Genomic DNA, 144,179 nt, shown 5'->3' with positions numbered 1-144,179 from the left:
TCTAGCTATTTGCATTACAATGCTCCCAGCCCAAGCGAACTCATATTTATGAATTGAGAATGCCACTTACTTATATCATGTTTATTGTTAGATTTAATTTAAGAACTTACCTAATGTACCTTTTGTGTTTGTCACAATCTCCAGCACACACTATGTATGTAAGAAGTACTACTTAAGGGGCACTTGGGTGGCTCAGTCATGAAGGGTCTGTCATTGTTTCAGGTCATGATCTTGGGGTCCTGGGATCAAGCCCCTTGTCGGGCTCCCCTCAGCAGGGAGTCTACTTGTCCCTATCTCTCTATCCCTCTCTATGTGTGTGTGTGTATACCCTCTCTCTCTCAAATAAATAAATAAATAAATAAATAAAATATTTAAATAAATAAAATAAAATAAAATAAAGAAGAAATACTAAGTTCTTGTTTAAGCTACTTTCTTCGTGTTGCTTTCTTAGGTATTTATTCATTGAACAATTGAGGGTTTACTTCCTACACTTAAGGTGATCTAATATATAACAAAATAGTCTTGTAGGGGAGGGAGGAACAAATGAATTTTTTTTTTAAGATTTTATTTATTTATTTGACAGAGGGAGAGATCACAAGCAGACAGAGAGAGAAAGAAGCAGACTCCCTGCTGAGCAGAGAGCCCGATGCGGGGCTCGATCCCAGGACCCTGGGATCATGGCCTGAGCCGAAGGTAGAGGCTTTAACCCACTGAGCCACCCAGGTGCCCCGGAACCAATGAATTTTATCTCAAGTGTTTTCTAGCGTGGCTTTCAAAAAAATGGATTTGAATTTCCTCATATATAAACTGGGAGTTCCTTTTCTGCTTTTTTTCTATTGGGATCTTAGTAACTTCTAATGAATTATAGGAATTGCATACATTGAAGAGATGGTTTTTTTGTCTGAAATGTTTTTCATAAACATTTGGGGGGATTTTTGGATCTTGTTTACTCTTTAATTCATTTGACCCCCCCCCCAAAAAAGTTTAATCCATTGTTATTCTCCACTCAGAAAACTTTACCTCATCTGAATATTTAAAAAGTGTTTACCTTACCCATAGATTTTAAACATATTCATTTATTTCTTTTTCTTCTTTAATTAGTGGTTATGGTGTGAGCAAAAGGTCTTAGCAGGTATTTTTTTCTCCAATAAAATCCTGTTTTGGGTAATATTTTCCTTGCCAATTCATTTGCAATGCCTACTTCATAATATGCTATACGATACACTATAATTTATTCTAGGACTTGGTTGTAAAGATTTGTTGTATTTTATCAACACAAGTGTTCTAGAATTGGTACCACATGGATTTAATTGTTGTTGTAATTAAAAAAAGTAACGTAGCAGGCTTTACTGCTGTCTCCAAATTTTTTTTAAACTTAACTTGTACATGTTTATGATATCAGAAGAATTTGAGAACAGTGATTTTCAATCCCAGAATCTCTCTTTTTAAAAAACTTTTTAGATAGGCATCTGGGTGGCTCTGTTCAGCTACTGCCTTTTGCTCAGGTCATGATCCTGGAATCCCAGGATCAAGTCCCACGTACTTAATATTAGCTTACAGGGGTGTGTGTGTGTGTGTGTATGTGTGTGTGTTCGTTCTTTACTTGGGTTTGGCAACTGAGTTAACCTGATATTGTGTATAAGTCAGGTAATAAAAACTCAATTTACACTACCTTAAGTGAAAGTGGAGTCTTCTTTACTTGTATAACTGGAAGAGATACTAGAATATCTCAAAGGATTAAAGAAAAAAACTGGAGGAATCAGGCCTCAGGGATTGCTGGTAGTAACCTCTTGACCTCAAAACTTTTTACAGTCTCTCTCTGTCCCACTCTGGTGTCACTTACATTTTGTATTAGGATAGATAGGTCCTCTCCATGTGCCATTACACTAAGCACAACAAATCTTTCCTATCCCTGGATATTCACCCCAGTCATGTCCCTTCTCAAGGTGGCCAACATCCAAACGCTGATTGATGTGGGAGCAAAAAAGCTGGACTATTTCATGCAAACTTAGTGCTTTTCTAGCTTAATTGCTCCCTGAGGCCCTGCTGAGGATGTGCTGGGGCCTGTATCACAGACCAACTTCTTCCTCCACCCACTTCTGCTCCTTCTTTCTTACTTCCACACATTTGTCCCTGGGAAATAAAAATCCTGTATACTAAACACAGTCTTTCAGTTTCCTGGGGAAGACAACCTGATATACTTTGGGATTAAATAGTTTGCTTGGGAGATAGATTAAGAACTAAAACCATTCCAATCATTTCAATTTCATTTGCTACTCTTATATCGAGGATTTTTTTCTACTTATTCATAAACGAGATTTATCTATAGTATTGGTGGGAGTGGATGTTGGGGTTGGTTCTTACCTAGTTTTACATTAGTGTTGGTATCTTTATGAGATAAAATGGAATGAGGTTGGTTTTTTTCTTTTTTCTTTTTTTTTAAGATTTCTTTATTTATTTTGGGGCGCCTGGGTGGCTCAGTGGGTTAAGCCTCTGCCTTCAGCTCAGGTCACGATCTCAGGGTCCTGCAAGGCAGAGACCCTCTCGCTCAACAGGGAGCCTGTTTTCCCCCACTCCTCCGCCTCTCTGCCCACTTGTGATCTCTCTTTCTGTCAAATAAATAAATAAAATCTTAAAAAAAAAAAGATTTCTTTATTTATTTTAGTGGGGGGGAGGGCAGAGGGAGAGCATCTTCAAGCAGACTGCCCACTGAGCACAGAGCCCAGTGTGGGTCTCAGTCCCACGACCAATGAGATCGTGACCTGAGCTGAAACCAAGAGTCCACTTAACTGACTGAGCCACCCAGGAGCTCCTGTGTTTTTCCTTTTTTAACCATGTTGTTGTTATAGATAGAAGTTTTCCACATTTTAAACTTTAGGTGGAAAGTTTTCCTGTAAAACTAACTGGGCCCAGAGTCTTTTTTTTTTTTTTTTTTAACTAGTTTTTGCTAAAGGAAGATTCTGTTTTTACTGCTCCAGTCCTTACATGCTATTTTGCTTTTGCTTCAGGAGGTAAAATGTATTTTAGGATTACGTTTCTCTGAGCAATTCCATCAAAGCTGCAGTTGATAGAAATTCTCCCTCGACTATCGCTTACAGCCTTGTCTTTCCTCCCCTTTGAAAACTGTTTCAATCTCTCTCTCCTTGCATTTTGTATGTCCATTTTCACTGAACATTGAGAGAGGAGTTATCAGAACTGTTAACATCCTACCAGACTGACACAGAACTCCTGATGCCTTTCTTCAGAAGGAGAAAAGCCCACACTAGCCTTTGCTATAATCTTTCCTGCTCTTTTTACCCAAAGAGCCACTCTTGCATCCACACCCACACACACCCACACCCACCCACCCACACACCCACACACACACACACACACACACCAGAGTACTGAAGGTGTTCCCTTGATTGCATTAACTGTGGATAACAATGCATACCATTAGCACTTCTCTAGTGTTTGATAAATGTGATCAGTTTCAACTTGGGGCAACATGATACTGGGGAATTCTTAAGGCAGAATTTCCCTCTTGCATTCCACAGTTGTCTTAAAGACTGGTGAAATGACAAGGTGCTTCTCCAAGGAAACTCCCCGACAAATCTTGTTTTCTAAAGAAAAGTAGAGGCGAGGTAAGGGAAAGGAAGGAGAGGAGAAAACAAATTTAAATTCATAGTATTCTACTTTCATTCAGTCAGTCATGTTCATTTTTTGGCTATGAGATTCCCCATATATTTTATTTCTTACTACAACTGGTACAGACAATGCCATATAAATCAGGCAATATAATAGTAGACCAAAATAAGTCCCAACTTTACTAAAAAAATTATTTTTTATACCTGGCAGAGAAATGGATTTAAAATGTAGGATACTTGATTTTTTTATTTTTTTAGAGGAGCCTTGAAAATTGTCCAAATTGCTAAAGTGGAATAATAACTATTTAGGCAGAGTTGGAAGAAAAGGCAATGGCTTTCATTCAACTTAACTAAATCAGCATGTAGCCAGTGACTTTTCATGTGATCTGATAGAAGGGCCTCAACATTATTTTGACCTTTAAATACTAATATTGGTTCTGTGCAAATAAGAATGGATGCTTGCAATGTCATTCTTTGTTTGTATTGTCCTAAACTAACTTTATAACAGGTACGAGTTGATGAAAAAATATGTATCTGTAAGATTTGATTAAAATAAACATCATGATCCCTGAAAGCTTCAAAGGCATTACCTTTCCTCCAGATCTATCTGTGAGCAGCACTTCTCAAATTTTAATGCGCTAGTAATTCGCCAGGGGATCTTGTTAAAATGCAGATTCTGACTCAGTAGGTCTGGGATGGGGCCTGAGATTAACAAAATCCCAGGTGATCTTGATCCATGAACCATACTAGATCAGGGTAATCTGGACCTTCTCATCTTAGGTCTGTCAGTTAAGGAGTTGCATGTGATCTTGGGTATATTACTGATGATCTCAAGAACCTGGATTTCCTCTTTCTTCCATGGGTTATTTGCCTACTCACATTTCTGGGTCTCCCCCCACCCCCAAAAAAAGAATGAAAGAAACCTAACATGGGGGAATTTCAAGGTATTAAAGGATGAATCCCAGGTAGTTGTCCTCATTTTAAAAAGATTTCTTTAGGGTCGGCTGGGTGGCTTAGTCGGTTAATCTCAGGTCATGATCTCAGAGTCCTGGGATCAAGCCCAGACTCAGGCTTCCTGCTCAGCAGGGAGTCTGCTTCTGCCCTCACACTCTCTCTGTCAAATGAATAAATAAAATCTTAAAAAAAAAAAAAAGATTTCTTTAAATAGCATCTTAGAACTCACAGGGGAGTATTTAAGGGTATTTTTTGGCAAATCATTCCATTTAAGTAAACAAATCTTTATTGATCCCCTTTCATTTGAAGGCTTTTTTGCAAGATACCTCCAGGCAAGTCAAAGAAAAGGATGACCCTGTTCGGGTCTTACTGAAGTTTGTAAACTGGAAGATTATTAGTTGTACTGAGTCAACTTTATTATCCAGTATCTCAGGAGGGATCTCACTGAATTCACCTTAAAATGGTTGACAGTCTAGCAGGCTATCTATGGCTTGAGGAGCTCCTTATTTTTTTCTTTTGCCAGTTCATAGACTAAAGAGAGGTTTCAGGTACAAGGCTGTGTGAATTGTGCTGGAAACTTTGGGGCTAAACATGGAAATGCTTAGGAGTTTGTTTTTCTTAACAGCACTGTCTACTCATGGCAACAATTACAGACAGAAAAACCAGCGGTCTGAGGCTCATCTCTGAGAGCTAACCATCACACACAAGCCCTGGGGTCTTGCATACCTGCTCATGAAGGTTTACAGGGGTGGAGGGGCTGTAACACAAGGAGGCTTGGGAAGGGGGAACAGCAAGGTGGGGGGGTACTGAATCACGGGGTGGGGGGGCACTGTGATTCAGCACTCCTAAGAAAAGTACACTAATCATTAGTCCTCATCTGCTTTTACTTCTTAAAATTTTAGCAGAACTTGTACAGACTTGTCATTTGACCAGATGGTGTGGGGAAAGTCTTTCTCTCCTAAAAGGAGGATAGCATTTTACCCAGTACACTCAGAACCCATTTGGCCTCAGGGGCTCCGTTTTGGCTTTGTCTTTTCGCTAAGCATCAAGGGTGGCTAACAGATCAGATCGACAAAGATTCTGGTCTTTGTGCCCCACTCCTTAGGCCTTTTTGACACTGTATCTATCGATACCCTCCTCCCCAAATCCTCTTTCCACTTTCTGGTATGGCATACAAACCGGTGAAGGTCAGTGTTCGGCTGAATGCACTCGTGGTCCTCCCCTCCCTTTTCCCAGCTCCCCGTGTCCCCACTTCCCCTGCTGGCACAGAGCAGTCTGAGCGTCAGGAGTCTGCTCCCCATGCCACACGCTTTCTGAATAATTTTGTCAGCCCTGTTTTCCAGGACACCCAGCTGCTCAGCACTCTCTCTTCTTACCTATGTCAGCCATGGCCGGTATTTTGTGTAGTTTTAGCCCCTTATTAAAAAAAAAAACAAAACAAAACATAATGTGCCACGTCGGGTACTTGTGGATGTGGGCCTCGCCTCTGTGGCTCGTTAACATCATTTCTCAGTTCAGCTTCATCTACTAGTCTCTGCAGTGGTTTGACATCCGTCTCATATCTGTCTTATGTCTGACCCAAGAAAAGACATCTTTTCCCAGCTTAGCTTTTTCCTTCTCTCAAGTGTGAATATAAGATTTATCAGTTATTAAGCTGTTTATTTTTTTTAAGGTATCTAGATTTGTGTCACTGTTGATTTCACTATTTGCAAACTGGCTTTGTCATTTTATTGATAGCACTTGAGCGAAGAGCTCCCTGTTAATATATGCAAACTCACAGCTCCCAGCGAGCTTTCCAGCCCTGTTAATGAGAGGATTAGCAAGAGCACTGCAATGTATTTAACCTGCGGCACTAGCTCTGTTTCAATAAGACTTCAACAGCCTATTAAATGGAGTGGGGGGCTCAATTAACCGACACAAAGGCCACTCTACTGAACGTGGCAGGGAGGACCACATTTAGCATCTGCCTAAGCAGCTTGTTGGAAGCTGGAAATAAAGAGGGTGACATGTTCTTGCCTGGAGCTATGATATAACTGAAATGGTGATTCTAGTTCATCTGGACTGACTGAATAGGTGACAGCATTGAAACCTACTACTATCTCGCCATATGACAGTTTTTTAAAAAATCAGAATATGCTCAACGGTCACTCCACTCCCCTTGTGCCTTTTTCCAAAGGAACACACCCATTGTTCCTGGGTCAGTAGGAGTCATGGATTATGGATTGAGGATGGAGGGTGTGACAGTTTGCTGGTTGGGGAGGAGGGATGATGGAGTATACAAAGCTGTCCTAGGAAATGCGTTATGTTCAAACAGCATTTCCTCCCATAATTAGAAGCTAGAATTGGGTCTTCGTCTCTCATAAGCATGCTTCACCCAACAGCCAGCCAAGAGCCAGCCATTTTTTTTTGGGAATCGATGTACGAGGAACAGCAAATCGTTGAACTGGAGTCTTCTAATTCTAAGCCTTCACTTGAATCTTGTTAGAATTATTGGCTTATGTGGCCTGTACAGTCAACTATCTGTCAGGAAATCCAAGGTGTTGTGATTGTTTCAATATTTCAAGTAAAAAATGAAAGTTGACTAATTAAATAGATTGCTGATTATTTACTCAAGATGACTGAAGTCCAACTACAGTGATAAACCTAAATCTCCTCTAATTTTCCACATCTGAATTCTCCCTGTAATACAGAGACTTATTTGAAAGAAAAAAAGAAAAAAGAAAAGAAATATTGTTTGATATTTCCAATTCTCCAATGAACATTTCTTTTTTAAGCTCCATTTTCTCTTGAAATTCAACCATACACAAGTATTATTATAGATTGGCCATGTCACTCTGTCTATATGTTTTGACCCCCCTCATTGTGTAGCCAAGGTTACAAGTGTGAAATGTGTGTCAAATTTAAATATTAACGAATGCCGTGGTATCCTGCTTTAGCTCCCCCACCCCCATTGCTTGTGACCTTCTAACTACTCTATTCTATACTTATTTATCATGTTCATTGTTTATTGTCTTTATCCCCCTGTCTGTAAACATAACAAAGGTCAGGATTGTGTTTTGTTTACAGGTGTAGCTCAATCATCTAGCATACGGTAGATGTTCAATAAATATTTGTGGAATAAATGAATTTTAAAAAGAAGCAGAGGGACACCTGGGTGTCTCAGTCCTTAAGCATCTGCCTTTGGCTCAGGTCATAGTCCCAGGGTCCTGGAATCTAGCCCCACACTGGGCTCCCAGTTCCTCAGGGAGCCTATTTCTCCCTCTCCTACTCCCCCTGCTTGTGTTCCATCTTCCGCTGTGTCTTTCTCTGTCAAATAAATAAATAAAATCTTTAAAAATTAAAATTAAAATTATTTTTATATATAAAATATTTTATTAAAGATATTTTATTTTTCTTATATAAAATATTTTATAAAATTTTATAAAAACTTTATTAAAATAATTTTAAAATTTATTTAAAAATAAAAAAGAAGCATAGGTTATGTTCTGGAATCATAGCCAGATGGTTCATTAGACAAGATTCCTATATGAGAAAATAGTCACTTCCACTCTCACAACATTAAAAAAAAAAAAAAAAGATCTAAATTCTAGGTCGACAGGCTAGGTGCATTCCCCAGAGTGGTTTCAATATTGTGATGTACCATTCCTTACACCAGAGTGGTGAGGACTGGGTGGAACATGGTTTCCCAGACTGGATTGGATTTCATTGCCCTGTGAAGTCCACTGCATGCTCACTAGTATGAACCCTTTTAACCTTGTTCTAGGGAATGCTAAAGCACAGTTTATTCAGTGAAAGTTAGAGACACAAATTACTGTGGCCTTGCATCACAGATGCCCATGTCAGGGCGAATGGAAATGCCACACTCATGTACTAAGTTCATTTAAATTGTGTGCAAAACCTTGAGCTTTGGATGGCTAAGAAAACAAGGTATTAAAGATATCCTATCATGCTATGATTGTAAAATTTACTGTAATATCATACTATTATACCATTTATTATGTAAATTCATTCACTTATATTTCCAGGCTTAAGGTGACCATGAAACTAGAGAATATTTACACTCTCGATCCTGACCTCTTTGTATTAAAGCTCAGCAGCTCTAACTTTCATTTATATATCTGAATAGTCACAGAACTGAGACAAATTCTTGTCTATCTTGTAGACAGGTTGCTACCTTTGCTTATTTCAGGAGGACAGTCCTAACTCCCATTCTTGAATACACATTGGGCTTCTTAATGTGTGCTGGGTAAGAGCATTTTTGTAAGTGTATCTTATAGAGGAAAGAACCACCATCATCTGTTTGGGGGGAAGAAAAAGAGCCTTATTCGATGTAGAGCCCAGAAGTACCGTTGCCTGGAGTAAGGCTCACCAGGCTTATCAAGGGTATATCCTAAGACAGGGTTTTCTCACTTGTTAGTCTATGAGCACATACTCATGTAATGAAATCAGTTGTCCTCAGGGATCTGAACTGTACTCTAGTTCATGCCTCCTCTGGTTGGTGAGGAAAGATCAGAAAGAATTATCTTAAAAAAATGTCAATTGTGTTACATTCTTACTCCAGACTTCTGGGCATTAAGACACCTGAATGCATGCCCTATTCTCAAAGCTTCCCTGAATCTCTTTGGTTGATGGAGAAACTTGTTGTGTGTGTGTGTGTGTGTGTGTGTGTGTGTGTGTGTGTATATAATGTTTTTAAAGTAGGCTCTACGTCCACTGTGGACCCCCATGTAGGGCTTGAACACACAACCATGAGATCAAACTATAAGCTGAGGGGCACCTGGGTGGCTTAGTTGGTTAAGGGTCCAACCCTTGGTTTCAGCTCAGCCTGTGATCTCAGGGTCTGGCTTTTGCTCAGTGGGGAGTCTGCTTCAGTTTCTCCTCCCTCTTCCTCTCCACTTCCTGCTCATGCTCTCTCTCTCTCTCTCTCTCAAATAAGTAAATAAAAAAAAAAAAAAAAGATCTGAGCTGAGATCAAGAATCAAAGAATTAACTTACTGAGCCACCCAGTTGCCCCACTTGTTTGATATTTTATGTTTAAGATTTTGATTATAAACGGGGACTTAGAACCAAGGCAGTTAATGTTCTAATGATACAACTTCCCAGACCTAAGATTTTTCTTAATTAGTATCAAGATGTAACTAAAAAGATAGCTTAGAGTTAATTATTTTTTTCCACTGAATCTGCCATAGAATGGGTTCTTATGGATTTGACTTTTGATGGAAATCTTAGAATATCTAAACTAGCCACCTCATTCTATTCCCAGCTGAGTCACAAGGAGCTATGAAGGCTTTCATCAACAGGATCAAGTACATTTCATCACTTTTTCATCAACAAATTTTCTGCTGTATATAAACAACCACCCATGCTATAAAATAACCTATTGCTACTAATTATTTTGTGGAAATGGACCTCATGTATGGTCGCTAATCTCTTTACTTAAAAAACAAGAGCAAAAACCAAGCTGAAATACCTTCAAATGACCCTTAGCTTTCTCTTCTTTTATTCAAATTGCAGGTTGTTTTATTTTTGCCTGATGCTCTATAACTTCATAGTGGTGGGAAAACTACTTATTAAGAAGAAATGAAGCAATTTGGAGTCTAGATGGTGCCAGAGTGAATAAATTAAACATATCCCCCCAGAAACAACATGTAAATGAAAAGGAATTCCTTACAAAAAAACCACCTAGATCTTTGGCAAAGACTTTAAAATCCATTAATATTGGGTTTGGTTATTGGCTTTGTGGGTCCTAGTTTCAACCCGACTGAATGGTATAAGAATGTGGAGATTTGCTGCTCAATGTAGATTGATTGCAGTGGGGGAGGGGTGCTCTGTTAGATTTTATTAAGCCTAGAGTTGAAAATCTTGAGCATTGTTTCCTGTAATAGCCTTCATTGTTACTGATGTGTCAGGCACACTGCAAGATGCAAAGATGAAAAGATGAACAAAACCCAATAGCCGACGAGGTGAAATTTTAAAGATGTAAACAAGAGATAACCAACCAAACAATTTCAGTCAAATATGGCAATGCTAAGATAGAGGAGTAAGATCAACCAGGAACCCCTCATGACAGACAACATTTCTCAGTTGGATTCTGGGATTTGGGGCTCACTGCCTGTTCTTCATTATCTGTATCGTATTTGCCATTTTATGTGGTGATGTGGGCCATCAAATGAAAACTAGATTCAAAGTACAGTTTGATTCCCTGTTAACTTGGTTGAGTCTTAGGTTATCTCATCTGTGAAATGGAGAAGAAAATACCTCATTGACTTAGTGTGAGGATTAAACAAGACTCAAGTAGAGTGCTTAGCCCAATGCCTGGCATAGAGTAAGCCTTGAGTGAATAACAGCTCGTGCTGGTGCTGCTCTTGTTATTGCTGTTGTCATTAGATTCTGAGAAACTCCAGTAAATATTTTTCTCTTACTATTGTGTTAGATTGTGGCAAACCTGTGACTCACTGTGGTTCACCTACTTACTGTTGTTAATTCCTCTCTTCTTCTTCTTTTCTCATGCCCTGAGTGCCTTTCCATTTCACCTGTGGCTCATGGGCATTTCCCCTCACAGACTGTCTTCCTGCAGAAATCATCCTCCTTCCTGGAGAAAGAGTATGATTTATGGGAAGCCATGAAGCTTAGGAGTCTACAGGGTAAAGGCGATGAGAATGAAGTAGAGGAGGGCTTTCGACTGACTCAGACGCTGAAGGACCTCGCTGATAAAATTTCAGGGAGCCTAGACACTTATTAGGGAATCACCTGAGTGGCTTTGAGGACAAAGTGAGAAAATTTTGCTATGCTTATTGGGGTGATTAAAAAAAATATTGACATCACTATTCTGGAAGTAGAAAGCCTCCTATGAAGAGAGGTGAGAGAAGCCATGATAGAAGAATGAAGCACAGAGAGAAAAGAAGGATTAAGACTTTGACAACCAAAGACATACCTGCATGGCTTAGTCAGTCAAGGTTCTGACTCTTGATTTCAGCTTGGGTGGTGATCTCACGGTCATGGGATCGAGCCCCACGTTGGAGTCTACACCGAACGCTATGCATGGAATATTCTTGAGATTCTTTTTCTCCCTCTCTTTCTGCCCACTGGTGCCCTGCATGCTCTCTTCCTAAACAAACAAACAAACAAACAAAAAACCCAACAATCTTTAAATCCTCTGACAACCAGAGACCATTTCAGAGTCAGCCTGGTTTATGGGTATAGAAGAAGATGAGTTCAAAACCAAAACTTTCATCGAGCAGATTTTAAAATCTGTCTTTAGTTCTGCAGATATTAATTACTCATCTAAATAAACTAAGAAAATCCTATAGCTTTAAGGATTATGGAAGTTTAGAGAGATTAAGGCTATAATACACCCAACCCTATGGAGGGCTTTGATCATCTATTTCCCATATACGTCAGCATATATCTTCATTATTTAATACATAATGCATTTTTCTGTGATTCCTTTTTTAAGAAAAATATTTTTATTGAAGTATACCTACTGAAAAGTGCACATATTATAAATGCTCAGCCTGGGGAAACTTTCATAAAGTGAACACATTCATGTGACCAGCATTCAGATCAATAAACAGAACATCACTAGAACTTTCCCAATGCCCCTTGTACTCTCATTTACTTATTAACACAACCTCCCCTCCTTGCCGGAGTGATGGGGAACCATCCTGATAGAATAGTTTCTCTGTCTTTGTAATTTATGTAAATGAAATCATATAGTATGTACTCTTTAAACATCTAATTTCATTTGCTCTACCTTTTCATCTACATAAGACTTACAATATTAAACATTTTACGTAACTTTTTAAACAAAACAGGCATGAAATCTCTATCTATCACACACTCTATGTGTGTACCTATAAGAGAAATCAATCAATCTTAATTCACTTCTTCAATTAGCATTTATTCCACGAGGGATATAAAGAGAGGAGAGGTATACTTCCTGCTCTTAAAATCTTCACATCTCTAAAGAAGGTCAAACTATCCCATGGCTCAGCGAAGGCACAACTGTTAAGGGTAGAATGTGCAGGAACAAAACCGAAGCCCCTGTGGCAGCTTTGGTAGGGAAGTAAAGTCAATGGGGTACCCAGATCAGGGCATTAGCAGTCATTCTCCCCAGCTAGAGGCAGTGGAGGGATTCACTGTAAGGAACTGAGAAGTCCTAAATCATTAGTAAAAATGTCTTTTACTGTCATCACTTACCAACAATTCTAAGCTCCTCAGTGACATAATATTTCCCATCCCCACAAAATTTTTGCATGTCTAGGTTCTAGACAATTACTATGTGTGCAAACTTCAAATTAGCACATTTGTATTACTTACCCTTTACTATACAGGTAGTCTACAGGAAGTTAATTTGGAAGATACCTGGTTTCATAGTTGACGTGTAACAGCTACGGACTTAGCCGCACGTGTTTGTTGCAAGAGAGAGTTCCCACTGGTTCTGAATCATTCAGATTCTCTTCAGGCACACAGGCTCCATTGGGGGTCTTTATCTGCTATGGTGGGTTCTATATAAACAACAATCCAGATGAAGAACTCCAGCTCTAGCTGGAGTTACTTATTTTTTGTCTTCCTTTGTGACCATGTGGAGTTTTTGTTTTGAGGGTTTAAAAGTTAAAACAGTGAACCAGAACGGGGACCGCAAGGTGCTTATATTTTATTTGGTAAGTGCAAATTTTAGCTCACAGATGAAATACTTTAAATAATTCGAATAAGTTTACAACTGGTACTTCTTCCTTTGTGTTTGTGAATTAAGAAGTGAATGATCAAGAAATTGCAATGCTAACTTAGTGGTATGATCTCCTAGTTCTGAAATTGGACTTTTTGCATTTAATTGGAAAGTATTAATCCCCTCCTTTCTCCTTTTTTTGAATGTTGACATTTTATTTTCTTATTATTTTTCACTAATATGATTATTGGTCCAAAGTTCAGGAAAAGAAAAGCTCTCCTTGTTTTCATTTCTTTTCTGGGCATGATCCATTTGATTTCACGATTATTGCTAAAAATAATGTTGATTAGAGGAGGATGTGTTAAAAAACGATCCACTCAGGGCATCAGATAAACCAAGTGCCCCCTGAGAGAAGAAACGCACAGGTATTTCAGGGACACCAGGCGCTAGTGGATATGAAGAAAGAGTTATTGATCTAAATTTGGGGGAGGACTGGTTCGACTTTTTCTCCAAATGAAAGTGAAAATGGGGGCTTGCCTGAAACTGGAAAGGCTTAGGGAGCATTCGATTTTGGAATCAAGATGAAAGCGTGGTGCTAACACAGCATTTTGATAGATTCAGTGCAGCCTGTTCAGTTCGGGATGGAACTGACCATCTGCTAAGAGCTTTTTAAATGTGTTTAAGTCTGAGATGGCCTTTGTTGCTTTGGGCCTTTGTGTTGGGGTGTATTATTATTCCAAATTGTTGGAAGCCAGTCTTGCAGGAGGTAAGGTTTTGAATTCCTGATGGTGTGTGAATTTTTATCCCCAAGGTTTCTCTCTGGGATGAATTGATTTGCTGGCCAGAAATGAGGCTGAATTCCTACATCAGGTTAAAGGCACAAGGGTGTTTGGTTTAGCAGCCTGCCCCAAGCGTCTCATCTGCATACTGATAAAGCCTTCTCCCCTCCCAGCCCAAACTTGGCAGTGGCCAGTTGCTAATGCAAGCTGCTTGGGGAACAAAGCAGAAATCAATCTAGCTTTCACCTGAATGTAAGTAGGGCCAAAAGGAAAGGTGCCTTGTCCTCATTAAGGTCTACTCTTTTTTTTTTTTTTTTTTTTTTTAAAGCAGGCAACTATCTCTGGTCACAATTCACGGACTTCTACCACCTTGGCAACTGAAAGGAACTCCATTTTTCTTTCACCTTCCTCTCTGCCTTAATCAGGCATCTCTTCTCTAGATTTTCTAAGTCAGTGTATTAGTTTGCTAGGGCTGCTATAACAAAAGACCACACACTGATGGCTTAAATAATAGAAATTTATGCTTTCTTAATTCTGGCGACTAGGAGTCCAAGATCAAGGTTTTGGTAGGGTTGATTTCTTCCAAGGGCCTCTCTCCTTGGCTTGCAGGTGACCATTTTCTCTGTGTCTTGTATGGTCTTCTGTGTGTGTGTACACACATGTGTCCTAATCTCCTCTTCTTACAAAAGTACAGTCATAATGGGCCCATCCCCATGCCCTCGTTCGGCCTTAATTACCTGTATAAGAGCCCATATCCAAATATAGTCACATTCGGAGGCACTGGACTTCAACACATGAATTTCAGGAGAGACACAATTTGGGGGAGGAAGGCACTAACAGTGAAGATCTTCCAAGGGCTACTTGAACCAGAGAATGGCATTTTTGGTCCTAAATGATGGGTTAGACACTTTTTTTCCCCCTTGCTTTGGAAATATTCAGGATCAGAATAAAGTACTGCCTTAAGACAGGCTAGTTCTACACATGAGAAGTGAACTTTCAATGGAAGAGATGGGCATTTTCTCCTGTTCCTGTACTCAAGGGAACCCACCAATCCAGGGCTTTGAAAGATATCTGACTAAGTTAAAACCAGACCTCAAAATTAGGGAAGTCTAATATGCTGGGGAGAGAATTGGAGTGGTATTATTAAGATTATGATTATGATAACTTGAAAATATGTCCAAGTTCTCTTAATGAAGGAAATTAGTAAAGTATAGTAAACATTTAGCAAGCTAGTCCAGAATTCATAGGAAGATAGAATTTAGTTGACGTTTTCTCTATGATTGGGTCTAGGCACATTATGTTAACCATTGTCTTGATGGCTAAAGGTTATACAATCCCAAAGCCAGACATACGACCTAATAAGACTTGAAAGAGGAAATCCACTAGGACTATTTCTTTAAGATTCTAGAATGTTCTGTTTATAACTGGGAAAATAGGGGAATTTGGTTTATTTCCAGGCTTGGATATTGCCAGGAGAGAATGTCAGCTACCATTTGAACTTAGACTAAACAACAGATATTTTTGCCAGAACTTCCTAGATTAGAGAACAAGAAATAAAATTTACACCTGTTGAAGAAAAGTAAGCTAATCTGATCTGAGAAGGTAGTAAGGAATAACTTGATTTTAAAACGATAGAGCTGCTGTTATTGTATGGTCAGGAGAAAGAAATGGTCAGTGTGACACAGACAGTGTTTTCTGACTTTCTTTAAATACAGCTGACTTTAATACACTTCCTCTGTTCCTACCACTTTTACTCTTTTCTTTCGATATGCATTGTTTTCAAGGCTAAAGTGGAGTGCAAGGTGACAAGAGTTACAACGCACTGGACACAGATACATGGTTCACAATGAAAACCATAATCTGGTCCTTGAATTTATTAATGAATGTATTCAGTTGCTAAAACGTTGCTGTGAGCAACCAGAAAAGTCCTTGTCTTCAAAAGCTGAACTTTTTTTTTTTTAAAAGATTTTATTTATTTATTTGACAGACAGAGATCACAAGTAGGCAGAGAGGCAGGCAGAGAGAGAGAGGAGGAAGCAGGCTCCCTGCCGAGCAGAGAGCCCGATGTGGGGCTCGATCCCAGGACCCTGAGATCATGACCTGAGCTGAAGGCAGAGGCTGGACTGAGCCGCCCAGGTGTCCCAAAAAGCTGAACTTCTTAATGGAGGTACTACACTAAATAAGATGGACAGGCAAATTACTGAGATACATAATGATTTTTCCAAAGACAAAGTTTGTGTATGGCTTATAAAAACTGAAAATATACTGGGACAGCTGGGTGGTGCAGTCAGTTAAGCGTCCAGTTCCTGGTTTCAGCTCAGGTCATGATCTTAGGATGGGGAGATCAAGCCCCACATCAAGTTTTGTGCTGCCCCTCCCTCTTGTGTTCTCTCTCTCTCTCAGTTTCTCCTTAGGCTTTGAAGGCTAGTTCTGCTCCACCATACAGACCTGAGGGGGTCTCGATCAGGCGAAGATCAAGGCATTTACCCTACAATAGGATTAAAGGAATTTGTCCGTGTGGGCGGGGGGGGGGGGGGTAGTTGAAAATCAAAGAAAACCTTTCACCTAGTACATTTGAAATTATTCAACTCCTCCTATGTTTAACTTCACAAATATCCAAGAAACTTCACTTGGAGCCCAAGCTACTTCTGAAATAGTATGTGTCCCAGTGGTTATGGATCTAACCTTGTTCCCCTAAAAATAATATGCTTTCTGCCCTTCATCTTTTCTAGGTAATACTGTGTTTGGTTTAAACCAGATGTTAACTCCCTTACATCTTGGAGAGCCATCCATCCACTGATATAACCATCATAAATCTGCCCATCCATTTGTCCATCCAATGCCTTGTCTATTGTCTGGCTTATTATGAAGCCTTAGCAAATATTTGATGAATGAATAAAAAATCCACTAAGCCTTGATTGTCTACTATGTGCCATTTATAATCTAGAGATCTAATAGCCCAGTTCTACCTGGAGACCATTTGGAGCCAGGTTTACTCAGGGCTTTTCGGGAGTTTATACTTACTGTTCTATTGGTGACGGGAAAAGTGTGAGTATCATTTTTGTAACAAATAGATTTCCTAACAAAAAAAAAATTCTTGTAATTTGCAACTTGTAGATATACATAGGAAGATTTCTTTTCTTTTTCTTTCTTTTTTTTTTTTTTCCCATAGAAAGATTTCTTAAAGAAGGTAAACCTCAGGTTAACTTAGAAAAAGCTTATTGGCAAAATAAATTGTGAGTTCTGAGAACATGGTAGCTAAGTGTCTGGACTAAGAGTTGCCACTTTCTCTGAGGGGACAGCACAGTGAATGGGAGTCACTTGAAAACCTCCCAGGACTTGATGAAATTCTCCTTAATAACCCTTTAGGGACTGAAATCTACAACATCATCTAGTCATCAAAGAATCTCAGTCTCCCAAAGGTAGCAGAACAGCCTTTTATGGAAGGAGAGGCTGGGAGGCAGGAAACTAAAAATGGCAGAGATAGGCTTCCACTAAGAAGGTAGAAGAAGAAAATTATATTTGTTTTAGTATGTCTGATGTCTGGCTCTTGGTCACAGGAGGAAGCGTCCTTTCAACTGATAGTTCATGGTATTATATGGTTTACCAGTCATTTGCTCATGGTGATTTTCAAACTATGCCTCCAAACTACCCCTAAGAGCAGCAGGCAGTGAACGTGACTTCCTGGGATCTACCAGCATTTTGAAGCAGACCAAAGATTTGTTGTGAAGTTTCCTGATTTTCCATAAGAATTCAACCTTATTTTACCTTGTATTCTAATATAGCTCTGTATTTGCTTTAATGTGGAAAATAATGCTTTAAATCCATTAATATAGAGTAAAATGTATATCCTCAAGATAATGACCTCCATATCACCTCCCTACCTCTACTCTCCCCCTTCAGGTGTGCACAAATACACCCACTCCCCACAATATCCCTGTAGAGATGAATATCTATGCTATCTTCCTTAACAGAGGAGGCAATCAGAGATCCAAGAAGCTAATCAAAACTGCTAGTTGACTTTATTTATTAGTACTCACCAAAGTGCCAGCCTTTGTCTCATGGTTTCATGTATATTTCATTCTCACGGCCACTTCATCAATACCACTTTATAGAGAAGGAAACCAAAAATTGTAAAGGTTAAATAGCTTGTCTTTCTTTGGCCACAGGGTTATAAGGAATGAGACTGGAGTTGAACCCAGTTTGTCTGACTCCAAGGAAACCACTCTCTGTTATACCATCACTATCACTCTTCAAATGTTTCAAATTAAATTTTGCACCTTGAGTAATCTAACTAAAGTAATATTGCCTGGAGGCTGAGGGGGAATCCTTTTAAGGAAAGGGCCTTTTTTTTTTTAAGATTTTATTTATTTATTTGACAGAGATCACAAGTAGGCAGAGAGGCAGGCAGAGAGAGAGGAAGGGAAGCAGGCTCCCTGCTGAGCAGAAAGCCCAATGCCGGGCCTGATCCCAGAACCCTGAGATCATGACCTGAGCCAAAGGCAGAGGCTTTAACCCACTGAGCCACCCAGGCACCCCAGGAAAGGGCCCTTTTATCAATTAAGTCTTTGAAGGGGATCTGAGGGGAATATGAAAAGTTGAGTCATTTAGCTCCTTGAACTTTGAAGAACCTAGTGGAAAGTGATGTAGAGACACAGGTTCCTCCTTCCCCAACTGCTGTAGTGATAAACAAGGGTCTTTCCATCAGTCAGTCTGCAGTGGTCCATACACACTCTGTACTTAGCCGGTGCACTTGAGAAATACAAATGCAATCATGGCCTTGCTGCTGAAGAACTTATAATGTTGCCACCCCTTTGGACGAAAGGTGAAATACATTATCAAGCAATGAGTGGTTAAGTACTGGGGGAGGGGCAGTGTGGCTTTCATTACTCCTGAAGTTTGGGGCTCCTGGGAATGCAGCATCATTGAAGAGTGCAAGAGTAGGATTTATTTGGGAAAGGAGGGCAAATCTTCCATTCCATTTTTACCCAAACATTATTGTTTTTCTTCTATAATGCTCTGCCAGCACATCAGTTCTCCAACACAGCTAGATAATTCCTTCCAGACTTTCTGGTTCTCAGAAGTTGCTGAAGGAGATGAACGTGGCTAAACTGGCTGGTTTGCTTCCTGGAACTCTGTTCTCCTCCTCCGGCCAAGCTGTGTGCATATGATTCCTTACCTCTTTCCCTATGTGTGTGTGTACAGCTATGTACTCATTTAGCAACATTCATTCATTGGTGAAATACTTGCATAGTGCCTACCAGGTGTTGGATACAATAGTGAATAATATAGAAATGACTTCTGCATCCAGAGATAGATAAGACTTAAAGTAGAGAGGAGAGACTCAGAGAGCAAAGCTGAAAATAAATGCACCTGTTTTCTATATTCCATATTTCTTTTCTGCTTTTCACCTTTTGAAAGAACTGAGCTTCCACATAGTGAGAGCACAGTAGCAGAGAGGAGAATGAGGTCACAGATCTGTATCCTTAACACTTGCGCCTTCCTGAAATAGTCTTTCCAGACTCTACACTGCACAACTTTATTTGAAATAACCTTACATTATGCAGTGGTTCTTACTGAACCAAGCGGTCTACTTTTGGCAAATCTTACTAACAGCTGAGAAACAGTTGTTGGATTGCTTGTTAGCTCTAGCAATTAAATAACCATCACTAAAAAATAGTATATGGATGAGTTGGAAGCAGTAAGATGCTACATGTTGGGTATAAAGTTGCCTGGACTTGCTGTGTCTGGTGTTGATAAGGTAGCAGATGGTCTAATAGACTCCATCCTTGAGCAGCTAAATTGGTAGGGTCTTGGTTTAATAATCTTGTGTTCTAATGATTTAGGCAAGTGATGAAAAGCAGTGCAATTACTCACTTGTAATAATGCCCAGTTGGCCTGGATGGAAGGGGCACTCACTCATACATGGTGTGATGTAATTAACTCCTTTCCCCAGAAACATGGCTCTTTGTAGACAGACTACCTTGAACAAACATATCTCACCTTTATGATAAAACTTAAAAGCATTTTCCAAGTGGAAAAGCCCTCTTAATTATTTAGATCACAAAGTTTATGTTAGTATAGTATTTCTATATTTCAGAAACACATCCACAAATATGATTTCTTTGGATTCTAAAATATGTTGGTGAGGGTGGGAGGGGGGAGGACTTGTGTCAGCCATTTGTGCTGAGGAAATCATTCAGAGGCTTGTTTGAGCCACAAAGAAGATCTGGAGTCCAGAGAATTCAGGCGTTCCAAACCTGAGGCCTGGATACTTTGCACCCTGATATACTCTTCAGATTCCTTTTACCCAACAGTTTCTTCCTGTCCCTTTGCAAAACTTCTCATCAGTTCTTCAAAGATACTGTATAATTTATGGATATAAGTTCTATTTCCTCAGATTTTTCACTTCCTGAACCTCTGCTGGGGTAAGTTGAATGGAATGAACACCATCAAAATACAGGTAATAATTAACTACACTTTATTATTTTTTAATGTTTTCTTTATTTATTTGAGAGAGAGTGAGCACAAGGGGAAGTGGCAGGGCAGAGAGAGAGGCAGACTCCCTTTGAACAGGGAGCCTGATGCAGGGCTCAATCCCTGGACCCCAGGACCTTGACCTGAGCTGAAGACAGATGCTTAACTGACTGAGTCACCCAGGCACCCCTAATCTACACTTTGATATTCCCCATTACATCATGTGATTTACACAGGATAAAATACTAACAAATATTTGTGAAACGAAATTGCTTTCTTAAAATGTTGATTTATAAGATCAACACACAAAAGTCAATTGTATTTTTATGTACTAACAACAAACATGTGGGAAGCAAAACTAAAAACACAATACCATTTATAACAACTCCAAAGGAAATTAATAGATATAAATGTAACAAAACATGTTTAGGATCTGTATGCTGAAAATTATACAATTCTGATGAAAGAAATTTTTTAAGAACCTAAATAAATGGAAAACATATTCTGTTCATGGCTTTAAAAACTAACATAATAAAGATGTCAGTGCTCCCCAAACTGATACGTAGATTTAACATAATTCCTATTAAAATCCCAACAAGATTTTTTGTATATATAAACAAGCTTATAAATTGTAAAATTTATATGGAAAAAATATACCATATAATAGCTAAAATATCTTGCCGTAGAGAAATAAATAGATGAAACAATCTATCCACTATCGACTTGTTATATAAGTATAGTAATTAAGATTATACTGTAATATTGACAGAGGGAAATAGACATAAATCAATGGAACAGAGTAGAGAATGCAGAAATAGAATACAACCCACACAAATATACCAAACAGAGGTTATTTTTCAAAGGTGTATGAACAACTTAATGGAGGAAGGTTAGCCTTCTCAGCAAGTGGTACTGAAACAATTGGACAGACATCCATAGATTAAAAACAAAACAAAAACCTGGATGTTTACCTAAACTTCACACCTTATTAAAAATTATCTCAGGGGCGCCTGGGTGGCTCAGGGGGTTAAAGCCTCTGCCTTTGGCTCAGGTCATGATCTCAGGGTCCTGGGATCGAGCCCCGCATCAGGCTCTCTGCTCCGCAGGGAGCCTGCTTCCTCCTCTCTCTCTGCCTGCCTCTCTGCCTTGTTGTGATTTCTCTCTGTCAAATAAATAAAATATTTAAAAAAAAAATTATCTCAAAATTCATCATGGACTTTAAAGTGAAAATGTAAAACGTTTAGGAATAAACAGGAGAAAATCTCTAGGATCTAGGACCAAGCAGAGTTCTTTGACTTGACAGCAAAGGCATGATCCCAAAGGGAAAAATTTATAAATTTACCTTACCAAAATTAAAAACTTTTTCTCATGTTAAGAAAATGAAAAGACAAACTGCAACTTGGGAGAGTCTATCTGCAAATCGGGTATCTGACAAAAGCTATTATCTAGAATATATATGTTGCTTTCGAAACTCAACAGTTAAAAAAGCAAACAATCCAATTAGAACATAGGGGAAAGACCTATGGGAAATGAAGAGACATTTCATCAAAATGAAAGATTTCATCAAAGATATACTGATGGCAAATAAGCACACGAAAAGATGCTCAACATTAGCCATTAGGGAATGCAGATTAAAACCACAATGAGGTATCACTACACACTTATCAGAATGGTTAAAGTAAAAATATAAAAAATAGTGACAATGCCAAACGCTGGCAGGATGTGGTGAAACTGAATGACTCATACATCACTGATGGGAATGTAAAATTGCTCAGGCATTCTGGAAAACAGTTTGGCGGTCTTTACAAAAAAAAACACATGTAACCACCATATTACCCAGCAATTTATCCAGAGAAATGAAGGGCTGTGTTCACATAAAAATCTGCACAAGAATATTTATGGTGGTTTTACTCATCATATCTCCAAACTGGAAACAATTCAGATGTCTTTCAACTGGCGAATGGTCAAACAAACTGATACATCTATACCATGGAACAAGACTCTGCATTAAATAGGAATGAACTATCAGTTCACCCAACAGCTTGGCTGGAAATCCAAAGAATTTTGCTGAGTAAATAAGCCAATTGCAAAAAGTTACCTTGTTCCCATATGTATAACATTTTGAAATAATGAAATTATAGAAATGGGGACCAGGGCTTAGGGAGGGAATAGGGGCAGGAGGAAAGTGGGCATGACTGTAAACAGATAACATGAGGCATCCTTGTGGTAATGGAACCGCTCTGTATCTTGACAGTATGAATGTCAATATCCTGGTTGTAATGTTGTACCATAGCTTTGCAAGTTGTTACCATTCAAGGAAACTGGATAAAGGCTATGTGGGCTCTCTCTGTACAACTTCTTACAATTGCATGTGAATCTGTAATCCTTAAAACAGCATATGAGTCTACAATTAAGTCCAAATAAAAATTCTAAAGTTAAAATAATTTTCCCTAACTTACCTATTATTGTAGGCACCATAATATTTTCTACTTGACATTTAAATCAAGTCAAGTAAAATCTTCAAGTCAGTCTTTATATGGCAAGTATAATCCTTGATTATTGCTGGTTTTTACTATGTTGTTATCTAGTATCATCAGCAAATATTCACTGATTTCTTGCTTCACAGCTCTGTTTGCTTCAAATAATGTCATTGCAAGGCTTTAGAAGAGCTGTTGGAACTGTCCCATCATTTGTCACTATCAGCCATTCTCCATTGTCTTACACAAGTGAACATCACACCATACCTGACTACCTCCCAACTGCCAACTCTCCAGTTTCTTTTAGTTAGTGACCTACTTTGTTCTTTGTTTTTAAGTATTTTCTTGCAGTGCTACCATGGAGGGCTAAGTAGAATTTACCGAATTCCTACTAATGTATCTAGGTGCAGCCCACAAGGCTGTGGTGGCTATCAGACTGGCAGCCAAAAGAATGTAGAGAAAATAGAACTGAGTAGGGTTAGCCTGATGAGATACTATCTCCATCCATGAAAGTCATGCTTGTGGTAGGACTTTTGGAAGAAAGGATCTAGTGTAACTTGGTGATGCCTCAGCAGCTCGACTAAACCAAATATTAGGAGATAGGCCCTAAGCAAGTTCTTTTATATGCATATGCTCACAAACCCTCTGAGTAGGTACTATTATCATTGTTATTTTACAGATAGGGAAATGGAGACTTACTGATACAGTGTACAAGATCTACGAAGTCAGGAATCAGTATACAGACTCTTATCTGCATGACTTGGAGACCTGTCTTCACTTCCCGTATATGACAATGAGGGGTCATTATTAACAGAATAAGCATTTTCTGTGTAGTCTTCCCAGTCACTGTCTTTTGAAGATATGGAGACCATAATTGGTCCTACTTGTTTCTAATCCAACTCAGTGCCTTTAGTCCTTAAAAGGAAGAGAGAAGATCTCCTGGGTGGTTCAGTCAGGGCTCTTGATTTTGGCTCAGGTCATGATCTCAGGGTCATGAGATAGAGCCCCAGGTCAGGCTCCACGCTGGGTAAGGAGTCTGCTTAAGATTCTCTCTCTTGAGACACTTGCATCCCTCAGTTGGTTAAGTGTCTGTCTTCAGCTCAGGTCATGATCCCTGGGTCCTAGGATCGAGCTCCACATTGAGCCCCTTGCTCAGCGGAGAGCCTGCTTCTCCCTCTGCCTGCTGCTCCCCCTGCTTGTGCTCTCTCTCTCTGAAAAATAAATAAATAAACTCTTAAAAAAAAAAAAAAGATTCTCTCCCTAGCCCTCTGTCCTTCCCCATGCTCTCTCTCTCTAAAATAAATAAATAGGGGTGCCTGGGTGGCAAGCCTCTGCCTTCAGCTCAGGTCATGATCCTGGGGTCCTGGGATCAAGCCCCACATTGAGCTCTCTGCTGAACAGGGAGCCTGCTTCCCCCTCTCTTTCTGCCTGCCTCTCTGCCTACTTGTGATCTTTGTCTGTCAAATAAATAAATAAAAATCTTAAAAAAAATTCCTTAAAAATAAAAAGTAAGAGAGAGTAAAATTCTATGAAAATATTCCCTTAAAGACCTGATCTTCCCTTTCTGCATGGGATCTTCCTCTGCTCTACTCTATCAATGAGTTGTTTCACAATAGCTTCGCGATTGCCTGTTATGCGGTAGTATAGTAGCTATAGCCAACTGATAAAGCAGGTCACTGGCCATCTCCACCACAAGCAGGAGTCCAGACGCTTTTTCCACCAGTGGAGAGAGCCCACACCTGCCTATCACCGCTGAGTAGCTCAAATTAGGAGTCCAGGTTAGTGAGCTGAAAGTGTTAAGTTTGTACTCAGGACACATTCTACCCCACAGAAATGTACTTAATCTGGAAGAGAGCTTCCTTTACTTTCAACATAGCCAGGGAGAGAGAAAAATACTCACTGGGACAACAAATATTAGTTACATGCCTTTAGGTTCCAGGTAATGTTTGTAATTATTACATTCTATGTAGGTACAAACTCTATGTCAAGTCCTTTATATGTATTATCTCATTTAATCTTCAAAAGTTTTATTACTATATCCTGATTTGGGTGGTTCTTCAAGTTTGCCCCATACCACGCCCTTCCTTACTTTCTATGTAAGACTCTTAACTATAGGGAACAAATCGATGGTTACCAGAGGGGAGCTGAGTAGAGGGGTTGGGTGAAAGAGGTGATGGGGATTAAGAGTACATTTATGATGAACACTGAGTTATGTATAGAATTGTTGAATCACTATATTGTACACTGGAAACTAACATTGTATGTTAAGTATACTGGAATTAAAATTAAAAACTTAATTTTAAAAGAAAAAGAAACAGAAGTTTTAAAAAAAATGTTCTATGTGAGCATGAGTATGGTAGGTTCTAGAGTCTTCAGGGATGCAGAGAACCAAAGGGAGACTTTTTTTTTTCAGCATTATTCTTACCCTTCCACACTTCTTACCTCTATCAAAGCTGTGTGGTTTGAGAAAAATATATATTATCTCATTCCTGGGATCTAGTTCTGGTCTGAGTTCTACTACTACTGAGAAGTTGGATTTGGGCTGAATTCATTCACCTATTGTGCCTCAATTTCCTCATTGGTAGCATGAGGTCATAGACTAAACTTTGGATTTTTTAAAGGACACTTTATACTTGAAAGCTGTGTACATCACCATGTGATTGTATGCAGTAATTCACTCAGGAGATTTGAGAGCAGAGTTTGAAACTCAAAGCCAGTTGCTGACGATCCAAGGAATCATCGGATACAGGTGTCCTGCTGTCTCTTCCTGGGTCCAGCTTTCCAACCAGGCCCATCAAAGCACAGATCACATCATGCAGGGCTAGACAGCCACAGCACGTGTAGGCCTAATTTTTTTCTACCAAGCACTAACATACCTAAGCAGATGTTGGGGTTGAGCGTTTTTTGTTTTTTGTTTTTTGTTTGTTCATTTTTAGTCTCTTGGCTTCCACTTCTTGTGACGCATTTGTTTCTTTAGAGGCACACTGCATTATTTTTCAAACTGGGAAAAACCCTCCCGGCAACAACTATTTTTTAAGTGTAAGAACATTTTCAACTCCAGCTTCCTTTAACCCAGCTGAAAAATAAAGTAAAGTAAAGGAACAACTGGTCTCAAGTAAAAGAAGAAGTTACAGCTGAGAATCTCCTTTCGGCTCTCTGACTATTCAGCTCTCTGATTATTTCTTTCTATATCTACCCTACAGAGCAAGACATCTGTAAGTCTATAATACTTCAGGACTGTTGGTGAGAAGCCAAAAAGCACTGGGTGGGGCTGGGGTTGGGGGGTGTCTATCTTTTTGATCGCTAAGGAAATTATGTAGACTTAGTTTTAATTGCTTCTTGAAAATTCCACATCAGAGAATTTCGGTTTGCCATAGCGCGGCAGCTGGCATAGAGGGTCTAACATTGTTTACTTTCTATGCTTACTTTTCAAAGAATGGCATGCTTTTATTGGTGATACTAAACTGAACTGACATCCAGGTTAAAAGTTTCTTAAGCATGAGGGAATTTTTTTTTTTAAAGATTTTAAAGATTTTTTTAAAGATTTATTTTTAAATAAATAAAAAGTTATTTATTTGACAGGCAGAGATCACAAGTAGGCAGAGAGGCAGGCAGAGAGAGAGGTGGAAGCAGGCTCCCTGTGAGCAGAGAGCCCGATGTGGGGCTCCATCCCAGAACACTGGGATCATGACCTGAGCCGAAGGCAGAGGCTTTAACCCACTGAGCCACCCAGGTGCCCCAGCATGAGGGAATTTTGTTTTGTTTTTCACATGATCGGGGTTAGAAGGAGTGCTGGAAAGAGATAGGAAAGAAGTTGATAAAAATACCATAATGCTGGCAAAGGTAAGAATTCCTGAGGATCTATGCAGAAAATCTTTCTCCGAACGTGTACAGAAGATGTTTACACTCATCCTCAATAACTTGTCCTTCATACCCACCTTATCTCTTGGGTCTCTAATAAGCATGCCCGGTACACAGGGACTGCCACGTGGTAAAGCCTCATAGTGCATTTAACATGTTTGTTGAATGACGGTAAGAAATGAGTGGATGAATGAATAAACAAATGAATTAAAGATTACACTTCCTACTCCCCACCTATTACTAAAATGAAAAGTTTATGATCAATATGTGGTTAATGGATTCTGTGGGAAAGACGTACATATGAAACCTTGCTCTATTGTTTACTGTGTTTTTAGAAACTTACTTCACTTCCCGAAGACACAGTTACTTTGTCTTAAAATGAGAAGAATAAGACCACAAACTTCATAACAATGTTGTAAGCACTGACTTACATCTTCATATAACTTTCACAATGCCTGGCACATAATAAGCAACTAACTAGATTAGGCATTATTATCATCACCATTATGGAGAAAACAAATTGAATTTGTAGTTAACAAACTTCCTGCAAAGAAAACTCAGGCCAAATGACATCATTAGTGAATTCTATCAAATATTTAAAGGTGATATAACATCAATTCTACACAAATTCTTTCAGAAGTTATGAGAGAAGAAAACATTTCCCAATTCATTCTATGAAGCCAACATTACTCTGATAGTAAATCAAAGATGTTATCAGAAAACTACACACCAATATTCCACATAAATAAAGAAGGAAACTAAAAAAAATTATAGCCAATTAAGCTCAACAATATAGAAAAGGATAAGCCATCATGGTCATTCCTGGGCCATGTTGACTTAATATCTAAAAAATCAGTAACACCATGTTAACAGATTAAAAAAAAAAATCATATGATCATCTCAAAATAGGTACAAGAAAAGTTTTTGAGAAAATCTAACATGCATTTATGGTAAAAACTCTCAGCAAACTAGGAATAAAAGGAAGAAAATATAAAATAAACCAAAAGAAAATAGAAGGAAAGAATTAATTTAAGGCTAACATTAATAAAGAAATATGAAAATATAAAAAATATTTTTTTAAAAATTAAAACATAAAAATGATAAACGAAACAAAGATGTTTCTTCAACTACCTGAATATAATGGATAAATACTTGATATACTAAGTAAGACCACGAAAGAGAAAAAACAAAAGACAATATTATATTAGGAAAAAGTAGGAAAGAAATACAACAGTTATGAAATCGGTTCCAAAATTTTAAGTAATTATTTTGCATTCTTTTAACCAATAATTTGAAAGTCAAGATGGTTGAATGATAATAGTCAAAATGTGGGAAATGCTCAGGAAAAGAAAGTTAAGCCAAGTCGTATAAAGTCCAAAGAGGAAATTGAAGTTTGTCAAAGATCTACCATTGGAAAGAGTGCCAGGCTCAGAGCACACCCAACCTTCCAGAAACAGGCAATTTCCATGTTATTCAGACTATAAAGTCAATGGAATGCTTACATCAAAGCTAAACATATGAAGACTGAAAGAAATATGGTAGTGAGTTTTACATATATATACATACATTTATATATAGATATGCAAAAATAAAACAAAACATCAGCAAATCAAATGCAGAAAATAGTCAAAAGAATAAGACACTATTTTTAAGGATTATTCAACATTTAAAAACTCTATGAACACATTTTTAGTTCCTTAGTATAAAGTGATGCCAAAAAGGACAATAAAAATATTAGAATATCTACTCTAAAATTGTATTAAAAGACATGAAATAATGTTTGAAGAAATAGAGAGATATGTCATATGTCCAAATGGAAATACTAAATATATAAATTTAAGATGGTTCTATGCAAGTCCCAATTGTTTCATATATGAGTTTGATTTTTAACTTGACAAACTGATTCTAGAATCCCTTAGGAGAATAAATGAGTGAGAATAGCCAATGTAGTTAAGAAAATGAATTATAATTATAATGAAAGATTAACACTATCAGATAAACCAATTACAGGAGCAGAATCTAAAGAAACTAAAAAAACAAGTAGAAATTTAATATGTACTAAAAGTAGTAGATTAATCCTGGGGGAAAACGGATTGATGCAAATCATGTTATCTGTATTTAAGGAAGTAGTTAGATGCTAGCTTATATTGTACAAAAAGATAACTTTCATCTGGATTACAAATATAAATATAAAACAATTATTAGAAGTAAATGTACAAGAAATATGTTTTTAACCTTGGTGTTGGGAAAGTTGAAAATTCAAAATCTCTAAGCAAAAACTTAATAAATATAATTGTATAAATATTAAAAACATTACTAAAGCAAAGAATACAGAATTAACAGTGAAAGTGGCAGACTAAGAAAAAACATTAGCAATATATGACACATAAAGGGTTAATTAAAAGCAAAATGCATTTATATGAATATAGTATATACAAATATATATATATAATATATAAATTTATATATGTAAATATATATATATATTTATGTATATGTATATTTATGTATATATATGTATATATGTATATGTATATTTATGTTATGTATATGTATATGTATATTTATGTTATGTATGTGTATATGTATATGTATATACATATATATATACATATATATATGTGTATATATATATATATATATAAAATATGGAAAAGCCAATCTAATAGAAAATTGAGCTATAAATGTGAACAGAAAGTTTATACAAAAATAAACACAAGGGACGCCTGGGTGGCTCAGTGGGTTAAAGCCTCTGCCTTCAGCTGGGGTCAGGATCCCAGGTAGGCTCTCTGCTTAGCAGGGAGCCTGCTTCCCTTCCTCTCTCTGTCTGCCTCTCTGCCTACTTGTGATCTCTCTCTGTCAAACAAATAAATAAAATCTTTTAAAAAAAATAAACACAAATGATAATAGACATAGAAAAAGATGATAAACTTTGCCTACAACTAAGGACATGCTTGTATTTTATTTTATTTTATTTTTATGAAACATTTTAAAATAGTAAGAAGGCATTTTGCTTCTCATTGGCAAAAATTAAAAAGATTACTAAGAGCAAAGTGGCAAAAGTTCTGGAAAAGAAGCATTTCCAGGTTGCTAAGAATTTATTAGGTGTAATGCTTTGAAGAAAAAGTTGGCAGCAACACAGCTGAATTTAAGATTCTATTATGTCCCAAGTGTCAAAAGTCTATAAAGATCTCTATGTATAAACATGTTTGTTGCAGCAGACATTATAACAGAAACTGTTAAAATACTCATCAGTTAACAGAATGTTTAAATAAATTATGATGATCACTCATATGATGGTACAACACCAATAGGAAATAATGAGGTAGATCCACATTTATGGAGCTGGAAACAGGACCGGGATGTTATTAAGTTAATAAAAAAAAGTAGGACAATGTGTACATCTTCACCACAAACCACTTAGTAATTACAACACTAAATTATTTGTCAAGATGCATTCCCCACGAGCCACAGAAAACTTCTCCATATTCTTGATCTAGATCCATTTCTCTTTAACTCAGTTCTCAGCAGATATCCACCTCTGATTGAACAGATAAATCTACCTCCTCCCAAAGAAGATCCTTCATCTTCCACCTTGAAAATATCTCTGATCCCTTCACATTCTCTCTGGCTTCTAAGGGGAAAATCTTCTTTATAAGTTCCTTCTGCATTCATCTCCTCCCTTCCCCACAGCATCAGTCTTTCCTGTACTAACTTCTTTGCCTTAACTTTCAAACATGAAGTTCTTCTCCTTTAAAGAACAGAATAAAACAAAAATTTGTGGACCCTATTGCCTACAAGCTATGGGGTTCCTGTCACCAAACTCTTCAAGTTCTGCTCACCTCAGGCTGCCTCTTTCCCTCCATTGCTCCTTTACCCCCAGCAGCCTCTTCTCACCATGAAAGCTATACTCACAGATCTCTCAAGTTGAAGAATCACCCAATCCAGTCCTCTTTTCTCAGTTTCCTTTTGGTGGGGTTTTGTTTTGTTTTGTTTTGTTTTCTAATGTTTTGCTTTGTCTTGAACATAATTGTCTACCTTCTAATTCTTGAACCACTCTCTGTTGGCCCTATTAACTTTCTGGTTCCCAATCTGTTTGCTCATTGGTCCCAGTATATTGCTTTCACTAAATTTTCTTCTTCTAGCTACCATTGTGGTCTACAGCTGCCTAACCCATTATTAACATATCCTCTGTGTCTCCCCCACCTAATTCTCCAATCCTGATTTCTTTTCCAATCCCCACCTCAGCATCTCTAGTCGTCTACCAAGACAGCTCCATTTAGGTAGCAGTCTAACATGCTGAATTAAATATGTCTGAAGCCAGGTCCCTCACCTTTCCTGAGAATCTCAGCCTGATGATTGGCTTTCTTCTCTCTCAACAGTCTCTGTCTGTATAGGCCCGCTTTCTCCATGTTTCCCATGACCAGAAGAATCTTTGCAGCTTTTCTCATTTCCATTGTTTTCTTTCCTTTTTAAATTGTCACCAGTCTAGCCCTCTGAAATTCAATCCCAATATTCTTTTCAAATCATAACCTTCTAACAATTTCCTACATATAAGTGTTTTGTTCAGTTAGCTGAGACAAACTATATCTGCAACACATTTTCTACATCCAAACCTTCAGAAAGCTGCTGCCCCCTTCCTCCTCTACCAACTTCTTACTCCTTCCATGAAGCCTTTCAATATTTTCTTCTTCTGCATAGATAGCATTGGATGACATACTATTCCTGTAGTAGTCATATTATTACCTTGTCTGTTTATACTTTCTTGTATTTATGCCTTCCCTTCTTAAATGAATATAAGCTTCTGAAAGAAAATGGCCATTACGTCCACTAGGGATTCTCTTTGTTTGCTAGTAATAGAGACTTCCTGAAACAACAGTGCCTTAAATAAGATGGAATGTCTTTTCTCTTAATATAGAGAAATAATATGACAAGCAGTCTAGGACTGGTGTTCATGACAGACCCAGACTCCGTCATTATGCTTTACCATCTTTAGCCTACATTTATCATCATTAGAGGGCCTTCATTAACACAATGTGGCTGCTGGAGTTGCAGCCATCAAGTCTACATTCAGGCAGAAATGAAGAGAAGATAAGGAAGAAGAGAATATATATTTCCCAGTCTAGTCATTCCCTTTCACTGGGCTCTCCCAAAGCCCCCTACCCACCGAATGACTTAGGTTTAAATCCAGTCAACTATTCCTACATGTAAGGCAGTCTGTGCAAATGCCGTGTTTCTGATAGGTACATTATCATTTTGAATAAACTTTGCGTTTTGTTATAAAGGCCAACACTGTTTCCAAAAATATGTACTGATCATATTTTATGCACCAGACACGGTTCCAGTTCCTAGAAATAGAACAATGAACAACATACATAAAGATCCTACCTTCCTGGACCTCATATTAATAGTCTATGGAGAGAGTAAATAAACAAATAAACCAGGAAACTCAGTCAAGAAAGTCTTCACTCGTAAGATAGCATTTTAGTGGAGACATAAAAGAAGCATCAAAGCAGGATATGCAGATATCTGAGGGAGGAACAGTTAAGCAAGAGAAGAGGAAATGCAAAGACCCTGAGGCAGGAAGGTGTTTGACAAGTTGGAGTAAAAAGAGGACTGGTCAGGTGGAATGGAGAAAGGGAGGAGCAGTAGGAAGTGCAGTCAGAGTAGCAGTGAAAGGCCAGATGTAGGGACCCTAGAACAATGCTTTTTCCAGTGAGTCAGATGGAAAGCCACTGGTAAGATTTAAAGGAATCACTGGTTCTTCACGGAGAATAAACTGTAAGAGGATCCAGGAGAAATGAGAGGCCAGTTAGGAAGCTGTTGCAATAATCTAGTTAAAAGATAATGACGCCTTGGAGTTCAGATTTTGTATCTATTTTGAAGATATGGGTTGGCATAATTTGCTAATGGTTGGGGTGTGACAAAAATGTTTAAGGAGGTATTGAATAGAAAACTAGAAAACTCTACCACTGCTATGTACATATTTTTTCGTATTTCTCCATAGTTCCTGTTACAGTGCTATGCACATCATAAATTTCAATAAATATTTAGCAAATAAATAGATTTTAATTTTTTCAGAGGACTACTTTCAGAATTTTTTTCCCAAGACACCCACCATTAATGATTTAAAAAACATACAGAAAAACCTAAATCCTAAAATACACTGAGGCTGTATTTTCCTTTTGCTTCCTATTAGTGATAATTGCTTCTATAAGCTCAAGGAAGAGAAAATACTGGAAAAAATTTGGTTTGTGGCATTATTAATAGAACATTCAAGAAGAAATCAGATACCAAATCTCCCATCTAACCATGATGGAACTTATCTGCCGTGTAAATGCCTATTCAGACCAAGTCATTTTCACACTTGTGTGTGGGGGTCACATAAGGGCATATTTGGTGAGAAAAAACATTTGACGTGGTAGCTGTGTAGGAGATGGAAAAAGGAAGAGAAGAGAGATTTTTAGAAGATATCCCCAAACTAACAAATTGACTGAAGTATACGAAAGGAGAATGTTGCCATCAACATGGAGTCTCACATGAAATGCTCAATGCCCCTTGCTGCTGTGCAAAGATGTGACTTCGTGATAACTGTTTCCAGTCATCTTGTCTCTTATAATAAACCTGTAGCTTCATCTTTGAGTGTTTTGGCCTCATGGATTGTTGTATCATAGAATAAAAAAGCAAGAAAGTAACTGAAAGATATTCTTGGGTATTTTCCAGGTGTTATATGATTTTATGTTAAATGAAAGCCCTTAGCTTACAAAAAGATGGCTCTAAAACCCAGTCCTCCTAACCCCAAGGACCAGGCCTTTTATTCATCACTTTTCTCCAACCACTAATGCTTATTTCTCTACTACCACCGCCCACCCACAGGGATAAAATTAATGATATCTCTACCATAAGACATATTCATCTCGCCCACCCAAATGGCAGCTTGGAACCCTTACTTCATATGCTCCTGATTCTGAAACTTAAAACAGAAATGAGATTCTCAGACAATTATTATTGGACTAAATTCAATGCCCTCAGGCCTCAGGGAGTTTAATATGTCCAAGCACTGTGGGCTTCCAAAGGGATGGACAGCCAGAAGGGCTGCATTCAAGTAAATGGGCATCCTTTCCTTTCAAAGATTGAGTGAGAAGGAGACTTTATATCAGAATAACCTGCTATGAGCTACCATTTCCAATTCAACTTCTTCCTGCAGCTGTGGGGAGGGGAGAATTTCATTAGCAAAATCCCAGCCAGATCAGACTCTTGTCATCAGTATTGATTCTCCTCTCACAGAGCCCACTGTGTTCCCAGCATCGTCCTTATCCAGTCAATACTCTCCTTCCAAGTCCAAGATGGTTTTCTGGCTTTTGTTTGGACAACTTTTTGTCTTCCCATTGATCTCTCTTTCTTCTAGAAGAGGGAAAAGGAGAAAAGAGGGAAAAAGGAGGAAAAAAATTACTGAGATAAGGAAAAGTTAAAAACAAAAGGGGTACCTGAGTGACTTGGTTGGTTAAATGTCTGACTCTTGGTTTTGGCTCAGGTAATGATCTCAAGACTGTGGGATCGACGTTCAATGCAGAGTCTCCTTGAGATTCTCTCTCTCTCCCTCTTCCCCTCCCCCTGCTCACATGCTTGCTGTCTCCCTCTCAGATTAATAAATAATTAAAATCTTTTTTAGAAAAGTTAGAGACAAGAATGACAACAACAAAGCCAATGAAAGACAAAGATCAGAGACTGGGGAGGGAGAGAGGGAAAGGACTTGTGATTTGATGATGTTATTGTTATTATAATGATTATTTTACAAACCCAGCTCCTTCTTAGAAGTTTGGAACGAAGCAACCACCATTTTAATTCATAGAGACATAGATTAAGCTCTATCTGGGTCAGACCTCAAGGACATCTTTAATCATGATACCATTTGTACTAACTCTTGAACGGCTGGGCTTTATTTTGGACAGTGGGATCTGATGAAATCTGGATTTCTCTATGTTTAGAATGTCAGAAGGAAGGAGAGGGGACTGTGCTTCTGGTCAAAGGATTTTTCTTTGTAGCCAGCATGCCTGGCTAAGTAATTCATTTTCTTTTTCAGGGATATGCAAAAGTGAGAAAAAAGACTGGCTGGGATGGGCATGAAGGAAGGAAGGCAGAGGGTGTGATGATCATGGGGTGTTACACATAACTGATACGTTATTGAACAGTACATCTGAAACTAACGATGCACTGTCTATTGGCTAATTGAATTTAAATAAAAAATTAAAAAAAAAAAACACAAGACTGGTTGGTTGGCCTTTTTCTTTGAGAAAAAGCATGGTTTCCCCGCATATTCTTCATTCTGTGCCACCAACTCTGGAGTTTTCTACCATTGAGAATGGATGTGATCAGCTCAAGCTCCAGTCTCCTTTACCCTGCCTACAGGGCTGGGGATAGACTGATATGTTGACTCTCAGTTGAACTCTCGCCTGGCTTTTGTTAAAAGTTAATTGAATCCTAGCCTGTATCTTGTGCCGCCACCTAGCTAAACACTAGTATTTTATTTTAAAAATAAAACTGAAAATCACCTAAGAAGGAGAGAAGGATTGCAGTGGATGAGTTGGTAGCATTAGGGTTAAAAGAATGTGATTAGGAACACAAGCAGCTCATTCAAGAGCCTTACCCAGATAGTCATGGAAGTAGTGAGTCTTCATATAACTGAGAACCTCAGTTAATTTGAGAACATTGACCAAGGGCTTCAGAACCTGATGGCAGAGATGCCAACAGTATTAACATAGATAGACCAGGCATCACTTTTCCCCAAGGTTTTTATGTTTGTTTTTTCTTTCTCTCTCTCTTTCCTTTTCTTTCTTCTTTCCCTCCTTCCTTCCTTCCTTTCGTTCTCCCCTCCCTTCCTTGAAGGAAGGAAGGAAGGCAGAGGGTGTGATGATCATTTCTCTCTCTCTCTTCTCCTTCCTTCCTTCCTTCCTTCCTTCCTTCCTTCCTTCCTTCCGTCTTTCTGTCTTTTCCAGATAAAGTAGAAGGTACAGATGTTGCTCTGGGCATTGGACTCTACAGATTCTTGGGCCCCCAGTCCTATTCTCCACAGAGAATCAGCTGGAGGTCTGTAAATCATAAAGAATTCTGCCCAAAGTGCATAGTTACTTTGCACTAAGGAATATATATATGCTAAATGGAGCATTGAAGGAGGTGGGGGAAGAACCCTATAAATTGTTTTGTTCAAATGTGGTTATTATAAAATATCTAGCTATAAAACTGTTTCCTTAGTTTCTGTACTTTGTTAAGCTAGTGAGTTATAAAGAACTACAGCTGAAGAAAGAACAAAAATAAAACAAAAACAAAAAACCAACAAAAAAATTTGTTTTTCTCTCAGGAATTCACAGGAGTGTTGTTTCTCAGCCTCTGGGGTGTGATCACGTCTGCATTTGTAAATGTTTTAGTAAATGGAAAAACGATACCCTTCTCATTCTGTCTGTGATCTATGAGCAGAATGGGCTGTGCAGAGGAGTCAGATGAAAACTGATCCTGGGCCAGTGCAGGTGAGAGGGCCAGACCTCCAGAGCCTTTGGAAGGACAGGTCCTCAGAGAGGCTATTTAATGCATGTATGCAGATTGGCTTACAGACAAGGAGCAGTCTAGGAAAGCTGTCTGTGGGGCAATTTTGGGGGGGGGGGGGGGTGGTCAATTCCATGAACAGAGAAACAAGAAATGACATGCCACAGAAGGCTAGCGGATCGCTAATAAGCTAATCTTGTTTAGCCTTCATTGTCAAGTCTGGATCTCCAAAAAAAGCGTTGAATTTGGAGAAAGGTTCTATATTAGAAATGTCAGTCATGGAGCCTACTCCATTTAAAAGCCCTTTATACAAAACAGCAGACCGCCAGCCCTGCTGAGGACACAGGAATCATACTGCCCTCCCAGCCATGAGGCGAGGGATGAGTGCCTGCCCTAAGGGCAGCCATGTTGTGCCACCAGCAAGTCAGCGCATGGTCAAGATGGCTCCATCAGAGTCCATCTCTCTGGAAACCAGAAAGGCGATAGTGAAAGAACCTATGCTCTAGAACTCATTTCAAGTTTACAAATTTCAAGGAGTTCAACCGGATTCATTGTGAAAGGATTCCGGGGTGCTTGGCCACCGGGTGGTAACTGTCACCGCTATGGTGACCTATCAAAGCCCCATGCCTTCATTTCTTCCCTACGCCTAGGGCCTAGACAGCCTGTTTCTAACTTGTACCACTGTCACTTCCCTACCTGTCACTTATTTATCGGTGGTGCACACACAGCCGATGATTTAGGGAAACATACTAAGCCTGTAAGTGTGGTTAGCTAAGACAAGTAAATCTAGAAAACGTTACCATCAACTGGGTAATGCATTCTATATTTTTCACCTTCAGTTAGAAATTACACACCTTGGGCTCAAAAAGTCCATTGCAAGGTGTGAATCTGGTTCTCAATAAAGACAGAAGGATTTTCCTAATTCTGTCCAGCAGACTGATGTCATTGTCCCTGTTCATGCAGTTTCAGCTTGGTAAAATATCCCCTTAAAATACAGATGAACAAAAACAAGAAGGACTGGTCTGTATCAGTTGGCTAGAAGAGCTGTGACAAAGTACCACAGCTGGGTAGCTTAAACTACAACAGAAATTTATTTTCACACAGCTGTGGAGGCTAGAAGTACGACTTCGAGGTGTCAGCAGAGTTCATGTCTTCTGAGGCTTCTCTTCTTAGCTTGTAGATGACCGTCTTTTAAATTTTTTTCTTTTATATTGAAAACACTTTTTTAATTGTGGTGGGTGCACTTAACCTGAGATCTACCCTCCTGAAAAAAAGTTTTAAGTACACAATACAGTATTGTTAATTATAGGTCTAATGTCATAGAACAGACCACTGGCATTTGTTTACCTTGCATAACTGAAACTATACACCCATTGTACAGTGACTCCCCCATTTTCCTTCCTCCCAGTCCTTGCCAACCACCATTCTACTTTTTTATGAATTTGACTATTTTATGAATTTTGACTATGCAAAATCTTTACATTGAAAGATTTTATTTATTTATTTAAGAGAGAGAGAGAGAGCACAAGCAAGGTGGAGGGGGCAGAGGGAGAGGGAAGAAGCAGAATTCCCATGGAGCAGGGAGCCCAATCATGCAGGGCTTGATGCCAGGAGCCTGGGATCATGACCTGAGCTGAAGGCAACTGATTAATCGACTGAGCCACCCAGGTACCCTGTGAGTTTGACTATTTTAGATACTTCATATAAGTGGAGTCATACAGTATAGTCCTTCCGTGACTGGCTTATTTTGTTCAGCATAAGATCTTCCAGATTCATCATGCTGTTGTATATGGCAACATTTCCTTCTCTTTTAAGGCTACATTGTATGTATATCATATTTTCTTTATCCCGCATACGCTGGTGGATATTTAGGTTGTTTCCATATCTCAACGGTTGTGAACACAGCGTGAAAATATCTGTTTGAGATCCTGATTTTAATTCGTCGGGATATATACCCAGAAGTGGTACCGTCAGATCATATGATAATCCTATTTTTAATTTTTTGAGGAACTTTCATACTATATTCAGTAAGAACTGTACCATTTTACCTTCCTGCCAACAGTGCATAAGGGTTTCAATTTCTCCATATCCTTGCCCACACTTATTTTTGTTTTTTGGAGAACAGTTATCCCAACAGGTGTGAAGTGATATTTCATTGGATTTTGCTTTGCATTTCGCTAGTGATTAGCAATGTCGAGTATCTTTTCATAACTTGTTGGCAATTTTTTAGCTTTTTTGGAGAGATGTCTATTATGCTTACTGTCCATCTTTAAAACAGGTTATTTGGGGTTTTTTGCTACTGAGTTGTAGGGGTTCCTTATATATTTTGGATATTAACCCTTTATCAGATGGTTTGCAAATATTTTCTCCCACTTTGTAGGTCTACAAATATTGTCTCCCATTTGCACTCTGTTGACTGTTTCCTTTGCTGTGTAAAAGCGTTGAATATGAAATAGTTCCACTTCTCTATTTTTGCTTTCGTTGCTTGTGCTTTTGGTGTCATACGCAAGAAATCGTTGCCAAGATCAATATCATGAAGATTTTTCCCTATGTTTTCTTCTAGAAGTTTTATAGTTTCAGGGCTTATCTTTAAGTCTTTAATGCACTTGGAGTTGATTTTTGTGGGTGTGGTATAAGATAAGGGTGCAATTTCATTCTTTTGCATGTTGATTAGATGGGCTTCTCCCTGCGTTCATGTGGTCTTCCCTCTGAAACTTTTGTTTTCCAAATTTCCTCTTTTTATAAGGACACTGGTCCTATTGGATTAGAGCTCACCCTAATGACCCATTTTAACCTATTCGTGTGTTTAAAGATGCTACATCCAAATACAGTCACATTCTGAGATATTAGGGGCTCAGACTAAAACATATGAATTTTGGGGGAATACATTTCAGCCCATAATGCAAATGAAATGCTGTTATTTCAAGAATAAGGATGTGATGACTCCTTCCTTTTGTGGTTTCAATAAATATAAATTACTATTGGAGTATGTACAAAGGAGAAGTGACCTATTGCATGAGTTTAGGTAAATTACCTTAATTCTCCATATTCCAGTTTTTCTGTGTATAAAACAGGAAACAAATGTTTTCCCCATCTTCTCCAAACTTTTCCAACAGATAAAAAATTTGTCTTTAAAAATGACTTTTGTCAGGGCGCCTGGGTGGCTCAGTGGGTTAAGGTCTCTGTCTTCGGCTCAGGTCATGATCCCGGAGTCCTGGGATTAAGCCCCGCATAAGGCTCTCTGCTCGGCGGGGAGCCTGCTTCCTCCTCTCTCTCTGTCTGCCTCTCTGCCCACTTGTGATCTCTGTCTGTCAAATAAATAAATAAAATCTTTAAAAAAAAATGACTTTGTCATCTTCAAAATCCTGTGTGTCTTCTCTCCCCCGTGGTTTTCATGACAATGTAGCCATTTTCAGGCTGCTGTCCCATGATTCAACATTCACAGCAGCCCCAGGATGTCAGTGGCAGAGCAAACTCTCCGTTGCCATTTTGCAGGTGAGGAAATCAGTAGACAAGGAGGTTAAGGAAGCTAATAGCATTTCTAAAGCCATATGTAATAAGTTGCACCTTTAAAAATGGAACCAAATTTTCTTGGCTCATTTCAACTATGTTCTTAATATATGGCAATTTTAAATAGATGAAAAATAGAATAAGAAAATAGTATTCTGAGATTAGAGCGCTAGAAGCACAAAGAATCTTAGTACTTTCCTCTGGAGCTGGCTTCCTTTTCCATAAGATTAACTAGAGTAGTGCATCTTAGCATGACGTCAATGAGGGCTGACATTTTTGGCATCGTCAGGATTATGCATCTCAAATACCTTTCCAGGCACAATGTTTATAAAATGATGGTGACTGCCTCCCACAAATGAGCCATGTTCTGTGGTTTAGATAAGTTCCCTCAGCTGATAATCGTGAGCTGATTATCATGATGGCTTTTTCCTGGACTTGTTTCAATGTTGAATTTCATCCAAAGACTGTGCTCACACGTTTATTTTCATGTAACATCCATTGGCAATTGCATTTCTATAGATTGCTGGACTTTTTACTTATTAATTTTCTCAAGCTCATCAGTTAGTATTGATGTTTACCCCTTGCATTGTATTGATGGCAAATATTTTTTTTGACAGACTGTCAGCTATTTTTTTTACGGTGGATTTGCCATAATGTAAGTGAAATCTTTATTTTGTTTCTCACTGTAAAATCTAATTTTGCCTTTACTGTTTCTGAATTCCATGAGTTTCTTGCCAAGATTATATAATAATTATGCAAATTTTGGCCTAGTTTTTAAACGGTTTTTAAAAACCCATTTCATTTTCAAATTTACCAGGAATTTTTGTGTTTGTGATGAAAAGAAGGTATATAACTTGATTTTCTTTTCTGACTATATAATCAGTTCCATCAGTAATTTTATTAAATCATTCATCTATCTTTTCTGTACCTTAATCATATACTAAATTCCCATTGTATATGAACCAAGTTCTGGTTTCACTATTCTTCTCCATTATTTTGGTTTTTTTTTTTTCCTATTCTTATATATTTTAAAATAAATAAATAATAAATAAAATAAATAAATAATAAATTTTGAAATAAAAAGAAATTTTATTTCTGCAAATTCCTATTATATTTTGATACCTAATTATACAAATTTCTGAAATTGTCTTGCATTTTCTAGCACATTGGCTTCTGGGAGAATTTTCCAGTTTTTCTATTTTAATTCAGTTCAGTTTTTATTTCTAAAAATGATTAAATCACTGAACCAAAATATGAACGGTTAGTATATAATTCTGGATTGACTAAGAAAGTAGATTTTACTAATTAAAAAAAACAAAAAACTAACTTTCATATGGCAAAGATATAATAAAGAGAGTTAAAAGACAGTTGACACTCTGTTGGAAAAATATTTGCAAATTAGTTGAGCAACTCTGTATGTTAGTCATAATGCACTGTACATTCAAAATGCACTGTACATTCCTCCCTGAATAACACAGGCAATATAGAATTGACATTCTAGAAGATTAAGGCCAACAATAGACAATGAACACAAAAAATAATGATCTGCTAATTAGAAGGCATATAACGCTATAAGGGAAAAGAAAAAAAACAGAGGAGTTGAGTAAGGAAGTCAGAGTGCTAGGTTAAGAGAACAGGTTGAAGTTTTGAATATGGTGACTGGGAAAAGCCTCACTGAAAGAGGGACATTTGGGCAAAATTTGAAGAAAGTGAAGAATTTAGCCATATGAATAATGAGAATTGTAGATTGGGACTGGTGTTTAATTTATAAAATCATTTGGGGAGAGTTGATACATTATGGATTCTTCTCCAAGTAGGCCTTTCCATTTACATCTTTATTTAGTTACTTCAGAAAATATTGACATCTTTATAGATCTTGGATATTTATGGGGTCTTCCACATTTTCAGATAAGTATATTTATAAATAATGCATGATTTTTTCACTCTTACTATTTGTAGAAATGAAATTTTTCTTTTATTTTAAATTGTTTATTTCTGGTGCACAAAAGTTTTGATATTTCTTATGCATTTTATATCCTCCATCTATCTGACTCAACTCTTTTATTAGTTGTGGTTTTTCAATTTGTAAACAAATTATAACAAATATGTGCTTGTCTGTAGACAACTATATTAACTGAAAATGCAAATGGTTCTATTATTTTTCATCTTGTCCCTTTTATTTACTTATCTCAAGTATCGACTAGAACTTCAAAAATAATATTGAATACTGCATGTATTATTAACTGGCATCTGTACTTTCTTCCTGACATAAATGGAGATGTTTCAAACTATTTTACCACTAAGTATAATATTTGTCCAAGGTTTTCAATAGATCACTTTTATTAATTTAATGAAATTTGAGTCAGAACCAGATGTTAAAATGATAAGCTTTTTAACAATCATCTATTACAATAATTATGCCATTTTGATCTTTTTATAGTTGTATCTCTTTCTTCCTTCTTTCCTTCTTTCTTTCTTTCTTTTTTTCTGAGAAAGAGGTAGGTGCTGGGGGTGGGGGATGGGGGGGTGGAGGCAGAAGGAGAGAGGGAGAGAGAATCTTAAGCAGACTCTATGCCCAGTGTAGATCCTTACGTAGGGCTCTATCTCACTATCCTGAGATCATGACTTGAGCCAAAATCAAGAGTCTGAAGCTTAACCAACTGAGACACCCAGTCACCCTGCCATTTTGCTATTTTAAATGAAATATAATAAATTACATTAGTTAATTTTCTAATCTTGAACGATTATTAGATTCTTGGTTTTAAAATTTTTACTTAATTATAAGGATAATTTATTTTTAGTGTAATACTGATGATCGGTTAATGCTTTATTTTGCATGTTCACATTATATTGCTGAAATTGGTCTATAATTTTATTTTATGGATGATAATAGGAGTTCTTTCTCTTGGACCTTAAATGGACTGACCCTGAAAATTGTCTGAACTTTGCACATAACTTATTGTTACCTGTTCAATTTCTTCAGTGGTTCCAGATCTACTCATGTGTCTACCCTTGATTTTGCTAAAAGATCATCTATTTCTTCTAGACATTGACATATTTTGCTGCCAAGATGTATAAGTCATCCTCTTACACTCTTGTTTTAATTTCCCATTTTAGTGATTATGACCTTTTTCTTATCACTATTACTGCTTAGTGAGTTGTTTTCTCTTTTTCTTGAACAGACTTTCCCCAAATTTTACTATTATATTGGGCTTTCAGGAGAACAAGTTTTAGTTTTATTAAGTTGGATTTATTTTATTTTATCATTATTAATTCCCTCCACTTTCTTTAGTTTTACTGGTTTTCTTTTGAGTTTTCTAAGTTTAGTACTTATACACATATTTTCCTTTTTAAAATTAGTGCACAATTTTTCAAAATAAATGTAAGTGGGGCCCCTGGATGGCTCAGTTGTTTGAGTGTCTGACTTCCACTCAGGTCATGATCCCAGGATCATGTTGGACTCCATGCTTAGCAGGAAATCTGCTTGTCCCTCAGCTGCCCTCCCCACTTGTTCATTCTCTCTCACTCTCTCAAATAAATAAATAAATAAATGTAAGCACAAAGGTCATAAAATCAATTACTACTGAAGAGTTGATATCCGTCACCCACCCCCCCACCCCAGAAAAAGCAGCTGTCTCCTGCTCCACTTCTTGATCTATTCCAGTTCTGTTTCTTAGAGGAAACCACAGACAAGTCTTACTATTGCATTTCATCCTTCCTTACTATCCTATCACTAAAAAATATTTCTATTGTTATTTACTGACTTATCAGTTTTAGATATTATCTATAACTTCTTATTATCTATAAACTTCTGTTATGCTTTGCTTTGTTACAAAAACTCCAAGTAACCCAATATCTTCATATATTATAGTTTGGCTTAAATTACAGTCAATTTTTATAATATTGTGACTGTGCAAAAATACAGTTTGCCATTAGCCATGTAGTCTTTTCTTTCTTGTGCACTTTGTTTTTTCCTGAAGTTAATATTTATCATGTCTTTTTCTTTTGTTTAGTAGTCTCTGCATGTATGGCGATGATTTTCCAAAGGCTCCAAGAGAAACCTATCCCTTTTTTTCCAAACACTAAAGCGCAGCAAATAATCTCTTCACTACATTTCTGTCCTGGCTACTTCCTCACCCCAGCTCCCCAGCCTCCGACTCCATCTGGACTGATTGGTCTCTAGGCCAGTTTCAGAGTGCTGCCAAGAGGCTTCCTTTCATTCTTTTCTTATTTAAAACCCCATATTCCCTGGATCTCATATTTTCACTTTTCATTTTATTCTCATTTTACTGAGGCACGTTCTCCAAGATTATCCATAAGAACAATGAATGGGAGATGCTTGTAAGTCTGATTTACCTCAATATTAGGTTCATGTTTAATTGATGGTTTGGCTAGGTATGAAACTCTAGTTTAAAAACCATTTTTCCTTAGTTCTGAAGACACTGTTCCACTATCTTCTAGCATCTAGTTTTCTGGTTAAGAAATCTAGTGATTCTCATTCCCATGTCCTTGTTTATGCCCTATTTTTGCATTTTCCTTTCACCTACAGAATTTTGAGATTTTTATAATGATGGATGTTGATACGAGTCTTTTTTACTCAGTTTGATGGACCCCTCAATCTGAGATGTGCCCTTGGTTTTGAAAGTTTTCTTGTAATTCTTCTTGATAATTTTCTCCCCTCCATATCCCCAGTTTTGTTTCTATAGCTGCTAACAGTGGAATGCCATATTCTTAGATTGATTTTCTAATGTTCTTATATGTTCTTTCTCATATTACATTTATTTGCTTATTTATTAGTTCTTTGAGTTATTTTAGCTTCTGTGAAGTTTCCTTAACTTTATCTTTGAATCCTTTTATGGAATGTTAAATTTCTAATAGTACATTCTCAATTACCAAGAATCTTTCTTATCCTCTGATTATGTCTTTTCATTATTTATCAATACACTGTTTTCCTTTATCTCTCAGGTTATAATCATTATTTTGAAACCTTCAGTTATACCTAAATTATTTTGGGATCTTTTTTCCCCAAAAGGAAACTGGTGAATTTCCTTTCAATTTAGGTAAATTTACCCAAATGTCTAAAGATTATTGACTGTCCCATCATATTTAGGCACTGCAATGCTGATTGGAATTTGCACACGGGCAAGTTAGTTGAATAGTGAAGGGACTACAAAATGTCATGGTTGCTGAAGGACCCTTGAATGCTAGTTTTCCAATTCACTTACTCCACAGTGGAGACAGCCATCCTTCTAACTGCTGGTATTTTAATGAGCGTGTGAGGACATTTATCTCCTGTTCTCAACCTTGCTCTGCTCCCCTACTTCTTTGTTTCTTTTTTTTTTTTTTCCATTTTATTTATTTTTTCAGCGTAACAGTATTCATTCTTTTTGCACAACACCCAGTGCTCCATGCAAAACGTGCCCTCCCCATTACCCACTACCTGTTCCCCCAACCTCCCACCCCTGACCCTTCAAAACCCTCAGGTTGTTTTTCAGAGTCCATAGTCTCTTATGGTTCGCCTCCCCTCCCCAATGTCCATAGCCCGCTCCCCCTCTCCCAATCCCACCTCCCCCCAGCAACCCCCAGTTTGTTTTGTGAGATTAAGAGTCATTTATGGTTTGTCTCCCTCCCAATCCCATCTTGTTTCATTTATTCTTCTCCTATCCCCCTACCCCCCCATGTTGCTTCTCCATGTCCTCATATCAGGGAGATCATATGATAGTTGTCTTTCTCCGATTGACTTATTTCACTAAGCATGATACGCTCTAGTTCCATCCACGTCGTCGCAAATGGCAAGATTTCATTTCTTTTGATGGCTGCATAGTATTCCATTGTGTATATATACCACATCTTCTTGATCCATTCATCTGTTGATGGACATCTAGGTTCTTTCCATAGTCTGGCTATTGTAGACATTGCTGCTATAAACATTCGGGTACACGTGCCCCTTCGGATCACTATGTTTGTATCTTTAGGGTAAATACTCTATTACAAAGCTGTCATCATCAAGACAGCATGGTACTGGCACAAAAACAGACACATAGATCAGTGGAACAGAATAGAGAGCCCAGAAATCGACCCTCAACTCTATGGCCAACTCATCTTCGACAAAGCAGGAAAGAATGTCCAATGGAAAAAAGACAGCCTCTTCAATAAATGGTGCTGGGAAAATTGGACAGCCACATGCAGAAAAATGAAATTGGACCACTTCCTTACACCACACACGAAAATAGACTCCAAATGGATGAAGGACCTCAATGTGAGAAAGGAATCCATCAAAATCCTTGAGGAGAACGCAGGCAGCAACCTCTTCGACCTCAGCCGCAGCAACATCTTCCTAGGAACAACGGCAAAGGCAAGGGAAGCAAGGGCAAAAATGAACTATTGGGATTTCATCAAGATCAAAAGCTTTTGCACAGCAAAGGAAACAGTTAACAAAACCAAAAGACAGCTGACAGAATGGGAGAAGATATTTGCAAACGACATATCAGATAAAGGGCTAGTATCCAAAATCTATAAGGAACTTAGCAAACTCAACACCCAAAGAACAAACAATCCAATCAAGAAATGGGCAGAGGACATGAACAGACATTTCTGCAAAGAAGACATCCAGATGGCCAACAGACACATGAAAAAGTGCTCCACGTCACTCGGCATCAGGGAAATACAAATCAAAACCACAATGAGATATCACCTCACACCAGTCAGAATGGCTAAAATTAACAAGTCAGGAAATGACAGATGCTGGAGAGGATGTGGAGAAAGGGGAACCCTCCTCCACTGTTGGTGGGAATGCAAGCTGGTGCAACCACTCTGGAAAACAGCATGGAGGTTCCTCAAAATGTTGAAAATTGAACTACCCTATGACCCAGCAATTGCACTACTGGGTATTTACTTCTTTGTTTCATACTGTTCCTGAGGTGCTCAAGATTCAGTCTTCCAGGTTTCAAGTCCTCTAGAATATGCACCTTTAGTGCCACACGGGCCGTTGTCGTGACTTGGCCGGTTGCCTGGCTGCATAGTGAAGAAGGACCTAAGGCTCTAGCCACTCTGTGAAGAGACCTTTGAGCTATTTCTCATGTCAGCCCCATAATCAGGTTGCATCTTCCACACTCCCTGGTACCCTTTGGAGCCAAGCTTGACAGAAGCACTGAGCTGAATTACACACCACTTGTTGATGCCATGGTCTGTTCCCTTTATTTTGAGCCTTTCTATATCATTTCATTTCTGGAGCATCTTCTGTGAAAAACATATAGCTGATAGATTTTGTGACCACTCCATAAATGAAGAGGTGACTGTGCTGCAGTTAATTGGTCATAGAAGGATTTTAAGCAGGTGAAAAGGATTATTGTATTTGCATATAAAAATGGTACCCTTTCTGGAAGTAGAGAAGAAAATAGAAGGGAACACAATAAAAGGCAGGTAGAATTTGGACTCAAGTTTCCTGCTTAAGATTTTAGTGTTGTGGGTATTAAGGAGGGCATGTACTACATGGAGCACTGGGTGTGGTGCATAAACAATGAATTTTGGAACACTGAAAAAAATTAATTTAAAAAATTAAAAATTAAAAAAAATTTAAAAAGATTTTAGTGTTCTAATCCTATTTCAGTGCTTATCTAAAAATGAAATGTTATTATATAGATATCTATAGCTTCAAGAAGAAAAATGGTGGAAGTGGGATTCAAGAGATTTTGGTCTACAGGTATGAGTAAATTGTTCCTTTTTCAAAGATGTTTTAAATGCTTCAAAGGTTATTTTCAAGAAATGGTGACCACAGATTAAATTACAAACTTCATAATCTATTTTGTTCATCCTTATATCCACTTTATACAGTACTTTATACATGGTGGATGTACAATTTATATTTCCAGCATATAACTGAATTGAATTCAGAAGAAAGTGACCTCATTTTTCAGAATTAGTTTTATGTCATTCATTCTACATTTCTTAAGACTCTCATGGCAGAGCCTTAAAACCAAAGGGGACTCCCATAATCAATGCATAAATTAACTTTGTCTTCTTGGAACAGCCTTAAAGTAAGTCAGCTGTTCTGTAAACTTAACTAAGATAAAGGGTTAGATGAAATTGAGTTTATGCGTTCATTGGAAAGCCCCTAAGTCATGCTTCCTACCCCTACTTGAGAGCAACTCTACAGTTGGTAAAACAACCACAGTCACCTCGTCCCGAACACTCTCTGTACATATATGGAAACCTCTTGGTCACGCTCCCTGTCTATATCCCTTGAAACTGCTTTCTAGTATCCCTAGCTCAGCAAGCATAGTCTTTCATGCGTTCGTTGAATAATTATTCATTTAATACTTATCACATTCCAGACCCTGTTCTTGGTGCTGAAGATATAGCAATTAATAATGTCTTTTCCTGTGTCTGGGCCACTGGTGAGCTCTGAAACTGAGTTGGAAAAAGGTAGGCAGTATATGATATATGGTACAACACAGATGTCTTAAAAACATTTTACTGAGTGAAAGAAGGCATTCAAAAAAGGACATATAGTTTATGAATCCATTTATATGAAATGCCCAGAATGGACAAATACACAGAAGCAGAAAGTAGATTACAGGTTTCTAATTAGAGGCTGGGGGTAGGAAGTAATGTTGTGGGGTTTTATATTAGTCACAGTTCTCCAATGAAACAGAACCAATTAGGATGGATATAAGAATTTATTGTAAGAGATTTAGCATGAGGAATTGGATCACATAATTATGGATGTTGGAAAGTCCCAAGATTTTTAAGTTCAGTTTTTAGCTGGAGCCCCAGGAGGGCTGATGGTATAGTTCAGTCTGAAGATTATCAGGATAAAGATCCAGGAAGAGCTGATGTTCAATTTGGCTTCTTCAGCTGATTAGATGGAGCTCACTCACATGAGAGAGAACAATCTGCTTTACTCAGTCTACCAATTTATCACATAGAAAACCACCCTCACAGAAACATCTAGAATAATTTTTGATCAACAATTTTGACCAAAAATTGACACAGTTGGGATGCCTGGCTGGCTCAGTTGGCAGAGAATATGACTCTTGATCTTGGGGTCATGAGTTTGAGCCCCATGTTGGATGTAGAGATTATTTTCTAAAAAAATTGTCCCACTCAAGTTGACACATAAAATTAACCATCACAAGTTGCTTTTGGCATGATGAAAATGTTCTAAAATTAGATAGTTGTGATGGTTACACAACTCTAAATATACTAAACCCACTATATATATGTACTAAATACACTATATACTATACTAAACATATGTACTAATATTCAAAAAAACCCACTGAACTGTGCACTTTGAAAGAGTAAATTGAATAATATGTAAATTAAATCTCATTAAAAATAAACATTAAAAATAAACAAACATAATACGTACTCAAAAGTTAAAAATGAAAACAAATAGAAGAATAGGCAATATCCTAAGAGTGATATGGGAACTATGAGATGTTCATCTAGAATGTTTATCTAGGACCTTTCTTATCAAAGGGTGGTCCGTGGGTCAGCAGCTTGGGCACCACCTGGGAACTTGTTAGAAAGGCCCCACCTGCAGACTCGGAATCTGCATTTTAGCAAGGTTTCCCAGTGATTCCTATACCCACTGAAATGAGAAGCTCTAATTTATTGGTCTCAAATTTTACTTACCATTTTATTTTGATCAATGAAATAATTTCTTTGTTAACATCCCATATTGAAGCTTGACATAAGAATAAATGAAAATCGAGCAGCTCTGGCTGAAGAGAGTCAAGGAATCCTCAGCCCACCTGCTTGTCCCCACCTGAGAGAACTCATAGATCCCTCTCCCTCAGGATTCCAAATAAGTGGGTCAGATTTCTTTCTCCTTCTGTCTCTCTCTCTCAAGCAAAGTTTAAAATAAAAGCTTGTAGCCACTGTGACAAGACAATTGGTCCTCTCTTATAAAAGAAGAAGATGACAAAGATGAAGAAGAAGAAGAAGAAGAAGAAGAAGAGGAAGAGGAAGAGGAAGAAGGAGAAGGAGAAGGGGAGGAGGAGGAGTAGGAGGAGAAAGAAGAGTAAGAGGAAGAAGAAGAAGAGAAGGAGAGAGGAAGGAAAGAAGGTAGGTAGGTAGGAAAGAAGGAAGAAAGGGAAAGAAGAGTCCCAACATAGGCATACTCCTTTGCTCCCCAGAGCCCATTTGCCTGCCCCAGATTTGCTGTCTTTTCCCATCATGACCCAGGCTGTCTATGCTACACTTCATCTGACAGTGTGGAGTTGGCCTGTTCCAGTGCACAATGCAAGAAAGAGACATTTCCCAGCACCTGTGTGTCTGTAGGTGCCTCCAGCCAAACCCCACAGTTGAACCATTGGAAATGCGGCTGACCTTCACTTGGGAGATGACACTCTTCACTCAGCATTCACTGGGCAACCAGATGGCATTCCAGTGACATTCTTCACAGCTGCTGGCAACAGCCTTTAATTCATCTGGTATTTAACCAGGGTGAAGCATCCTCTGGCTATAACATGTTTGTTGGTGTGAGCTGACTCTGGCTCATCTTCCGCTCCCTTTAGTTCAGGGTTTCACACTAACTAGTAGTCTGCAGGCAATGCAGCAACTACACAGAATGCTCTCCTTCCATCTTCTGTTTGTGCCATTGCATTTTTACTCTCCTTTTGTCAGCTATTGGTCAACAGGAATCACAGAGTTGGAACATAAGATAAGTACAAGATTTGCTTTTGCAGATAAGTAAAATAAGACTTAGGAGATCATGCAACTTGGAAATAGTCAGGATGTCATCAGAACCCAGTCTTTCTGGTTCCAAACGCATTTCTCCTGGACAAACATTGTCCTAGTATTAACAAGAGTCCTCATCTTATAACAGGTCAAAATGTTAGCCAGCTGGTAACTAGGCTCAGGAATCACAGAAAATTCTCTAGCATCTTTAAAAAAACATGGATTGTTAAAAATATTCCAGAAGATATTTTTATCCCTTTCCCAAATCTCCTTGGTATGAGATCTCATGGAAGAAAATGATGATAAATATATTCACATACAGATTTTGGAATCAAAACAGGACCATTCAGGAGAAATCATGAGTGTGTGCATAAGAACCATAATAGTTCTTCAGTGTCCACATGTTTTTGGGTTTAGAATTTTGAGTCATTTAGTGTTTGTCACTGGGAGGAAAGATACTCATCTATGACCAGGGACAAAAATCTTTTGGTGGAATAAGTAAGAAACCTTCTATGACTTGGCCAGTTATGCTTTAAGTCTCAGATTCTATTGTTAGATTTTCTACTCTTCCGTCATGAAAGCTTTTGACTTTGGATATTTTATGATAGCAGTAAAAGGGTGCTCTGCCTGAAGAGGGGACCAAAACATCACAAACACTCAGAAGAGACTTCTTCAACCACAAATGGATAAGTGATTATTTTGAGCTAATCCTCGATTCTAAATGACTTATCAAAGGATATATCAATCCTGGTGCAGACTCTTGGGAAAACCTGCAATGTCTCACAATTACTTGATTAGTTTTTCTCTCCTTGCTCAACTGTACACTCTAGGAAGATGAAAGCTTAGTCTTATCCAAAGCCCCATTCCTCAAGTTCTGGGCACAAGATACCTAAAAAATTGTTGAATTAATGACCTTTAGTGTATTTTCTGATATTGTGAAGATATTGGTTGGAATTATTGTTACTGTTATTTGTAAGTAGCCAAATTACATTAACTTAAAGCCAGAGATATCTTCCCAAGCCTCAGGAACAAACTGAAGCCAGGAGACCCTTCTCTCTCCACCTTTTTCCTACCTTGGTTTCTTCCAGGTTCCTCTTGTTCCTTGCTGACCTTTCTTTCCCACTACAAACCAGCTTTCTCTATGTCTGAGTCCACAGGCAAGTTATGCGTGTCTTCATTCCAGCTACCAGGAAAACACAGAGATTTCATTTCCAACATCAAATTTCTGAAGAAGAGATTTATAGGTCAACTAACCACTTGTGGCAAAACAGTAGGCTCCATTGTGGGTGGCTGCTTTGCCACAGTGTAGAGTGAGTCTGCCACAGGGCAGTTCCTGAAAAGAGATCCACTTCACGCACTTTCTCCTGATTTGCGTTTCCTCTGGTGTGAACTGGTTCATTTTGTTCATTTTTTCCCATTTTTCCATTTTGGGATCTTTTCTTTTTCCTACCAGTATTTCATATGATAAACATCTTGTTCTTTCTGTTTTGCTTTCTGAAAATGTTTTTCCAGTTGGTATCAGTCACAACTCAGTTCAGAAAACAGAAATTACTCTAGATATTTTAAACAGAAAGGGATTTAATGCAGAGAATTAGATGGCTTATAAAATCCATGCAAGTTCTGCAGGGACAGCCTCTGGGCTAAGCCATGTGAATGAAACTTGCAATGTCACAGAACTGGCCCTTAAAGGTTTCAGCCACATTTGTCACCACCAGGAAGAACACCCCATTGCAGCTGACACCCAAGGGTTGGGAGGCCACCACATTGCAACACAAATGTCTCCTGACAACTACAAAGGTGAGTATTAAACACTGGAATGCTGTTCCAGAAAGCTTCATATCTCCACAGCCGGACCTAAAAACAAAAGCAAAGAGCCAAATACGGACTCTGCCTCCATATCCTTATAGGAAGGCATTAATGAGGGAATCTAATTTGAATCTACCATCCCAGCTGCAAAGGAGCCTGGGAAATGTCATTTTAAAAAAATGTTTATTTATTTATTTGAGAGAGAGAAAAAGCATGGACATGCCATCTGGGGAAGGGGCAGAGGGAGAGGGAGAGAAGGAGACTAGCCACTAAGCTCAAATTCACGACCCTGAGATCATGACCTGAGTCGAAATCAAGAGTTGGAGGCTTAACTGACTGGGTCTTCCAGGCACTCCTGGGAAATATAACTTTTAACTTCCAACCTCTGAAGCATAGGACGGCATAGGAGAAGGAGGTGGACAAGATCCTAAATGCCACTTGACTATGTCTACTGCATACATATAAACACACAATACTTTCTGAGAGACTTAAATTTTGTGTAAATATATTGGTTAGTCTTTTTCTTTATAATGTATTCTATTGCTTCAAAACTTAAAAAACCATCCTACTCCAGAGATGTTTAGTAAGTATTAAATTATGATTTCTTCTTATCTTCTTATTAGTCCTGTCATTTGAAAATAAGAGGAATGTGGAAGCACAAAAATGAAAATAATTGCTAGGAAATAGAATTTTTGCTCAAAATTGCACTCAACTGTATTTTTTTTTCCCAATTAAAAAACCAGTGATCAGAAAGTAACAATATACAGACTGGTTGACATTTTACTTTGAGTGGCACTTTGGCCATTGCGATCAACTAGGGGCAAATCATTTCATAGAACAGACGTCAATTAACTCTGATGTGCTATTTTAAAACACTAGGTGAGAAGTTATTTTCAACTTTGTGCTGTTCACACAAGTATAGTTTTAGTCTGTTCTCAAAAGATAGCTGATGATGTAGAGTGCCACAGGATCAGGAAAAACAAGGCATGTCAGGTATCCTAAGCATTAAGTGATATTCACGATTTCATTTGAAGCTTAGTTCAGAAATGACTCTTTTTTCCTCCCAAGATTCTACTTTGAGCCTTTCCGAAATTTTTAATTCTTAAGAAAAAAAAAAAGTCAGATTCCACTAAACCTCTCAAAAATGCTTATCTTGTTTGGTAGTGAGAAGAAAAGTCCCACTCCACAGAGATTTGTTCCTATTACACCATATTGACCATGATTTGCCTCATCCTTGAGGCGAGCCTGGGGGACTGGATGCCAACCTATGGAAAATGGCTTTCCAGAGCAGCATCTGTCTCTCTACACAAATCCCGAGGCTGTAGCTGGCACAGTGGTCCTTGGAGTTCCCCGACACTACGACTGGATGATTTTTGTCAATCGAGGGCTCACTCCAGCTGTTACATCCTTGAGGAAACCAAACTTCTCCAATATCTCTTTCAGTAAAATTTTGTTGAGCCAATCTCTCCACTTTTATTGTGGACAATTATGTAAACTTGTCCCTTTTGTGTGGTCAACTGAAGAAAGAAAGTCATTGATAGTATATTCTATCTAAATCGTCAATTTTCCCAATCTTCACCATACATCTAAATAGCCTTCAGAGATTTATTTTAAAAAAATAATACAGGTATACCCAGAGATTCATATTCAAAGGTCTGGGACGGCACCACAGCATCAGCATTCTTAACCCCCCAGGTGATTCTATTCTGTAGCCAGGGTTGAGAATCACTGCAAAAGAATGATGGTCCGGCTCCATCGAGCACTTTGTCTTCATTTGCCTGAGATTTTACTGATTTTAATATTATTATTCTTGTGTCCCAGGAACCTTTCAGTCCCAAGATAAACCAAGATAGCTGGTCACTTTCGACCCGGAAATGTCTCCTCTAACTCCCAAGAAAGCCCGAGTCACATAAATGCACAGCCTCTGCATGTATGCAGTAGATACAACACTGGGTTTACTGACCAAAAGCCAAGGTTGCATGTAGGCCTTCTTCTGCCATTCCCTAGCTGTGGCCTTTGTGGGAGTCCTTTAACTCTTCAGAGATAAGTTTCCTCCTTGCTGCCCTACTGTGGGAATCCAAGAGTGCACACGACAGAAGGGGAAACTGAGGTTCAAGGAGAGTAAATGACAATGCTGGAGTCACTGAATTGAAATGTGCCCTGGTTCCCAGCCTGATTGTCTTCCACTGCACCTGTCCTGGAGGAACTCAAGGACGTATCCTCCTGCTAGGAAGGCGTCAGTACCCCAGGCTAAGAGCAAAGCAGTGAGCCACCCACCTTCCACACACTCTTTCCAGTGTGTGCCTTTTGTGGATATTTCTTTTTGATGTTTGTTTGGAGCTAAGGTCCTCTTTGTAAAATGTGTTTGGTGGAGGTATCTTTATTTGTCCCACGTTCTAGGCTCTGGTAGTGGCTTTAGACTGTGTAGGCTCTTAAATGGGAGGCTCCAGCCCCCTCCCCACTCCCTTCTCCCAAATCTGTATGTATGTGGGGAAATATGCATGCACAGTCTTGGGGCCACTCATTGAGAAATACTGTAGTAGAGGTTCATTGTTGATATTTTTCATCTTTATGTTTCTGAAACAATGATGGGCATTATAAGCAATGTGTCCATCTTATATGGTGCTATTTTCCTTTTTCCCAAACTGCCCCTAAATTAATGGTGTATCATACACTGAAAAAGAGTTATTAATATCCAGCAAATCAAAATACTCCTTTTCATTCAACCAGCAGCCCTGTGAAGTAGATTTTGGAGGATGAAGAGCTGCCTTAAGCCATCATACGGCCCTCCAAAGGCAGGAGCCAACATCAGCTTCCTAAAGGCAACAGAGAATGAATATACCCCTTCTTTAACCTGGCAACTTAACGTGCCTGGATGTCATATTCTCAGAGAAAATGGAGCTTCAAGTCAAACAATATTTTGGAAGTCATTAGTTGGCTTAACTGTTGAACTTTTCCATCTCAAAATTTAGCTAGTTGTCCTTCAAAGTTATTGAGCTTAAAATTTACTGTGTTCACATCTGTAGTAATTATCAACTTTCCATCCTTTGCCATCCCAGCAACAAAAACTTGATACCAGCACTTAGGTGAAATAGGAGAATTGGGGCCCAGTAAGTCTAAGAGCAAAACTGGGGCTCAGTAAGTCTAAGAAGCATTCCCAGAGGAGTCCAGAAGTTGTCTGTTTGACATTCAGAATTTTTTGCCTTATACTCTCCTGACCATCCACTCTCACAAAATATAACCTTTGAATAAACTTACTTTAAAAAAAATAAATAAGGACAACTGGCACCTTGTTTAAGTGATGTTCTCATCACAGTTGGACTGAGCAACTTGGTAGGACCAACTTGCCTATCTGGAGTTGAAAGAAGAGAAATGAACAGATTTTTTAAATAATTATTCATAAGATGTCAACTCTCATAACATTGTTTCTTGATTATCTGCCGACCTGAGGGGCTCTTGCTCCGCTCTTGGAATAATGTGTGACATGCTGACATCCGGCTGGTCAATGGTAATGAGATATTTAGTGGGTGAGAGAAAAGGGCCTGATAAGTAAGTCCATTTTGACTTCCCTTTGTCTGAGATCTGCTGGGATAATTCACACATTTCAAGGAGTGCATGGGGAAATGAACCAGAAGTGGAGAGTCTAAGATCCTAAGTATTTATATTCTAGGTGATAAGGGCAAAGGATAATTAATGTTCCAAGAAAAATGTAGATTCTTTTGAGGGAATATTTAGGCTCAGGGAAGAAGAGAGGAATAAGAGAAAATGGCAACCAGGCAAATCTCTTATTCCCACTCTGCCAGTGCTTGAGCTGTGTGACTGTGGTCAAGTCACCTAAACTCTCCAGGCCTGTTTTCCCATCTTAAATATGACATAAAAAGCCTTAGAAGACAGTGGTGATGAAATGGAACAATCTACATAAAGTATAATGTACATAAAAACATATTCAAAGTGATACTAAGTAGTGAGATTTAAATACTGGACGTTATTTATATTAAATGTTATTTTTTCCAACTCCTGGATTCCCAAATATGTTTTGTTAAATATCACATTTCATGTGGCTTGTGTTTGGTTTTAAAGGCATATAAGAGCACAGTATGATTATATATTCTGACTTGGAGAAGAGTCTGTGATTCTCAAAAGGCAACTATGTTATTTTATGTTTGACTTGAAATTGTCTTCTTGGCTAGTTTTAGAAAGGCTAAAGTCTTTTGCCACTGGTAGCTAAGTGGCCCTGAGAAAGGCAACCCATATGAGACAGGGTGCTTATCATATCTGTGAAATGGGATAATTCTCCCCTTCCCACCTCATAGGGTTGCTGAAAGGATCAAGAGAAGATACATACAAAGGTGTGAAGCACTGTATTAATGAGAAAGATTATTATTCTGCAGATTCCTGTGAACTCCTGACATATGTTTACACTTGTGAGCTTAGGGAACCAGGTTTTATTGAATACACAAGTTCTAGAACCCCAGAGAGAGCTCCTAGAAACACTGGGGTAGAATCAAGATTGCTAGACAAGGGGGAGCTTTCTTCTTCCATATTTTATGGGAGAATTACTCTGTCTTGGTCAGTATGCTGGGCCAATCCTCAAGTAGATCCATTTTTCCTCTTTCCTTATGCCCTAACACCAACACCACAGGTCATAGGATAAGCCCCACATCAGTAGACTTGAGAATTTTCACAAGACAATGTCATCCTTACCTTATATCACAGGGTTCACTTTGGGCAAAAGTTCAGAACCTCTAAATTCAAGGACCACCAGAGAAGGTAACATTGAACTCACTACTCCCTCAGTCTCACCATTCAAAAAACACTTCAGAAAATGGATTCTTGGGGCATTTGGCTGTCTCAGTCGGTAGAGCATGCAACTCTTGATCTCAGGGTCATGAGTTTGAGCCTCACATTGGAGGTAGAGTTTACTTTAAAAAATTAACTAATAAATTAATTAAAAAGAAAATGGATTCTTAAGGAAGATATCTAGAGGACCATGCCACCCATTTGGGACATCTAAATCATGTCTCTTAATCTTTTAATATGTGAGGATTCCTTATTAGCCAAAAAAAATTTTATCAAGGCTTTTTCTAAATGACAATTTTATTTAGTGACCATTGACTGAGAAAATACATAGTGATCATCAAAAATATTAACCACCACCATGAATCCAAAAGTATTATCATTAAAAATATCTATCTAGGAGGAGAAGTAGCAGGCTGAGAATACATCAGGTAGCAGGAGATCAGCTCAATAGCTTATCTAAACATTGCAAACACCTACAAATCCAATGGGAGATCGAAGAGAAGAAGAACAGCAATTCTAGAAACAGAAAATCAACCACTTTCTGAAAGGTAGGACTGGCGGAGAAGTGAATCCAAAATGATGGGAAGATAGACCAGGGGAGGGGCCGGCTCCCGGCAAGTGGCGGAGTAACGGAGCACAAAATCAGGACTTTTAAAAGTCTGTTCCACTGAGGGACTTTGCTCCAGAGGCTAAACCGGGGTGAAGCCCACATGGGGTCAGCGTGGCCCCAGGTCCCGCAGGGTCACAGAAGGATCGGGGGTGTCGGAGTGTCGCAGAGCTCGCAGGGGTTAGAACGGAGAAGCCGGCTACAGAGACAGAGCTGAGGACTGAACTCTCAGCTCGGGGTTACCTTGAACTGGTCACAGGCTGGGTGAGCTCGGAGCGTGGCTGGAAGCTGGGGATACGGGAGTGACTGGGTGCTGTCCTCTGGGGACGCACTGAGAAGTGGGGCCCCGGGCTCTCGGCTCCTCCGGGCCGGAGACTAGGAGGCCTCCATTTTCATTCCCGTCCTCCGGAACTCTACGGAAAGCGTTCAGGGAACAGAAGCTCCCAAAAGCGAACCTGAGCAGATTACTTAGTCCGGCCCCAGTAAGGGCGGTGCAATTACGCCTCGGGCAAAGACACTTGAGAGTCACTACAACAGGCCCCTCCCCCAGAAGATCAACAAAATATCCAGCCAAGAAGAAGTTCATCTATCAAGGAAAACAGGTTCAATACCTAAGACAGCAGCGGAATTCCAGAGGAGGAGAAAGGAAAGCACAGAACTCATAGCTTTCTCCCCATGATTCTTTAGTCCTGCAGTTAATTCAATTTTTTTTTCAATTTTTTTTCTTTCTTTTTTCTTCTGCTAAATTTTTTAAAACTTTTACCCTTTTCTTTTTTAACGTTTTTTGACTAGTTTATCTAAAATATATATATTTTTCTTTCTTTTTTATATTTTTTCTTTATTTGTTTTATTTTTTACATTTTTTTTCTTTTTTTTTTCTGAACCTCTTTTTATCCCCTTTCTCCCCCCCCCCCCAAAATTTGGGGTCTCTTCTGATTTGGTTACAGCGTATTTTTCTGGGGGTCTTTGCCACCCTTTTAGTATTTTATTTGATCCTTCATATCCTCTTATCTAGACAAAATGACAAAGTGGAAAAAATCACCACAAACAAAAGATCAAGAGGCAGTACCGAAGGCTAGGGACCTAATCAACACAGACATTGGTAATATGTCAGATCTAGAGTTCAGAATGACGATTCTGAATGTTCTAGCCGGGCTCGAAAAAGGCATGGAAGATATTAGAGAAACCCTCTCTGGAGATATTAAAGCCCTTTCTGGAGAAATTAAAGAACTAAAATCTAACCAAGTTGAAATCAAAAAAGCTATTAATGAGGTGAAATCAAAAATGGAGGCTCTCACTGCTAAGATCAATGAGGCAGAAGAAAGAATTAGTGATATAGAAGACCAAATGGCAGAGAATAAAGAAGCCGAGCAAAAGAGGGACAAACAGCTACTGGACCACGAGGGGAGAATTCGAGAGATAAGTGACACCATAAGATGAAACAACATTAGAATAATTGGGATTCCAGAAAAAGAAGAAAGAGAGAGGGGAGCAGAAGGTCTATTGGAGAGAATTATTGGAGAGAATTTTCCTAATATGGCAAAGGGAACAAGCATCAAAATCCAGGAGATGCAGAGAACCCCCCCAAAGTCAACAAGAATAAGTCCACTCACCGTCACCTAATAGTAAAATTTACAAGTCTTAGTGACAAAGAGAAAATCCTGAAAGCAGCCCGGGAAAAGAAGTCTGTAACATACAATGGTAAAAATATTAGGTTGGCAGCAGACTTATCCACAGAGACCTGGCAGGCCAGAAAGAGCTGGCATGATATATTCAGAGCACTAAACGAGAAAAACATGCAGCCAAGAATACTCTATCCAGCTAGGCTATCATTGAAAATAGAAGGAGAGATCAAAAGCTTCCAGGACAAACAAAAACTGAAAGAATTTGCAAACACCAAACCAGCTCTACAGGAAATATTGCAAGGGGTCCCCTAAGCAAAGAGAGAGCCTAAAAGTAGTAGATCAGAAAGGTACAGAGACAATATACAGTAACAGTCACCTTGCAGGCTAATAATGGCACTAAATTCATATCTCTCAATAGTTACCCTGAATGTTAATGGGCTAAATGCCCCAATCAAAAGACACAGGGTATCAGAATGGATAAAAAAACAAAACCCATCAGTATGTTGCCTACAAGAAACTCATTTTAGACGCGAAGACACCTCCAGATTTAAAGTGAGGGGGTGGAAAACAATTTACCATGCTAATGGACATCAGAAGAAAGCTGGGGTGGCAATCCTTATATCAGATCAATTAGATTTTAAGCCAAAAACTATAATAAGAGAGGAGGAAGGACACTATATCCTACTCAAAGGGTCTGTCCAACAAGAAGATCTAACAATTTTCAATATCTATGCCCCTAATGGGGGAGCAGCCAACTATATCAACCAATTAATAACAAAATCAAAGAAACACATCAATAATAATACAATAATAGTAGGGGACTTGAACACTCCCCTCACTGAAATGGACAGATCATCCAAGCAAAAGATCAACAAGGAAATAAAGGCCTTAAATGACACACTGGACCAGATGGACATCACAGATATATTCAGAACATTTCATCCCAAAGCAACAGAATACACATTCTTCTCTAGTGCACATGGAACCTTCTCCAGAATAGATCACATCCTGGGTCACAAATCAGGTCTCAACCGGTATCAAAAGATTAGGATCATTCCCTGCATATTTTCAAACCACAATGCTCTGAAGCTAGAACTCAATCACAAGAGGAAAGCTGGAAAGAACCCAAATACATGGAGACTAAACAGCATCCTTCTAAAGAATGAATGGGTCAACCAGGAAATTAAAGAAGAATTGAAAAAATTCATGGAAACAAATGATAATGAAAACACAACGGTTCAAAATCTGTGGGACACAGCAAAGGCAGTCCTGAGAGGAAAATATATAGCGGTACAAGCCTTTCTCAAGAAACAAGAAAGGTCTCAAGTACACAACCTAACCCTACATCTAAAGGAGCTGGAGAAAGAACAAGAAAGAAACCCTAAACCCATCAGGAGAAGAGAAATCATAAAGATCAGAGCAGAAATCAATGAAATAGAAACCAAGAAAACAATAGAAAAAAATCAATGAAACTAGGAGCTGGTTCTTTGAATCAATAAGATTGATAAACCCCTGGCCAGACTTATCAAAAAGAAAAGAGAAAGGACCCAAATCAATAAAATCATGAATGAAAGAGGAGAGATCACAACTAACACCCAAGAAATACAGACAATTATAAGAACATACTATGAGCAACTCTACGCCAACAAATTTGACAATCTGGAACAAATGAATGCATTCCTAGAGACATATAAACTACCACAACAGAACCAGGAAGAAATAGAAAACCTGAACAGGCCCATAACCAGTAAGGAGATTGAAACAGTCATCAAAAATCTCCAGACAAACAAAAGCCCAGGGCCAGACGGCTTCCCAGGGGAATTCTACCAAACATTTAAAGAAGAACTAATTCCTATTCTCCTGAAACTGTTCCAAAAAAATAGAAATGGAAGGAAAACTTCCAAACTCATTTTATGAGGCCAGCATCACCTTGATCCCAAAACCAGACAAGAATCCCACCAAAAAAGAGAACTACAGACCAATATCCTTGATGAACACAGATGCAAAAATTCTCACCAAAATACTAGCCAATAGGATTCAACAGTACATTAAAAGGATTATTCACCATGATCCAGTGGGATTTATTCCAGGGCTGCAGGGTTGGTTCAACATCCGCAAATCAATCAATGTGATAAACACATTAATAAAAGAAAGAACAAGAACCATATGGTACTCTCAATAGATGCTGAAAAAACATTTGACAAAATACAGCATCCCTTCCTGATCAAAACTCTTCAAAGTGTAGGGATAGAGGGCACATACCTCAATATTATCAAAGCCATCTATGAAAAACCCACCGCAAATATCATTCTCAAGGGAGAGAAACTGAAAGCTTTTCCGCTAAGGTCAGGAACACGGCAGGGATGTCCATTATCACCACTGCTATTCAACATAGTACTAGAAGTCCTAGCCTCAGCAATCAGACAACAAAAAGATATTAAAGGCATCCAAATCAGCAAAGAAAAAGTCAAGCTATCACTCTTCACAGATGATATGATACTATATGTGGAAAACCCAAAAGACTCCACTCCAAAACTGCTAGAACTTGTCCAGGAATTCAGTAAAGTGGCAGGATATAAAATCAATGCACAGAAATCAGTTGCATTTCTGTACACCAACAACAAGACAGAAGAAAGAGAAATTAAGGAGTCAATCCCATTTACAATTGCACCCAAAACTATAAGATACCTAGGAATAAACCTAACCAAAGAGGCGAAGAATCTATATGCAGAAAACTATAAAGTACTCATGAAAGAAATTGAGGAAGACACAAAGAAATGGAAAAATGTTCCATGCTCCTGGATTGGAAGAATAAATATTGTGAAAATGTCTATGCTACCTAAAGCAATCTACACATTTAATGCAATCCCTATCAAAATACCATCCATCTTTTTCAAAGAAATGGAACAAATAATCCTCAAATTTATATGGAACCAGAAAAGACCTCGAATAGCCAAAGGAATATTGAAAAAGAAAGCCAATGTTGGTGGCATCACAATTCCAGACTTCAAGCTCTATTACAAAGCTGTCGTCATCAAGACAGCATGGTACTGGCACAAAAACAGACACATAGATCAATGGAACAGAATAGAGAGCCCAGAAATAGACCCTCAACTCTATGGTCAACTAATCTTCGACAAAGCAGGAAAGAATGTCCAATGGAAAAAAGACAGCCTCTTCAATAAATGGTGCTGGGAAAATTGGACAGCCACATGCAGAAAAATGAAATTGGACCACTTCCTTACACCACACACGAAAATAGACTCCAAATGGATGAAGGACCTCAATGTGAGAAAGGAATCCATCAAAATCCTTGAGGAGAACGCAGGCAGCAACCTCTTCGACCTCAGCCGCAGCAACATCTTCCTAGGAACAACAGCAAAGGCAAGGGAAGCAAGGGCAAAAATGAACTATTGGGATTTCATCAAGATCAAAAGCTTTTGCACAGCAAAGGAAACAGTTCACAAAACCAAAAGACAACTGACAGAATGGGAGAAGATATTTGCAAACGACATATCAGATAAAGGGCTAGTATCCAAAATCTATAAGGAACTTAGCAAACTCAACACCCAAAGAACAAACAATCCAATCAAGAAATGGGCAGAGGACATGAACAGACATTTCTGCAAAGAAGACATCTAGATGGCCAACAGACACATGAAAAAGTGCTCCACATCCCTCGGCATCAGGGAAATACAAATCAAAACCACAATGAGATATCACCTCACACCAGTCAGAATGGCTAAAATTAACAAGTCAGGAAATGACAGATGCTGGCGAGGATGCGGAGAAAGGGGAACCTCCTCCACTGTTGGTAGGAATGCAAGCTGGTGCAACCACTCTGGAAAACAGCATGGAGGTTCCTTCAAAATGTTGAAAATAGAACTACCCTATGACCCAGCAATTGCACTACTGGGTATTTACCCTAAAGATACAAACGGAGTGATCCGAAGGGGCACATGTACCCGAATGTTTATAGCAGCAATGTCTACTATAGCCAAACTATGGAAAGAACCTAGATGTCCATCAACAGATGAATGGATAAAGAAGAGGTGGTATATATACACAATGGAATACTATGCAGCCATCAAAAGAAATGAAATCTTGCCATTTGCGACGACATGGATGGAACTAGAGGGTATCATGCTTAGTGAAATAAGTCAATTGGAGAAAGACAACTATCATATGATCTCCCTGATATGAGGACATGGAGATGCAACATGGGGGGTTAGGGGGATAGGAAAAGAATAAATGAAACAAGATGGGATTGAGAGGGAGACAAACCATAAATGACTCTTAATCTCACAAAACAAACTGGGGGTTGCTGGGGGGAGGTGGGGTTGGGAGAGGGGGAGGGAGTTATGGACATTGGGGAGGGTATGTGCTATCGTGAGTGCTGTGAAGTGTGTAAACCTGGTGAATCACAGACTTGTACCCCTGGGGATAAAAATACATTATATGTTTATTAAAAAAAAGAAAAGAAAAAGGATGACTACCCAACTTTTGTAGCAACATGGACGGGCCTGGAGGTGATTGTGCTGAGTGAAATAAGTCAAGCAGAGAGAGTCAAATATCATGATTTCACTTATTTGTGGAACATAACAAATGACATAGAGGATATTGGGAGATGGAGAGGAGAAGGAAGTTGGGGGAAATTGGAAGGGGAGGAGAACCATGAGAGACTATGGACTCTGAGAAACAACCTGGGAGTTTTGAAGGGGAGGGGTGGGAAGTTGGGGGAAACAGGTGGTGGGTAATAGGGAGGGCACGTGTTGCATGGAGCACTGGGTGTTGTGCAAAAACAATGATCCTGGCTGAGAATCCCTGCTCCTAGTTTAAGAATGTCAAGGTTCCATGATCTCCTTAGCTTTGTCCCACTAGAAATGCTTTCACTCTGCTATAGTTGAATGTGTTACCCTTAGATTGAAGATTGACTCTTATGTTATCTAGTATCACTTATAAACAGACAACTAATTTCTTTTAGAGTTTAATGTCAACAAATACTTATATTTCCTGAACTAGTGTATGTGTTTTGTTGTTATTTTGAGGTTTTGGGTCAATATTGTTAAAGTTGTTGTGTCAGTGTGGTTAAGGGAATTATTTTGAAAGTTAAAAAAAAAAAATGGGACTGGATGTTGAGGATGGGAGGACCCAAAGCTGCAGTGAGAAAAGGTCTGTCTTTACCAAGTTGCACATGCAGAAAAGGGACATGAAAACAGGCATGTTCTCATTCTTATTGGCTCATGTTGAAATACCCATTATTTATTTAGAGATGTTCTTTCTGGTATTCCCTCATGCTGAAACAGAAATAAAAATGCTCTTTCTCCAGATATGATTTTCCAGGATTTGTGTCTGGTTTTGATTGCATAATGAGGGTTGTTGTACCAAATGGTAAATCTATAAAAGCAATCTACCTGACTGCCCAGACAGAGAGTTTTGGGATGGCAGTTCTGGAGTCTGATTCGTCTTCTTTTTTTTTTTTTTAGTTGATGTGCTGTTGACATAAAACATATTTGTTCCAAGTGCATAACATAATGATTTAATATTTGTATATATTGTGAAATGATCACCATGATAATTTTGGTAATCAGTGATTACTCTGCAAGTTAACAAGAGTTCTGAAATTGATTCACAATAACCAAACTTAAGAAACTGATATATAAATCAGAATACTAGCATGTGATTCCACAACAGGGGAGAAAACTGTCCAGTGGAGAATTTCACTATCTATTGTCCAACACACTGTCTTCCTAATATTTGTATTTGGGGGTCAAATTATTTAACAAAGTTTGGCTAGTAAATACTGAGTTTGACAAATAGAATCTGTTAAGTTTTTGGTCTGTTTATTTCTCCTTTTACACATACTTTGCCTACCAGTCTTTAAGATCATTGTTCAAGACAACTTCTGTATTTATTTTTGTTCTTAACTGGGTTTCTACCAAATGTCTATCTGACATGAAGTGCACCTACCTACTTCTTTGGTTGCACTCACCCCGAAGAAGACCTGGAAAAAAGGAATTAGTTCAAATCATTTATTTGGGGAGGAAATTCCAGGATCCACTGGTAAGAGCTGGGAAGCGAGACAGGAAAGGAAAGAAACCATTACAGAGTGTGTTAAGGAGTAGGCTATCACCTGGGTCTCGGTCCCACTGGGCACTTGTGGAAAATGATGTAAAATACTCCTTAGAGTGGCTGCATTTGAGGACCAAGAGAGCTGGAGCTTTTATCTTCCCATTCCATTCACCATTGCCTAAGGGATGCTCTCAAAGATGTCAACTTCCCAGAACACTTTGCCTGTCCCACCCATGAGCTGAGCATACCACACAGGGTTAGCTATCAGGATCACAGGTGGTGGCCGCAGGGAGTCATAGGTGAACAGGCATGATGAGTGGGGAGGGATAGGTCCAGGGCACTGGTGGCATCTGTTAATATCCTAGAGGGCAGAATTTGTATCAAACCATTTGAAGGAGGGTTGGCTGTTGTAATTCATATATGACTATTTACATATTAGATGCAAGATATCAAGGTAGATTTCCCTCAACTCATAGGCAAAATCCTGAAATTTGGTGACCATTTCCGTAAGACGAGGGCAAGAAATTTTCAACTTTACATCCTGCCTAGTTATCAGAGTTCTTAAGGTTATGGAGGTGATGAAGCAAGACGGAGGACATAGAACAGAAACAGGGTTCATGGCAATGTATTAGTTTTTCACTGCTGCTGTAAGAAAATTACCACAAATATGGCAGCTGGAAACAATACACGCATTCATTATCCCACAGTTTCCATGAATCAGAAGTCCGTGTTCAGATTAGCATCATGCTCTGCTCAGGATCTCACGGGGCTGTGATCAAGGTGCCAACTAGGCTTCATTTTCCCCTGAGGAAAAAACCTGCTTCCAAGCTTATTCAAGTTATTGGCAGAATTCATTTCCTTGCAGCTATGTGATGGAGAGCCCAAGCTTTCTGCAGGCTGTCAGCTGGAGGCTGTCCTTGGTTCCTAGACCATCCGCAATTTTTTTTTTTTTTTTTCCATATGGGCTTCTTCTGTATGGCTGTTTACTTCACCGAGTCAGTAAGGAGAATCTCTGCTAAAAAGGAATTTCATGTAACATAATATAACCACAGGAATGACAGCCTATCACCTTTGCCATATAATGTAACCTAGTCAAGGGTGTGACATCCCATTACTTTTGACATATCATGTTGGTTAGAAGCAAGTCCCAGGTCCTGCACACACTCAAGGGAAGGAGAGGACACAGAGGGATGGCCTCTGGAAGTGGGAAATCAGTGGGGGTCATGGTAGGATCTGTCTGCCACAGATAGTGAGTACTCAATAAAAGTTAATTTGCTTCCTCTGCTTTGGATTCTTCTTCCATCCCTGCATGTATTATTACCATCATAGTAAATTTAGGCTGGAATAAAGACTCATGATGGACACTGACTCTCTGGGATTGAGAAAAAAATTCAGACATGACAGCTCTGTGGTAACAACGAACACTGTCAGATCACATTACCTGTTCATGCACAGTTATCACACATTTAATGTGGTGAAATGTTATGGCCACATCATAGTCAGGCTGAGATGATGGTTTTAATTTGGGTCTAAGACTAGAGCTATGCTGATGTTTTTCACCGCTGGCTAGACCGGGGGACTCACATTTCTATGGGTTTCTGCTATTAGGAGGAGGCTTTGTTTCCTCTTCATCTTGAACTTTTCAAGCAAATGAAAGCTAGTATTTCCCAGGTGGAAAAAACTGTCATTAGACATTAGTCCCCTGCATTTTATGTTGGATGAGAGTCTGAGTGAGTTATGGAAATATAGGGGCTGTCACATGCAAGCTCTGGGAACTCCAAGTGGCAACTGAAATTTGGCTTTCTAAGGGACTTGATGAAAAAATAGAGCTCATAAAAGTCCATAGGCATCAGCTCCCAAGAAGTCACCTGAGGATAAGCTGCAAAAATGCTTTATGTGGTCATAACTACTGTCATTTCCCACCCTAGCCTCAACCAGCAGTTTCCTAATAAATGACTTGGCTGTCAGCCTTTACTGCAACAAGAATCGTTCATGACTCAATTTTGAAGATTGTGTTATTGGAGTTGACATCTGTTGATTTGGGAGAGATTAGGTCTATATTGTTGGCTGGTGATGGTATTACTAATGTATATGGATTGAGCACTCCATAAACAAAACAAGGGAATTTTGTTCTGTTTTATTTTTAATGTCTTCCTAATCCACTGAGCCACCCAGGCGCCCCTTTAATGTCTTCCTATTAACTCAGAACCTGAGAAGTCTGTGGTTGTAATGTAGGAAATAAACATTGTGAAGAAGACAAACACTATCCTAGAAGTTCTGATTGATGGAATTCTGTTATTCACTTACACATCTCCTTCATGACACCATTGGTGGACAGGGTCCATTTGGATCTAAAACCCATTGGAGACTTGATCCAAAAGCAACTGGGAACATTTATCAACATCCGTGCAGGCCACCACTGAAGTTGTGAATAGCTTGGAGCTAATTGGCTGTGGTCAACTCAAATTGGTGATTAGGGGCAAACTCTTAGAACACCAATTTTTGTGGACACTATTATTAACCAGACATATTTAAAATGGAACTACTAAAAAGCAACGTTTCTGTTAATCATAAGAACTCAAGTTTATCCCAGTTGATGAAGAGGCTTACAGATATCAGTGCCATGAGGTACACCACTGCAATTTCCACCACTGCTTCTGATATTCTCCCTCCTTCTGATCTTCAGTACATAGTTCCATATTCTGGTGTTTTATTAGATTACTTCATCAATGATGGAATGCACACTTTATTCATTTTTGAGGACATATTCAAACAGGCTGTTGGTTATTGTTAGACATCTCTGTTGCTCCACATCCCCTTGATTTTGAAGTTTGCCTTGGTGATGTCTTCTAGCAACAATTGCAAATATTTGTGGAACAGTTAGAATGAATGGTATATTGGTGGCAATCTTCCTGACTCTTCTGTCAGGCATTAAAAGAAAGACTGATGATGTGTCTGGTTTTTTTTTTAATTTTTATTAACATAAAATGTATTATTAGCCCCAGGGGTACATGTCTGTGATTAGCCAGGTTTACACACTTCACAGCACTCACCATAGCACATACCCTCCCCAATGTCCATAACCCAAGACGTGTCTGTTTACATTTTAAAAAGTACTCAGTGTTAATTTTTGATCTATATCTTCCCAGACTTTTGTTTATCATAAATGTGTATGTATATTTAGTATGATACTATATCTACAATAAAATGCATATTTAGTAAACAAAAAAAAAGTGTCATTTTCATCATGGATTAACAGATCTTCTGGTGAAAAGAATTGTTTCTTTAAAAAAAGACCACCCTAGCTAATAGCCTATCTGTGACCTAGGCTAGTTCAGACCTTGACATTGATAGCACATAACATGGAATATTTCAAAAACCTAAGAAGTTGCTGATCTCTCTTGATTTGTTTCTGATCTAAATACTGCCAAATGAGTTTGGAGAGATTTCTTAGTGATATAACCAACCTTAAGAGTGATTCTGGGTGGGATGTCTGGCTGACCCAGTCAGTTGAGCCTCCAACTCTTGATCTCAGATCAGGTCTTGATCTCAGGGTGGTGAATTCAAGCCCCATGTTGGGCTCCATGTTGGGTGTGGAGCCTACTTAAAAACAAAACAAAACACAAAGAGATATTATGGGAACTAGTAAAAGAAGCCTGTGATTGGATGCAAAACCAAAGAATATTGTGTTTAAATTTCTGAGTAGCTTTATATCTTAAATATGTATGGATTCACACATTATACATAGAGTTTATTCTGTCATTATTTCTTTCTAATGATCTACTTCTACTTGATATAGCTTGAATATATGCATCATTTTAATGTACAGAAATGTTATTGAAAATAAATAGTTCTCTTTTTCAGTATATTGTCTAACAAGTAGAAGAAATACAGGGAAATATGTAAAAGTATGTGCTCTGGGGAGAGATAGACCTGAATTGACTTCTGACTCTGTCATGTATCACCTGGTAGCCTTGAGCACTCTCTCTGAGCTTCAGTTTTCCTTATCATTGTAATGGGGGTAATGACAGTAGCTATAAAGGGAGGCAAGGTGGTAGAAGGGTAGGAGACTGCCTTTCATCTGATTCCTTGAATTTAGCTAAATATCTATCAAATCATTCTGAACACCTATGAATTCAACCAGAGGTGTAAGAAAAGAATTGCTGGAATTCTACAAACAAAAAAAGCAATCACATTTGCAAGGTAGGAGGTGCAGAGAAGTGAATTGGAGGGGATATATTGGAAGATAAACAGTAGGTGGTGGAAGGGAGTCTCCACAAGCTGGCTACTAGAAAGTGATACAGCAGCAGAGTGCAAAATCGGAAACTTTAGAAGTCTGCTCTAGTGACAGCTGTCCTTCCTGAAAGGTGCTCAGGTGGTGAAGCAGGGCAGAATCCTAGCTGGGACCATGTGGTCTCAGGATCCCCAGGTTCACAGAAAGAACAGGGGTGACTGAGTCAGCAGAGCTTCCAAGCATTGGAGCAAGGAAACTGGCTTCAGTCAGAGAGCCCAGGAGTGGGCTTTCAGCTCAATTTTCTATTGACTACGAACTGTGGCATATTTGAGTGTCTGCTCTCCAAGCAGGGGCATGGTGACTTCCTCACCTCCCCTGGAGGATAGGCGAGGGTACATGCTGCAGGATTCTGCAGTTTGGCACACAAAAATGAAGACTGCTTTTCCCTGAGGGTTTACAAAGAGAGGGGGGTGACCTCTTTCAGCCCCAGGGCTGCAGATTGGAGCACTCTCTTTTTTTGTTTCATCCTCTAAAGCAGAGTAGAAAGCCTTCAAGGACAAAAGCCACATAGAGTAACTGGAAGCAACTTACACTGACCCTCACCCCCTGGCAAGGTATGGTGTAACTCTGCCCAGGCAAAGATGCCTGAAAATCAGTGCAGCAGGCCCCTTCCCCAGAAGACCAGCTGGAACATCAGGGGAATACCAAGTTTATAAAGCACACAGAACTGCAAAACTCCAGCATTAAGGGAAAATAGTATATAGAAGTGGAGTTTTTTTTTTCTCATGATTCTTTAATCTTTCAGTTTAAAATTTTCCTTTTGACTAGTTTCCTTTTCCTTTTCTTTTTTCCTTTTTGACTTGTTTCTTATTTTATCGATTCTTTGTTTTTAAGTCTTTTTCCTTTCCTTTTAAGTCTTCTTATATATAAAATATAAAATTTATATTTTATAGCTGTATTCTTCATTTTTTGCTTCCTTTCACTCTATTCAATTTTATTTTTGTATATATATGTAGATAGATACATATATATACGTGTGTGTGTGTTTGTGTGTGTGCATGTGTATTGTGTGTGTATATTGCTTTCTTTACAATTTTGGGATTTAGTGTCTTCTAACAAACAGAACAGAAAAAAACAAACCAACAAACAAAAAAAAAAAACAAAGACTAAGTGGATTACCCTGTTTTGTACACCTGGAAGATTATATTCTCCCTTCTTCCCACTTTCTTTTTTCTTTTTCTTTTCTTTTTTGGTTTCTGACCCCTTCAGATTTGTCTATTGTGCATTTCATTTGGGTTTGTGGCTATTTTTAATTTTGTTCTCTAATTCATCCATTCTTCTGTGGGCAAAATGACTAGAAGGAGGAACTCACAACAAAGGAAGGAACAAGAGAGGATACACTCTCCCACAGATCCAATCAATATGGATATAAATTAAATATCAGAGCTGGAATTCAGGAAAATGATAATAAAGTTATGAAAAGGGCTTGGAAAAAACTTAAAGACAGTTCATCATCACTAGCCATCAGGGAGATTCAAATTAAAACCACATTGAGATACCACCTTACACCAGTTAGAATGGCCAAAATTAGCAAGACAGGAAACAACATGTGTTGGAGAGGATGTGGAGAAAGGGGAACCCTCTTACACTGTTGGTGGGAATGCAAGTTGGTGCAGCCAATTTGGAGAACAGTGTGGAGATTCCTGAAGAAATTAAAAATAGAGCTTCCCTATGACCCTGCAATTGCACTACTGGGTATTTATCTCAAAGATACAGATGTAGTGAAAAGAAGGGCCATCTGTACCCCAATGTTTATAGCAGCAGTGGCCATGGTCGCCAAACTGTGGAAAGAACCAAGATGCCCTTCAACAGATGAATGGATAAGGAAGATGAGGTCCATATACACTATGGAGTATTATGTCTCTATCAGAAAGGATGAATACCCAACTTTTGTAGCAACATGGACGGGACTGGAAGAGATTATGCTGAGTGAAATAAGTCAAGCAGAGAGAGTCAATTATCATATGGTTTCACTTATTTGTGGAGCATAACAAGTAACATGGAGGACATGGGGAGATGGAAAGGAGAAGGGAGTTGAGGGAAATTGGAAGGGGAGGTGAGCCATGAGACACTATGGACTCTGAAAAACAAGGGTCTTGAAGGGGTCTTGAAGGGGTGGGGGGTGGGAGGTTGGGGGAACAAGGTGGTGGGCATTAGGGAGGGCACATATTGCATGGAGGACTGGGTGTGGTACAAAAACAATGAACACTGTTGCGCTGAAAAGAAATAAAAAAAACTTAAAGACACTAGAGAATCTCTTAGTGCAGAAATAAAGTCTAATTAGGCAGAAATTTAAAAATGCTTTAACTGAGATGCTGTCTAAACTGGGTGCTCTAAGAGCTAGGGTAAATGAAGCAGAACATAGAGTCAGTGACATGGAAGACAAGATGATGGAAAGCAAGGGAGCTGAGGAAAATAGAGAGAAAAACAACTAATGAACCATGGGGTGTGGCCTCAATAAATCAATAATATCATAAAGCAAACAATATTAGAATTATTGGGGGTCCCAAGGAATAAGTAAGAGAGAGAGGGACAGAAGGTATATTTAAGCATTTCATAGTTGAGAATGTTCCTAATCTGAGGATGGAAACAAGCATTCAAGTCCAAGAGGTAGAGAGAATTTCTCCAAAATCAATAAAAATAGAACAACACCCGAGGTATGATAAGGAAGCTTGCAAATTTCAGAGATAAAGAGAAAATCCTGAAAGAAGCTCAAGGCAAGAGCTCCTTAACCTACAATGGTAGAAACATTAGAGTAGGGGCAGACCTCTCTGCAGAGAGCTGGCAAGGCCAGAAAGGGCTGGCATGACATATTCATGGTACTAAATGAGAAAAACATGCAACCAAGAACACTTTATCCAGCAAGGCTGTTATTCAGAATGAAAAGAGAGATAAAGAGCTTCCAGAACAAACAGAAACTAAACAAATTTGTAATCATTAAACCATCCCTGCAAGAAACATTAAAGGGGATCCTGTAAGTGAAGACAGAGCCCAAAAGTAATATAGACCAGAAAGAATCAGAGACAATCTACAGAAACAGGGACTTGACAGGCAATACAATGGCACTAAATTCATACCCGTCAATAGTTATTCTGAATATAAATGGACTAAATGCTTCAAACAAAAGACACAGAGTATCAGGTTGGATAAAAAACCAAGACCCATCCATATGCTATCTACAAGACACTCATTTTATATCTCATGACACCTTCAGATTGAAAGTGAGGGGGGTAGAGAACAATTTATCATGCCAATGGACATCAAATGAAAGCTGGGGTAGCAATCCTCATATCAGACAATTAGATTTTAAACCCAAAGACTCTAGTAAGGGATGAAGAGGGAAACTGTATCATACTTACAGGGTCTATCCAACAAGAAGATCTAATAATTATAAGTATTTGTGCTCCTAACTTGGGAGCAGCCAATTATATAAGTGAATTAATGACAATTAAAGAAACACATTGATGAAAGACAATAATAGTAGGGGACTTCAACACCACACTCACAGTAATGGGCAGATCATCTAAACAGAACAACGACAAAAGAAGATAATAAGATAATAAGCTTCTGGACAAGAAAGGAAACAGTCAACAAAGCTAACAGGCAACCTATGGAATGGGAAAAGATAATTACAAATGACATATCAAATAAAGGGCTAGTATCCAAGGTCTATAAAGAACTTATCAAACTCAACACCCAAAAAACAAATAATCCAGTTAAGAAATGGGCAGAAGACATGAACAGGCATTTCTTCAAAGAAGATACAATTGGCCCAACAGACACATGAAAAAATGCTCCTCATCTCTTGCCATCAGGGAAATACAAATCAAAACCACAATGAAATACCATCTCACACTAGTCAGAATGGCTAAAATTAACAAGACAAGAAACAACAAATGTTGGCAAGGATGCAGAGAAAGAGGAACTCTCTTATACTGTTGGTGGGAAGGCAAGCTGGTACAGCAGCACTGGAAAACAATATGGAGTTTCCTCAAGAAGGTAAAACAGAGCTACACTAAGATCCAGCAATTGCACTACTGGGTCCTTACCCCAAAGATACGAATGTAGTGATCCAAGGGGCACCTTCACCCCAGCATTTATAGCAGAGTGTCTACAATAGCCAAAGTGTGGAAAGAGCCAATATGTCCATTGACAGATCAATGGATAAGATGAATATTACTCAGCTATCAGAAAGGATGAATACTTACTATTTACATTGATGTAGATGGAACTGGAGGGTATTATGCTAAGTGAAATAAGTCAATCAGAGAAAGACAATATAAGGTTTCACTCATATGTGAAATATAAGAAACAGCATAGAAAATCATAAGGGAAGAAGGGAATAATGAATGGGAAATAATCAGAGATGGAGAAAAGTCATGAGTGACTCTTAATTCTAGGAAACAAATTGAAGATTGCTGGAGGGGAGGTAGGTTGGGGAATGGGGTAACTGGGTGATGGGCATTAAAGAAGGTATGTGATATAATGAGCACTGGGTGCAATGCAACTGATGAATTGTTGAACTCTACATCTGAAACTAATGATGTACTATATGTTAGCTAATTGAATATAAATTAATGAGAAAAATAATGGTATCTACCTCTATTTGTATAAGTTAAATGAAGTAATCTATGCAAGATGCTGAGTATAAGTTCTGGCACCTATTAAACATGAAAAAAAAATGCCTGTTCTTTCTGCTCTTGGTAGTTTAGAACTGGAAAATGTAGGCTGGGAAAGAAATCTCCTTTTTTTAAGGCAATTAGATAGAAAAATGCTGTCCAATAGAAATATAATGCAAACCATATATGCAAGTTTAAACGACCAGTAACTCTGCCAAAAAGTAAAAAGATGCAGGTGAAACAAATAATACATTTTATTGAATCCCATATATTGGAAATATTATTATTTAAACATGTAGTCAATATAAATAATTATTAATGAGGTATTTTTCATTCCTTAATCATACTCAGTCTCTGACACCCAGTGTTTTCTTTATATTTGCAACACATCTTTACTCGGACCAGCCACATTTCAGGTGCTCAGTGGCCACATGTGGTTCATGTTTACTGTCTTGGACAGCACAATTAGAAATTTATACTTTAAATGGATTCTTAAGGAAGCTCCTCCTATTGTTAGGGTGGTAAATGTGGTGTGGGTGGTGTAGACCGTGTCTCTTAAACTTTAGCATCCATTAGAATCATCCTGGAGAGCAGGTTAAAATGCAAATTCCTGGGTTCTAACTCCCAAGATTCTGATTACTTAGTTCTAGGTCAGGGACCAAGAAATAGCATATCCAAAGTAATGCCGATGTTGGTTCATACACTACATTTCTTCGTATCATTGGTAGAAAGTCTTCACCCTTGAGTTTTACCATTAACTTTGCTGTTTTCAGTAATTTTCCAAAAGAAGATGCGTTGTACCTATTCTGACTACAGTAATAGAAATGAAGGGCTTTTCCATGGCACACATATCAGTTCCTGTTTCTACCGCCACCACACCATTCTAGGATTGAAAATTTGCAACCTGTTCACCCTACTCAGCCAGCTGTTGAGCCATTAGGACCAAAGTCTTGTCATATCTGGGGTGTCTCATCTGCATTAAGTGGAAATCAGCTTGTTCTTGTTTCTCTAAGACTAGAGTTCTGGCTTGGGTCTCCAGAGGCCATGTGCCTCCTCAGCTGTTACCTCTCTTTTTAATCATCATAGGCTCTACCATTATTATTATGTTGAGTTTGCATTATAAATAATTTGGTGAAATGGATATGTTGAATTTACATAATAATTTTGTCCTAAAATTTGTTTAATATGACTAACACTGTTTTTTTACAGTATATATTAATTGTTTCTCCTTTTCCATGAATATAAAAAACATGAATAAATTTAGGCAGCAGTCACCTGCTTAATTATGTATCATCGTTATAGCTACATATCCTTAATTATATATCCTCATGTCATGTTCATGACTTATGATATTGCCATTAGAAATTGATGTTGAATAATTATGGTAGAAATTACAGGCTAGTTTCATGTTTATATATAACTTATAAGTGATTGCCATTTTGTTCTACCTAAGCACTACTTTGGTAATCTACATACCCTGTGGTCCTGTATGAAGATATTTAATGAAAGCTCGATAGCCTATTCTCTAAAAGAAACTGTTTATAATTTTGTTGGAGAATACTATGCAGACAAAGAAAAAAATGTTCTAGTATTATTTAAATTCACGTAAAACACCATTGAGTTCTAGGTGCCCAGTGACCAATATGATGGGGGGCAAAAAATGGACTGAAGAGACAAATTCAGTCTTGAGTGACAGCTCTGTCTTAATTGGTTTCCAGGATTAGACCAGTTAGGCAACTTATTTACTTCTCTAAAGTTAGTTTCTTCATCTGCAAAACAAGAAGAACAAAGTCTCTAGTTAATGGGGTGACTGTGAAGATTATGTGCATGTATAGGGTTATGGTGTTTGAGAGAAGTCAACTGTAATTATTGTTCCAGAAGTAAAAAAGGATTTCTAGGTTGGTGATCTGGAAAGTCACCATGAAGGAAATGGCATCTGAGTTAGGTCTTCAAGGTTGGTATTATTTGGTTGGTCTTATTTTGTAAAAAATACTTCTGGGGGTGCCTGTGTGGCTCAGAGGGTTAAGCCTCTGCCTTTGGCTCAGGTCATGGTCTCAGGGTCCTGGGATCGAGCTACACATCGGGCTCTCTGCTCAGCAGGAGCCTGCTTCCCTCTCTCTCTCTCTCTGCCTGCCTCTTTGCCTACTTGTGATCTCTCTGCCTGTCAAATAAATAAATAAAATCTTAAAAAAAATATTTCTGTACATGAACTATAAATTCATTGTATAAAATATTGAAGTTACAATTTTAAGACATCAGTAATGATTTCACCATTCGGAGATAGTCTCTATTAATATTTTAGCATGCTTTCTTATCTCTTTTATCACTTGGTTTGTTTTTTTTTTAATCACTGTATGTGGAACAACAAGTTGTTAAATAGAATTATTCTTATCTTGGGGTTTCAGCATACTAAGTGTCCCCACATTCTAGATTATTTTTTTTAAAGATTTTATTTATTTATTTGACAGAGAGAGATCACAAGTAGGCAGAGAGGCAGGCAGAGAGAGAGGAGGAAGCAGGCTCCCCACGGAGCAGAGAGCCTGATGCGGGGCTCGATCCCAGGACCCTGAGATCATGACCTGAGCCGAAGGCAGCGGCTTAATCCACTGAGCCACCCAGGTGCCCCGTGTCCCCACATTCTAAAGCAAAACACTGCACCATCTATGCAGAACTTGTGTTTGGGGTTCTCTTTCGCCAGCATTAGCCCACCACCCACTTTATCCTTAAAAAAAAAACAAGGTGCAGAAGTCCCTAAGAAGTAGGAAGTTTTATAGAAAGAATGCCTTTAGGTCAATGCCTCTCAGCTGGAAACATTTGGCAGTGTCTGGAGACATTTTTGTTGCCATAACTAGTGCAGGGGGTGGGGTGCTGTGCTGCTAACATCTAGTGACTAAAATCAGAGATGCTGCTTAACATCCCTCAACACACAGGACAGTCTCCCACAACAAATACTTATCTGGCCAAAAATATCAATAGTGTTATAGTTGAGAAACCTGCCTCAGAGGGAGAGCTGTCCTAGAACAACAGATGTACTGCTCCTCCCAACATCTGTAGGAGGTGTGCTTCTCTGTCACCTTGATCCAAATATGAAGATTCAAGAAAATTACTTGGATGGCTTGGCTAGTGTTCTCTGGAGTTTGGTAGACACAAGTACCAGTATCTGATTCCCTCCTGGAAAAATTCTGAAGAGGAGAGGCTAAAGGAAGACATAAGTGGTACTAGGAGGAAAAAACAAAACACCCAAGTTAAAAGCATCTGCATGCACTTTGAGAGTTCAGTGAAACAGAAATCCCTGTTTTTCTGGTCTTCGTGGACCATGACTGCAGTCATCTCAAAAGGGTCCACCCCCAAGAAGATAATCTGTAATGGAGACAGGCCACTTGGAGTGGAGGCTGAGAAGACAGTCGTATGAAACTAGGCAAGGATGGCACGCATCTTCGTGAGTGGAGAAAGTTGGAGGGAAGTTGGCAAAGAGAAAGGACAAGAGTATTAATTGGGTGGGACCAGGAAGATGGTTTTTAGAGAACGCCAAGACACTGTTTGGAAATCAGCATCTAAACCACTGTCATGTCCAAAGGGATGATGGCAGTTATCTTTTCTGATCTTTCCTTTCCTCCCTACCTTCCTTCAATCCAGCAAGATAGAGGGGCAGTTGAGTGAGCAGGAAGGGAGGTGAAAAAGTATAGTGGGTAATTGTGAAGCAATTAACCAATCCCCTTTTCCTACTGCAGGTTTCCTAAGCTGGACCAGGAAAGAAGCTTCACAAAACAAGAGATTGAAGTTATGATGCTGGCATAGGCTAGGCCTTTTTTTTTTTTTTTAAGATTTATTTAAATGAGAGAGAGAGAGAGTTGGGTAGGGAGGGATAGAGGGAGAGGATCTCCAGCAAACTCTCCACTGAGTGCAGAGCCGACCCAGGGCCAGACCCCACAGTCCATGAGACCACAACCTAAGCTAAAACCAAGGGTCAAACACTCAGCCTACTGAGCCACCCAGGTGCCCCTAGGCTAGGCTTTTTAATAGCTCCAAACGACTATACAAGCTATAGGATCTGCTCACAAGTGCATCTTGGTTATAGAAGAACAAGTCTCCAGAGTCTATTTGAAGAAGGCAGTTGTGTGAAAGAATAAAGTTACTTTGTATTTGAAACCTACCAAGTCTGGCTCCTTCAATAAACTGGTTACATGCATGTATATAACAGACATGATAATGTAAATACACACACACACACACAAAGAATATGTCTATGTATGATTATATTACATATATAACACACATCTATACATACATATGTGTATGTATTTTTTATGTATCTGGCTCACACTAAAGAGTTTTCTCTTGTATCTCTATATTCACTTCTCCTCTCTCTCTATATTCACTCAGCTTCATAGATTTTTTTACATCATTGAAATAATCTATCATATAGATATATCACAATTCATGTCCCTAGCCCTAATTCTGTTGATAGATATTTCAATAATAAATTACTAATTTACTACTAGGAATGGCACTATAATGAACATCTTTATGACTCTCCACCTGGAGAGTCACATTTTATCAAATTTAAATTTACTAAATTTTTAAATTTTTAATTGCAGTAAAAGATATATGCATAAAACTTACCATCTTAACAATTTTTAAGTTGAACAATCCATTACCATTAAATATATTCACATTGTTTTACAACAAATTTCCAGGACTTTCTCGTCTTGCAAAACTGAAACTCTACACCCATTAAACAACCTTCTATTTCCTCCTCCCCTAACCCCTCGTAAGTATCATTCTACTTTCTGTTTCTATGAATTTGACCATTTTCGACAACTCATATAATTGGATCAGACCATATTTGTCTTTTCATGATTGGTTTATTTTACTTAACATAATGTCCTCAAGGTTCATCTATGTTGCAGCATAACAAGATGCTGCTTCTTTTTTAAGGCTGAATAATATCCCGTTGTATGAATAATATCCATTTGCACATATATACTACGTTCTGTTAATCCATTTGTCCACTGCTGAACATTTAGGTTGCTTACATTTTTTGGCTATCGTGAGTAATGTTACTACAAATACGGGCATACAAGTATCTCTTGGAGACCCTGCTTTCAATTCTTTAGGATAAAGGACTTGAATAGAAATTCTCCATAGATGATATAAAAGTGACCCGTAAGCCTACGAAAATATGCTTAACATCACTAATCATAAGAGAAATGCGAATCAGAACAGCAATGAGATTCCACCTCATACCCATTAGGATGACTAGTACAAAAACAAAACAGAAAATAACAAGTGTTGGCAAGGATGTAGGGAAATCAGAATTCTTGTGCACACTTTGTGGGATTGTAAAATGGAACAACCACTATGGAAAACAGTATCAGTTTCCCCCCAAAATTAAACATAGAACCACCATATAATCAAGAGATGTGCATCTTTACATATTAGATGCACAGCATCATTTCTACCCCGTTCTATTGATTAAGGCATGTGACAAGACCAGCCCAAATTCTAAAGAAGAAGAAATCAATGCCACCTCTTTTTTAAGAAAAGATTTTATTTATTTGCCAGAGAGAGAGAGAGAGAGGCAGGCAGATGGAGAAGCAGGCTCCCTGCTGAGCAGGGAGCCCAATGTGGGACTCCATCCCAGGACCCTGGGATCATGACCTGAGCTTAAGGTAGACGTTTAACCGAGCCACCTAGGCAACCCTAAATGCCACCTCGTGATGAGAGGTATAACATGTATGTACAGCAATGGAGGAATTATGGAAGACTATCTTTAGAGACCATTTATCTTTAGAGACCATTTATAGATAATTTGATAGAGGGATAATGATAGTCTTATGTTTTATTTTACATTCCTTTGATTACTTACCAGGCTTTTTTTTATGGTCCCTCGGTCATTTGTAGTTCTGTGAATCATCTGTTTATGCCTTGAGACTCTAAAAAACTTTCTCCAGCAGTTAAAAAAAATTTTTTTTTAAAAATCTTTATATGTTAAGTTTGTTGATTGTGAGAAAATAAGATATTAACCCATTTCCTTTGAAATTTACTGTAAAACTCTGTTTATTATATAGCATTAAATATTTATATGCAAAAAAGAATTCTAAAATTTTTAATTTCCAATTAGCAAAATCCATTTAGTTGGATTTTTTGACATATTCAGTGATAATATAAAAAATTCATAATTATAGTGAATATTCATCATCTTTTTGGCAGCACTACATCTTTATGCCTTTCCTAGTTTGAGGGAAATTCAAATTGTTTGGGTTTGTATTGGACAAGGCACATACCCCTGGGGGTATGCATACGATTCACTAGTGCAGCAGAGAGAAATTATTGAAATATTTCTTTTTATTTATTTTATCTTTAAAAAAATATAAAAATTAAACTTTACCAATACTTAATACAGACACAAACCCTGGGACTTTTGGATCACATATCAGGACCCCGGGATCCTTCGATTGAATCACCTATCAGGTATAAGGGATAACCAAGAGAAGATGTTCTAAAACATCGAAGGTTTTTTTTGTTTGTTTGTTTTAATGTTATTTGTCAGAGAGAGAGTTTAGAGAGTGAGCACAAGCAGGAGGAGCAGCAGGCAGAGGTAGAGGCTTGCCACTGAGCCAGGAGCCAGACGTGGAACTCCATCCCAGGACCCTGGGATCATGACCTGAGCCGAAGGCACACGGTTAACCCACTGAGCCACCCAGGCGATGTCCCTAAAACATGGAAGGTTGATGGTGCTGCCTTTTATCCCTCTTTGGAAGATTTCCATGTGTTGCCATTTACATGTGACTAAAAGATCTACAGCTTATAGTACTCGGCTTTATTTAAACGATCCTTCAGGGATAACTGGCTGGCTCAGTCAGAAGAGCATATGACTTGGGGCGCCTGGGTGGCTGGCCTGCTTCTCCCTCTCTCTGCCAGCAACTGCCCCTGCTCGTGCGCGCGCTCTCTCTCTCTCTCTCCCTGTCAATTAAATAATTAAAATCTTTAAAAAGAAAAAAGAAAGAAAAAGAAAAGAAAAGCATATGACTCTTGATCTTGGGGTCACGAGTTAAAGGCCTATGCTAGGTGTAGAGATTACTTAAAATTTTTTAAAAAATTATCCTTCAAATACACAGAAGTGTCTAGAAGTTTCCTGCAAATAAGTGTGGGCTGAATACACTATTATTTAATGCAAACATAAATGAGCTGGGGCTGACCACTTCTTGTTACCTACTTTAGAAACTCATCAGGTCTGCCAAGAGATTGCCAAACCAATTAAAATGAATAAGAAGACTGTTTGATATATAGATATAGACTTACATACTATTTGTACATTTTATTTGACTACCTGTTGGTAGCATAAAGTCACTCTGATTGGCAAAATGGTCTATATGTAATCTAATATGTCAAGACGAATCCCTAATTTTTCACAGGTGTCAAAATTCACATGATACTCATTCACTACTTAAATCTTTTCCCCTAAGCCTAATGAGAGATACTGAGCTTAAGCTCTGCACTTGAAGCTTCTTACTAACATCCTTCTGAGGGATAATGTTCAGCTGTAACAGCCATTAAAACTTGATATTAAAATAAACACAAGAAACAGTCTATTGGGGATGCCTGGCTGGCTCAGTGGGAAGAACATGAGATTCCTGATCTCAGGATTGTGAGTTCGATCCCCATGTTGGGTACAGAGATTACTTAAATATAAAATCTTTTAAAAAAAGGAAAAAGAAACAGTCCTTTGGATACTTTCTCAAAAATAACTAAAACAATATTTTAGTGAAGCATATTTAATCATGGTGCTATTAAGAAAATATTATCTATAAACATTTTAGGGCATAAATAAAATACATTAGTAGTAACAATACAGAAATAAATATAATAAAACATAAACTACAGTAATTTCCATTTTCATTTATCACATTTTGAATGTATATTTGTATAATTTTTATAAATAGTCATACACAACCATGTATAAATAAATATGTTTAATCAAGAATACTTGTGGTTCACATAAGAGACTCTTAACAACACAAAACAAACTGAGGGTTCCCAGGGGGAGGGGGATAGGTAGAGGGTGGTGGGGTTATGGACATTGGGGAGGGTATGTGCTATGGTGAGTGCTGTGAAGTGTGTAAGCCTGGCGACTTACAGACCTATACCCCTGGGGCTAATAATACATTATATGTTTATTAAAAAAAATGAATTATTTAAAAAAAAAGATACTGTTTTACTGAAAGAAAAAAAAAAAGAATACTTCTGGTTCCCACAATGAGCAAATTAGAAATGTTTCTTTCTTTAAATAAAACTTATTAGTTATCTTTTTTTTTCAAATTTATTTTATAATGTTCTTTTTTTTTCATTTTATTTATTTTTTCAGTGTAACAGTATTCATTCTTTTTGCACAACACCCAGTGCTCCATGCAAAACGTGCCCTCCCCATTACCCACCACCTGTTCCCCCAACCTCCCACCCCTGACCCTTCAAAACCCTCAGGTTGCCCCAACCTCCCACCCCTGACCCTTCAAAACCCTCAGGTTGTTTTTCAGAGTACATATTAGTTATCTTTTACTTCTACAAAATAAACGGTATTTTGTAGAAATTACAAAAATAAGATTATTGAGCATAAAATCATAGAAAATGAAAAATTTAATCAAAATGGTTACAAATAGCACAGTCAGAATATATGTTTTTAATAGTTGCTTTATGGAAATGAATTCTTTATGATGATTTCAATGCTTACTTGATCCAGTATCTCATTTTCCATAGAAATAATCTCTGATTTACTCACTACTTTTCTTCAGATAGTACAAACCTTAACTAGTTTTAAGTACATTTTAATTTTGAAACTATATTTGCCACTGGCAACTGAAATTGGAGGTTACTTACAGCCTCAGAAATATCAGAATATTTGAAAACGTATTCAGTAAGTTATTGCTACAAACATTTCAATATTCAAATTGCAATATTTCAGAGGAAATCTATGTAGATTCTAGAAAACAGCTTAAAGATTTTAGTTTCTCAAATATTTGTGACCCATAAATATCACATTCACTGTTACAGTCACCAGTAGATATCAATTTTAACTTTTTGTGCAGTCATACTATTTCATTTTCTTCATATTTCATCAAATGGTGTTACCTAGAGCACCAAAATAGGTGTAGTATTTTCTTGGCATCATAAAACTTTTTTTTTAAGTTTTTATCATAAATAACACTACATCAAAAACTAATGATGTACTACATGTTGGCTAATTGAACTTAAAAAAATTAAAAATAAAAAAAAATAAAATAAGAGATAAAACTTCAATGATAATATTATTGTATCTGATACAGAAAACAAAATTCTTCACTTGGAAATTTTGGTTTTCGACAAAGATGGGTTGATTATGGGATTTCCAGTCAAACTTGGTCTTTGCCCTTGTAGGTTTTGATTCATATCTACATCCAGAGATTGTAATATCTTTAACAACAATAATATATTTTTCATAAAACCACAATCATTCTTTTTTAAAAAATAAATTTCTTTATCTCTTTGATGACATTTGAAGGGTATTATTTAAGTCTTGAATTTCAGTTTCTGCAACATTTTGCTTACAACATTAACACTTCTTAAATTATGATAAATTAGAGCTAAACAAATACATGTAACTTTTGATATTTTTTCAAGTATTCTTTGGCTTTTTTTCTAGAACGTATACATTTATTAGTGCCATCAAAAAACTTTAAGAGTTTTTAACCTGCCTCTATTTGTGTTTTTATTTTTATTTATTTTTATCAATGGATATTTTTTAATTTTAAAAATGTTTAAACTGGGGGCGCCTGGGTGGCTCAGTGGGTTAAAAAGCCTCTGTCTTCAGCTCAGGTCATGATCCCAGGGTCCTGGGATCAAGCCCCACATCTGGCTCTCTGCTCAGCAGGGAGCCTGCTTCCTCATCTTTCTCTCTTTCTCTCTGCCTGCCCTTCTGCCTACTTGTGATCTCTGTCAAATAAAAAAAAAATTTTTTTAAATGTTTAAATTTTTAAATCAGGTTTCTTATTTTAATTTCAGCACAGTTAACATACAGTGTTATATTAGTTTGGGGTGTACAATAGAGTGATTCAACACTTCCATACATCACCTGGAGCTCGTCATGACAAGAGCACTCCTACATCCCTGTCGCCCATTTCACACACCCCACCCCCACCGAATCTCCCCTCTTCTACTTGTGTTTTTAGTAACACAATGTTACCAACTGCATTTCCTTTTCCACATTCAACAATGGCTAAATACTTATGTTTGGTAAATGTGTACCCAATGCTTTTTAATTTTTATTGAGGCTGAAAAGCGGTTTTATTCTTTGTGTCATATAAAAAGCTGTTCAGAGTTACCAGAGAGTTTTGCTGTCTCATTTCCTCCAAGTTTAAAAAAATGCACAGAAATCAGAATACAGGATATTTTATCATTTTCAAACATCAACTGTTGCAAGTTGCTATCTTTTCCTTGCACATTTTTGCTATTATTGTACCCAGAATTTAGATTTCCAGATTTTTCTCTTGTAAGTGGTTACTAAAAATACACATATAATTGTTCTTTACTTAAGTCACCTACTGGACAGAACTGCCCCCAACTTGTCACATGTAGAAATAACAAGACTTCCATTTTTAAATTCACAGATCTAACACCAGTTATCGTCTGTTCTACGGGGCTTTGATTATATGTGTATGTGGTATGTAGGAGCTAGTTTGCACTGGCTGGTGAAAGCCGACCATTAAGTATTCAGGAATTTTGTGAATCGGTTGTTAAATTATTAGGAGCTTGAAATCAGCCTTATTAAGAGTGTTTGCAACATTGAAATCAGCAAGTGCCACAAACAGTTTTTCTTTCTTAAGAGAGGTTATCAGCACACCATTGATTATATCTAAAGTGATTGAATAATAATTAGCATTGTTCACCTCATTAAATAATCTTATTAATTCCATCTGCTATAATCTTGATTTTTGGTTTTATATTTCATCCCCTACATAATGTGCCATATTGTTATTTGTTGTTGATGTTTGTATTATGCTTAAGTGTCAGTGGTAATGTTATCCAATTTTGCTATGGTCTCTACTAAATGAAGGAGATTCCTATTGTCATTCAGTTGTTTAGTTTATTCTCTGAATGCTCAAATGTTTTGCTAAATACATAATAATTTATAGTATACATTTACTATTGACACATTAACAATTTCTCATCTTCAAATAGTTTATTTCCTATAGCATAGAAATTATTTTTTTCAAAAGTTAAACACTTAATGATAGTGGTGCATTTTATTCTTCATTTTTTATGACCATTAAGTGACAAAATCTGTCATTCTGTGCCCCCATTCTCTTTATGGGGATTTATAAATCCCTAAAAATAATATGTGTGTATATATATATATATATATATATATATATACATATACATATATATATATTTTTTTTTTTTTGGAAGATTTCCTTCAGCTTAAAAAAAAAGTAACAGGAGTTAGGATTTTTTTTTTCCAACATTAGCCAGAATTCTTATATGAGAAGTTTTCAAAAACTTCCTATCTGTGCTTTCTTCGAGAAGATAAACTTGTCCTATTGGAGATGGATAATCTCAACAAGAGAGTTCTGCCTTCAGTATTCAAATAGAAGAACTTTAACTGGATCAACAGAAAGGGTATTTCATTTAATGGATTATATGTGGATGTTTTTTCCTCTCTCATTTTTTTTTTAAGAAATTCATCCATTCCCATTCACATAGAAATAAAGAGTAAATTCACCACTTGTCCCCTCTGTGAAGTCTGCTAGATTCTCCTGAGACTAATCATTTCCTTTTATTTCTTCCCCCCGGCATTCAATAACCCAAATAATTTCTTTTTTGTTTTTTGGATGGTGGATTCTAATTTTCTGGTTTTCTGATCGTGATACACTGTTGGGCAGAAATAATGTGATCATTTTATACATATACTTTAGAATGTGTAAAATTTTTAACTTTTATTCATTTAATGAGCCATTAAGCTTTAACAGCAATTAAAATTGTATGATAAAGTTTTTGCAGCATAATAATGGCTATGATATAATTAGATCATTATGTGGTAATGGTAAATAAATATTACTCATTCTATAGTGACTCATGTCATATGAAAGTATTATTAAGCTTAAATGGAAACTCTGCAATATCATTTTAGTAAAATAGACAAGTGACAATACTGTTAACTACAAAACAAGACACAAAATTTAGCTACATTTTACCACCAGGGAATTTTTCTTTTTCATTCTGAGGTATTTTCTGATGAGCTCATGAAATTCGTGAAAGTAGCTTCCAGTATTAGAAGCATTGTTTATTGTTACATCAACAAAGTTTTTTATTTGCTAAACTCGTTCCTTCACTATCAAAGCAAAACAGTATCTATGTATTCTATTATGAAAAGATTATTTTACTTGATTAGTTAGGGAACTGTTATAATAAATATACAAATAGCCTATCTTTGAAATCTAAAACAAGTTATAATAAAAATATAAAAATAGATCAAAATAATAAATGTGTCTACAATGTGACTGTCATTCTCTTAGTTGTCGTGACCTTGTACGGGATCTAACCTGGACACCTGTAAGCGGCAGATGTGCTCATGTTGGAGACGCACATTCACAGGCCTAAAGACCACCTCATGAGCATAGAGTAAGAACTAACAGAGCAGGCATACTGTTACTACAAACAAAAACAAAATTTAAAGTAGTTAACTTGATCCATCTCTTCCTTTGTGGTTTTCTCCATTGGTTTGTTTTCTGTTTTTTGGTATAGAGTTATTTCCCTCTCTGAGATCATGACACTAATCATCCTCCATATTTTCTGCCATTTTTTACATTAAATAAAACTTTTAAATTCTGTTAGATTTATTTTGATGCATGATGTATAGTAAGAATCTAACTTGCTCTCAAAGTTTTATCTATTGTGTACTCACCCTTTATATAATAATCTTTACTCATTTCTTATATCATTTTTATCATAACAGTTTTTGATAGAGTCTTCTTCTGTAATATTGTTTTTATTTGTACCTATTCTTGTACTTTAACATGGTATTTTATTCAATATGGCCAATATGGCAAGATGACTCTTCATTCATTAAGCTTTGCTTCCCTTTTTTCATTAGACATTTTTGTCCATTTATTCTTTCATTGTCTAACAGAGGGCTTGAAAGAGCGGAAATAAAGAGACAAAAGGTATTTCAAGGAGAAAAATGGAGTAAAGGCAAAGAATTTCCACCGAGTCAATGGAAAGCAATGTTGAGTTTAAAAAAGGAAGGTCATCTTTTTTTCGGATCTCCCCTGTCTTGGAGGTAAAACGTATCCTCTGATATCCTTATCAGACATCCTTACTCATCCATGTAAGAGAATAAGAGAAAGAAAAAAAAAATACATAAATACTCTAACAGAAATGTGTATGAATACTGAAGGCTTGCTACAGCACTTGCTTATATAATTTGCTCTTTAACATATGCTAAGTAGAAAGTTTCTGCAAATATTCTGAGACAGTAAAATTTTCTAAACCCGATATTTGGTTTTTTCTAAACCTGATATATGCTTCACACTGCCTTCCCTGGAAACCTTACCTCCTACCAACTTTCGTGAAGTGTCATATATTCTTTTAGTAAACCTGAGTCAAGATTCAAGGAAGCCCTGGTTTTCTAATTGAGAGGTTTGGGCTCGGTTTCATTTTGAGGTTTTGGGGATGATAGAAACTTAAAACAAAATGAAAGCTCTTTAAATCCTCAAACCTCCATTTTATAATAAATATTTATAGTGCCCTCTGTTCTGCCCCAAATGAAATTTAACAATAAATTAACCTACCTATATACAGATTTTTAAAAAATCACTATAAGACTAACTTTACTATAAAGAATAAATAGAAGGAAAGAAATTTATAACTTCAATATGTAAATGCTAGGTCACAGTCACACTGAAAGGTGTAAGGAAGTTGTTAGATATTTGCAACTCTGTGTAGCAATCACAGTGAAAGAGACAGCTACAGAAGCAGATTAATGCCATGCACGGTATTGGCAACTCAAAAACCTAAGTGTTTAGACTATCAGTAATTTGATTTTCCAAAATGGTAAACCACTGTTGATAATGTTTAGTCTAAAATACAATATAACCCTTTCTTGAATTTTATGTAGTTGCATGCTTGAAAAGGTCAGTGTTACATAAAGCAAGTTGGAGTTTGCCCTCATTTCATTGTACTCATCCACTTTCTGAATGCCTTCCAGAAGTACTGAAACTCTTGATATTCCTAAGAGACAGATCCTCATGGACAACCAAGTGTGACACTCCCAGTGTTATAATGAGATGGAAGACTAGATTGATCATAATAATCTCAGGTCTGTTAGACAGAAGTGAATGCAGATAGAAGTGGGAATGGGTGGAGGATCCCCATCTCCACAAGATGAGCTCTCAAACCAAAATTCCAAAACATGTAGGAAAAACGAACTCCTAGAAATTCAGCCAACAGAATCAACAATCAGGAGATAGAATCATCCTCCCCAAAAAGATTTTTTTTTTAAAGCATGATAGAATCTGAAAAAATTTCACCAAGTCATCCTCAGTTAGCTTTGTAGTTACATAAATAAAATATTTTCACTTGCCATAAGTCAAGCAGAGAGAGTCAAGTATCATATGGTCTCACTTATTTGTGGAGCATAACAAATAACATGGAGGACATGGGGAGATGGAGAGGAGAGGGAGTTGAGGGAAACTGGAAGGGGAGATGAACCATGAGAGACTATGGACTCTGAAAAACAACCAGAGGGTTTTGAAGGGGCGGGGGGGGGGTGGGAGGTTGAGGAACCAGGTGGTGGGTAATAGGGAGGGCACGTACTGCATGGAGCACTGGGTGTGATGCCAAAACAATGAACACTGTTATGCTGTAAATAAACAAATAAACAACAACAAAAAAATATTTTCACTGGCAGAAGTCTGCTATTTTTCAACAGGGTACTTGTAAGGATGATTAAGTACATAGAACAAGAGCTACATCACCTTAGCTAGATTTTTATTGCTTTTTGTTGAGTAAGTCTCACTGCCACTTGAGGGAGAAAAAGGTCATTTCAAACCAAATTTTAAAAAAAATTAATTAACCAGTAAAATCTCAAGGAAATAGCCTCCTAGAAGTCAGAATCAGAGACCTCAGAATCTCTCGATACCAACCATGACACCTGCCTAACCCACTTTCAGTGAAATCACTGCTCCTGTGGCTCATGGTCCTTTCTGACTGTAAATAAAGTTCTTTGTCACACTAATTAGAACATGACAGTGAGTGAAGTGAGGCCAATGAATCCTGGCTCTGTCACTCATCCGCTATATGAACTTGAGCAAATTATGTACCCTCTTTGCATCTCTATTTTTTCACCTGGTAAATGGGGATAATAATAGTACTTATTGCTCTGGTTTTTCACAAGAACTGAAATTAACTTTTATGAAGGGCTTGAGACAGTACCTGGAAAACAGTCCATGCTACACAAACACTGCAGGAATTCCAGCCTTAGTCCTCACTGCTAGAAAACTGCAACAGTCCCAGCTAAGGATCCCAGTTCTTCACATGATTTTTCATACTGCATGATTTTTATTCTCTTTCCATTCTTATCAGGCTCCAATTTGGCAATAATCCTAAAGAGTGGGTTCCTAGATTAAATCTGTATCTCAGGTGGGTTCTGACCTGTGCCTCATAGAATGTGTTCATGCAGCAACTTAAAATCAGTGCCAACTCTACTTCTACTAATATGTCCAAAAATGTATTCATATAGGAATCTGGAATGTCAGATGACAAAATGAGGTGCCCAAGAAATTTTCTTCATGTTTTTATAATCTAACTCAATTTATATTATGAGTCCCCACACTCCTGCATAGTAAAGACATAATTTGAGTTAATTCAAATGCAAGCTCCTCGGCTTGCCCAGGGCTGCATCAGAACTTTGGGGGTCACTAGGTTCACAGGACTCGGGGTCAAACTATCAGGATGGAGTGGGAGAGAATATCTGATTGTTGGTGGGTGTCTACACTATCATCCACTCAGAGGTCCTGGTTCCCTTCCAGACCTCAGTCGTTGGTCCTTGGCAGGCCAATATGGCACCCTTTTGCCCTTCATTGTCATTCCCATCATTAAGGCCTCTTTAAGACCCTGATTCTCCTTTGAGTTGCACCTCCGTGTGGGAAAATTCCACTGCAGGGCACTGCTATAATCTGTGGGAAACTTATATTCTTCAGTCCTAGACTCATTTGCTGTTGCAATGCCATGCTCTAACACAAGGAACTCGGTGAATCTTACATTACCCAGACAACAGTCAGGCTGCCTTTAGGACAGTGGTGGGGCTGGAACTTGCCTCTTGCCACTCACACCCCCCAGACACTACCCAGGGACAGAAGCTCGAGCGTCCTCAAGCTTATCCAGTTTCCTGAATCCTCGGTTCACCCCCATTACCCTAGAAAGCCACCAGATCTTATCATATCCCCCTGCTTCTCTCCATCATTGAGGGCAAGGAATTTTTGTTTATTTTTGTGAAGGAGACACTAATTCTGATTCATCATGTATTCTTCCAAATGAGATGAGGTTTTTTTTTTGAAACAATGATCATTTGTTAATTTGGCAACAGTTTTGAAGTCTACTTTCTCTCATGGAGCCTCTTTCCCAAGGATAAAAAGGCAAAATGTTTAGCTCCCTAAATTGAAAAGAGGGAGAGAGTTGGGGGAAAGCGGAAACATGAAAAAAACACATCAGTTAGAATAACAGAATTTTTCACCTTACTACCTTTTGTGATGACAATGAATCAAATTGAGGCAATTCTACAATCAAGTAAAATATTTTCTCAGCCCCAACTGTAGGTCAGGCTTCATGCTTGGTGCCAGGGGCACAAAGACGAACGAGACCAGGCCTCACCGCCATCACTCAAGGATGTCTCATTTTCGCTACTTCTTCCTCTGCTTTATTTAAGATTATGTAATTTTTCAGCCATATTGCAACTTTTTCACCTGTTTTCCTGCTTCACATCTCATTTTCCAGTTTTATGTGCCCCCTACTGATCCTCCACATTTACTGAAACATAAACCTAATCATATCATTCTTTTACTGAAAAGTTTACAGTGGTTCCTATCATCTTTGGGACAAAATGCTAGGCACAGTCCTCATTCCTAAAAATATTATTTCATCTAGTTCTCAAAACAATGCCATCAGGTAGCTATTGTGACCTCAGTTTTATAAACAAGGAAACTGAAGCTCAGAGAACTTAAACCATCCTGACCAAGTTACAGAGCCAGCAGAATTAGGGCTCAAAAGCAGCTTTCTTTTTCTAAGCCCACTGTCTTTAACACAAGATCGAATGTTCTGGTCTCCTTCATTCATTTCCCCTCTGATGTTAAGGAGGGTTATATACAGTAAGAATACCGCTACCATTATACCATGACTATCACTACATTATTACCATGACTATCACTACAACAAGCAACTAGCACTTTGGATCTCATGCCCTCATTTATCTTCAATATACAGCAGGAGAAAGAAGGAGGAAGAAACTTACCAAGTTGGCCAAGTCTGTCAATCAGTCAAATGAACCTTGGCAGTCCATGGGTGACAAATTTTGAGCCAAGTCACCCTTGCATGCAGTACATTTTATCCAAAGACTTACAGATAAAAACTCAGTGACTTGTTCCAGTTTATACACCGTCATTGTGAAAGTAGAATGGAAATTCCAGTCTCCTGAATCTTCTGTCCACTAAGCCAAAATGCAACACACAAATCCACTAATCTAAGCAAACAGAAACCTTTCAATAAGTTAGCCCTGGGTAACAGGCAACTTAATACATTTGAAGATTTTAAAATATGACAATTAAACACATCTCTAGGAAGCATGTGGTACCGCTAAATGGCGATTCACAGGCAAACCTCAAAAACACCAACGTTGTTTATGACTGTAAACCTCACTCAAAATTTGTTCCCAAGTGGTTTCAATATTCAGTTGGAAGAGTGACAGTTGGAGTTAATGGTTTTCTTTTCTCACTTTTCTTCAGAAACCAATCCATCTCATTACTGCAGTGCTCGGCAACCTTTTTAAGCCCATGACCCCTTTGGATAAGCCTGAAAATCTCATGACACCATCCCACCACCTCTGACTTCCATTCTGACTAGTGAGATTTATGTGTGCAGAAAAGACATTTATTTTCCTGTGCATCATGTCAGATAAGAAAAAAAAATAGCTTTAATGTTCCAAATTATTATGTGAGAAAGGCATTTCGCTTTCCAAATATCAAAATGTATTTTGACATTTTTTCCAAATCATATATCATCCACTCATAACACCCCACTCCACCCCTCCCAGCTACTACATCAATTATATGCTTCCCCCTGTTAATCTTTGGCCTATTTTTATGTAATATTGATGTTCAGTTTAAGGCTTTTACTAGACCTACAATTGTCCAAAATTTTTTTAAATTTTTTTAAACAATTTTATTTACTTATTTGAGAGCAAGAGAGAGTGAGAGAGAGGGTGTGTGAGTTGGCTGAGAGGCAGACGGAAAAGCAGGGAGCCCAATGCAGGACTCAGTCCCAGGACTCTGAGATCATGACCTGAGTCTAAGGCAGATGCTTAACCAACTGAGTCACCCAGGCACCCTTACAATTATCCAAATATTTACAATATTTGCTATTCATAAAACAGTTTCCAGCTAAAAAGAGAATCAAGCAATAGAAATTAAATTCACAGACTCAGAGAATATCCAAGTGTCGGAGGCCCCACGAGATTGTCCCTGTCGCCCCCAGTTGGACCCCCATTGGTCCTTACCCCAGACCTACGGAGGAATCTGGGTCTTTGGCCCTGTGGCCAAGGGATCCGAATTACAAACAAGCACGCCACCTGATTCTAATAATCGCTTGATGTGGGGAAACAGCCAGTAATACAGTCTCACCCTATTATTTGACAGGTGAGGAAACAAATGCAAAGAGAGCAAGTGCAGCTCAGTTCTTTTACTTTCTACTGGTTATAAAACCAACTTTTAAAAAGTCTTTAGAATTCTATTTTCATGATCAGCTCTGATTTCTAGTGAGAAAAAATAAATATTTTTACAATCACCTTATCTTCCTCCTTTTTCCAAACATTGCCTGGACAGCAACAAATGATGGATTGAACGCATTCCCTTATCTCCTCCAACAACATAGCGGTAAAGGAAGAAAAGGCATAACCCGGTGAGGAGAAGGGGAGGCTTGTTCACCTTTTGGGAAGATGTAAAGCAGATGGTGGAGCGGCAACTGATGTGGCCGAAGAAAAAGCTTAATCCCAAATTCAAACTCAAGGGGACAACCAATTAGAAGTGGATTTGGGGTGCCTGGGTGGCTCAGGTCATGACTTCAGGGTCCTGGGATCAAACCCTGCGTCAGGCTCTCTGCTTAGCAGGGAGCCTGCTCCCCCCCCCCCCTCCCTCTGCCTGCCTCTCTGCCTGCTTATGATCTCTCTCTCTCTCTGGCAAATAAAGAAATTTTAAAATCTTTAAAAAAAAAAAAGTGGACGGATTTGCCCCAGAGAACTCATGAGCAACTACAGGGACACATAGCCAGGGGCAAGGCTTAAAGCAAAACAAGTGCATGGAAGGCTTGGAATTCCAGATTTGTGTTCATATACCACCTTCCCCCTCCCCATGCGGAGATGCCAGCAGCCAGCTGCTCCACTCCCCACAACTGACAGACGGCCAGATTCTATTCTCCAGTGAAAGTGAAAGGGATTAAACATATTCCTCCTGATCTCAGCTCAGGTCTTGATCTCAACGTCATGAGTTCGAGCCCCATGTAGGGCTCTGTGCTGGGCATGGAGCCTATTTAAAAAAGAAAGAAAGAAAGAAAGAAAGAAAGAAAGAAAGAAAGAAAGAAAGAAAGAAAGAAAGAAAGAAAGAAAAAAAAAGAAAAAGAAAAAAAGGAAAGGGAAGACTTTTGTTCAGAAGCACCAAACACAGCAGAATGTGACAGTAAGGTAACAAGATAGTAAAAGGGGCAGTCAAGTGAAAAATTTGCATCCTGAATGACTGGACCATCAAGCTTAACTAGGTGCCCACCTCCAGGAGGAAGTTGAAGAATTCATCACTAGAGAGACTGAATGACTACTACATACTGAAATTGTGTGTATGTGTTTTGAGGAGGGAAATAGAGATGCACCAATGAAAGAGCCAGTTCTCTAGCAAATAACCCTAAGAGATGACAGCCTGATGTCTGACAGCTTCGACGTTAGTTTGCCAGGGTTGCCATAACCACATACCACAGACTGGTGTCTTCAACAGTGGTAGTTTGTTTTCCTGGCGTCCTAGAAGTCTGAGAACAAGGTGTCAGCAGGGTTGGTATCTTCTGAGCTCTCTCTCCTTCGCTTGTAGATCATTTTCTTCTCCCTTTGTCTCCACATGATCTCCCTCTGCTGGGGTCTTGATCTCCTCTTGAGGACACCAAGCATACGGGATGAGGGCCCACCCATATGGCCTCATATTACCTTAATTAGCTTTTTTAAAAAAAATTTTATTTATTTCTTTATTTGATGGAGAGAGAGGAAGAGAGCACAAGTTGGGGGGGCAGGGGGAGCAGCAGGCAGAGAGGGAGGGAGAAGCAGGCTCCCCATTAAGTGGGGAACCCGATGCAGGGCTCAATCCCAGGACCCTGGGATCATGACCTGAGCTGAAAGCAGATGCTTAACTGACTGAGCTCCCCAGGTGCCCCATCTTTAATTACCTCTTCAAAGACTATTTCCAAATATTGTCACATTCTGAGGTACTGGGGATTAGAATTTCAACATAAGATTTTGGAGAGAACCTAACTAAGTCTATAATAGCTTCTAAAAGATTTTTAACATTTTATTCATAATCATGGTAATCAAGGATCATTAAACACATGAAGAAATTTCTCTGAAACATACATACACACATACACACTCACTCATTCACTCAAATCTCAAAGATAAGTAACAGGTGAAAACCTCAAAGATATGAATTAATATCTTTGGAGAAATTCAAGAAAATCTTAAATTGATAAACCCAGAGCTGAGTATTATAAAAAAGGAACAAATAAAAAAAAACAAAGAACTTGAAAGGTTAAACTATGATAAGAAAATATAAGTAAACAAGTAAATGGAGAAAAGAAAAAGTCAAGAAATACCTCAGAGAATGGAAGCCCTCACAAGGTAAGAAATTAGACACATGAAAGCAAAGATAGAGAATAAGAAGGTCAATCTAAAAGGTTAAAAATCTGATTAATAGGCATTCAGAAAGAGTAGAGAAAAATGGAGAGGAAATATCATCAAAGAAATAGCACTAAATCTTCTCAAATCTCTATCTCTGATCTGTGTCTTCCCTTTGAACTTCAGACTTGAATGCCCAACTCAGCTGCCTCTTCAATATCTCCATCTCAATAAATGAACATTTTAATTTTTGTTTCGTCAAAAAAATCTCAACAAATACCTCATACTTTATAAAAAATTAAAAATTGGAGCCCCTGGGTGGCTCAATTGGTTAAGCATCCAACTCTTGATTTCGGCTCAGATCGTGATCTCAGAGTTCTGGGATGGAACCCCTGTCATGCTCTGTGCTCAGCAGGGAGCCTGCCTAAGATTCTCTCTCTCCCTCTGCCCTTCCCTTCACTCATGCATGTGCTCTCTTTCTCCCTCTCCTTAAAGTAAATCTTTATAAAAAATTAATTAAAAATTAATCATAGACTGAATGTAAAATATAAAGCTTTAGATGTTCTAAGAGGGAAAACTGAGAGAAAAATCTGCACAACTTGGGTTTGGCAGTTTTTTAATATGAATCCAAAAACATATTACATAAAAGAAAATGTATTTTATCAAAATTAAACACTTTTGTGCTAAAGTCGGTTAAGCATCTGGCTTTGGCTCACGTCATGATCTCAGGGTCCTGGGATTGAGCCCTGAGTCAGGCTCCCTGCTGAGCAGGGAGCCTGCTTCTCCCTCTCCCATCACCACCCTGCTCATGCTCTCTCTCAAATAAATAAATAAATAAATAAATAAATAAAAGAGAAAGAAAGCAAGGAAGGAAGGAAGAAAGAAAACTCACCAGGCTACCTTGTGTGGCAGAAATTATAAGCAAGTCCAAGTCTCACTGGCCATGCTTTTTCTTCCACATCTCAAGGTCACCTCAGAGAACTTTTAGAATACTTCCAACTGACAAGTAGAGTTTAATTCCCCTTTTGGGGAGCTAGGAGTATACTGAGGAACAGAAAGGCTAACCAGGTATCACTGCAGACTTTTGATTTTAATGAAGTCTACTAATGACATCTCACAGTTAACAACCCCTAAATTCCTCAAGAGGAATAACCCTAAGAAGTCGCAAGCCATGAAACTCCCTCCATTGACCTGACATTGTCGGAACTTATCTGAGCACTGGGAAGACGTCCCCCTATGCTGACTAAGGTAACATGTCTCCATAGTTGCCACCAGTTCCTTCTCCCTTAGTACATGCATGACATTCCACATTGAAGATGGGGTCTATTCTTCCATCCCTTTGACATTGGGCTGTCTCATGACTGCTTTGACCAAGAGTCATAAGGAGAAGCATTAGAGCACCACATATATGAATTAAGAAACCATGTTGGACAATCAGCCTAGCTGAGCCTTCAGATAACTCCAGCCCCAGCCCTACAAGACTGCAACGACATAGAAGACCCCAAAGAAGAACCACCAAGTGAGTCAAATCAACACACAGAACATAGAGATATTCATCAATTGTTTTAAGACATTACATTTTCTCATGACTTGTTACACAGCAAAAAAATAGCAGGAAGCTTGCTGGTGTCACTTGACCCTGACATGAGGAGAGTACTGGAGACCATTGGTCAACCGAATTATTGAGGTATTTCACAGGAGAGAAGTGGCAAACTCAAAGCTTCCTCACACTCTCTTCTTCAGCATTGCCCCCAGACTTTCAAGAACAGGGGAGGGAAGCTGTCTGCCTCTTGGCTTGCCTTCCATAAAGGTGAGATTAGAAGAAGGGAAATTTCAAAGCTCTAGAGAAAGAAGGCACTGCAGAGGGTAGGACTGGGTAAGATGGAGTGGGGGAATTCCAGTCACAAGGGGTAGTCCCCAGTTCTCTTTCACCTCCATGCCTTATTCATACTTTTTTCTTCTAGAATGCTTCCCCCACCCCCATAACCACTGTTCATCCCAGCAGAGTTAAGTTCTTAACCCAGTGCTTCTTTAGCACTCTCTTACTCATAGCACTGTGATTCTTTCTTCAAATATCTGTCTTTCCCAGTTGACTGCGGGTCCCCTGAGGGCAGAGGATATAGCTTTCATCATCCTGGGTTTTTTTTCTGTTCTGTCCTCCTAGCCTATACACCAAGAATGTTTATTGACTAAATGATGCATTTTGGAAATAGGCTGTAGCATAGTCTTCCAAATGTATATGTCAAAACACAGAAGAGTCTGTTTTGCTAATGATACTTGAAGGCAGAAATAATCCTTGCTATTTTTTTTGGTTTGTTTTCTGATCTCAGAATAAAAGTCAACAAACTCAAATGTCTGCAGAGGCAAGACAGGGAAAGTACGTGAGAGAAGCAGGCCAATCAGAGAGCACATGGCTCACCCAAGGACGGCAGCTGTCACTCACTCCAGTAAAGGGTTCTCCAGTGGGGCCAGTGTTGCTTCTGGAACTATTATTTCAAGAGAAACCAAAAATCCAGATTTTATGTGAAATACTGGCCAAGTCAAGCATGTCATCAAGGCAAATCACATCTGTGGTCTGATGTTGGCCCATATCCAGCCAATTAACAATCTCTAACTAAGAAATACTTTATCCTATTTCTATTCAAGTGTATTCCCACGAGAAAGGCTTTTTTGATCACTAAACTAGCACCCTGTACACACACACACACGCACGCACACACACACTCACATACGCACTCATACACACTCATTTTCAATCCCTTTAAGCAGCTGCTTAATTTTTCTTCATACCGATTATCACTATCGGGTATTATTCTCTATATTATTTTGTGTATTTGTTTACTTTCTGTCTCTGCCACTAGAACGTCAGCCCTGCTAGAACAGGTCCCCTATTTTGTTGACTTCTCTATCCCCAGGCCACATAACAGTACCTGGCACATGCAAAGGACTCCATGTAAATGGCTTCAATATTGAGAGTTCCCGTCTCTGCTTTTCTGCTGGATTTATGCCCGTCCTACATACTCAAATGCATCATAAGAGAGTTTCTTGCAAACTTTCCCCTTCTGGTCCTGAGCTATGATTTCACTCTTTGGGCTTCTGCCTTCTAGACTGGTGAGCGGGGCTGACACTATCGAATGAACCTCTAAAGCCCGTGACAGCTGCAAGTCACCCAGCCTTCTCAGCCCTTCAGGGTCTTAAGAGTTCCCTAAGAAAAAGATACATTCAGCGCTAAACAGTACATTCACATTTCAAAAAGGAAAGAGTCTTTCTGTCAAATAAATAAAATCTTTTTAAAAAGCAGCAGCAGCAGCAGCACCTGGGTAGCTCAGTCGATTAAGCGTCTGCATTCGACTTAAGTCATGATCCCAGAGTCCTGGGATCAAGCCCCACATCAGGCTCCCTGCTCATCTGGAGGCCTGCTTCTCCTTCTCCCTCTCCCACTGCTTGTGTTCCCTCTCTCGCTGTGTCTTTCTCTGTCAAATAAATAAAATCTTAAAAAAAAAAGTGGGGGTGGGCGCCTGGGTGGCTCAGTGGGTTAAGCCACTGCCTTCGGCTCAGGTCATGATCTCAGGGTCCTGAGATCGAGTCCCACGTCGGGCTCTTTGCTCAGCGGGAGCCTGCTTCCTTCTCTCTCTCTCTGCCTGCCTCTCTGTCTATTTGTGATCTCGCTCTGTCAAATAAATAAATAAAATCTTTAAAAAAAAAAAAAAAGTGGGGGAGGGATAGAAAGGAGCGCCTGAGTGGTTCAATATGCTAAGCAGTTGCCTTTGGCTCAGGTCATGGTCCCAGGGTCCTGGGACCCCTGGAGGCAGGTTATGCACTCAATGAGCAGCCAGCTTTGCCCTCTCCATTGTTTGTGCTCTCTTGTGCATGCTCTATCTGTCTCTCAAATAAATAAATCAAATCTTTTAAAAGGGGGGAGGGTGGAGAGAAAGAGCCTTAAAGGTCTGAGAAGATCCTTTCACTCAAGAAACCATATAATCATGTCTTCCTGCTAGGTGGGGAAGAAGACAGAAAGGTGAGGGCTTCCATAAATGGTAGTGCTTCCTTTTTCTCTGATATGCTCTAAAGCCTGGAAGATCCCCTCTCCAAGGAGCCCATGATGAGGGTGGAAGAAAGAACAAGGAAAGGCAAACTGGGAGCCAGGACAGTTGTCCTCTGTCCAGCAGTGCACAGGCTCTGAAGAGTGGAGCCTGGAGGTCTGCGAGGTCACCACAATTTGGAGGCACTTGTCTGTGCATCTCAGTCCTTTGACATATCTTGCCTTTTTATCACAGCTTCTGCCACATGTATTTGCTTCCTGCGCTATCATTTGCTATTACTTTTTTCTATAAGTGAATACGGCTTTGAAATGATCACATTTACGTGAAAATAAAATTTTATCTGATAAACAAATGAAAAACCAGGATCATTCTATAAAATAGATGATGTGCACGTGCGCGTGCGCACACACACACTCACACACTCACGGGAAACAAAACAATGCTATTAAATCCTAGTTAGATAAATTGGCTCCCAAAGTTCTTGGTCTAAAGTCTGTCTCTTTGTACCAATCTAAAGCTCGGTTAGCAAGTGTAATTATTCTTGACCCAACCAGAAGGGTTACAACAGAACTTTAAAAAAAATAAATAAATAAAAAGGAATCGCTCCACGTGATACTGATCATCTGTGTCATGGCCCTAAATTCTTGGCCTACTACACACAGGGAAACACAACTCTCAGGCTTATGGATAGCCTGATTCCAGAACCAGCCGCTAGTAAAGATGGAACATTCCAAAACCAAGGCAAGCAGTTGCATTTAGAATCTGCAATTGAAGTTTCTTAGTAGTCGCTGGCGAGTGGCGCTGGAGCAAGCAGAGACAGCAAATGGAAAAGAGGACCCAGGAAATGTTCTCAATCACATGTGTGGTCAGCTTGTCTGTGGCCCCTCCTCTTAGCTCTAGGCTGGAGCGTCTCAGTTTACTAGGAAGCCACTCTGCCTCCAGGAAACTCGACTGGGCTTCTTCATTGCTTAGTGATTTCAAGGTTCCAAGAGGGTAAGAGCAAAAACTGCAAAGCTTCTTAAGACCAAGGCCCCAGAACTGAGCACCATATCTGCAACACCTTACTTGTCAAAGCAGTAGGTTGGCTCCTGTTCAATGGGGCAGGAAAACAGATCCCACTTCTCACTGGAAGGAGTGGCAGTATCAGATCACAAAGGGACGTGGACACAGAGAATGTGTAGACCCAGAGGAATGACTAACTGCAGATTGTTGTTTTAATTACCTTCTATGTATGCACTTCTGGGGACCTTCAAAACTCTCAGATACCTCTGATCAGACTCGTCCTTCCTTAAAAATTATAGGTGCCATTGTCTTATACAGTAAACTGGGCTGGGAGGTACTAAAAAGAGCTCGGGGCCAATTCAGTTGAATTTGATGTAAACATTGATTTCCCAGTTTGTTACCCACAGAAGGGAGATGCATTTTTAAGGACAGCATTTTTTTCTTTTGGTCATAGCTCTTGAAAAGAGTCCCCTCCATCTTGAAGCAGTGTAACGTAGCACAATGGTTCTCAAACTGCGGTCCACCTGGGAACATGTCAGAAATGCAAATTATCAGGTCCTACCCCAGACCCACTCGATCAGAATTTCTGTGGGTGGGGCCCAGCCATTTGGGTTTAACATACTTTTCAGGCCACTCGACTGCATATTGGAACTTGAAAATCACTCTTAAACATACAACTGGACTCAAAATTCCATCTATCACTTTATAAGGTGCATGACTTTGGGTAAGTTACTTAATCTTCCGTTTCTCAGTTTTCTTATCTGCAAAATCGTGATAATAAAGGAACCTACCTCACAGGCTGTTGCGAGGAGAGATGAGGTAGCAATATATAACACTTGAAGAGCCTGGAACGTTCCAAGTGTTGTGTAAGTGCTGCTGGTATCATTCTAATTCCTAGCTGTGCCTCTGGACCATGGTCTTTCAGGGTATCAAACTGGGTTGAATACAACTGAGGACATTTTTGAGAGGAAAGATTTTTGACCAAAGGTCGGAGAACAGGGAAACCATTGAAAATCAGTATGGTCTCAGCTATAGTTATTGGGAAAGTGGATGTTTCTGCCAGTGCTATCATGTTAGAAACAGGTATTAACCTGGGTTCCTCCAATAGCAGTTCTGAATCCTGTCTGTAGTGTTAGAAGCCTGGCCAAGATGAGTAAGCCTTGATTTAGGAGTGAAAGCTAGTAATGTCAAATTTTATATAAAAATCCTGTCAAATAGGTTATGTGTTATATAATAGGACTGTGGGATTGGAGGTTACTTACCTCTCTCCACATATCTCCTCTACGTTTTACTTGCTCTTTTTCTTCAAGTCTGTACCCAAAGTCAAATTCTCAGTCAGCCCTTCCTGGGCACTTGCCTTAAAATTCACACACACGGACACCTGGGTGGCTCAGTGGGTTAAGCCTCTGCCTTCAGCTCAGGTCATGATCTCAGGGTCTTGGGATCGAGCCCCACATTGGACTCTCTGCTCAGCAGGGAGCCTGCTTCCTCCTCTCTCTCTCTCTGCCTGCCTCTCTGCACACTTGTGATCTCTCTCTCTCTCTCTCTGTCAAATAAATAAATAAATGAATAAATAAATAAATAAATAAATAAAATTCACACACACACACGGGCTTTCTATCCTTATTCTCCACTCTCTTTTTTTTACCCTTAAGTAAATTATCCTCATTGGGACAATTGGATGGCTCAGTCATTTAAGCGGCTGTCTTCGGCTCAGGTCATGATCCCAGGGTCCTGGCATGGAGCTCCCACATGGGGCTCTCTGCTCAGTGGGGAGTCTACTTCTCCCTCTGTACCTTCCCCTGCTCGTGCTCCCTCCCTTCTCTCTCTCTCTCAAATAATCAATTAAATCTTTTTTTTTTTTTTTTAAGAATTATCCTCATCTCACATGCTGTATATTCTATTTACTTAGTTTTCTGCTGGCAAAAGACAAATCAACTGAAGACCTGTTCTCAGAGGGCAGGGACATTCATCCGTTTTATTCTCTGTTGTATACTCAGTGCTTGGCACCTAGTAGGTAATCAAAAACAACTCTTGAATGAATATTATTAATACTTTTACTGCTTTGTTCTATCAGATTGAGATAGAGTAAAACAAACTCTGGAAGGGCACCTGGATGGCTCCATGGATAGAGCATGTGGCTCTTGATCTTGGGGTCCTGAGTTCACGCCCCACATTGGACCTAGAGCTTACTTAAAAATAATGATAATATGGGTGGCTGAGTGATGGACATTGGGGAGGGTATGTGCTATGTGCTATTGGGTACAATGGATGATTCACAGACCTGTACCCCTGAAACAAATAACACATTATATGTTAATTAATTAATTAATTAACTAAAAAAGAATCTGTTGAAAAATAAAATAAGATAAAAACAGAGAGGGAGGCAAATCATAAGAGACTGTTAACTATAGGGAACAAACAGGGTTGTTCGAGGGAAGATGGGGGGATAGGGTAACTGGGGGATGGGCATTAAGGAAGGCATTTAATGTAATGAGCACTGGATAGTATATGAAACTGAGGAGTCACTAAATTCTACCCCTGAAACTACTAAAATTCTATATGTGAACTAACCTGAATTTAAATAAAATTTTGAAAGAAAAAAATAATAAAAATGATAATAATATTTTAAAAAACAAATTAAAAACAAAACACAGAATCCATTGAAGTGAGGTTTTGACTTGGGGAGGGAGAGGTTTAGGCCTCCGAAGAAAACCAGAGCCATTAGATACCCAGGAAGTTGCAGTCATGAGGTAGAATATTAATCTGTGCCTATTGTGCACCTGGCACAGTATAGATATTTTAAGTTTAATCTCTACTTCAGCCCACCCAGATGGGCATTCCTCACTTTATAGATAAAGAAATCAAGGCTCAGACACTTTCAAGTAACCTGTCTACATTTACGTAGCTGGAATGCATCCCAGATCTTCAACTCCAAAGTTCAGGTTCTTTCTTTGCTGCCGATGTCGGGGATGAAAGGTGAATTTGGAAGGGTGACTGACAATGGAAAATGCCCTCCACCTTTTTCAGTTTCAGACCTGCCCTATGTAAAGATAAAAACCATAATAATTTGTATTATCCTAACTCAGATTTACTTGGTGCTTAGCACGTGAAGATACCTTACATGGATTATCTCATTTAATTCTCAAAATGACCTCTATGGGCATATGCTTTTATTGTTTTATAATAGGATTATTAGGGCTTAAAGATTAAGAAGTTAACTTGCCTAAGTCACACAGCTAGTGAGTAAGTTGGGGTCTTCTATTGGAATAGTAACATTAGAAAAACACCACCTACGGACCTTGACACTAGCAATGTAACAGGGTTACATCTAATCCAATCTGCCTGTTGGTAAATCCAGCCCTGATTACAGTGATATCGGTAAATCTCTGAATGTCTTCCTGATTTCCTATCCTGGTGACAAGCAGACTTACTTAAACGTAAGAAAAAGAGGAATAAACATACCGGGTTAGTGAGGAAGAGTATTTCCATGACCATCATCTCTCTCTGTAGGCACTATAGGTTTGTTGTTTTCCCAGAAACATCAGGAGACTTCAGATGAGACCCAGTGCTGGACTTCCACTTATTCTGCCATGTCTTTAAGAATTTCCCTAACCGTGAGGATGGGAGGAGAGACTTTCTGTAAATTCCCTGCCCACCATACCCCCTGTGCTAGTCCCTGCTTGCCAAATCCTTTACGGTGGTTTTCTGATGTGAGCTATTATCCAGGAGAGTCCCACAGCTGCCATGTGAACTCCGTCTCTTGGAGGGCTCCACCAGAATTCCCTGAAGTGAAAGCTTAGTCTTTTACCTACCAGCCTCCCCCTTTTTATAGTTAATCAACTGGCTAAATCCTCTGAAGTGAAAAAATGCACATTTTGTTGTTTGTGACTTACTGAGGCTGAATGCCTCTCACGATAGCAAAGTCTATGAAACGACTGTATATTAGGGATGAGTGATTTCTCACACTTAATCTGTTTCTACCCAGGATTGCCACATTGGTCCACCGGGCCTCAGAACTGAGATATCACATTTCCCACATTTCTTGCCGTTCCTTCTACTTGTGCTCCATTATTTATTAAGGTCTTGAGTGCACCTGGGGTTCATCTCCAGCTGGGATCAGACTTTGCAGACCCTCCCTCATTCCGGAGGCTAGATTTTTAGAAGGGTGTGAAAGACTCCTACCCTGGCAATTCTATTCTCCGGCTGTTATTAAAAACAGAAATGGAGATACAAGAGCTCAGCTGAGAGAAGATATTTCCAAGACTGGTTATCCAAAGGCCCATATACCTTCTGTTGAGGTTTGTTTTCTTCCCACTTCGTGTTATGGCGGAAGCTAATGAATCACTGGTCTCTATCCAAAGAGCTAATAGAAAACTCAGAGTCCCCCTACCTCCACCAAATATGTGCAAAATCCAGGGGTGAATTGGGCTTTTAGGAATGACGGACACAGGTTCAAAAATGTCCCCAGATGTCATGTTTCCCCATGTCTTCCCTTTGCTCCTTTCTCTGTCCACTTCTCTCCCTCGCCGTGTAGCAGAAACTGCTGGCTTACTACACATGGCTCCTACACACCCTAACCTGCTGTCCTTTCGCTTCTGACAGACTTGTGCTTCCTTCCTTGCCGTCTGGCTCTGGAGATATAGCATTGCCTGCTGCTGCCCTGACAGCTAGATGTTCCTGGGATTCTCAACTCCCGGGGGGGCAGTTTAACCACAACTCGCAGGTGCAAGGTATAAATACTCCCACTCCCTCACCCCTGACAGGAGTGACTTTGCAGCTGACATTGTCTCCAGAGCCGCCTCACCTCCCACAGAACTCGGCCAAAGCTACAGGGCTTGGCTTCCCCACCTTCTCAGACTGACTTCCATATACCCCCTTGGGTTTTCCTAGGAACGAAATCCTTGTATGAGGGGAATCCCACCAAAGACAGGAACTCTTGTTACATGTTGGTCCAAACATTCTAGTCATACATCTTTCTCAACTGAAATCCAAGCAAAAGTTCCTTAATTTGATTTAATTTGACTCTGACTGCCTTGACTCAGGTGTTCACCCCTAAGACAATCATAGGGGATATAGGATAAGCATGATATTTAGCCAGACCCTGGTCACATGTCCAGCCCTGGATCAAAAGTGGGGCCCGAACCACCCAAACCACGAAGCCAGGGAACAGAGCTGGCAGAAAGGGTGGTTCTGGCTCTTATGGAAAAACAGGGAATGCATGCTTTAGCACAGTATAGTAGGAATCAGCAAACTCTGATCCGCAAACCAACTGCCTGCTCTTTTAAAACAGAATTTTAGGGGCGCCTGGGTGGCTCAGTGGATTAAGCCGCTGCCTTCGGCTCAGGTCATGATCTCAGGGTCCTGGGATCGAGCCCCGCATTGGGCTCTCTGCTTCGCGGGGAGCCTGCTTCCTCCTCTCTCTCTGCCCGCCTCTCTGCCTACTTGTGATCTCTCTCTCTGTCAAATAAATAAATAAAAATCTTAAAAAAAAACACACAGAATTTTATTGGAACCGAGCTATGCACATTTGTTTATGTATCATCTGTGCTGCTTTTAAGCTAGACCAGCTTTTAAGCTAGAGCTGCCACTAACACTATGACCTGCAAAACCTAAAATAGTCCCTACCTGGCCCTTTAGGGGAGATGTTTGCTGATCCCTGAAATTCAGCCTCATTGTGGAATAGGCCCTGATGTCAGTTTGTGGCACATCCCAAGGAAATGCCAAGAAGTAATTAACTGGGGTTAATTTTAGGGAGTTTGAAGCTGTATTCTTCAGCCTCCAAGGTGAGGAAGTAGTAGACATGCTGTAGCGGTTAGCAAACGGTGTGTTGAAACCCCTGGCTTTACTCTGGAAAACAGTATGGAGGTTCCTCAAGAAGGTAAAACTAGAGAGACACTATGACCCAGCAATTGTACTACGAGTTGTTTATCCCAAAGATACAAATGTGTTCATCTGAAGAGGCACCTGCTCCCAATGTTTATCGCAGCAATGTCCACAATGGCCAAACTGAGGGAAGAGCCCAGATGTCCATCGAAAGATGGATGGATAAAGAAGATGTGGTCCATATACACAATGGAGCATTACTCAGCCATCAGAAGGGATGAATATCCAGCATTTACACTGATGTGGATGGAACTGGAGGGGATTTTGCTGAGCGAAATAAGTCAATCAGAGAAAGACAATTATCATATGGTTTCATTTATATGTGGAGTATAAGAAACAGTGGAGAGGATCATAGGGGAAGGGAAGGAAAACTGAATGAGAAGAAATCAGAAAAGGAGACAAACCATAAGAGACTCTTAACTCCAGGAAACAAACTGAGGGTTGCTGGAGGGGTGGTGGGTGGGGGGATGGGGTGATCGGGTGATGGGCATTAAGGAGGGCATGTCATGTGATTAGCACTGGGTGTTATACACAACTGATGAATTATTGAACTCTACATTGAAACTAATGAGGTACTATATGTTGGCTAACTGAATTTAAATTAAAAAGTAAAAAATAAAATAAAATAAAATCCCAACTTTCCTAGGAAGCTCCTGGGGGCTGGGAGACAGCTGAGTTGATGGAAGTCCAGCACACAGGGCTCTCAGAATCCCTCCCATTTTACGTTTACCTGTTTTTCTAACATGCTGTTTTGTATCACAGAAATTTGTTTTAATCTCTCTCAGTCTAGCTCTGTGATAATTGTTCTTTCCCACCTCCGGATGCAAAGGAAGGCAGGCTGTAACTTTTCTGTTCCATCTTAGTTACCAGAGAGTCCTGCAGTCCCTTTAAATCACCAACAATCCTGGGATCGAGCCCAGCATCCGGCTCTCTGCTCAATGGAGAGCCTGTTTCCTCTTCTCTCTCTGCCTGCCTCTCTGCCTACTTGTGATCTTTCTCTCTCTGTCAAATAAATAAAATCTTAAAAAAAAAAATCACCAACAATCTTAATTCAGAGATTAAAATGTAGAATATCAAGTCACATTTTAGCAAAAACAAATCTCCCTTCAAAGGTGAGGTTTCTAACCTCCCCCAACCAGCCCACTACTGCCGTTAGGGAAAGGGGGTGCTCATCATCTTCCCCTTTCCTCCTCCCCACCTATCCCCCATAGGCTCCTGTTTCTGCTTTTTTCTCTATGCTATTCTTCTGATTGCAGCAGAGGAGAGGGCAGAGAACTAAGGGCAGGAATGTTTTTACTTGTGCGCTCCTGTCTGGTTTTTGACCTTGGTTCCTTGGGTTCCTTGGAGATTCCCCAACATTGAGAACATTACAGATTACATCCCCGACAAGGACCAACAAATATAAATGCAAGAGGTACCTTGAGCAAGTAGAGCATATACAAGGCATGAGAAAGGCTCTTTATTCCTGCTTCTCACTATCCCTTTAAATTCTATTCAGAGGAGGGCACCTGGGTGGCTCAGTTGTTTAAGCATCCAACTCTTGGTTTCAGCTCAGGTCACCATCTCAGAGTGGTGAGATCGGGCTCTGCACTTGGTGGGGAGTTTACTTGAGGATCCACTCTCTCCCTCTCCTTCTGCTCCCCCTACCCTCCGCACTCTCTCTTTCTCTCTAAAACAAATTTTAAAAAATAAAATTTATTTAAAGGAGAATGCTTTCTCTGTCACTGGGTGAAAACTAACCAGACTCTGCCTTTTCTGGTTACTTAAAGTCAACAAAATGTTCCATAGTCACATTATATGACCATCTCAGTTCAACATTAAAAATGCTCAGTGCCTTTATCAAAATTCCAAACTTTATTTAAAGTTGAGCCTTTTCTCCCCCACTCTTCTTTGGTTTACCAATTTGAGTTTCTAATCTTTCAAAAGCTGCAGTGTGGGAAGAAAAAAGATGGAAGGAAAACAGAAATGATTTCACTAGATATTGACTAGGCTACAGACATAAACTAGACACTTAAAGTAGACTCTCTTACGGAGAAATTCATAGGTTCTTTGTATCTCCTACTAGTCCTTCTAATTGCCTCTTTTTTTTGGTCGTAAACCAGGAGTTGGCAAACTATGGCAGGTGGGCTACATCCCGCTCATTGCCTGTTCTTATAAATAAAGGGTTTTGTTTGTTTGTTTTAGACTTTATTTATCTGACAGAATGAGAAATCACAAGTAGGCAGAGAAGTAGACAGGCAGAGAGAGGAGAGAGAGGGGAAAGCAGGCTCCCCACTGTGCAGAGAGTCCGATGTAGGGCTCAATCCCAGGACCCTGAGATCATGAACTGAGCTGAAGGCAGAGGCTTAACCCACTGAGCCACCCAGGTGCCCTGTAAATAAAGTTTTAATGGAAGAGAGCCATACCTAATCACTTACACAACATTTCTGGCTGCCCTTATGCAACAGTGGTAGAGTTGCGTAGTTACAGTAGAGACTTTATGACCCCCAAAAGTTAAAATATTTACCATGTGGCCCTTTAGAGAGAAGCTTTACAATTCCTATCCTAAGCAATGTTTTCCTTTTGGCTGGCTGCTTCTGAAACCCCCTCTGTACACATTACAACCTGTTGGGGTCCCCTTCTCTAGCAGCCCACCCTCTAGTGCATGATCCCTTTAAAACATTACCCCTATTCCATATTCCTCCCAGGAGTGCCACATCTGGTCCCTGAAATTCACACTCCTTGACTGCCACCAAGAGGCAATGCAATTGTTTCCCAACGGTGTCCAACAACCCTGCTGTCTCAAGCTATTTAGAAGTCTTGGGTAAGGGGTTCCACTGTGACCCACAGCTGCAGGAATAGGAATGAAGAACTCCTAGGTGTCCTGCTAAAAGCCTTCTCCCTCTCGCTTGGGATTAGAGGATAGGACACCACACCCTTCCACTTATGTATGTGGGAAGGTAGAGGGAATACCAATGAAATCCTCTACCCAACCCTTCCACTTTCCATAACTAGATACTTTTATATATTTGGTATGAATGACATGCTATTGATCCTAAGAAGCAGAGTCTGAAATACGAATTCTTATTAGGATTGCCAGATAAAATACAAGATAATGCTCTGTTAAATTTGAATTCTGATAAACAATGGATAATTTTATAGTAAAAGAATGTTTCAAATATTGCATGGAACTCACTTATGCTAAAATGTTATTACCCGTTTACCTAAAGTTCAAATTTAACTGAGCATCTTGTGTGTTTGTTTGTTTTCCCTAAAATCTGGCAACCTTTATGCTTGTTTTAAGTGATTTACTGAAGAAGTATTTTCAGAAGAAAGGGAAGAGGGGAAACAAAATGGGGGGGTGGGGGAGAATCTAACAGAGATTGTGATCTCAGTTGGAAATAGGCTTTGACCAGATTCCATGGGTAGCTCTGGGTGGTTTACAACATGAGTTGTACCTTAAGGTCAGCCCTTGGGCTTCCATGTCTCAATCATGAGGTAGGGCTTGTCCCCAAGGTGAGTTGGGGCAGACCGGTGGTTCAGCTGAGGACAATTCTCCAGATAAGGAGGCAGCTGTGAGCCTTTATGACTCAAATGTTTATAGCAGCTGGGAGAGGGATGCGCTAGCCCAGAAAATGGGCCATGGGTGGGGCAACAAACAGTACCCATCTCAAATCTCTTAACAGGTTAGTGGCTACTTTGAAAGTTCCATCTGTTAGTCTGTGAGATCATCTTGTACTTGGGCCAAAACTTCCAATTTAACATTCAGTTGCACCTATTTTATGCAGTGGGTATTATACATCCTAATAAAGAGGGTTTCATGGCTATGGAAAGATTTTTTAAAACTAGTTTAGCAGGAGGTAAGCTGGGCTCAGATTTTGCCTATGCTGTTTACTGGCTATCGTCTTGGACAAATATTTTCACTTCTCAATATGTGTTTCTTCCTGGAAAGGAGTAAATGGAATTTTTAAAAAACCTCTCCCACAGATTATCATGTTTCCATTTTGACTCCTGTTTCCAGCATCAAAATCTGGTTTTCTTCTTTTCTAGTCATTGTCAGACTCCCTTCTGTGTACGGGTATAGGCATTTCTCAATAGTTGGTAGTGTTTTAGGTTGGTGGAGAGGGCAGATGTTGGACCTTGAATCTGCCTTGTAGAGCAGATCACTTGTGTAGTGTGAGGGAGCTCACCTGTTCCTAGAGATGACAAAATTTGTTTTCTTATGAGTGAACATATTCAAGTCAAGTGGGACAGGATATTTGATCATAGCTTTAAAAAAAAAAAATTCTTTCCTTCCATGAGCTCTTGGAGAAGATCTGAGAGTAGTTTTTCATCTGGAGAATGACCCCCTACAGCATATGTGTTAAAGGACTCTGCAACAGTAGCTCAGAGAGCTCCTACCTGAGCCTCTGCTCCACACTTTCCCCACCTCCCCTGCCCACCTCTACCTTCAGATCACAGGTGAGTCATTTTGCTTCTTTGAATCTTGGTTTCTCCATTAAATTATGGTAGACTAGATGAGTCCCTTCCATTCAAGATTCTATAATTTACTTTTTTGTTGTTGTTTGTTTCTTTGTTTTTATAAAGCAGTTTTTTAAAGATTTTATTTATTTATCTGCCAGAGGTGGGGGGGGGGGCACAAACAAGGGGAGCAGCAGGCAGAAGGGGAAGCAGGCAGAGGGAGAAGAAGACCCCCCACTGAACAAGGAGCCTTATGCAGGACATTCCCAGGACTCTGGGACCATGATCCGAGCCCAACACAGATGCTTAACAGAATGAGCCACCCAGCCGTCCCAAGAGTCTATAATTTTCAATATGGAATGTCTGCAAAAGCCAAGGGTTCATTTAATGTAGTTTTCAATAATCTTTCTTTGTATAACCTTTTCTGATCACAAAGGTAACATATGTCTATGGATACAATTTAGTTAACACAGATAAGAAGAAAGAAGCAGAAACTTTTCTGATTACAAAAGTAATATATGTTTATTGGATATAATTTAGATAACACAGGTAGGTCCTGTACCCACCACCTAAAGAAAGCAATGGCTATCATTGCATCTCCTTCCATCTTCTTCCCCAGCATGTGTGTATTTGTGTGTTTATGGGCATGTTTGCCAAAATTGAAAACATATACCCTTTTTTCCTGGCATGTGAACTTTTGCAGTAAGAATGTTTTCTTTGGCAAAGTTCTCCCAACCTGGAAGTATTATGGTGAACTACGTTAAGTCTTGGGAAAGGCCATAAATGATTTGACAGCTTTGATGTCAAAGTATGGGCCCAGCAGAGTAGGTAAGTGCTTCAGAAATCTTGACAACCCAGAGATAAGCAGTGCTTCCTGTTTCTTCTCTAACATCAAGATGGTGGTTTCCTGTTGATGTATAATGATTAGAATTTCTTTCATAGAACATTGAGAAAATATTTTAACTAAAGTGCCATGTGTTGAATGAACAAGGTGGCAAAGGAATCCTATACAACTCTAGGATTGAGTTGGCAAATATTTTGCCTGGAATAAGAAGATAATGGAAATAGAACAAATCATGAACTTAAAAGAAATTTTCTTATACATCAGGTAATTCTGTTAGACTTTGCATCTTTAGGTTCCTTTAACAGATGAAACAGGAAATACTTCTTTTTGAATTTCCAAATTCTCTAACAAAACATCGGACATTCATTCTTAAGAACTGACTTATGAGCAAATTGGTGTTCATCGTGTGACTCTGTGTTTTCAAAACAGAAATGTGTACTATAATTTTTTTTACTCTGGGCATGATTTCTTTGATATTGTTTCTTCAAAAGAGGTCCCTGTTACAGACAAGAAGAAAAAGACTCAGAGAAGTTAAGCAAGTGATTAGAATTTTTGGCAAAACAGATGCCAAAACCAGAGCCTTCAGACTTTCAATCCATTTCCCCCCCACTGTTTATTACACTGTGTCCAGGGGGGTATATTCTTGGCACTACCAGATGTTCTAATTTCTATAACATGGTTTCATAATGGGGACTTCCCCACCTCATCCTATTCCTTAGCCAAGCAAGGATGGATTTGATTTTTGAATATACTTAAGAAAGGATTATAAGGTCAACAACACTTCAATTAAAAAAAAAAAGAGGTGTAAGTGTCAAAGTAAGGAAGTCAAGAGTTAGCCCCTTCAAAGCTAGGCAAGCTGGCAGCTCGTATAGAGGAATTAACTTCTCATGCGTGTTTCATAGAGTAAACAAGGCCAGATCTTACCCTGTCTGGGAATCACCAATTTGAAATATTATCTAGTCTCTAAAAACTAATCTAATCATGTAATAAATCATTTCTGAATTTCACAAAGCCCAACAACTTGATGTTTTAAGCTCCAGGAAGACATTCAAGTCTATAATTGTTTATTGAGCACATACTAGTATTGGGTCCTATGCTACGGTCTGGGAGTACTATGGTCAGGCACAGTTCTTTTCTTGCCTCATTCATTCATTCATTCATCCATTCACCAGTTATTTATATAGTTCTTGCTATGTCCCAGGCATGGAGAGGAACTGGGGATCCAATGGTAGACAAAACCACAATTCTCTTCACAGAGAAGTCCAGTGGGAAGAAATAGCTCTAAATGGTTAGGTTTAGTGTGGATCCAATTCCTATTTTTTTCATTTCTGATTCCAGGCACCAATACCCTCCACCACCTTATGCAGAGTCTGGAAGTTGATAAAGTGGTTACCCAACATCTGTATTACTAATACATAACCTTTAGTTATTGCATAACTTTCACTATTTACTGTAAAAGTGTCTCAAACTGGGGAAAGACAAAATTCTGAAGAGCTATAAAAGGTGAAACATTGAAATGGCTTATTTTTTAAAAATCTGTGAAACATCAGCCAAATGAAGGGGCGAAAGAGCTGGTTAAAGGAGGCAGAGTAATCAGATGAACTGCAAGTATATACCTACCGCCAGCATTTCCCCTGCATAAAATACTCCCATTTGCATTACTGTAATCATGTCTATACATTGTTAGTCCTGGAAGGATCCCAAAAAGAATATCATAAAAACATTAAAAGAATGCTAAAAATTATACAAAACTCCTAAGAAATCTGTAAATTCTCTCAGGCAGAGAAATAATGAAGCGAGGCAGCTGGGGTCACCAGCTTCCCTTTCTTTCTGCTCAGTGACATGGCAGTGTAGAGTTCAACACCAAGACATAGTAGGACCTTTGTCCTCTTCTCTCCCCTGGTCTCCTCACACACACAATTGCATTTTTACCTGAAGAAAATAAAGAACAATTTTCAAACCAAAGAGGAATTGAATTATAAGCTTACTTGTACAACTATGGTTGTCTTTTCTTACCCCTGCAATTTTCTGATGCTTGGATTTTTAGAATCTGTGTGAGAGCTGTTAGGACCTTGGAATTGTGCTGTTTCAACACTACCCAATAAATACCATAATGAAGCTTCTTTTCAGAAAGGGCTCGTGAAAACAAATGTGTTCAAGCAAAGAACATGACCCCTGGACAGAACTGAAAGACTCGCTGGCCTGCCAAGAGCTGTCGCTTCGTCTTCTTTTAACGTAAATCAAAGATGAGCTACAAGGTAATTCGGATCTTTGGTGCAATTACAATTCTAATATATGCTGTGGCCTGGAGGCCTTGCATTGGTTCTGACTTTTCATCAGTGTTCATTTTTAAGTGGTTCAATTTTGCCCCTCATTGCTAGGTGCTAAAATATGAACCTTCACACTTGTGAGTCACCCGATTTAACCAAGCTGTGGCTTTACCCTCAGAGAGTTTCCTAGGTGTGAACCCAACTGTGCCCTGGACCCACAAAAACATTTTAGTCAAGATTTCCAGGGTAAATTCTAGCCCACCCTTGTCAAAACCACACAGACTCCCACCCCCTCCTCCCTGCAGAGAGTTACTCGTACAACCCTGGGCTGAGCAAGAAGACCCTTTCAACAAAAGAGGAGTTAAAAGGCATGATTTGCCCGTTAAGAAGTCTCTGCTTTTTTTTTCTTTTTTTTTTCTTTTTCCTCTTTCTGGCAACTCCAACACAACCATGGCATCCCAAAGAGGTTGAACCAAAATGAAAGAGAGGAAATAGAAATCAAAGTTGTTCACAGGCCGGTTTGGATTGTTCTTTAAAAAGGACATGAGACAGAAATCATTCTCTCAATTGACAAGAATTTATTGAGCTCCTGCCCTGTACATAGAATGATAAGAAGCTTTATGGGGAATCCAAAAGCAATACCAAGGCCTGATTTATGACTTTGAGATAGCAATGCAGGATGACACGGTTGAAAGAGAAAGGACACAGGTGTCAGACATATTTGAGCTTAGATCCTGATTCCACTACTAAGCTGCCTAGAGGAACTTTGGCAAGTAAAGTTGCCTTCCTGGGGCCTCAATTTCTTTGTGAAATGGGAAGAATTTATCACACAGTGTTTTTGAAAGAATTCAGAATAAAGTAGTGTGTATAAAGTGCTTGACACCTACTAGGAATTCTCTTTGCCTCAAAGAACTTACACTTCTAACTAGAAGAACAAAACATGGACATGAGAAGCAATTAGGAACCATGACTGAAGCAGCTATAAAACAGACAATGAGCAAACGACACATGGCTGTAGTTATAGGGGGCTAGATTGCCACAGTTTTCATTGAGCCAAGGTACCATCTTTTGTAAGAGGGGCTTCCATGTCAAAGATGTAAAATGTGGAGAAAATATAGATATTAGAAAAATGAAATTATGTAAGTGGTAACTTATAAGAAACAACATTCTTGCAGGTAAGTTCAAGAAAATGGTAGTTATGGCAAGCTGTAGACTCATAAAGCTGTGTTTTGATTTTTCCCTTCTCTTGCTTTTTTCCTTTCACCTACTTCTCTTTTTTAATCTTAGTACAATCCATATATTTTTGTAAGAGTCCTTAAAACAACCTTGGAGCAAGGAGGCAAATAGATGGTTAGGTGGAGAGATGGCCTAATGTAATGAACCAGCTTCAGCCTTGCTTTTGGCAATAGCAACCATCAGGCTGGTTTCCCCAAATGGGTGATGACTACAAATTCTCAGACAAGAGATAACATTTATAAATTTATTGGCAAAATCAATTTCCACAAATTTGATGCTGAAAGGAAGCATAAAGCTTACAGATTTCTTTAAGATCCATTTCTTTTTCCTTTAGTTCATATGTGTTATTAACATAATCGTGGACCAGACCCTTAATTTCTCCATAAGGCAACCATACTTGCATACACTAGGTACAGCATCTATTATATTTTAAGGTAATACCTCTATGTATTCCATTTGATAATGGAGCATCTATGACCTAAATTTTTTTCCCCACCCGGCCCCCTATGACATAAATCTCATTGAACAAACTAGAAATAATTCTCTTTTCATCCTAAAGATGACAAATATCTTTGGTCATTTTGAATAAATGTCTTTACTAGAAATAAGGGAACAGAGCTCACAGTTTTGAATGGGAGATTAGACTACATGCACCAAGAGAAAAAGGACCAGGGTCTAGTCCAGCGCCTGACCTATGAAAAAGGAGCCTTTGTTGAATGCATGAATGAGGCCAAGGACAGCTGGTGGTGGTGCAGTGGGGGGGGGGGGGGGTGGACTGTGAGTAGTGGTTTAGGACAGATTTGGTTTTCAAGTAATCCTATCAGAGAAATAGAGTAAAAATTTATACCAAGCAATAAGAGCAAAATAGGACAAGATTAACTATAAATAAATTTGTGAACCATGTTTTCATATATTTTTATCTTCTGATGAATACTCTGAAACACTATGTCAGGCATATTTTCTGTTTTATAGGCCTTCTCAAGATCTACCTTCAGAGAAAATCTGAGGGGTTAATGATGGAGGGGGCTTAAACTTGCTCTCGGGTATTTGCAAATTCGGATGGTCTCATCACACTGTGCTCTTCTCAAATGAATGAAATTTTGAATGTGGATTCCCCCAGAGATGGATAAAGCAGGTAATAATGATGACAGGCCAATGGATAGCTGGATGATGGATGGATGAATGGAAGGAAGGAAGGCAGGTTTCTGCTTAGGGCAGAAACCTAGCTCTATATTGTTACTCCAGAGGTTACCATTCACATGGTGATGTGAATCCCACTGTCCAGGCCTATGCACTATACAACCTCCATGACAGTACATGGTGACCATAGCACAGAAAATAACTATGAAATCCTCGAGTGTTCAGGTTACCCGGCACAAGCCTAGTAGTTGGAGCTAGGGACCAGGTGAAGCATATTTATGGATAGCCCAGAAGACTAGCCTGCATCAAGAGTAAAAGCAGATTAAAACTTTAAATTTATAAAAGGCATCTCCAGAAGAAAGAGAGGACTTGGACCAGCGATAACTGAGGTAGGTAAATTATAGTAGAGCACACACTAAGTCCTCAGTGCAGCTGTGGTTCTGGCCTTTGGCATATTTATAAATCAGATGAGGAGGTGTGATGTTAAAGGTATAGCAGTTTGATTAGGCCACAACAAGTAGTTATTAATCAAATGCTAGCCTAGGTGTTGATGTGAAGTTAGTTTTATAGTTAATTTTTTTAAAGATTTTATTTATTTATTTGACAGAGAGAGATCACAAGGAGGCAGAGAGGCAGGCAGAGAGAGGGGGAAGTAGGCTCCCCGCCAAGCAGAGAGCCCGATGCTGGGCTCGATCCCAGGACCCTGGGATCATGACCTGAGCTGAAGGCGGATGCTTTAACCCACTGAGCCACCCAGGTGCCCCTATAGCTGATTTTATATATGGTGATATATACAATCAGTTATATATACAATCAGTTGGCCTTAAGTAAAGGAGATTAACCATCAATAATGTAGGTGGGCTTTATCTAATCAGTTGAAAGCCTTCAGAGCAAAATCTGAGATGTCCCAGGAAAGGAGATATTCTGCCTCAAGACTACAGCATCAACTTCTGCTTGAGTTTCAAGCATACTGACCGTTACAAACTTAGAATTTGCAGATACCGTAGTCAGGTGAGCCAATTCCTCAAAATCAATCTTGATTCATTGATTATTTTGGTTTTTCCTTTTGATTTAGAATCTTGTTAGCAATATATTAGTATCATTAATAGAAAAACCACCATTTGCATAGTAACTCAAAACCAGCCATTTGAGAGAATAATGTAGTACTCAACCACTACCTCTTATTTGATTCTACTGGCAAACCCAGGTGATACCATACGTGTGTATCCCAAATATATCTATATCTCATCTATATCTGTGTTTTATACATCCTGGAGATCTGTCCTCCCTTCAAGAGGGCCCTAATAATATCTGTGAGGCCACCCTGGCCCAGTTTCAGAACCAGCAGAGTCACATGGATCCTCAGCTCTGAGCACACACGAGTGGGACCCACTGTGTTGGATCCCCTGGTCTTTGCCCCCAGCCTCCAGTCCAACCTGCCTTTGGCCTTCTTCAGGCTCATGGCAGAGGAGGTCAACTGAGAGCAGAGGCTCAGATCCCAAGTGGCGGAGGGATTGAGTGGGCTGTAGACCAGGGAAAAAGAAAAGCTGAGCACGAAGGGTTACCATGCATCTTCTTCCCCAATGGCTTCCCTCTGGCAAGGGACCAGCTACTCTGGGCAGCAGATGTCACAAGTGCACAGTTTCCTTTGGGTGGTTTTGTAGACAGACTGGCAGTCTTCCGAACTGCTGGCCTCAGGAGAACAGAAGTCAGGGCGAGAACCTGGCCTTCAACAAGTTCAGGGTATTGTTTGTCTACCCTGAGTGATACAGAAGACCCTGTAGAATTACAAGGCAGAATGTGGTATTTGATACATTTTCACTGAGTGCCTACTATGTGCCAGGCGCTGTGGATGGAGCTGAGTGCAAGTGATGGCATGTGGGGAATCTACACCAAGGAATTGCTGAATCAGAATCAAGACCAACCATGGTACCTCGTGCAAGCTCATTTCCCTTTAGTCTGCTCATCTGTTACGTTAAAGGCATGTGTGAAGAGAATAGTTTCTTTCATGGTTGCTGAAATCTGGAGTCGGATTGGGTTTATTTCAGCAAGTTACTAACCGCTTTCTCTTCTGATTCGAACTACTGAAACAGCTGAGAATTGCTGGTTTCCTTTGATGCTTGCAAGAGAGAAGGTCTTTAAAACACTTAGGATCCCATGAAGGTTGACCCACCTGACTGTGATACATTCGAACAGCAGAGTCAAAGATTGGGTTTGGAGGGTCCTTTAGGACATTCTGAAGCCTGTAGGCTCAATGTCATGTTTCTTGCCCCTCTCTTCCCACTCACCTTCAGATATGGAGAAAATGCTAAATCGACAATGGTCAGGGTTTATAGCCTGCAGAATCTCTCGTGGTTTGAGTTCTCAGCAGCTATCACCAATCCCAAATATTTCCCGAAGCGAGAAGGTCATAGGAGATGCAGAGATGAGAAAGAGCAAAAGGAAATTCACCATCTTGCTTTTACATCCTGGTAGGAGATTTTGTTTGGGGGGTCATTTGGATCTTTGAGTTTTTAATGAAAGCAGAACTCGTTATTGCAATCGGAAGTAAAGGGAGGAAAGCATTAAACTTTTCTCTTTTTCCCCCAGATTTACTGATCTAATTGACATATAACTTTGTATAAGTGTAAGGTGTACAATGTGTTGATTTGATACACTTACATATTGCAGAAGGATTAGGATTAGTTAACCTCCATTGAAAGAGTCATAATTCGGGGCGCCTGGGTGGCTCAGTGGATTAAGCCGCTGCCTTCGGCTCAGGTCATGATCTCAGGGTTCTGGGATCGAGCCCCGCATCGGGCTCTCTGCTCTGCAGGGAGCCTGCTTCCTCCTCTCTCTCTGCCTGCCTCTCTGCCTACTTGTGATTTCTCTGTCAAATAAATAAATAAAATCTTAAAAAAAAAAAAAAAAGAAAGAAAGAAAGAGTCATAATTCTTTTCAAGGACCTTCTGATACTCAGTGAGTCTCCAGAGGAATGAGTGTTTACCTCTGAGAGTCAGAGGATCTCTCTGGAAGTAGAGGATCAAGGGGAGGTTATAGGCATGGGAGCAAGGCACTTCTTTCAATGTGCCTTTTTATATTTGACTCTTTTGTGTGTGCGTGGTAAAATACACATAAGATAAAATTTACCATTTTAACCACTTTGAAGTATACAGCTCAATGACACTAAGTACATTCATGATGTTATACAGTCATCATAGATATCTGGTTCCAGAATAGGAAACCCCATACCTACTATTAAGCAGTCTCTCATTCTCTGTTTCACCTAGCCCCTGGAAATCCCAAATCTGTTTTCTGTCTCTATGAATTTGCCTATTCTGGATGTCTCCTATAAATAGAATCACATAATATGTGGCATTTTGTGTCTGTTCCATGTTTATCCAGTTGCAGCATGCATTCGTACTTCAATTCTTTTTAAAGCTGAATAATATTCTCCTGTATGGCGAGAACACATTTCTTCATCCATTCATCCATTGATGGACTTTTGTGTTATTTCCATCTTTCATCTATTGTGTATAGTGCTGCGATGAACATTGATGTACAGGTTTTTGTTTGAACACCTATTCTTAATTCTTTTGGGTATATTCCAAGGAGTGGAATTTCTAGGTGATATAGTAATTCTGTTTAACTTACTATGGAACCACCAAATGGCTTTACATAGAGGCAGCACCATTTGCATTCCCACCAGCAATGTATGAGGGTGGTTCCAGTTCTTCATAACTTTGCCACCCCTGCTAATTTCCTTTAATTTTTTTTCTTATTATAGCCATCCTACTGACTATGAAGTGGTATATCATTAGGGGTTTGATTTGCATTTCCCTAATGACTAATGATGTTGAGTATCTATTCATGTGCTTATTGGCCACTTGTATATATGCTTTGAAGAAATGTCTAGGTTCCTTTTGAATTTTTAATCTGGTTGTCTGTCCATTGTTGAATTGTAGGATTTCTTTATATGTTCTAGATATAAGACTCATATATTTGCAAGTATTTTCTCCCATTTTGTGGATTGTCTTTTCACTCTTCCTGATAATATCCTTTGCATAAAAGTGTTTAATTTTGTTGAGTTCAATATATCTATTTTTCTCTTGTTACTTGTGCTTTTGACGTCACATCTGAAAATGCATTACCAGATCCAGGATAATGAAGAGTTACTCCTATATTTTCATCTAAGAGTTTTATGTTTTGGCCCTTATTTTAGTTTTTAGATTTTTTAGTTAATTTGGGGATATAGTATTATGTAAAGCTCCAGTTTCATCCATTTGCATGTGGATATCAGGTTCTCAGCATTTTTTTTTTTTTTTTTTTTTTTTTGTTGAAGAGAATGTTCTTTCCCCCCTGAATGGTCCTATCATCCTTGTCAGAAATCACTCTTGACTATAAATGTGTGGGTTGATTTATGGTCTCAGTTCTATTTCATTGATCTCTATGTCTATCTCTATGCTAGGACCACACAGACTACTACAGTTTTGTAGTAAATTTTGACATCAGGAAGTGTTAATCCTTTACCTTTGTTCTGTTCTTTGTCTTAGGATTGTTTTGGCCATTTGAGATTCCTTGGAATTCCATGTATTTCAGAATCAGATTTTTCCCATTTCCTCAAAAAAAAAATTGAGATATTGACAAGGATCACATTAAATCTGTATATCATTTGGTGAGTACTGCCATCTTAACAATATTAATTCTTCCAATCTGTGAACAGGAAATTTCTTCCCATTTGTTCAGATCCTCTTAAATTTTTTTCAGCAATGTTTTACAGTTTTCAGTGTGCAAGTATTTTACCTCTTTGGTTGAATTTATTCTTAAGTATTTTGTTAGTTTTGATGCTCTGTAAACAGAATTGTTCTGATTTTAATTTCATTTGTGGACTATCCTTTGCTACCGTATAAAAATACAACCAATTATTGTGTGTGTTTGTGTTGGTCTCATTTCCTGCCATCCTGCTGAATTCATTTATTTGCTTTAATAGTTTTTTTTGTGTGTATTCTTTAGGATTTATATAAATGAGATCATGTCATCTATGAATAGAGATAGTTATACTTCTTCCTTTCTTGTTTAGATATCTTTATATCTTTTTCTTGACTAATTGTTCTGGCTAGAACTTGTATTACAATGTTAAATAGAAGTGGGAAGAATGAGTATCCTTTTCTTGTTCCTCCTGATCTAAGAGGGAAATTTTTTAGTCTTTTACCATCAAATATGCTGTTAGTTGTGGCTTTTTTTATATATGTCCTTCATAATAACTTTTGTCTTTAGGTCTATTTTTTTGATATTATTATAGCCACCCTTGTTTTCTTTCAGTTTACATGCAATATTTTTCCATCTTTTTACTTATAATCATCTTGTATCTTTGGCTCTAACGTGAATATCATATGGACAGCAAATAGTGTGTTGTTATTTTTTAATTCATTCTGCACATCTCTGCTGTTAAACTGGAGAGTTTCTTTTTTTTCTTTTTTTTTTTTAAAGATTTTATTTATTTATTTGAGAGACAGAGAGCACAAGCAGGCAGAGAGGCAGGCAGAGAGAGAGTAGGAAGCAGGCTCCCTGAGGAGCAGAAAGCCCAACGTGGGACTCGATCCGAGGACCCTGGGACCATGACCTGAGCCGAAGGCAGAGGCTTTAACCCACTGAGCCATCCAGGCGCCCCTAAACTGGAGAGTTTCTTATGTTAAAATTTCTTACATTTGAAGTCTCTTTATATTTAAAGTAATTTCTGATAAGGTATTGCTTCTGACATTGCTATTTTTCTTCAGGAAGTCTTATGTCTTTTTTCTTCCTCAATTCCTTCATTAACTGCCTTCTTTTTTGTTTAATTGGATGTGGGGGGGGAAGTGTCTGCACCATTTCGATTCCTTTCAACTCTTAATTTTTCAACTATTTTTAAATGATGTTCTTAGTGGTTATCCTGGGGATTATAATTAACATCTTATAGCAATCTAATTTGAGTTAATACAAATTTCACTTCAATAGCATGCAAAATTCTACTCCTGGATGTCTCTGGCCTCTCCCTTTTATGTTCTTATTGTCACAAATTACATCTTTATACTGTGTACCCATTACATATATTTATTATTATTATTTTATACTTTGAATTTAATATGTCATTTCAATACCTCCATGGTTCTTGATGAGAATTAGCTGTTAATCTTATTGAGGATCCCTTCTGTCTCATGAATCAGATTGACTTTCAACAGTTTGATTATTATGTGTCTCATTGTGGATCTCTTTATCCTGCATATTTTGAAATTTGTTGAGCTTCTTGGATGTGTTGATTCACATCTTTTGTCAAATTTGGGCAACTTCCTAGCATAATTTCTTCAAATATTTATTCTGTCTTTCTCTCCTCTCTGTCTCTCTGGAATTCTCCTTATGCATATTTTAGAATACTTGTTGGTGTCCCACAGGTGTCATGGGCTCTGTTAAATCCCTCCAATAAATTTTTTATTTCAATCATTGTATTTTCAGCTCCAAAATTTCTATTTGGAAAGACTTCATTGTCCTCGTTTCCTTTTGTTCTTTGTCCTTGGTTTTCTTTAGCACTTGGAACATATTTAAGGAAGTTGATTTAAAATCTTCGTTTAGTAGGCCTAATATGTATGCTTCCTCTTCAGCAGTTTCTGTTAATTTTTTTTTCCTTTGGGTGGGCCGTACTTTTTTGTTTCTGTGCATAACTCCTAATTTTTTGTTGAAAACAGGCCATTTTGAATATTATGATGTGGCAAATGGAAATCAAATTCTCTCCTCTCCCTAGGATTCTTTGTTATTGCTTTTTTGTTATTATGAGTTGCAGTTAGTTGTTTATTCAGTGACTTTTCTAAACTATTTTTGTAAAGACTTCACCACTTGTCCTGGGAAGACTCTGAAGTCTCTATTCCTTTAGCTTAGTGCTCAGCGAGCTGTTTGACAAAGATTTCCTTAAATACCTGAAGTCAAGAAAAAGAGAGTCTGGAAAAGTAAACAAAACAGTTTCACAGGTATTTGCAGGCTGGCTCTGTGTTGGGTCACTCCTCCTTAGCCAGGCCACATTTCAACTCTGAGCCTTCTCTTCCTGCTTGCACTGAACCTCAGGATCAGCTAGAGGTGAAAGCCTATGGTTTTCTCAGGTCTGTTCTGAGCATGTGTCCTGCCCTAGGAATACACATGGTTTCTAGGTTCCCTAATATACATGAAAAATTTTCATAGATGTTATTCCCCTCAAAAATTTCACTCCTTGGCTTTTCTTCCTGTACTTTTGGTTTGTCTATTATTGACCCAAATTATTACTCTTTGCCCCAGAGAGCAGTGGCATGTTCCTTATTTTGGGGGGACCATCCTTCATGGAGCCACTTATCCCAGATAGAGTTCCAAATGGGGTGGGAAAAAAGGGAAGTACCTTGTAGCAGTTCTTTGGAGAAACCCCAGTCAGGTCAAAACACACAAACACAATTCCTTGGGAACAAGATCTTGTCTGCTTCCTCTGAAACCTGGTACCCACACAGGAAATGTGAACTGCTATCCTAAGTTCATTGCCATTGAGGAGAGTCCAAGTCCATTGAGGAGAATGCTGAAATTAGAGTAAATGAAAATTCCTGGCCATGTTTCAGTAGCCTTTTCTTGGTGAAGTGTTCATTTGGTTGCTATAAAACTTTGATTCTCTCTCAGAGTTCAGTAACATTTATTCTTAAAGTTTTTCCCAGGTTTCTGTGCCTCTGGTAATAGATTCCAAAAGTTCCCTACTCTACCATTGGTACTGATTTTTCATATTTGCCTTGAGTCATGTGACCATATTACTTATATAGAAGAGTAATTAATTTTTAAAAATTAATGAGTATTTTAGTAGGGTCTTATCATCTAATTTCCTGGCCTGCTGAAACTTTGGCTCCGCCAAATAAATTTGCCACCAAGCTCTCATTTACTTTCATTTGAGACAGATACAAAAAGATTACGCAAGTGAGACCCAGGATTAGTTTGTCAGTTAGGGTTTACACTAGTCAAAACTTCAAGTATTAAGTCTGTCTCCCCATAGACCTCTTCTTTTCGATCCCTCTCTGTCTTTGTTCTCTTTTATTCTCAAACCCAAGCCTGATCATTCACCTGCTCTCCCACCAATCTCCATGATGAAACAATACTGACTGACTGAAACCTATTAATTCTGTGAGGGGATGAGCAAGTTTCCATTTCACAGAAGTTTCTATTTCATAGAAGTTTCTATTTGTCTTAGAATTCTTATATCCCAAGATGAAGTAGTACACAGGTGTCAATTCATTCACAAATATAAAATAAAGGAAGTAGGTTTGTTTGTTTGTTTTTGGAAAGTTGGTTCTGGGTATTGGAGAGGGTAAGGGAAATTAAAGGAAGAGGTGAGATGCCTTGGGAGAAATATAAAGGTAACAAACTACGATGCTATTGGATAAGCATCACATGATAACTTTGTCTAGGTCAGTGCTACATAAGGTGGTCTCCAGATATACGGACTCAAGATCTCTAACCAGAAATCGGCATGAAGTTTGAGAGCCACTAGTCAAAGTTCTCTTGCTGGATTTTTCTTGTTTGTATAATAAAGACGATAATATTCCCTTGCATATTTATAACACTTTACGGCTTACAAAGTTTTTTTGGAGACAAAAATCTTACCTGTTAACACAAAAACCCAGGACTGTTTTCTCTTTTAATGAATAATAAAACTGAGTTTTAGAAAGCTTATCTGATTTTTCCATGGTGTACATTCAAACACAAGTCTCTTGACTTCAAATCCATGGATCTTCTAATTTTGCCTGTATGTGAAAAATTTTTTAAAAATAAAAACAAAAAGGATGCACGCTTCCTGATGTAGTTACTCAGCTTTGCCTTTCTTTTGGCAAACTTTGGTTCATCCACCATTCAATCCTTTACATATCTAGCAAATATTCATTACAAATTATAATGAGCCTTGCAGTGTGACTATCCATGGCTGTCTAAAGGCATACTCAAAGATGATGGCAATTTCTATTTATTGGTTTGGTTAGAGTGATACACTTTTAATTATGTATAATTCCTTTACATAAATTTTCTTCAGTAATTTAGTCACCAGTTTCTTTAAGAACAGTTAGGCTAGGGATTCTCTAACACTGCTTTCTACTAGAATTGGCAGGATTTCTAGAAAAAACCTCACATCCAGACCAATAATCTCAGAATCTCTGGAGGTAAGACCCAGGCATCAGTGTTTTGAAAGCCGTCCAGGTAAGCCTAATGTGTAGTCAAGTTTGAGAGAGCCAGTATATTTGAGAATATAAGCCTAATTCTAGTGCCTCCTAAGAAAAATTTTCCTATCCTAGGAGTCTCATTTCAAAACACTTCAGAGAGAGAGAGAGATGGAGACAGACAGACTGGGATAGAAGGGTGTTTGGGAGGATGGCAGAATGTTGGTGTGTCCCCTCAGAAGTGTTCCTCTCCATTGTTCTGTCCATTCTTAACCACCCAGGTAGGTACACGTTCAACTCAAGCTGATCTTCAGTACTCCTCAGAAGTGTGTATCTAGATAAAGTAAGCATAGTTTGCAAATGAAGTGTTCATTATGAAGCCTTGGTGAAAATCTAATATCCTCAAATTATTCTAGCTTAACTTAGTAGAATCAGTCCTACAAAGCTACCACTCTGATTTGAAATTTATCTGCCAAACACTCAGGGAAGTATGAATCACTTCAACTTACAGCAGAATTTCTTCCCCTTCTACAATTTTGCAGCCTTCCATCTATACCTTTCTTATGATATGATACTTTCTAAAGTCTGTCATATTGTATGTGTGCCTCTGAGTGACTACTTAGGGAAGTGACTTCAGGACCAAGAAAATCTAGGTGTGAAAACTGGCTTTCTCAGTTACTGGTAGTGAGACCCTAAGCTCGTTCCTGCATCTCTCTGAGCCTCAGTTTTCCTGTCTGTACATAAGGGGAGTAACGCTTTACAAGAACGCTCTGAACATCAGAGGATAAATATGTAAACTACCCAAAGCCTGGCATGTTGCCCCTCAACAAATGGAGTTGTATTGATGATGCTTCCTCTGTCCCACTGGTCTTAAGCTCTTTATCCTTTTGCAAAGCATCTTTGCCTTCATTATCTCGTGCAATCTTCCCCACAAGGAAGATAGGCTAGAAGTTATCTCTGAGTCACAGAAGAGCAAGCTGAAGTGCCAGACAGTTAATGGGATGGATTCAAGAGATAATTATGCATTCTCTTCATAAAACATGCTTATAAAGGGAAAAATCCTAAGCAGCAATCTAATTGGGGAAAACAAAACACAACCAAAAAGCACAGGGCTAAATGCAGTCATCCACTTTGGTAGATCTGAAAATAAATACCCGTGTGACCAAAGTCAACAGGGAAAAAATATGCATTCAGAATATGAAACTTGCATGGTCAAATGAAGGGTGCTGTTGTGTTCAGGTGGCAGGATGACAAATGACAGGACTTTTTCCTCTTCTTTATTTTTTAAAGGTAATCTTATCTTATGCCTTTCCTTTTTAAGTGAAATTCGTAATGTCAGAGATGAGGTGACATGTGTTTATTCATATTTATGTATAAATGTATATGTTTTTCCATAAGTCTAATCTATGTGTTTTTTGTTTTGTTTTCTTTTGTTTTTTCTAAATGACAGTTGCAAACAATTCCTGATTTGGATATTCCCATGAACAAAAAGCAACTTCAAGCCCAGTTTGATGACTCACTTTCTTCCAACCCAGAGCATCCAGAGAACAACTGGTATCTAGAGCGACTGACATAAGGTTACTATATTTTGCTGCACATGAAAATCACCTAAGGAGATTTAAAAATCCCCATGTCCACTTCTCACCAGGCCAAATGTATCAGCATCCCTAGGGATGGAATCCAGATATCAAAGGGTTTTTTTTTTAAAGCTTCCCAAGTAATTCCAGTGTGCAGCGGAGTCTGAGAACCAGCGGTCTAGATTAGTGCTTCTGATGCTGTGGGTCTGGGATGGCGACTACATTTCTAACACACTTGTTTCCTGGTTGATGCTGTTTCTGTTGGGCCTTAGACCACATTGACTGAGTAACAAGGACATAAAAGAGTTTCTTCGCCTTCATTTTAGGAGTATTAACACATTGGTTATATAATCACCTTAGGGACCCACCTCATTAGTTATAAAAATGAAAGTGTGGGCTGAATAATTTCTGAGCTTACTTTGGCACTCCAAACGTGTATACTTTATGACTAACCATGCCATGAGTCTTGTGTTTCTCAGGGACCAGGAAATGACTGCTTATACCCAGTATCTTTTGAGCATTTGGCTCTCAGGCTGCTCCTCTCCCCATGAGACAGCCTGAGGTAGTGCTGCTCAAACATCTGTGTGTATCCGAATCACATGGAATTCCTGTTTTAAATGATCTAGAGCCCTACTGGCAGAGATTAATTTTGTAAGTCTGGGCTGGAACCTAGAAATTATGGTGGTGATAAAAATAACAGATAACATTTGTTGAATGTTTGCTATATGCCATCTTTTGTTCTGGTAATTTCATAACCTAAACCCATTAAATCTTCACAGTGATCCTGGGCAACGGGGAGTAATACTTCACCCAATTTATGGATGAGAAAACTGATAAAGAAGGTAAGTAATTGTCTAAGGTCATATAGTTAGGAAATTGTAGACATGAGATCCTGCCTGGAGGAAATTCAACACAGTTAGATTTTGAGATCCTTTCCTCAAAGAATTTCTGATTATAAAAAAGAGAAAAAGAAAGAAAGCAGCCACAGGGTCAGTGGGGTCAGGACTCACAGTCTGGGAAGCTGATTTCAGATCCCAGACTGTGATCCAGCTGGTTCTGATGCAGACGGCTTCTAGAGCACACCTTAAACACCCATTTATAGATCGGCTGAGCTAGTGGACTAGCTGCCTAGGACCTCCTGGGATTTTCTTAAAGTACAGTCTCATCCCCTTCCCCCATATAGTGACTCCTGAGATCCAGCGTGAGGCCTGGAAGTCGTGTTTTAACAAGCATACTCCACCCCCTGGGGATTCTGATACACAGCCAAGTTTGAGAACCATTGAAAGAATAGGACTTTAAGGCTGGTAACCTGCATTCTTATCTAGTTCTGCCAGTTACCATCTCTGCGTCCTCATTCATTCATTTAACAAGAACAAATATTTGTGCACTTGCTATATGTTTGTACTGGGTGCTGGAGATTTACTAGCAAACAAAATTGACAAACCTCCCTTCCTTCATGAAACTTTCATTCTGGTTTACAAGAACATGATAAATGCAATGGGACCACATTAAACAGCAAAGGAAGTGAATTTAAATAAAGGTGGCCAGAGAAGGCCTCACTGGGAAGATGGCATTTCAGTAAAGATGTAAGGTTGCAGTGGGTTAGGTAGAGAGACCTATGGGAAGGGTGTTCCTGGCAGAGGGAACAGCTAGTACAAAGGCTTGCGAGTTGGAGAACGCTCGGCATGTTCAAAGAACAGCAGGAAGGACAGTGTAGAGGGAATAGGGTGGGGGGGGGGGGTACATGAAAATGAAACTAGAGAATGAACAGAAGGCATGAGATCTAGAATTTGTAGGTCACTGAAAGCACTTGGTCTTTTGCCCTGTGCGAGATGGGAGCCACTGGAAGATTTCAAGTAAAAGCGTCTGAACTATCTGAAAGGTTCCCCAGTTGCCGGGTGGATAACAGGCTGTAATAGGATGAGGGCAGAAGCATGAAGACCGGTTGGGAGACTATTGCAGTTATCCAGGTGAGACCTCATGCTGGCCTGGATCAGGTGAATAGTAGTAAAGGTAGTGAGAAATGACTCTACTCGGAATATATTTACACAGTAGAGAAAACAGGATGTGCTGGAAGTTTGGGTTTGGGTTATGAAAGGGTGAAGTCAAAGACCTTCAGTAAAATGTATTCAATCACTGATTCATTTTAAAGACTATTTACTGGGCACTGCTCTGCACAATCATATGTGCTGGCCACTGTGCAAAGTCTTGAGGCTACATTAAGAAACTAAACTCAGGGTACCTGCCCTCATGGACTTACATTCTAGTGACATGAGGATAATAGGCACCTAATTCTTGAGGTTATGACAGTACAACGTGCACAGTACAGAACTTGGAACACGGTGGGACCCAATACATGGTAGGTAGTACTATTGTGTAGATTATTTAGGCAAATGGTAATACATTTAGGTATAGACAACATAATTTGGTGCTAATAAAATACAATGAAAGGAGTTTAAGGCGGAGTAGGAGAGGGGAGCTTGGGTGGCACAGTCGATGAAGCATCAGACTCTTGGTTTGGCCTCATGTCCTGGTCTCAGGGTCATGAGATTGAGCCTTGCATTGGGCTCTGCACTTGGTGTGGAGTCTGCTTAAGATTCTCCTGCCCCGCCGACTTGTGCTCCCTCTCTCTATCTCTAAAATAAATAAATAAAAATATAAAAAAAAAAAGATGGAGTGGGATAAAGAATTAAGCTAGTTCATATCCCTGTGATTTCTCAAGTAACACAACACTCATGTTTTCTGATTTTTATTTCGATATGGTGGGTGGTCCAGTACCAAGAAGATCAGGAAGCCATAGCCATAGGACTTGAGCCCAACTCTGGGAAAGGTTTTGGGTGCCTTTTGAGATTAGAATAGCAAGCTTCTTTGTTGACCTGCATGCTGGGACTAGGTCTCAACCAGGGACAGTGGCAATGTTTAGAGACATTTTCAGTTGTCACAAATGGGGAACATGGAGGAGAAGTGTGTTACTGGCATTTAGTGAGTAGAAACCAGGGATGCTGTTAAATGTCCTATATAATACATTGGACAACCTCCCCTTCGCACTCCCCAAAGGAGTATCCTGTACAAAATGTCAGTAGCCTAAGACTGAGAAACCATGAGATGAAGAAAAGACATGTAGAGTTATCCAAAACCATAACCATATGATCATAAAATCAGCGGTTTGAGAGAAAAAGTGTCCACACTCTAACAAATGGGATGAACTCTGGAAGGACCTCATCACGTCATTAATGAGAGAGGATACTCAGTTGAACAAAGGTGTGCTGTGTTAGCTTTATTTCCAGCAATGACCCTCTTCGAAGGCAAATATCCATTCTTCCTGCTGTCTTCACCAAAGGGTGTCCGAGTGACTTTTCTTCTCCTGTAAAGCTCCTGTTTGCCTAGACTGGGATATGGGGCATTCTAGGAGTAAGGAAAGTCTGTTTAAAGACATTTTATTCTGGGAAAATTAATGGGGCAGACAATGCAAAATAAAAGAGACAAATTGTTCTTTTGGTTCCAAATAAATAGTTGTTTTCTGACACTGCCTGAATTTAAATGGTCCTCAGTTTGACTGTGAAATTAACACCTCTTTGAGGTTAATTGTGGGGGTGGGGTGCCATTCACACCACTCCCAGAGCTATTGTCTGTCTGGAATGCAGAAGGAGCAACACCAGCACGTGGTACACTTGCTTAACCAACACTTGCTCCCTAACTCTTCAGCCGTCATCCAAATACTGCACCCTGAAGATGCAGACATTCACACTGCTGACCCATCTCCCACACTCGTGTCTCTCATCCAAGAAACAGTTACAGGAAGTCCATTGACCTTGAACCAAGTCGGTTCACTTCCAACAGACTCATTTCCTTTCTCTTTAAGATGGGAGAATTGACCAAGCCCCCTAAGGTCCTCTCAGCATGACTCTGCCTTCACCAACAACTTGCTTCTAGTCCCAGAGTTTTGGGTGCTGTCTCATTACTGAGAACATGGGTATTGCATGAAAGATGCACAACCCATAATTAGAGAGTCACCAACCACAAACCCAGCTTCTTCAGTTATTAGCTGGGAGACCTTAGGAAAATTTTTTACACTCTCTCGGGGCATCTGGCTACATTTTTGAGTTCCTTTCCACCTTGAAAATTATAGGATTTTAGGAATCCTAAAATCAGTGACTCAAAGCTGGAAGGAGTTTTGAACGTTCTGTTGTTGCTGCTGCTCTGGAGTCATATCATAAAAGGATTGTCAGCAAATGGTCTTGTGTACCTTTCTGTACCAATCAATTTTTCTTCAGGAAATGAAAACTTTTTGATCATTCTTACATATTATTAGGATTCTTTCTGTAAACACTAAACCCTTTTAAGTGTTATTGTCAATGAGTATATATGCCAGGTTTTCTGTAGCCCATAAACAGGACAGCATTCGATGTTACCATTTTTAGTATTTTGGGTTGGTTTACTGTAGTGACAACTTTAAATTATTAAATGTATATATCCAAAGCCATTAAAGAACGCTTCTGCATGTAACCTTATTTTCTTTATGCACACTGAAACCTGGCCATTAGGAAGCTGATATTCTAGAGCATATTTTGTTCTCCTCCAAACTAATACAAACAAACAAACAACAACAACAACAAAAAAAAAAACATAAAGGAAACATTAGGTACCTTTCTTAAATTTCCTATCAAGGAAGGCAATCAAATCTATCTCCCCACGGGTCCTCACTGGGAGTGCAAATTTTCCACCTACAGTGAAGGAAGAAATGCAGAAATCTTTTAAGAACAAAGGGAAAACTGGATTATTCACTGCAATACAGCAGTCATTTCTGGATATTTGTGCTAGGAGTCCTTTAAAAGGTTTGGAGAGCAAGGGCCAAGGAAATGCACACACATAAAAATCAAAATTATTCCCAGATAATGTGCTTTATTAAATTTATTCCCCCATCCTGTCTTGCTCCTAAATTCTCTTACCAAACTACCCACCTCCCAGTGTTCATTCTACTACAAAACCATAACCCAAGCAAACAAAATCCTGGCACATTTCTTTTTAATTATTTTAGTCACAAAAATAATATATGAGCACCGTATAAAAGTTAGAAAGATAGATGACAAAAGGAAGAAATTACAACCCATCCATAATTCCACATCCCAGAAAGAGCCACTGTTAGCCTGGGTTATATCTTTCCAGAGATTTTTCCATGAATATCTTTTTAAAAGAAGTCATGCTCTTCAAACTATTTCTACCCTCTTTCCTCACTTAACAATATGCTATGTGCACTTTGTGGGGCTTTTTTTTTTCTCCCCATAGAAACCCACCCTGATTTCTTTATAAATCAGAAGGTTACTTCTAATATGGAATCCTAACAGTATTTTTTACTTTCTATTGTTATAAACTGATCAGTAGTTAAATCCCTGTCACTTCACTTTTGTGCACATTTTTAATTACTTCCTTACAATAAATTCTTAGATGTGGCACTGTTAGACCCAATGGGGACGCCCACTCTTAGGCCCTGTTCACACAGCACTGTACCTAAAATTTCACACTGATACTACTGCACCCCTCCAACCCTAGATGATTGCCATATTGGTCTGAGAGGGCCTGGCGTGGCCTTTCGAGCACAGAAAGTCTTTGGAAATACAGTGGTGATTTAGGAAGTGTAGGTGGTTCGGTTGACTGAGGGCCCACAAACCATCACAAAAGTTTCAAAGCTAACATTTACACAGAGTCACTGTACTATTATGATTTCTGGTAAATAAGTGGGTGGAAGGCAAAACAGAAAGGGCTTTCCTTTGAGGAGGGGAAAAAAACCAAACCTTACATAATAATAAGTCCAGATTTCACCCATAAATCTAAAAGCACCTCTAAATGCAGGCTTAATTAAGGATACATTGAAAATTTAAAGTGTACAGAATTTTTATTTATAAGAATAAATTTGAAAAAATGAATTGGAAACCACATAAATGGCCATCAATAGAGGAATAGATAAATTAATTACAGTATATTCATACAATGCGATATTATAAAGGAGACAAATGAATTCTTCTCTATACATCATGGACAGATTTTAAAATCTAATTGTATAGGGGGGCCTGAGTGGCTCAGTGGGTTAAAGCCTCTGCCTTCAGCTCAGGTCATGATCCCAGGGTCCTGGGATTGAGCCCCGCCTCTGGCTCTCTGCTCAGCAGGGAGCCTGCTTCCACTCCTCTCTCTGCCGGCCTCTCTGCCTACTTGTGATCTCTGTCTGTCAAATAAATAAATAAAAATATTTTTAAAAAATCTAATTGTATATAAAAAAAGGAAAAGATAGATGCAAAATTATATATACAGAACAATGACGTAGAGAATAATATTATGTATCAAGAAAAACATGTATATGTACATACAACCATGGCCTGAAAGCAACCACTTTTGTGAGTCTTTGCCTCTGGGGAATTAAAAAAAAAATGAAAGCAGTTGAGGGAGGGTGAGTGGTAAGAGAGAAGAAAACTCTTTCAGTTTTATCTGTAATCTTAATAGCAAAAATCAGGCTGTTTTATCAAATCTAAGATGCCATTGATGAAAAAAAACTATTATTTTATGTACAAATGAGGAAGAAATTTGCCACAATATGCAACCAATCTTAAAATGCACAAAATTTGAGGGATGCTAAGACGTGAAAAAAAAAATGTGTGAAATTCTCTCTCTATAAGACAAAACACAAAAGGTTACTGATTCTGCTAACTCACAAAGTGGTTGGGGTACATGGCTATTGGTTGTGTAAATCTGTGAACATGCAAAAAGTTTTCCAAGGGAAAAAACACATCAAATACTGTCGGGAATGGATTTCCCCCATACTACAGAGCATCTTAAATGCCTGCTGCTCATATAACAAATACATTACTCCCAAGCCCACCTGCCTTAATTAGAATGTGGTGAAGGTGGGAGACAGATCGTTGAAGCTATGTACGTCAAGAAGCATCTGGCTCATGACTTCACTCGAGAAATACTTGTTTGCTGAATTGAAGTTCTCCCAGTTGAAAAGAACAATCTCAAAAACCAAATCTGGTTGGTTCAATAACCCATGTGGGAGGAATCTGATGCAGCAGACTTAGACTTAGGTGTCTAGGTTCACAGCTCCTCAGGTCTGTGCAGAAAGCTATGCATGTTCATTATAAGGTTATCCCCTGGGAGGAACAGCAGACTTAAAACCAGGCTACTCATCCTACCCTTAGCCAGTAAACTGAAGCCATCCTAGCTGCTTGGTTCCATGTGAATTCATGGCAGTCGGTCCTAGCAGGGGAGCTAACTTGCCTCGGGTCCTTTATTTCTCCCCTTCCCTTTAAGAAAGCTTTCTCTAGGAAGTATTCAGAGGAAGGGAGCGGAAAAAGGTCCAGAGCTAGCATTACCAGATAAGAGACAGATTCTCAAATAAATGAATTTCAGATCAACGTGAATGACTTTTTGGAAGTCTGTTTCCTTGAATTCAGATAAGTAACAAAGAACTTTTTGCTGTAAACATGTGCAAATATCACATGGGGATTGAAATTTTTGTCACTGATTACCTGAAATTCAAATTTAAATGTGTTTTATTTTCTAAATATGGCAAACCTATTAGAAGAAATACCCCAATGAGAAGAAAAGGGAACATTGGACTGGCAGCTCCTTGGGGAAGAAAAACAGAGAGTGGATTTGGAAGTGGCTAGGAAAGAAAGAAAGAAAGAAAGAAAGAAAGAAAGAAAGAAAGAAAGAAAGAAAGAAAGAGGAGAGAAGGAAGGAAGAAAAGGAAAGACAAACAAAAGAAGCCCAAGACCAGAAGTTACCCTGAAGGAACATGTATTTGAGCTGAAGACCATGTCCATTTTTCCTACTTTCTATTTGCACAGAGGGTTTCATTCTAAACTGTGTACATCCTTGGACTGAGCAATGACTGTGGTCTCAGCAGCCTCAGTTGTCTCTTTGTCACCGTCTCTTCGGTGCGTCCCCGTGGGTGGGTGAGCAGCAGAGGTCTTTCCCAGGAGACACGAACTGATCTAGCAGGCTGGCTCGGGGCCACCTCCTCCAACCTGAGCTCTGCTGCTACCTTCCCTCTCACGGATAAGTCAAGAATCTTGGAGTCATTTTTTCACTTCGGATTTGAATCCCACGTGCAGTGTGAACTAGGGCTTCCTGTGCCAGCTTGAGAGATGCCTGGTGCGGCAGCAACTCCCCTGACAAACTGGAGAGCCTGAAGCTCTTGCCCCAGGTCAGAATCATTTCATGTGGCAAGCTCTCAACCTCCTCACCTTCTAGAACACAGGCAGACCTTGAATGCTGAAAAACATGAAAAAATATATACATATACTCCTTCCTGTTCTTCTCGAAGTTATAAAAATAGAAGGGAGGGGGGTAAGGGGAGGCAGCAAGAGAGGTGTCAAGCAGACATTCCCTGGGTCTGAAGGAAGCAGCAGACTCCACTGTGTCTCACACCTTCCCTGGGTTTGTGGAGAGAGCTGTTGCTGCTTGCTTACCCTGTTGCCTGCACGTCGGTCTAGAGAGGTTGATACCTTCTTTTTCCTCTGGTTTTACTTGCAATGCTTGTTGAGGTGAGAATTTAGTTACTGGGTTTTTTTCACCTTATGTTTTGATCTCAAGGGGTTTAAAGTTACTTTCACTTTTTCAAACCCTGGTGGCCCTGCTGGGAAAAAGCGCAAGCCCTCACCAGGGGCCCCTGGCATGGGAGGTTTCGGGAGAAGGTGTCTCCATCGTGTTTCTGGTTTGCAGAGCTGTCAGCAGCAGAGCTGCTCCTGATGTGCAGGTTCCGACCATTGGCCTCATTTAACTTCCTGCTCACAGAGGTGCAGTGGGGGAGGCGGTGTTATCCCCATGTACAAAAGAGGAGACCGAGGCACAAAAAAGACACTGACTCATCTGCTGACTACATTTAAGAAAAACCTCTGGAAATGTAATGAGATGGAGAAAAGACTTCTCTAACACCACTTTCAGAGAAGGATTTGCAAAAGGATAAGCAGGTTGCTTTGATCAGCTGCTCAAAAGGCAAGGAGAAAGGGAAGGAGTGATCCTCCTGGAGCTTGTGATAGATGGGGCTCAGGCCGCCTTCTAGGAGAGGTGGGGAATTGGAGCCCAGGGCTTTCCTTGTGGTGAGTGGGTTCAGAAAGATTGGGAACAGCAGCAGAAACATTCTAGATCACTGAGCAGGAACAGTCCTCCTTCCCGGTCCTCCTAACACTCTGCTTCTGGGCCTCTGCTCTAAAGAGCATATTATCAGCAGAGACGAAGAATGGAAAATCATCTCTTCTCATTGACAGAATTCTTTTGTTGAAGATGCTCTCCTTTTTTGATAGTGATAACATTTTGGGTGCTGGAAAGCAGAAAGACAAGTACTGACTCACTTAATAAGCCCAAGAAAGCGGGGCTCTTAGATAGGAGCCCCATATTCGGAGAGCGAAGGATTAGCAAACATCTGAGGAAGACCTCAACGTGCAAGTCGGCAGTCTAAGCAAGAAGATGACAACTTAAACAACAAAAACAATACATTGGGCGCCTGGGTGACTCATTTGGTTAAGCATTTGCCTTCCTCTCAGGTCATGATCTCAGGGTCCTGGGATCAAGCCCCGCATGGAGGGCCCCCTGCTCAACGGGGCACCTGTTTGTCTCTCTCCCTCCCTGCCATCTCTAACCTGAGCTCGAGCTTGGACTCACTTTCTCTCAAATAAATAAATAAAATATTTTAAAAAAAACCTCAATTCTCATTAATATTCTCTGAGAGAAAAGATAACACATACATGAAATAAAAATAGGATTCTGTTGGGACGCCTGGGTGGCTCAGTCATTAAGCCTCTGCCTTTGGTTCAGGTCATGATTCCTGGGTCCTGGGACTGAGCCCCACATCAGGCTCTCTGCTCAGTGGGAGGCCTGCCTCTCCCTCTCTCACTCCCCCTGCTTGTGTTCCCTCTCTTGCTGTGTCAAAATAGATAAATAAAATCTAAAAAAAAAAAAAAAAAGGTGGAGGTGATTCTGTTTAAAAAAAGAAAAAAATACAGATCTCCAGAGTAAGTTTTGGAAAATAAAAATCTGAAGCAGAAATGTACCTATCAGTAAAACTGCTGGAAGATAGTCTTGAGGAAATTTCTCAGAAAGAGAGGGAAAGGCACCTGGCTGGCTCAGTCAGTGGAGCTTGTAGCTCTTGGTCTCGGGGTTGTGAGTTTGAGCCCCACATCAGGTGCAGAGATGACTTAGAAATAATTTTTGTTTAAAAAAGGAAAAGTAGAGCAAAATTAACAAAAATGCTAAGAGATGGAAAACAAGAGAGAAAACATTTGCAAATTAGATATTGGGGAGTGTCCAAAAGGCTAAACATCCAAACAAAAGGAATTCTAAAAAGTTAGAAGACAGAAAATAAACAATGAAAAAGCTAACCAAAAATTTCCGGAATTAAAAAGGTCTCATCAAGGTTCACCACAATAAATTGAAATGAATTCCTACCACAGCTAAAGAATTACAGCCAAGAAGAAACAATAGAAACTAAAAGACAACAGAGAAATTCTGAGGGAAAATGGGTACCAATTGATAATTCTGTGTCCAAGTCAATTAAATTTCAGTGTCAAGAGACATTTATCTATATCATTTATATATATCATTACATTTATATATATCATTTATATATATGTAAGTTATATATATATATTAAATTTCTTACAATTTTTGTCTCCTATGTGCTTCTTTCTCAGGAAGTCTAGGAGGTGCCCTCAAAAGTGGGGGTAAACCAAGAGAAAGACAGCCACAGGGAACTCAAGTCACAAGAGATATAAACAGAAAACCTGAGCCACGCAAGTAAGCCAGGCCAGAATCCAACACCGTTGGGGCTGTGATTTCATTTCATTTTTGTTTTATCAAATTAGCATGCATATAATTTAACTACAATAAGGTTTATTATGAAGGCAATCAGCCTCTGGGCCATCTTCTTTTTCCAGCTACAACTTACTCCCCAGAACAACCCTCTTCATCATTAGAGAGAGAGATCATATGTGTGCGGTGTGGAGTGGGGGGAGAAGAGGGAGAGAGAGACTCTCAAGCAGTCTCCACCCTGAGCACAAAGCCCAAAGCAGGGCTGCCTTCCACAACCCTGAGACCATCACCCGTGCCGAGATCAAGAGTCTTGACACTTAACCAAATGAGCTACCCAAGTGCTCACCTTCATCTCTTTTTGCTGTCTCTTTTGGCAGTTGTCTCCAAGTCATTAAATAACATAGTCCTACACAGTGTGGTTTCCAGTTTAGTCATTCCCTATGTATTCTCTACTCTGGAATTTTAAAGATGATTCCCCTTCTGACACCACGGCCACCAGCAACACTTCTTGGATGGGTCTGCTTATTTCGGAAGTTGTCTATTGCCTTGATTTCCACATGACACCAAAGCTTTGGCTTGTGTTTTCCATCACTCAAGATAGTGTTTTTTTGGGGGGGGGGGTATAACTTGATGATTGAATCAATAGGCTTGAAGTAAAGCAAAGACAAGGAATCCGTAAAAATAAAAATTCCTATAATCAAGACAAGCACACAAATGTGAATACGATTTTCAACAGAAACATAACAGAGACCATGCAGGATACAGGGCAAAATAGAGAAAGTGTTAATAAGTAGATTTATCAGGGCAGCACATGTGAGAAATAAAAGTGAGTTCAAGATCAAAGAAAATACCCAGCTTTCTTACTTTAGATACAAATTGGCAATTAGCCTAGATTGCCTAACACGGTGACCACAGAAGGGCTATAGAATCCAAACAGGAAGTATCAGCCTCAAAAGTCTTAAAAGCTCCTGATGTGAACTTCTCCTCTTTGATCTGCCCAGCACCAATCTCTCCTTATGAGGACAGACCCTCTTTTTTTGGAGACCTGCTCCTCTCTCCAGGCTAAGTGTCTATGGTTCTAGCAAAATCTTCTTATCCCAAACATCTTATCCTGAGGCCAGTGATTAAGCTAGAGGTGGATATGTAAGGTAAAGCCAGGCAAATTCGAATCCTTCCCTGGGATGTTTAGGAAACCCTACAGAGGGCAGAAAAGAATTTTCTTCACAGTGCCATGAGCTACCTAAAAATCAGAACTTCCAAAACATACAAGAAAAGGAAAATGGGTTTTGAGAGACAATTAGTAGCTTCTGCCACAATTGCCAACTAAGACAATGTAGTAGGATGTTATGATGGAAATTCTCCTGCACACCTTAGCCTTAGTGAGGGCACCTGCCATTTTTTGCTTAAGAATTTCTCAGCCTCAATGGGACAGATTTCAGATTATGCAGATTTACAAAGGAAATAAATTTGAAAATTCATTCCATAACATGTGAATCCCTCAGGTGGTTCAAGAGGATTAGAGAGGGGAAAAGGAAGAAGAATTTGGGGAGGTGGCTGAGGTTGAACAGAAGTCTGCCATGAGCTCTGTGAGCCTTCCCACCAGGGGCGTGTGCGAGAGGACCATGCTATAACTGCCTCTGCCCCTCAAGTCCAGTGAAGAGGATCTGTAGAAGTTGCCACAGAACACTGATTAAGAGATATGTTTGCATAGAGTTGCTGTCATTCTGGGGGCCCTGCTCCACCATATCGCTTTGGGGAGGGGGTGGGGCACTGTTGTTTCTAAATAACCACAAGATGATGATGGAGTCTTCCAAAGGACGCCTCCCCCCCCCCCCCCGAAGGCTGACCTGGGAGATAGAGGGGGCAGCCCTTGACTTGCACTCACGGCAGACTATGGACTGGGTCTGAGTCCTCTTTGACAAATCTAGAGTGAGAAAGCCTGATCTCAAGCTTTGGTGGTGGTACCCAGGAGCCACTGCTGGGTGAGAAGGGTCTACATTTTGTCAGAGCAAGGGATGTGGGCTGTGGGGGCAGAATCTGGATGAAGTCAACCTGGGCTTTTGAAAGGCATCCATAAAAGGCAAGGAGAATTCAATAGAAAAGGGCCAGAGGGACACCTGGGTGGCTCAGTGGGTTAAGCCTCTGCCTTCGGCTCAGGTCATGATCTCAGGGTCCTGGGATAAAGCCCCACATCGGGCTCTCTGCTCAGCAGGGAGCTTGCATCTCCACCCCCCCCCCCTCTGCCTGCCTCTCTGCCTCCTTGTGATCTCTCTGTCAAATAAATAAATAAAATCTTTAAAAAAAAAAAAAGGCTGGAGACGTTTGTCACTGGTGCTCAGAGCCTGTTAACACAGAAGGCAGATCACATCCCTTCTATGCTAAAAATCCTGCCTATAAAGGCCAAAATTATGACAATGTCCTAGGATGATCCTCCCGTCCTAGTTTTTCCTAGAAACAGCCAGTTTAAATCAGTTCAGGCCCTCTGCTCGGAATATTCTTACCTAGGTATCTGCAAGGTACGCTCCTTTACTTCCTTTACATATTGTCTCAGGTTGGGTTCCTTAGAAGCAGAACCTACAACCAGGAGTTCTGTGAGGTAACTTATTGAGGGAGTGTTCTGAGGAGAAAGCCGCAAAAAGCAAGGGAAGGAGATGAAAGCAGGGGAAGCTGCTAAGCGAAGCTGTGATTCCTAGCTTCCTCTACCTGATCCCATGTAGAACTCGAAATATGAGCGGCACTACAGAATTGTCCTACGCTCTTGCCCAGGTTATATACCACCTACCAGGCTGGTGGTCACTTCCCCTCAGTGCGATGTATAGACTTCCAGGCATCTCTTGGCAAAAGGGCTCCTAGTAGCTGAAGACAAGTCTCAGGAGACGGATGCACCTGTGACTCATTAACAGCTACCATGGCATTTGGGACATGGGCACACTCTCCCAATTAAAGGGGGGAACCGGGAAGGTCACCAACAGTGTCTACTATAGGTGTCTGAGACAGTCCTATCTTCCTTCCTTGAATTCCTTTTTCCACCACTGTTATCACTTGCTAACATTAATATCTTTTACTTTCTTTTATTATTGCTTATTTCATACACCTAAATGCAAGCACCATAAGGGAAGGCACTCTGTTTTGTTCACTATTATAACTACATATAGTACCTGGGAGGGGACTTGATTCAACATATAGATATGTAGGGACTTCATCGATACTTGTTGAGTTAAAGACTGTACAAATGAGTGCATGAGCAATAATCTGCTGGGGAAATGTTGGGTTTTTTTAGATATTACTCATGCTTCATGTTCATTTGACAAGCTGATTACTTAAGACACTAGTAATCATTTGGAGGGAAAGTTTGCCCCCTGGAAAGCAATACCGGTGAATGTAGAGGACAATGTGAGGTGCTTCTCTTACTCAGAGGTGTGAGATATTAATTAACTAATTAATTAACTCTTAATATAGGCATTCTGTATTAATTTAGTATAGAGAGGACTCTAGTAGAGCCCCAATGACCTGGTATACCAGATGGCTGGAAGAAGGAGTCTGAGAAGCCCAGAACTAACTATTAATATATGCACCAATATTTTCTACTTCGGTGGTTCTTTCTGTCTCAGTGAGTCTGGGGCGCCCGGGTGTGGGTTGGCCCAGGCACTACTGTACTGGCGAGAGGCACCCCTGAAGACATTGCCACCGGAGGAAGCAGCTCTGTCCAAAAGCAGCCTTCTGCACTGAGAGCGACAAAAGAGGCTGATCGAATCTCCCCTTCGAAAATCAACGCAGAATTCTCAGCCCTGGGAAATCTAAACCTGCATGTTGGCTTCCCCTGGGAGATTTAAAAAACATGGATGCTCAGGTCTAAATCCAGACCAGTCAAACTCAGATCTGTGGAATTGAGGCCCAGGCAATGGTATATTGAAGAGGTCCACAAGTGATTCTAATGTCCATTCTAGGAGGGAAACAGAGCAAAGAAAAAGACATTGCTCAATGTGTTTAATCAACAGTGAACACATCTACTTGTTGATTATGGATGCTACATGGTAGGAAGGCTGCTTTCCCGGTCTTTTCAAGAAACATGGGCTCCCAGGGAAAATTTAAACAGGTCTGTGTTTGAGGTTCATTTTATGTCAGGGAGGCTGCTGTCTTAATATGGGTATCCTCTCCCTTTCCTTCCCGACAGGAGACTGGGACAGATCCCGGGTCTCTGGACCTCCCTCATTCCCTACCATTCACTTTCCTCTGTTCACCTCCCGTGGTCTTGAACATTGACTCAATGCCATATGTCCCCCAAACCCTACCCTGCCACACACAACTTTCCATCTGCGAAAATGAAAGTGAAAACTCACTAAAATGGAACCAGGAGGTTGGGCAGGGGGAGCTCTCATGCCCTGCCACTTGTCAACTGAAGACCCAACAGGGAGAGAGGGCTACTACTTTACTACCCGGCAGGAAGGAGAAAGGTTTCCCTCTCCCCCTCTCTCCCCCAACAACAGCCCAGCCAGTGAGAGATGGTCACCATCAGCCAATAAAAGCCAGTATACTTTGAACTCCCAGTTTACTCCAATGGACTTTTTGTTTATAACAGCCTCTCCAACCCCCTCTTTCCTCTATTAAAAAAATAATAATAAAAAAATAAAAAATAAAAATAAATTTAAAAAAAAAAGGAGTCCACCACTTTGTTCCAGGGCCTTAGCTACGACTTTGTGCCATAGCTTGCTTGTTCTAGATTGTAATTCTTTATTATTCCAGAATAAACCCATATTTTGTTGGTAAAATAGCTTGTAGTTTTATTTTTAAGGTTAACACATCTTTGTGTCCTCATAATTAATCCTAAGCCACTCAGGCTTGGTTGTTCATTGAAGCTGGTAGCTTTCCTCCTATACCCAGTTCCTACTGGCCTGCAGCAGATGGGATGACCTCTGATCCTAGTGTCTGAAGACACTAGAGTGGTGGGATGTGGAACAGAGTAGGAAGAAAGAAGGAAGGAGGGTCCTTCCCATGGCATTTATACAGTTAATTTGCTTTTGGCAGCCTAGCATCTATGTTCTCCTTCTGATAGCAACCTACTTTCTTTTATTGTAACTACTTTTTCCCAGTTGGATATCCCTGGGAGATACTCTATTCAGGGACCATATCCTCTTTTAGCCAAAGGGCAGGCACGTGGCTTAAGCCAGACCAATCAGATATTCCCTCCTGAAATGTACCTCTTGAGCAGGAAGACAAGGCAATTGAACACAGTATTGTAGTGAGTCAACGTGGCAGAAAATTCCTACTCAGATGGTTTCCAGAGAGAAAACATCCCAGTGGTTCATGCTCCTAGCTTCCAATCCATGTGCTGTCCCAGACCCAATTCTCCAGCCTCTTTCTGGATGTTTCTCTGAACTCCCAGTGGCTAACAATTTCCTCTTTTGTTATTGTTTTGTTTTGTTTGTAGATTGGTTGATGGAGTGTTTTTCATTTGTTTGTTGTTGCTGGTTGTTGTTTTATTTTGCTTCATACTGTTTTTACCTAAATTAGCCAGAGTTTGTTTCTCCAGTTTGTAAACAAAGAGCCCTATCTTAATCAATCTTCCCTTTAATGTGCATGAGAAATTCAAATTCCTTCTGTGCCCTCTATTTCTTAAGAACCAACAACCTGGTCTTATCAGGCTTGGAAAAAAAAAATCTATCCCTGTTCATCACCCATCCAATTTTTTCCTAGGTATGTATTAAAGTTCTCTTATGTTAGTTGATGACAAGGATAGTTATGACCAAATTCTTCTTCTTACTATGGGTAGAGAAGGGGTAAGTAAAGACACTTAATTTATTCTTACACTCAATATATAGTCTACCATGTAGCAGAAATGGGGTTTAGGGTAATATCTCTTCCTACCACCCATGTCAATTTATAACACATTTCCATGTCTATAAGGAATCTGTACATATTGACCCTCTACCCTGAGCAATCCCCAACTGGCTGGTTACGGGGTTCTAGTCACAGTAAGGCCATTCTCATGTGACCTTGAACAAATCACTTCACCTTTCAGACTTCTTTACCACCCCCCTTTAAAGTAGGAGCCAACATGGGGCTTGAACTCACAACCCTGAGATCAAGACCTGTGTTGAAGAGTCAGACACTTAACTGACTGAGTCACCTAGATGTCCCATCAGACTACTCTTCTCTATAAAATGAAAGACTTGGAGAACATGATGCCCAAGTATGACAGTTAATGAT

The sequence above is a fragment of the Meles meles genome, chromosome 4 (genome assembly GCF_922984935.1).
Source record: "Meles meles chromosome 4, mMelMel3.1 paternal haplotype, whole genome shotgun sequence".
NCBI classification, from domain to species: Eukaryota; Metazoa; Chordata; class Mammalia; order Carnivora; family Mustelidae; genus Meles; species Meles meles.
This window is presented reverse-complemented; position numbering follows the sequence as displayed.